This window comes from Melospiza georgiana, chromosome 21, assembly GCF_028018845.1.
Source record: "Melospiza georgiana isolate bMelGeo1 chromosome 21, bMelGeo1.pri, whole genome shotgun sequence".
Lineage (NCBI taxonomy): Eukaryota > Metazoa > Chordata > Aves > Passeriformes > Passerellidae > Melospiza > Melospiza georgiana.
In genome coordinates this window covers 4,864,671-5,008,849 of record NC_080450.1, presented here as the reverse complement: position 1 = coordinate 5,008,849, position 144,179 = coordinate 4,864,671, and the positions used below count along the sequence as shown (strand labels likewise).

At 40.6% G+C, this 144,179-nt stretch overlaps 3 protein-coding genes across 3 annotated transcripts; 2 read left to right on the top strand and 1 right to left on the bottom strand.

The window, feature by feature from the left end:
• The first annotated feature begins 48,847 nt into the window (after positions 1–48,847).
• On the top strand, positions 48,848–72,102 carry TOM1L1 (target of myb1 like 1 membrane trafficking protein). Its single transcript, XM_058038888.1, has 15 exons — positions 48,848–48,920; positions 49,003–49,087; positions 51,193–51,271; positions 57,115–57,264; positions 57,522–57,641; positions 59,168–59,275; positions 59,840–59,956; positions 62,791–62,924; positions 65,900–65,960; positions 67,330–67,444; positions 68,195–68,291; positions 68,751–68,829; positions 69,666–69,753; positions 70,028–70,100; positions 71,023–72,102. The coding sequence occupies exons 1-15, from the start codon at positions 48,863–48,865 to the stop codon at positions 71,081–71,083; spliced, it is 1,425 nt and encodes a 474-aa protein (XP_057894871.1). The 5' UTR covers positions 48,848–48,862; the 3' UTR covers positions 71,084–72,102.
• A 512-nt stretch (positions 72,103–72,614) lies between these two features.
• Positions 72,615–77,041, bottom strand: LOC131092147 (cytochrome c oxidase assembly protein COX11, mitochondrial). Its single transcript, XM_058038692.1, has 4 exons — positions 76,805–77,041; positions 76,583–76,738; positions 75,377–75,502; positions 72,615–74,900 (listed from the first exon to the last, which is right to left on the bottom strand). Exons 1-4 carry the CDS (start codon positions 77,039–77,041, stop codon positions 74,718–74,720), a joined length of 702 nt encoding a protein of 233 aa, XP_057894675.1. The 3' UTR covers positions 72,615–74,717.
• Positions 77,042–78,798: 1,757 nt separating this feature from the next.
• On the top strand, positions 78,799–143,585 carry STXBP4 (syntaxin binding protein 4). Its single transcript, XM_058038787.1, has 22 exons — positions 78,799–78,844; positions 84,859–84,932; positions 85,131–85,226; positions 86,215–86,284; positions 87,091–87,165; positions 89,142–89,227; positions 89,826–89,955; positions 90,507–90,639; positions 92,692–92,798; positions 93,174–93,357; positions 94,338–94,416; positions 96,913–96,995; positions 97,485–97,581; positions 98,882–98,994; positions 99,662–99,748; positions 100,820–100,885; positions 106,574–106,750; positions 108,992–109,108; positions 109,628–109,677; positions 110,809–110,939; positions 127,539–127,596; positions 140,856–143,585. Exons 1-22 carry the CDS (start codon positions 78,807–78,809, stop codon positions 140,956–140,958), a joined length of 2,154 nt encoding a protein of 717 aa, XP_057894770.1. The 5' UTR covers positions 78,799–78,806; the 3' UTR covers positions 140,959–143,585.
• Positions 143,586–144,179: the final 594 nt, after the last annotated feature.

Sequence of the window (144,179 nt, the reverse complement as noted above, 5' to 3'; positions counted from 1 at the left end):
AACTTTTCCTTCTATTTCTTTTAGTATAATGTAATATATATCATAAAATAATAAATCAAGCCTTCTGAACATGAGGTCAGCATTCTCGTCTCTCTCTCACCCTGAAGACCCTTGTGACCACTGTGACAATTGGTGAACCCCGAGAGAATGAGGAGGACAAAACCATCAATAGGTGACCCCTCGTCTGAAGAACTGTGAGGTGGGCGTGCCAAACCCCTGGGATATTTCCCCCTATTTTTCCAAAGATATGATTGTCTTTAATCTCCATGGAAATCAGACCATCCAAACATCTGGCAGTCCGTCACAAAATCTGGAGTACAACCTCTTCTACTCAGAACCCAACCTCCCATTCAGAGCACGGCTGCCCTGACACCTCAAGACAATTCTCACTCATCCAAGTAATCCTTTAGATTAATGTGAAAGCAGCAGCACAGAGCTGACTCTTGGAAGCAGAAGTGGGTTCGTTTGACAGAATTTAAAAAATAGTTTTAATTATTCTCTGTGATCTCTCTGAAGTGCCAAGACAGAGAGGGAGAGAGGGGAAAAATGCAATTACCTTATTTGTGTGTGTTCATACATTATGACTTTTCCTTCTTTCCTGACGTCTGGGAATCTGTAATGCAGCTGACAGTGATTTAGGGTGTTTTAAGTAAGCGTTTGGAACTAATCCCTGCTTTCCTGGGAATTTTCCTGGGAATATGCATTGCCCTTGTGTTCACTGACCTAGCTAGCTAATGATAAAGGGAAAAAAAATGCTATTTGGAGTAATAATGTGCAGCATCTGAATTACTGTTAATTGCTGCAGACAGGCTTAGCTCATGTGATGAATGTAAGCATTGCCTTTGAATATGAACTTGCATTTATCGTGAAGCAGAGAGTAATACAGCCCTGACCTGAAAATAAATATTTTTAGATTAATTAGTGACCTACTTGCAGATACACAAAGCAGTCGGCCAGGTTTTATTTTTCTGTAAGAAATATTTTAAGTGTCTACCAGTTCAGCAGCAGATTCCAGTGCATTCTGCAGGATTGCAGCACCAACTCAGGCTTCAGACAAAACAGGTGGAGGAGATTCCTTCCAGCAATGAGACAGCCCTTGATGTTCATGAAGTAGGCAGAATTATTTTGTGATTTTGCAAGCTGGGGCACATCAAAAACCCCTCTCTGTGCAGTGTGGTTTTAACAAGAGTCCTGTCACCTCTGGCAATAATCATCTCTTGTTAGCTCCTTTTAAATGTGCTGGGGATACATTGAGGGCTTTGCAGCTCAATACTCCAGTTCAAGGAATCATCCTTGTTAAGAAGGGTTCTTGAATGCATGCTAAAGTTTAAATATGTATTTAAATGCTTTTCAGGGTCGTTTATAGTACACAGTAACTGTTTTCCTGCCTCAGGGCTTTAATTAGGAAATGATAGTGAGCATCTGTGCTTGCTGGCTGGTGAAAGGGACTGAAGAGAGAGTAGGAAAGCATCCCACATAACCAGCATCCCACATTTTGGCTCTTGGTTTTCAAGGGTTGGAGAGTTCATCCTCCAAAGAAAAGTGTGTCCCTCTGATGTCTTCTTTCTCTTATTCAGAAAAACACATACTGAAATTCAGTAGGATATAAATGGTCAAAAGTCTTTAAGACTAGTTTAAACCAGTATGTCTAGAAAGGAAAGTGCTGCTAAGGGCCAGTAATTTCAATTATAAGGCATGGCAAGGCCTGATTTGTGGGTCCTTAGATGGTTTAGGTCAAACTACTCAGTTCACACAAGATGGAGACAGGTTCAGACAAGATGGCACATGGGAAAGCAAACCTGTTGTTTCCTAGTTTGTTAGTAAGAAAATCCTTAAATGCTGTATGGACGGGCGAGTTCCAGCTCTGCAGGCTGGGAGTCATACCTGTGCTCAATCTCTGCATCCCCAGCTGGGCTCAGTTTATTCTGTAAATACTCCAGTTCACTGCAGTGTCATGGTGAGGAAGATATTGTGAAGACTGTTGACATTCTAAATATGGGAGAGTGATCAGCACCCCACATGTCTGCCAGAAGCCGCAGAAGATCCCTGGCAAAGGACCCCCTTGTTTCCCCATGAATTATTGCACATGTGTGATGCTATAATTTTGTTCTCACATTTGAACACAGGGAGCAGGGACATCTCCAGCATGTGATTCCCTGTTTCTCTCCTCATCCCTGAGACAGCGCCCATACACCATGAAACGTTTTGTGCATCTCTGCTTGAACGTGTGTGGCATCGTCCTTCATGCTACTGAGAGACCCAGATACTGCTGAGATTGGTTGAACAGCAATGACAAAAAAAAAAAATGGCAGAATTCTAATAGATCTTTACACAGTTCCTAGTCAGTTAACAAGAAAAAGCTCTGCAGGCAGACAGGTGAAAAGAGGGGCAATGAATGCCTGATATCAAAAGGGCTTTATCCTCTCCAGAATTTCAAAAGAAGCCATTTCACTACTTACACTGTGCACAGAGAATTTTATCTCTCCCTAAAAAATAAAAATTGAAGGGAATTTTGAGATCTCTCCAAAATAAATGGTGTAATATTTTCTCGTTGATGAGAAAAGTTAGTTTGGGCCCCCATCCATCAATGCAGTACAATGAGGAGTAATTTTTCTTTCTTCTCTCTAGTTAATAAAGGCGGGAAAAGTTCTCTAACAGCAGGATTATACATGTCAGCAAAGTCCAAATGTTGATTATTTTCTTCCTCGGTGTCAAATTGCTTCTGACACTGCTGAGGACTAAAACAATGTTAATTGTACTCAAGGAGTTCTCACCAGCATCTTCACCATCAACATGTGCAGCTTCAGGAGCAAGGCAGGGAGACAAGGTGGAGCTAATTCCCATCTGCTCATCTGTGAGTGACCGAGACACAGACTCAGACCGGCAGGGAATCCCAATTGTTTATTCAAAGAAACAAGCTGGTTTTATACAATTTTTCCAGGCACAGTATTTCCTTACATGGCAATTCTCACTATGAGACCTATCTCATGTTGCCATGTCAGCAACACGTGTTCTAAATGTCCTTCTGTGGGGTGATCGTGCGCTGTTCACCCGTCTGTCTGCTTTCAGCAGGCTCCTTTCCCATAGGGCTCTGCCCCATGGCACCTCTCCTGCTGGGGTCCAGCAGAGACAAGGCTCTCTGTGCCTCCATGTGCTCCTTTGTGCTGCCATGTGCTCCTTTGTGCTGCCATGTGCCTCTCTGTGCCACCATGTGCTCCTTTGTGCCACCATGTGCTCCTTTGTGCTGCCATGTGCTCCTTTGTGCCACCATGTGCTCCTTTGTGCTGCCATGTGCTCCTTTGTGCCACCATGTGCTTCTTTGTGCTGCCATGTGCCTCTCTGTGCTGCCATGTGCTCCTTTGTGCCACCATGTGCTCCTTTGTGCCTCCATGTGCTCCTTTGTGCTGCCATGTGTTCCTTTGTGCCTCCACGTGTTCCTTTGTGCCTCCATGTGCTCCTTTGTGCCTCCATGTGCTCCTTTGTGCTGCCATGTGCTCCTTTGTGCCACCATGTGCTTCTTTGTGCTGCCATGTGCCTCTCTGTGCTGCCATGTGCTCCTTTGTGCTGCCATGTGCTCCTTTGTGCTGCCATGTGCCTCTCTGTGCCACCATGTGCTCCCTTGTTCTGCCATGTGCCTCTCTGTGCTGCCATGTGCCTCTCTGTGCTGCCATGTGCTCCTTTGTGCTGCTATGTGTTCCTTTGTGCCTCCATGTGCTCCTTTGTGCCTCCACGTGCTCCTTTGTGCCTCCACGTGTTCCTTTGTGCCTCCACGTGCTCCTTTGTGCCTCCACGTGTTCCTTTGTGCCTCCACGTGCTCCTTTGTGCCTCCACGTGTTCCTTTGTGCTCCACACGTGTTCCTTTGTGCTCCACATGTGTTTCTTTGTGCCTCCACGCGTTTCTTTGTGCCTCCATGTGCTCCTTTGTGCTGCCATGTGTTTCTGCAGGTGTGTCGCACAGCCCGCAGCTCATCCCATCTCTTCCCACACTCATCTTTCCCTTTGGTTCTTAAACGTAGATGTGCATTTTTTGGGAGCAAAGTTGAAGACTGTCCAAAACTTTGTGTTCTTCCATTATTAGCATGATTTAATGTGCATAATGTGGTGACACTTACAGAGCACAGCCAGGTTGTCACCCATTGTTTGAGGCATTGAAAGACAACCCAGCTGGCCACAGTGGCCACAGCAGGGATCTGGGGACCACAGCATCCAGGGGAGGCTCACAGAACACAAAGCCTGGAAAATGGATTTCATTAATTGCAGTGCTCATGAAAAAAATTGGTTTTTAAGGGTTTTGGTAGCCACTTTTTAAGATTCTGTTCTCTGGTCTTTCACTTAGGCATCTGCTTACAATTTTCAACTGACCAGATTATATATGGCCTTACAGTTTTATTTCTCCTTCTATCTAATATGAGGCATTTGGCCTTTTGTTCTGGACAATTTCTTGCTCTCATTGCTTTCTTCCATTAATCTATTTCAGTACTGTTTTTCCCTCTCTTAAGTGTAACATTTTCACTTTCTTGAGCAATGGACTGAACTTTTGCTTTTAACAAATTGGATTTTATAACATTGGGAGTTTTTGATAGGTTTTAGGAAACTCTTAGATGAAGAGAATTTGAGGGAGTTTCAGTTATCCTAGATTAAGTGAGGCAAGAGAGGAAGGAAATATTTGAATGAGCTGTTGCAGAAACAACTGCATCCTGATTGTTTGGAGGCAAAAACCCTAAAGGGTTGTTACTGTAATGACTCTGTAGGAAATATAACAGCAGATCTGTGGTTTAATTTTGTTGATTCTCCTGTCTCCTCAAGCAAAACTTCAGCTTCTTTTTCACCTATATTTTTATTACTTATTTGTCTAGCTTCATTAGTACCGATGCCCTTTCCTCTCCTAAAAGCTTTTTTAAGGTTCTTTGGTTTCAGCAGGTTGGTAACAGCTTCCTGATGATAAATTTGAGAAAAGATGTTCATATTTGTGTATTATTGGGTCTGTCCCCATTCCTTCTCTGTGGTAGGAGGGTTTTTCTGAGCACAGCACAGACTGGTTGTGTCCACTGAGAGCAAAGCTTGGGGAGATCAGGTGAACTGCAAATGCCCAAAGCACAGTGCTGCAAAGGAGCTTAAAAGTTCCTCCCCTTTACTTTCCTTATCACTGTCCCCAAGGCAGGAATAGAAGAAATTGGAACCAAGATGAACAAGGGCACACCTAGTGCCCATGCCAGCTAATGGAATGAAATGAAAGTTGCCTTCAAGGTGACCAGCAGAGCAACTGCTCAAGCCTCACTCAGATAATTTAGTTCATAGACCAAGTTATCTACAGGGCAGGTAGGAGGGAGCTGCAGATCCAGGAATTTAAGGCTGGTTTGTTTCATAGGTGTTCCTGCAACAGTTGGATTATTAACCTGAGCTTTCATTCTTGCACTTGTCAGTGTTGGCTGTAGGTTGAATACATATAAGTCTCTTTGTGGTTTTCTTGTGTTTTCATACTTTTGATCTCTCCTGAAGTGCTTGGTGCAACCCAAGTCTGTCAGTGCTGGTTGTAGATCTGCCAGATTTTACTCTCTTTTCTTGAGCAGTTGTTTTATATACTTTCAGCCTGAACCCTTCTTTTGAAATTTGTTGGCCAGGAAAGTTAAGGCTCAGAAAAAGAATAATTTTCACTTTGACATATTTAAAGGCTGGTTTAGAAATGAGGGACGAGGCATTTTCAAATTGACCAGGGTACCACATAGATGCCACCCCAAAAAAGGTTTCAAATAAACAAACATAGGTATGTTCTGTAATTGCAATTCTGTATTCTTTATTTCATAAAGGGGTTGTCTTACACAGAAAAACTACCCTAGCACAGAATAATAGAATTAATAGCAAATAGGTAGTATTTCTTTATTAGTCTTCTTCCTTTCTCCCTAGGATTAGAATTTCTACATTTGAGTCATTCCTTCTTTCATTTCTTCCTCAGGAGCTGCTTGTCTGACAGCAGGGAAAGGTGTATTTTAAATAGTTCAAGCAGTTGTCATTGCATTTATCTGCAGTGCACTAACAAGGAATATCCAGAGCTGTTCTAGGCAGGGTGGGGGGGCTTCCCTGTTCCAGGAGCTCTTCCAGGGCTGGTAACAACAGAGGATAATGAAGGCAGAAATCTGCCACAGCCCAGCCCTGTGTGCCACACACTGCCCTACCTGACAGGTGGAACATTAACAGCTCAAAACTGTATCAGGGGGCAAGAAACGAGACCATCTGGGGGGGGGGGGAAAGAGGTCTGGAAATAAACAGGCAGAGACTTGAGGGTTTAGAAAGCCCTTGAGTAAATGAACTGCCTTTTCTGAAGTGTGATAGTGATCAAAAGACGACAACCCGAGGAGCAAAGCTGTCGTCCCCAACCAAATGGACTGTCACATCATTTATCTGGCTGCTTTCTGGCAGCAGGCACTCTGTCAGAGCCTGCAGCCCAGAGAAACAGGGAAGGGAGAGGAATAGCAGGCATCTGACAACTGAAATGATGCTCGCTGTGTTGCCATTGTCCCTGAATTTTGAAAGGCTAACATCAAAATATTATGACTCCCCAAATGTCATCATTTCAGTATCTCAACTCAATCTTCACTCTGTGCCTCAGAGCTTATGTTTAATCTCTTTAACATTCTATAATTACGTCTTCAGTGTGGATCAATTATCTCAGAATACGGAGACAAATTACCATCATTATCTTCAATTGTTCTTTACATTTTCTTTGTCCTTTTTAGTTTTCTGGCTTTCTTTACCAGTGTCAAAAATGTAGCTCACATTCATGCTCCTTTGTCATGAATATACATTTGGCAGTAAATTATCTGCCAAGCAAGGATTTGTCCTTCCCTTTGCTGTTAGTCCCCAGTTATCCTTGTTGGGCAACTCATTACTTTCTGCATATTCAAATAGGTTTATTGGAGGTGCAGCTCTCTAAGCAAGATCAAGGATTGGTAGCAGACAGACTCTTTTTAGCTTTTCAGGTTCCTTACTAAAATACTTTAAATCAACATAGACTACATCCCCAAGAATAATACTGGTATGTGCAGGAGTGGAGTTTATTGTGACAGTAATTCACGGTCAAAGCTGGCTTCATCTGCACTGAGGTGACAGCTAACAGATCCTATTATACGAGTGATCCCTGAATTATAGAGTGACTTGTAACCATCAATAAATCTAATAAAGTTAGTGTTTTACAAAAAAAAAGGCATCAAGCTACACCTCTGTTTGGGCATTCTTGAATTTCAACAGCACATTGTGATCTGATCATTGGAGAGAAGTTGCCCTAACACCACACCAAGTATGGTGCTGCTTCATTCTGCACTCCAAAAGGGAAAACCAGCTCTTAAAATTCAGTCTTTGTAGCCATTTTGGTCTAAATTATTGTCTCCAGGACAATCTATCTGATAAAAATATGCTATATGTGTATATTTAGAATTTGGTGAGGAAATTGTTTCTTGTGTGACACTGGGCTATTACTGACTTTTTGGGGCTCAGCTGGAATCTGTGAATGCAGCTGAGGTAACTGTGCAGAATTCTAAGTTAGGGCATTTTTTCAAGGTGATGGCTTTGCTATAAGGATCATGTCTTATTTCTTCTGAATTGACCAGGCTTTCTTTCAAAACGCTGCACTGAAAATCAAGTTTCATACAATAGGTATTTCTACCAAGAAAGGCTTACAGTGGTAACTCTCCTGTAAAACAAATCATATCCTCCTGCCCTCCTCTCTCCATTTTATGAGGTACCTTTCCCCCTCTTATTGCTTTTTCTTCCGTTTCTCACTGTCTCTGCTGCACACCAAGGCAATAAACTACTGAGGTGCAAAAAAAAAAGGCAAGTACTTAGTCCAGAATTGTATCCAAACCTGGCTGCTGCTTGAAAATAGTAATTTCTATCAACTGTATTTCAAATTAGAATGCTAAAGTGCTGGAGAAATGGGGTGTGGAAATGCTTAATTTGATAGAAAATTACATTTATGGGTTGAGAAAATTATGTCTTTTAAAAATGGGCTCCAGTGTTCAATGCATACCTGTTTTAATTACCCAGGTGTGGAAAATAAAAAAAATTATGCTTTGTTGGGAACATTTCAAGGACTGCTGATGTCAACAAAAGGCGAGAGGCAGCACAAGCCCAGATGGCTGGCTGTAGGCTTTTCTTAACCATCCAAACAGCTTTACTCAGAACCCCTACAAATCAAGAATGCAGCACAAAGATGAAAGCTCTGTTTTCTTGTGCAGCTCTTTATTAGCTGGTGTTGCAAGGTGTGGCTTTAAAACCAAGGCAAAGCACAAGATTTGGGGAAATTATGAATCGCATTTCTGGTTTTCATGTTTCTCTGCTGGGCTGTGCTCCTGTGGGTGAGAATTTGATACAGGAGATGGCCACTGAAATCAGCCCTGATCACACTGCTGGGCTTGGGCTGGAATGCAGCATCAGAGGCTGTAGTGAGGACTCAGCCCTTGACTTCCCAAAATTGACTTTTTAGCAACACTGGGCTGAGCTGCATCTTCAGAACCTGCAAAGTCACAGTGGAACTAGGGCCACTCCATAGTGGGGCTTACACAGGAGAGAAGTGTGGGGGTTTCTCTTTTGTGAAGCTGATACCTTCTGATCTAGAATGTTCTTTAGTGAATTATTCATTGTGATAGATGCCTGTGATGTTCTGCTGTGCAGTTGCTGTGGCTGTGTCCCAAGGCAGCAGCAGGGATGATGTGAGCCCACTGCACTTGTCTCACACCGGTAATGAGTTGTCTCCTGTGCCAGGGAACACTTTTAATTTCTTGACTACGAAGGAAGCTGGGAAATTCAGTGTTTGGCAGGCTCAGAACTCCGGTGTTTGGCTCCCACCACAGAGGTGATTCTCCAGAATGCTCAGGATCAGCTTCTCCTGGGAGAGCAGGAGGATGGAGCTCACCCTGAACTACCAGACCCTGCACCTGAGACAGGAGAGGGTATCGATGCTGCCTTCCATCGTGTCTCCCCAGGAACTCTTCTCCAAGATTAGGGAGTGCTCTGCTGTGGAGAGCTCTTTGGCCTGTGTTGTCTTTAGTAATGCCATATCTTTATAAATCACCGTCCCTTTGCTGCGGGAGGTTCCTTGAACTTAGACTAATTTTGTGAACACAATCTGTATGACAGCTCGTGGAGAAGAAGTTCTAATGCCTTTCCAGTACTCTGAAGAGTGTTTTCCCCTCAGCCTGCACCTGAACTGACAGACACTTCAGGGTTGTTCTGGGACCAGTAAATGGTATCTGCAGTAGGCCCTGACAGGAACAGCAATGCCAAGGGGACCCCATCAAATCTCCCTGATGTGAAGAACAGAGCACCAACATGAAATTGGATTTTAAGGAACATGAACTGCTTCGTGGCTCCAGAATCAGGGCTGACTGGTGGTATCTTTAAATATCTTTGGCATTTATTACCTTCTGCAATGGAAAGGGTATCAGCATTAAAATGGCTGTCACACATTAGGGTCATGGAGAGCAACCACATTAGAGAAGAGAGAGAGAAGCCAGCACAGCCCAGACTTAATCTGAAAAATCTCTCTGTAACAAGCTCTTGTTACTTCAGGGATGAATGCATGTTAAAGCACTGATGTCAGTGCAAGTTTTCACTAATAAGCAAAATATTATTAATTGTGTGCATTTCTGTACTTGAGCTGCCTTTGTTTTCTAGTGCTCTGTCATATACACTGCCAGGCTTTCCAAGGAGCCTGGGGGTTAAGTGTTTGTCTTGGGGAAGCTTCCTGAGAATGGTTGTCTAATAAACACTCTGAGCTGGAAGGTAAAACAAGTGATATATGTTGCAGTACAGAAGTATAAAGAATTAGTTAAAAGCAAACAACCTCCAAAACAGTAGATTGCCAGGGCAGGCCTGTGTCTGCCAACCAATATTTCTGTGCCAGCTTTCCAAAGGAAACACAGCCAAAAATAGGAGTGCAATAACTCATCATGAAGGAAGAAAGCTATTACAGAGTGGATGGAACAGCAGCAGTCTGTCAGCACTAACCCCAGATTATGAGGCTGACTCTCAGTCCTTTGCCTGGTGCAGTAACACAAACAAGTGCAGACCATGTCACATGCTGAATCAGAGCACTCTCTTGCCTCTGCATCAGTGCAGAGCTGGGACAAGTGGTCAGGAAAGGCCAGGACTGGGTGCTTGTTTGGCTCTCAGGAATGCTGGCAGCTGTAATAGGAATGTCTTCCCTGTGCTTACAGGTTTTGTGGGTGGAACAGCGCCGGCACCATTCAAGTGACAGGGACATCTTTGTAAAGCATTTTACACCACAGGAGATAAAGTTGTCTTAGCCAAAATAGGGCAGGTGTAAAGCCTGACTTGTGCAGTCTGCTTTGCTGCCTGAGCCTGCAAGCCTGGCTGGCTCCAGTGTCAGCAAATTAAGGTGAAACAGGAGAGACACTGGTCAAACATAGCTGATTTTTAGTCACCCTGCCAAAGCCAGATGTCTCCATTCACTTTGTAGTAAAGAAATGCCCTGTCATGCCCAACAACTAAAATAAGATTCATCAGCAAGATGAAATTCAACTTATTACACGCCTGAGTGGCCATTAGAAGAGGAGAAGGTGATGCTTGATTGCTGCTTGCAGCGGGTGCTTAGTGAGGAAGAAATGCTGGTACTTCAAAAGTGGGCAGTAATGACAAACATCTGCCTCATTTGCAGTTTCACAGAGATGCAGGGCATGTCCTCTGACATCCACACTCAGAGCCAGGCCCTTCTCATCAGGCTCCTTTGCACCATCTGGATTAGTTGAGAGAGAATTTTGCAAAGGAAAAAACAGTGGGGATCAGGGAGGATCATTATTCAGTTCTCTCCAGTGGATAATACCCCTCTCTAGGCATGCTGGAAAGGTCACAGAAAGCGAAGTATTAAGGGTCTGCTGTGATGTGAGAGACACAGGCAGGCTTCCAAGTCATCACTTGAAGTTTCACAGTCCTTGCCAGACCTACTGAAATTGAAAACTATTTACAGATGTGTGGGAACAGAGATTGCCTTGGGAATTTTGACTAATAGTATACTGGAGTTAAAATGAACATAGATTGCTTTTCTTTTTCCTTTATTTTTTTTTCTGAGCCTTACACTCTCTCAGTCTGAAGACTACTGTTGTCCATTTCACAGATAACTCCTGCTTCAGGAGTGAACTGAGGCCTCAGCACAGAGAGAGGGTTTCCTTATTTTGGGGAAGCACTTGAAATAATCCCTTGAACATATGTTTCAGGACCACAGAGTGTCAAAATGTCAGATGTTTCCCTAAGTTTAGATTTCTTAAACCAACACTGAACCACACTGAACATTGTGCATTCTGCTTCTTCCATTGCTTTAAGTAGAAGTGGGTTTCAACAGCATAAAGGACTGGCATTTTAATGACCCTGCTTTGAGTAGAGGTCCTCAAAATCCAGTCTTTTCTGCAGAGAGCTCCTGTTCCCCATTATGCAAGTTAAAGGGTATTTTCTATGGGATGCTACAGCAGAACTAAACAGATACCTGGTTCCTCCTTTGCTGTCGCAGACAACAGGTCACAGACAGGGGCTGATCTGAATCAGATGATTCCCTGACTGCACAGGGCTGGGTTCTGTATCTTGACTCACCCCTCACAAGCCATATTGAGTACGAAAAACAAGCTGTTGCCATTGTTTAGGTACATGGCAGGTATTTTTGTCAAGAGGTCGTGACTCTGACCTTCTGCTCCGTAAACGGTGCTTTTAAAGCAAAAAAAAAAAAAAAAAAAGAAGAAAGTCCATTTGCCCTCCAATTTTCACTTCGGTTTGCTTTGTTTTCCTACATTTATTCCTGTCTTCACCATGAGCAAGCCTGAGAGCTGCAAGATGTGAATTTTAATAGAGTCCATGTTTCAATCTGCAGCTATCAAGGCAGGGCACATTTCTCTGTACATCTTTTAGTGCTTCATCTCCACACAGGGGTGGGAGCTGTTGCTGTTCACTGCTCTCCCTGCTCCCGCGGGCTTTAACTCATTGACGGCAGCGTTGCAATTGGAGAAGGCTGAAAATCAGCCCCAAGGCTCCCACCCTGCCAGGAAACATCCAGCTGCTGTGTGCCAAACGCCCACGGGGAGCTGCCCAGGCAAGCCCACAGAAACTGGCACGGCGTTCTGCTGCTTTGGGTGTTTGCTGTGATTCCATGGGAGGGAGAGCAAGGCTGGCAGACTGGAACAAGCTGCCAAATTCTTTCCACACCTCCTAAGGCAAATCTTAGTCTGAGGACTGGCCTGTGTTCCCATCAGGGTGAGAGCATGGAGCAGCGTGGTGCTCTTCTCCACTGCAGGCTGGGGTCTGTGCTGCTCAGAAAGGGCTGTGCCAGCACACCCCAGCCTAGCCCCATGGAAATGTCGTTCCATGTCCGAGAATGATATGGGGAGAGCAGGAGGGATGATCCATACACTGACAGTAAAAGAGTAGAGAAATGTTCATATAAACCATTCACATAATATTGTGGCATTAAACCTCCAGCAGGGAGTGAGCCGAGCATCTAAAGACAGGACTCCATTTTCCATCATCTGCCACTGACTCCTTGCCATTCACACAAAGCTTCTGTGCTGTAGAGATCATCCCCGCCCTGGATAGCAGGTAAAACAGCTATAAACAGTTTTACAGCTGTAAAAGTAAATGCAGCCATTTTGTTGTGATGCTGGTTGTAAAGTCATCCAGGACACTGAAATGTGAAAGGTGCTGTGGCAGCTGTGATGTATTTTTACACATATCTTGCCTTGCAAGCAGTAAGTTAGTCCTAAATGGGAAGAAATGGGAGAAACATGAGCAGAATTAGAAATTATAGAGGTGGCACCAAACTTGGGCAAAAACCATGGGAGGTCTCAAACTAGAACCACCCTGAAGGAGAAGGGATGTGTCGCACCGCCACTAAAGTATACTATTATGTCACTTAAAGACGTGTATGGGATGAACCTAGGGATAACTGCACTCCTGTGCTGGAGAGTTAAATATTTGAAGTGTTTTCTAGCTAAGTACTTCCTTCAGGATTACAGTTAATTGACATGCCTGCCCTTAGATCTATGGCAACATCTTTTACATCTTCTATGACTCCTTTTAAATCCTATGAATCCTTTAATAGAGCCTTTCATGCAAAGAGATCTGGCCAGAATGTGTTTATGCAATATGCTCTGCAATACAGAACAGAGATTTCTATTTTCCTTTTTTCGTTTTGGGTTTTTTTCCTCTATCTGTTTCCCTGCTGTTTAGCAAGAAACGGTAGAGTTGGTCACATAAAATTAAACCTACTTTTACTTACCAGCCACTGAATCACCAGGGAATTCTTAGCTAGGATATTCTTAGCTGTGTTTAGCAATGCTCCTAAGACATTAGGTAAACACTACAAATTGGATGTAAATGGAATCAGAGAAACAGCTGCCACCTCTTTTGCTGGCTGATTAATTTTTTTCTGAGTCGCAACAATTATATTTCGGCATGGCACGCCCATCAGGCTCTGAACGCTGGCTGCAGCGGTTGATGGGCTGGGGGGGCAGCTCCCCACCGGAGAATTTCCATTAATCCCAGCCCGTTTTACGTGCCCTGCCTCAGTTGCCCCCCGTCCCCCCGGGAATCTCTGGCTGGATGTACCTGCTGCACTCGGGAGCGCTGCGAGATGAGACAGGCGTGGGCAGCTATTTACAGACTGAATTTCCTGCAGCAAATCTCTCCAAATCTCCCGTTTAATTCCCAGCACCGGGGATCCTGTCACGTATTTTTGAGCTTCCACTGGCCTCTAGTGGTGCTTTCTTTCCAAACCGAAGATGCTCAGAGGGCTGGAGCACCTGTGGAGGCAGGATGAGCTGGGGATGCTCACCCGGAGAAGAGAAGGCTCCAGGAAAATTTAGAACCCCTTGTAGTGCCTGAAAGTGCTTTAAGAGAGCTGGAAAAGGACTTTGGACAAGAGATGGAGTGACAGGACAGGGGGGAAGGGTTTTAAATTGTCAGAGGGCAGGGTTAAATGGGATGCTGGGTAGAAATTCTTCCCTGTGAGGATGGGGAGGCCCTGGCACAGGGTGCCCAGAAAAGCTGTGGCTGTCCCATCCCTGGAAGTGTCCAAGGCCAGGCTGGAGCCATCTAGGATAGTGGAAGGTGCCCTAGTCCAGCAAATGTAAAGCTTGAAGGAGTGTCCCTGCCTCTTGTCCAAACCTCCTCTCTTGCACGGGTTCCCAGCCATCACTTTGAATATCCATACGTGCACTCCAGAGCAGACCCCAGCACATCCACTCCTCTGCTTTCCCTTCATTTCAGCAGGAGCAGTTATTTGTTTTTTTTTGACGAGGCTTTAAATTTTGAATTAGCCTAGGTGTCAGCAGTAGTATTTAGATGAAATTTAATGGGTTTATTTCTTGCCTCACCAAGGGGATGCCAGTGTGTGGGAGGCAGCTGGGTACTCAGCTGAGAACTTTGCAACTGGGCTGTACAGGAGGAGAGACTGCACTTAAGATGTCATCTGCATGTAGCTTGCAAAATGCCTTAGGGCATTAGTGGGAAAAGATGTTTGCAAATATAAAATATTAACCAGCCTTTGTTTTTAATAACTTGGTTACTCCAAGGGAACAAATAACATTTGTTTTAATGCTTTTCCTATTTCCTGAGTTCATTTTATGAGTACCTGTCTTATCCCTCACCTGTAATAGGAGACCAGCTGGATATTTTATAAAATCAGTATTTCAGTAATATTCATATTATTGTATCAGTATTCCTACAGATTATGCAATATATAACAAAATTAATATCTCTCAGAAAGCTATTTATTCAGGAAATCAAAGCTCAAAGTCCACAGAGACTTGGGTGTACACTTACCCTTTCTTACCCAGGGGAGTACTCCTATTGGATGTCAATATTTGCATGAGTGAATGTTAACAACTTCAAGCCTTTTTTCTTCTCTGATATATATTTACATAATATAACAACCTTGAATTAATTAGATGACTCTTTCTTTGAAAATCGTCTTTATTTCCTCCTTTGAGGTGCCTGTGAGTGGCTGAGCTGTGATTTGGGTTGGTTGGCTGTGATAGCTTAGCTGTGATATCGCTGGCTTGTACTGGGATAAACATACAAACACTTCTATCGAAAATTCCTGCATGAGAGCAGCTTTTTGTATGGTTTTGATTGGCTGGGTTTTGTTGTAAAAGCTGATGTGGAGAGGAAGGTGAGGCAATAATTTGCTTTGTGTTGAACAAAGGATAAGGTGTTTTTCTCCCATCCTTTATCTGGCTTTCCCAGTGCACAGGCTCTGCAGTAGAGACATTCTCTCCTCACCTAGGCTTTGGATCCTACCTTAAGCCTTTGTTATAGAATTTATCCTCTAGCAATAATGAATTTTTGATATTGGCTGTCTTTCTCTGAAATTCCTTTTCTTGAGTGCTGGCGAGGAGGGAGATTCAGCAGAATGACTGGTGGAGACTGGTTTAAGGGCACAAAGTGATCCAAAGTGGTCATGGCAGTAAAAAAAGAAGGAGGATCCAAATGATCAAGGCAGTACAAAAAGAAGGAGGATATTGATGTCATCTGATTTCCAGTACCTAAAGCTGTAGGTTTTTTAATTGCTTTAGGGTGCTCTAAACACAAGCTGCTACTGAGCCATCACCTGCCCTGTACCAGTGATGGCACCAGGCTGCTTGTGTGGGCAGTTCAGTCCAGCCCAGCCAGATGAAAATTAATTAAAAATTAAAAATTAAAAGTAAAATTTAAACCCTCCCCCCCCCCAAAAAAAAAAAAAAAATTTAAGCACTGGTGTTGGCTTGCAATGGGCAAGAAAAACCAACCAATTCAAGTGTCCTAAATCACTTTCTGAAATGGCTTGAAGGTCACAGTCAGTGTAGGACCCAGATCAGAACTTTGCATACTCTGAATTGCATCCAGGTCTGAACTTGGGGAGTGAACTGAGCAAAGTGAAGGCTCTGAGGCCCCTGTTCACTGCACCTGATGTATCTGGGCTCTATTATAGATAATCATCAAGATCCTGCACCTCAGGGCAAGAGCCCGATTTAGCTCCTTAGACTTATCATGGGACGGCCAATCCTTCTTAATTAACTGTGAAGAGAGCCTGGAGAGTTTAACCTTAGCAGGCTGCAGCAGTCCTTGTGAACCCCCGCTGTCTCTGCATTTGCTCAACCGATGATTAGTTGACTTTTTTTGGGGTGTCTTTCTACAGTGCTCTCCATATTTGTAATGGAAGTTATCTCATTGGGAACTGCAACAAGTGGGAACTGCAAACAAGTTCTTGCAAGACTGAATACCAGGGATGTAATGGAGATACCCAGCCACAGCACATCAACAGGAGCGATTTGTTGATTGTACCTGTTTGATTGTACCATGTGTGCTGCTCTGACCACACTGCTTACTCTCCTGCACTGCTGTTTGCATGTGAATATGAGAGATATTTGTTATGCCCTTCAGCAAATATTGTTCTCGTCAATACTGACGGGTATATCAGCTGTGCATTAGCAGCCCTCATCCTCTCTGGAATGGTGTTTTCAGTTCTCACTGGAGAGCCTTCAAAAGGAAGATCTTTCACCTCTGCAAGCAGCTTCTCGAAGAGAAAAAGAGCACATAACTTTCGATTTCAGAAAAATTAATCTTTGGATGTAAATCCATACTTCTGGAAAGGAATCTTGTAGTGGAAGGCCCCAGTTGTTCTGTAGAAACAATGTCTCCTCTATGAAAATATGGATCTTTAAAATGTGCAATGGAATCTGATCCACCTCATGAGATGATGGCCCCCCGGTGGGGCGTCCCCCTGCACCAAGGCTCGGTGTCTGTCTGAAGTGTCCAGCCTCCAAAATTGTGATGAATATGAGAAGAAAAACACCCATGTTTTCAGTTTTCCTTCTGATTTGCACTTTTCATGCTGCATTTCAAGGAGAAATATAAAATATATCTTGTTATTTAGCCAACACTTTAATGTGCCGCACTTAGCAGCAAAATACTGCTGAGTGCCTGCCTGTGTGTGTGAACTTTTGTCCAACCTCTAAAGATCTTGAGGTAGTTTAGGAAGAATAGCAGTAATTTCCCTCACAGTTTCATTCCTGTGGTTTATTTCTCCAGCTTATGCCATAAGCTTCTTCAGGGGAATCTGAAGAGCCAGATTTATAAAGAGAATGGATAATTTCATTGCAAAAAGACAGAACTAGCATTATGCATGTTAAGTTAAGGGTAAACAAATCTCATGCTTCAGGGCACAAAATGATTTCCTATTGGGCTCAGGAAAGATGTTTTTCTTCATGTAAAGCATTGTATGGTTGGCTAGACATATTGCTAAGGGGTTTATTTATTCTGCTGCCCTCTGAAGCATCAGTTTAGGGGACTTTGTTTTAGGTTGTGCTGGAGGCAGAATGCCAGATGTTATAATTTCACTTAGCATGGAGAGCCTGCTCTATAAACTTCCTGCTCCAGCAGACCTGTGATGCCTTGCAGCAGAGTCCCCCATGAGTGGTCCAGGCTCTCCAACCTCCTTCCCCAATATCAGTGGGACCAAATGAGGGCAGAACTGCTACTTCCTTGTAGTCAGGGAAAAAAAAGCAACATAGGATTCATCAAATTTCCATTCTATAATACTTATCTGCTGCTTCCATAGGGCAAGCAGTAACAGTAGAGACATGATTCTCAGAATATGGGGCAGTGGAAATCGGCCACTCTCTGGAATCTGCCTGCCAGGAAAACTGAAATACCCCACAAAAAAATCCCACATCCCCAAGAAGGAGTGAAGCTGTGAGACGATCTTTCAGCTGAGGGCGAGGAGCTGCCTGCCTGCATCCTGCCTGCTCTGTGCAGGGGAAGTGCCTGTGCTTGTGCCTGGGAACGCTTCCACACTGCCCAGATGCAGACTCTGCCCATCCTCCCGTGCCAGCAGTAATTCAGCCTGTGACTTCAGCACAAAGAGCAGCACACATGAAAGCAACTTTGAAAGTCCCCAGAAGAACTGCCTTTGTATTTGATGCCTGGAGTCAGGTTCCCTTAAGGAAATGGAAAGAGAGAGGAATAACTTCTAAGAGCCTTGGTGGATTTTCTTGTAAGTGGGAAGCCTATGTAATTTGGTAGAAACAGAAGGAATTCAAATCTGTTAATCCAGTGAAAGCCACAGGAATTTGGATGTATGCATTTGGGAAATTCACTTTGGGAAAGGGAAGGCTTTCAGTTAAAACTTTCCCATATACCATCTGAACTCAAATTCAGTCCATGTGTTTGTTGTGCTTGTTTTGTAAAGTCACCTCTTATCTCTGTGACTATATTTTGCATCTGTAAAATGAGGGTGACAACCCCACCTTTGCCCAATTTAGGATGCAAGCTGCCATGGCCTGGAGTGGGTGCTTTATACAGTTTAACACAACATTTAATAAAAATAGTCACAGTGCTTTCCAGACACAAATTATTTTATTGTGAATAAGGCTGAAACAATTTTTCTCTTTTGAAATGTCTGGGGTATTGTTGTTGTCTGTCATTTCCTCCTCTCTCTAGCCTGGCTTATGTTTTTGAAAGCTCTGACAGTCCCATGAGTTAATTGCAACCATCGGACTGGGTGCAGCTATTTTATAATGAATTAATCTGCTGGGTGAGGGAAGCTCTGCCTGTAGGTCACTGGCATTTTGTTTGGTGACAGATGATGAGTCTGACAGGTTTGTGTGTCTCAAGGTCTTCTTGGATGATGGAAACCTTACAAATGCTGATCCTCCTGGAGTTGAATGAGATGAGAGATAGAGATGAGATAAGAGGAAATGGGCCACGAGAGAAGTTGAGAAGAATCTTGGTGGGAGAGATGATGGAGTGGCATTTGGCTGGACTTTCCTTGTATAGCCATGGACAGAACCATTTTTCCTGTGACACAGAAACTGCATTTAGGGGGAGGCAATGGCTTGGAGCCAAGGGAGTGCAGTGATGTTATGTGAAGCAGAGGATGGGGTGATGGTGCCCTCCGTCTTCAGGGAAGAAGAAGATCTCTGTCCTCAAGACCTCTCGGCCCCAGGGGGTGAATTTGGGGGGGACTGGTGTCCAGAAAGTGAGAGACTGTGCTCTTTTTGGAACTGGACAAAGCACCCTTGAAAGGAAAACCCCAGAAGCAGCTCAGGTCCATGCACAGTGGTGAGAGCACTGGACATGGAAGGAAGGTGTCACGATGGCAAATGATCTCTGGGCGGTGCCATGTGTGACATGGAAACACAAGAAGTCTCAACCATGTCTGGAATCATAAAAATACTACTTTTTTTTTTTTAAGGTAGAAAGCTATAATTGCCTAAAATTTAAAACTTCCGAAGAGCATCAGATTGCAATTTCAGGGACACCTTGTCTTTAACAAAGACAAATATTGCATCTCCATTGAGAATTGCTCTTCAAATTAGAAATTCAAGCCTTAATCTCTCAATCAAACACCACTAAATAAAAACAGCATTTAACTTTTTCTATCACTGTTCCTTGAAATAGAAGATGAAAAGAAGAAACTGTGTTGTTGTAGCCTACTCCAGAAATTCCACATTACTTTGTCAAAGCCTTTTAATGTTGTAAGAGAAGCTTCTGAATTGCAAATAGCTGGGCTTAGAAGTCATAAAAGAATTCCTATAACACTTCAACTGAGTGCACAAATGTTACTTTTAAACATGCTGCTGAGATAAGGAAGACAAGGTCATCCTTGGAGGAGCTGTATTATCCCTTGAGGCCACAGACCACACCAAAGCTGGGACATCCTCGAGCACAGTGTGATATAATCACAAATGAGAAATAGTTCCTGTCCGGTGTGGACATTGCCATCCTCACTGACAATGGTACATGGGAGAATTCCAGTTGTGAGGTTACAGGTGGTAAAATGAGGCATGTGGCAAACTCCTGACAAGAGTCTGTAGCAAGGGTTGTGCTTTCTTCATGAAATTACCAGCAGATTAATTACAAGATCTGTTTTGTTCCTTCTGCTTGAGGCACAGCTCTTCTATAAAAAAGTGAGTAATACGTAGCCTCCAGAAAATTTGCTTCCAATCTACGGGATTAAAGGTCCATTAGTAGATGTCCCTATGCAACTGAGCTGTCCAGGAAAACCTTCTAATCACTTGTGGAAACCCATAAATTTATCTTATTTTCATCTCGCCTTACTCTTTGCCCCTCAGCTGGACTACGTAGCAAAACCTGCCAGTCAGAATTCCCTCAGCAGCCACTGTGAGCTCGCTGTGGTCAGGTTTTCCGAGCAGGCCCCTCTCATTCCAAGGCCACACACATTCTGCCTTTCCTCGTAGGCCGAGTTCAGCAGTTCCTGCTCAGGAAAACACAGCCGTGTCTGCTCCACAGCGGTAGAATGAGGCCATAACTGCAGCAGATGTGCCCAACAGGAAACAACTGCAATGCATGAAAATATCAGAAATATAGAAGAGTAACAGCAGCCCCGGTTACAGCTCTGCAGCTCCAGCTGCTGCCAGAGCTCCTGCAGCTTTGCCAGAGCAGAGTGAATTAAATCAGTTCTGTCTTGGAGCTTCTTTGTGCCATAAATGAGGGAGGTACTTGGAGAGGTGCAGAGGAAAGGGCTGCTGCAAACCTGTCTGCCTTAAGCACAGCTTGGATGGAGGAGAAAACTGACATTTTCTCCTTTAATATGCAATGCTGTGGTGAATTTTTTTTTGCACAGAATTACTTCAGTATGCAGGAAAAAATCAGCAAATGTCTCCCAGTGTAAGAATTTACCTGAAGGGGGAGGGAAACCATTAGATCAGGAACAAGCCCTGTCTTTTTTTTCTGCCAAGTTTTGATGATAAAGGTTTCTTGCAGGAGATGTCAAACTAATTTGACTTCATTTTGGAAATATACAGAGACTGTTCAGTGTGTGATAGAAGTTGTCTGGAAAATGCTATTCCAGGAGGATTAGAAGGCATCCAACAGCTGTGCCAGGTGGCACATTCAGGGGACATTTGCTGCCTGCTAATGTGGAGGGCTTGAGGAGTCCATCCCAGGCAGGCAGATGCTTGCAGCTCAGCACTGAGCTCTGTGACAGTGTGGAAATCTTGGTTTCTTGTGGGTTTAGGGATTTTTTTTTCCATGTTTCCATTCAGTTATAAAACAATGAACAAGCCAAATGGGTTTGAAATACTTATGATGGGATCGGCGCTGTAAGGCGCAGTAGAGGCAGTTTTAGTAATAAAGGAAAGGCTGTCCCATGAAGAGTGTGACTCATGTCAGGTGAAGATCCACTCTCCAGGATTCCAGCCAGGGACATTGCAAGTTCCCCAAACCCATACATCCAGTCACGATAAGGAATTTTCAAATTTATTTACTTTTTAAAGGTGACTTCATGGGTGAAGTGAAACCTCACTGCATTCCTGAGGTCAGAGTCCTTACCTCGGGTCCATCTTTAAGCTCCCCAGGGCAGGACCGGCCTCAGCAGGACCACAGCTTCAGAATTCCTCCTCCAACAAGTGTATTTATTGATTTCTCCTTTTCCTTAACATAGCCTTAAAAGACCCCTCAGGGAAGAAGCTGTTAAATTCTTCCCACTGAAGGAGCCCTTTCTTCTAGTTTGTAACTACCCACAGTAAGAGCTGTTTCTTGTAAGCACAGAGAGCTTAAATTAGTGTGGAATGGATCCTTCTGGGGCTTGCTCATCATCAAAAGCATTTCTTCTGTGCTCTAATTCTTCCTTTTTTGTCTCAGCAGCCAGAAGAGATGGCATGGCTGCAGGCCATGTGATGGGCTCTGTGGGCAGGCACAGAGCATCCTCTGTTTTGTTACTGGCAAGGAGAACCAAGTTGAGATTTGATTTCCGAAATGGAAAAGGTGATGGCTTGTCTGAAGATTTATGAAACAAAATACTCAAAAGAAAAACTGGATGGCTCCTTTGGTCATTTCTTCCTGAGTGTTCATCCAGTTCCCTCTTGCTGTGGTAATCATGCTTGGAAGTGCTCTGTTATCTTCACACTGTGTTTTCAGAAAGTCCTGGTGCTGCTCACGAGAGCCCTGAGTGTTTTTGAGGAATGGGAGAGTCATTCTTGTTTCCCCTCTGTGCCAGCAGCTGCCAAACAAACTTCCCACAAAGAGCTTTTACAAGATCAGGAGGAATTCTTTGTCAGTGGAAATGAATTGAAGAAAAACAGTCCCAAAAAGAGCCTTTCATCAAAAGTCCCTCTCACTCTGCTGGTTTGGGGCAGAGAAATCAGAGCTTAGATGTTCTGGCTGGAGGCATGGAAATTTATTACATCTGCCATCTACTGTGAGTGCAATTTTCTGGGAGTCTGCTGTGTGCTGCAAACAGCTCCATCTTGGTTTTGCTCCAAATGTATTAAAAGAAACCCACTGTGCTTTGTCATTGTATTTACTCCTGCATCTCACCATCTAAAAATAATTTAAACTGAAAGGATATGAATTTTGTTTGTGCATGGAAAAAAAAACACATAATGGTTTCAACTACTGTGATTTCAAGGAAACAAAGATGACAATAACTTAGAAAGTCAGTGTGTCTGTGTTATCTATGGATTCAAGAAATGTTTAAAGCAGCAAAATTTAGAGCTATTTTTTCCATCACTTACACCTAAGCAAGTGAAGTCAAAAGCAAGTATAAATCAGTGCACAATTGTACCAAAGCAAGCAGCTTGAGAAAACAGAAGAGACTGGCAATTATCTCAAAGAGAAAATGCCTTTAGATTTAAATTCAGTAACAGAAATTGGTGACAGTCATGGTGGAAAGCCTGTAGTTTTGTTTTAAGCCTCTATTCTTTTTCTTCACCACTGTAGCAACTGTTTAGGAAGCAATATACTGTAGATGAAGCTTGCTGAACTGGAGAATGGAGTATTTCCCTGGTGTCTCTGAGAGACTGTGGAACAAATTGGACTGAGTATGACAAGCTGCACAGTGTTATTTTAGTGGCTGCAGATAACTGGATTTCTCCTTCTAGGCATTAGCTGTCACTAGCTCCTGTATTAAGAGTCAGATCCTGCTGCTGGCCACAGAAGTGAAGGATCTCCAGTGGAGCCTCAGCTGTGACTGGGGAAACTTGGAATTTATTGAGCAGGGGCTGCTCCTCAGAGCTCTGGCACCAGCAAAGGTGGCTGTGTGCAGTCAAGTAAAAACTGCGTTTATTAAACAAAATTCTCCATTGTTTAATACAGGTGTAACTTTTTTGTGCAGGTCCATCACGGTGATAGAGGCAAAGGGCCAGATTTTGCCAGATTTTCCATAGTCCTGGACCAGGACAATTTGTTGGTGGAGTGATTTAGTTTTCCCTATGCTGCTTTTTCTCTGGCTGTGTTACAAGCTGGGCAGCTTCTCCAACACTTTATGTGTACTGGGAGAAGAGTGTGGTTGTGCTTGGGAAGGAGAACATCTGGTGACTGGGATGAATTAGAGACAGCTGGGCTCTCTTCATGCTTCTGCCTTTGATTTCTGGTTTGACCTTCAGCAGGGAATTCTGCACATTGTTCTGAGCAAGCCTATGGGGAGGCTGCGAGTCAGCTCCAAAACTGGGGCAAAATAGCTGTGCTAGGGTAAGAACCCTTAATTGCCCCTGTTCTTTGGGCCTGAGCTGTGTTTTGACACAGCACCCCCAGTACTGGGCCAAACTGCTTGTGGCAGCTTATTAGACACACACACACAGATTCCCTAAAACTGGTTTTGCCGTGCTCTACTGCAAAGTGCAGGCATGTCCTTAATTTCTGTGTGGCTCAATCACACGTTTTTCTGATCATCTTCTGGTTAGTAATGAGGGGAAATAAAATGCTGGTTAAGTCTCTCACAAGCAGGGGTGAGGGGGAATTAGCAGAAATACACAGCAACAAAGAGAGCAACTCCCTGCCCCACTACTTAAACTGGACTGTATATAAGTGTCAAGGGACCATATAGGAAAAAAACACAGGACATAATGAGCAATATTTTGAAAATGGATTTAAAAAATCCAAGAAATCTCTATTGACCATATTTATCATCGTGCCATTGGTCTGTTATAGCAGTGACAGTGTTTAAAGGGCTGCACATGTTTACTTGTGCTTAATAGTTGCCTCCAGCAATTTACATCTGCTAATGCAAAAATAGATAAAGTTGTCTCACAAACCCTGGTGGCAAAACCCAGCATCCACTGTTTCTTTAGTACCTAAACACATGCAAGATTTTATGAATCGAGAACAGCGTATGCCATTTCCAAACACAGACTGCACTGAGTGGAGCCAAATTTTTTCTTTATTGCACCTTGAAGTACTATTTCATTAGTGGAGGAGAGAACAAATTTGCTTTTTATCTCTTCCTTTACATTGAATTAAACCAGGTACTTTTAAATTATGGGCCTGGAATTACCAACACTTTGGACCTGTGCAGTTTCCCATTAAATGTGCTAATACTGAATTATGTAACGTGTATTATTTCAGGTGGATTAATACATCAAATCTGTCTGCACCCATTTAGTGTCTCTTAAAAGTGCAAATGTATTTGATTTGGGAGAAGTCTTATGTATTTTATATATAGTGGTGAGATGGCAAAATTTCTCCAATCTTTCACATGCATTTATATCTCTCAGAATGACTAAGGTCAAATAGAAGGTACAGCCCCATCTCTCACCAAATAACAACTGAGTGCAAAATAAAATATTTGCAATCAGAACCTACCAAAAACTTGGCTCTGTGTGTAGTATTCAGACAGAACTTTGCTCTGCTCTTGAATTTGTTTTTAGGGCAGACTGATGTCTGAATTTTTTAGCCATTGGACAGTGAGAATTTCAGTTGATAGTTAACAGTGTTTGTTCTCTAATTAACTATAATCTTTGTGATCATATGCATTAAGGAAAAAAAAAAAAGCTTCTAATTTAAAATTCAGAGGCCTTAATAATATAAAATGCAGTCCTGACTTACTTTCCTCTGTAAATAATACAGACAGCTCATGTGTAAGCAGCAGCTCATCTCCTGGGTGCAACAACCCAGGCACAAGCAGGTGAGCCAGGTCCCTTTTTGGGTGACTGTGGCCACAGCTCTCTTCACAGAGAGCAGCAGGCACAACTCTCCCAAGGATTTCTCCTAGGGAGAGGCAGGGAGAAAGCTGAGAGAAGAAGAGAAAATTCTTATCTCTACTTGCTGCGCCTGTTGTTTGGCACATGCTGAATGTGCTATGGAGATTGTTTACCAAGAGTGATTTGTTAATTGGACACCAGAAATGGTTATTTAAATTGATTAGCCAGTTAGCTCAAAGCTGTGACGTGACTGTTGGAGATAGTCATGAGTTTTTCTGTAGTATACTTATAATATAGTATTAGTGTAGTATAGTATAGCTTAATAAAGCAATTGTTCAGCCTTCTGAAATCACTGGAGTCACTGCATGTTATTCCCTGGATGGGGGTCACTCTTCTGCCACAGATGATCACCTGGTTTTTCAGAACCACCTCCAAATGTGTCTATTTGGTACAAGACCATGAAGGTACCACAGCCCTGGGACCTCTGTGCTGCATCCCATTTGTAAATGCACACCCAGGGAGACAGGGGGGATGTTAATGCCAGCGACCAGGGGAGCGGCAAAACTGGAATGAGTTTTCCAAAAGTTTATACTTTGCTTGTCTTTATTAACTGCGGCTGTTGAAACTTTTAACAGCCACTCTGGAAATTGGATGGACAACAGGGAAAGGCAGCCAGGATCATAATCTTCTGAAGGGTGCCATAAAGATGGAACTGAAACTCCTCCTGAATTACCTTCCTCACACACGCACACATTATAATAGAATTAGTAATTCTCATGATTCACTGAAATGACAGTCCCTTGCCCAGCATGATTTAATGGGGTGGTTGTTCCCTGCCAAGGGCTGCCACCTAAAATACTGGATTTATGAGCTAGCTCAGTAGCTGAAACTCTGTAAGGTCTCATTTTTAAAATCTAGGATGCTTGAATAATCTAGGCTGGCTCTCTCATATTTGGGAGGACTAGTGGAGAAGTAAAATGAGTTGCATAGAGTAGACCTGCAGAAATGTTTCTGACAGGAATATCCTTCCCATAACCAGTAGAGCCATTACTGATATCAAGGTATCAGGAAACTGTATTATTTTTCATTTCTGTTCATAAGAATTTAATCAAAAAGCCACTGGAACTTATTTCTTTCCTCTGAAGGACTTCCACCAGGTGCTGTTATCCCAGCTTTATCTCCTGAAGGTCTGTTACAGTGTTATAAAAAGACTGATGAGAAGAGGGAATTTTCCTACTAAAATGAGAATAAACCATCATTTTTCATTCTGTAAGACCTGCCCATACAAATGGGACACTGCTACCGCACAAAGACAAATTTCTCTGTGTTACTGCTTCAGTCACAGAGTCCAAATTACCTGTGGAAGGGCAGGTCCCATCCTCCAGGTCCTCCTTCAGCCAAGCTCACAAGCTCAGCAAGCCAGATGGAGAAGAGTAATTAGCTTTTTGCTGTGGCAGAACACTAATGGCTGTTAATGGAACGAGCAGCAGGTCTTGTTTCTTGTTCTCCTTGGCGAGAAGGAACAAATCTGAGCAAAAGCAGCCTCCGACCAGTCCCAGGTGATGAGTCTGGGTAAGGGCAGCCTCAGATTAGTCCTGGGTGACACAAAGGCTCCTGGGCTCCTGCTCTCCTTAGAAATGATGAATTCTGGAGAAGCAATGCCTTTGACACAGGAGGGAGTTACAGAGTCACTCACTTTGTAGCCCTGCACACACACTGCCATGTGCACTCCTCTTCCTTCATTATTTTTCCCTGTAACGTCCCCTTCTTCCTCACAATTAGGTGTTGCTGCAAATGGTTATTAATATTTATAAACTGCTTTGTTGTCTTCTGTGGGGGGGGGGGAGGCTGGATTCCTGCTCAGCACTCAGCCACGACTGTCTCCCAGCCGTGCTGTCCTTAATTAGTGCTACCCAGCTATTCCCTGCATCTCCCCATTGCCATGGCAACGTTGTTTAATTGCAGAGTCAGCTGGACCCTCTCACAGAGCACGGCCCGGCTCCTCTGCGTGTTCTGCTGCTCTCGGGGCTGCCAGGGGTAATATCATGTTTTATTCTAAACTGCTAATAATTATAATTTAAAATTATGAAGCGAAAAAGCACTGAGAGAAAGGAAAATAAGAATAATCAGCTCCTTGTCAATGTCAGGGATGAAAAATAGGCTTTCAAATAGTAAATAGCATAAGTGGGTTGTAATACCTGGTGCCTTAAGAGGTGTCACAAGAGGGTAGAATTCTAAAGAAATACAAACAAGAGGATTTGAGACTCCATAAATTTAATTGAAAAGTCCCATTCGTTTCAATGGGAGAAAGAAAATAATTGTGTGTCAGAATATTACTAAACTAAAATTAATTTGTGAAAAAGCATTACCTGTGTCTATTGCTGACTTTGTCTGGGGGGAAGTACTTTTGCATTACCATCAGAAAATTTTTTGAGTAGCATCCACCTTGCACATAGTGAGCTTTCCTCTTCTTCTGGCAGGAAAAATGTCACAAGGATTATTTTAATATCATTTTTCCTTTCAGGGGATATGAAGTTTTTGAAGAAATATTTATAAGTTGTTTTTCTTATTTTGGATCCGAATGAGCCATCCCAGTTAAGCATAAATGCACATGGAGAGCAACACTGCAGGCAGACTCAGACTGGGACAGAGTCAAAGATGGAATTTCAGCTCAAATGGTCTAAATCTGGCAAAGTTAGTAGCAATGGAAAATGGCCTTGTAATGGAAGGAGCCTGACCTGCCTAAGGTGGCTAATTTATGTTAGCAGACAATGTTTTGTGTTTTGTCCAAACCACAAGATAGGCATTGCTGTTATTGCTGTTAAGTGGACGTGTTGTTGCAGACTTGCACTGTGAGTTGACAGAAGGGATTTTTTCCCACTCTGTACCAAATCTTCTGAAATCTCATTGCCTCAGGAAAGGAGAGGAAAAGGAGAAAACTTCCCCAGTATTTGTGGTATATTTAAAGGGTTCTTTTCCTTTGTTTGTGCCTATCTCAGGACTGTCTTTTCTTCAGACAATGCCAGTTCTGCCTCTCCCAATCTGTCCAACTGTTATTTCAGACAGACTGGGAGTTCTCCTAATTAACGTAGCTATTTTATTTTAACTCACATCCAGTTGAATCTCAGACAATTTGGCCAGTGAAATTGGGACTCAGGAAAACACTGAGTTTGTCCCTACTTCTAATTTCTTGTTTTGCCTCCCCTCCTTCAATACTATTTTAATCTGACCCCAGTATGACTCAGTGTAATTCAGCAGGAACAAGTGCAGCACCTTGTTCTGCAGCTCCCCATATGGCAGCGAGGGAAGGGAAGCTGGTGCCAATTGCAGATCCAATTGTAGCCAAAACAAGGTTGCCCCATTACTGCATTTGAGGCCATAATTTCATTTGCTAACCATGAAGAGGTGCCACACCTGCCATTTCTGTGGAACATGGGACATCTGTTTAGTGCTAATGCTGATATGGGATTTGAGAAGAGACATCAAAACTTCCACTCGTTTCTGCTGTTGTATTTCTTCATTTTAAAAAATATTCTAGTTCACATCTCCTTGGTTTCAGTTTGGCATTTCTTGAGGCATTTCTAGTGCAGGCAGCCACTCCACCAGCTGCTGTTTAACCAAATGCCCTGAAATGAGAGTTGCCCCTTGGTATTTCAGCATCCAGGTCCATTATGTGGGAGATGAAGTTCTGTTTTTTGACACTCTGTTCTAACACAATGTAAAACAGATTTAATGCATGTGTCTGTCTTCACATTTTCTTCTTCACATGCCTTCTACTTCCTTTCAGTGGTTCAGAGCTGAGATGACTCACTCTTAAAATGATAACACAATTTGCTAAATGGAATGTCAAAATACACAGGGAGTTGGATGCACTCTCATGGTATAATTTTCCCCCAATGAGTTAATGTTTTTATGAGTTAATGTTCTTATTGGTAATATACAGTGTGGTTATAAAAAGTGAAAATAGAGCAAGTCTGTGTAGGAGGGAGAAAAAAGCATCAAGGTTCAGGTAAAATGCCTCTGGAGATTGAGCTGGAGACAGGATGATGGATTCAGCTGTTCATTCCCAAAGTATATAATGGCTGTAAGAACAGGCATTGAAAATATTAAAAATTAAAACACGGATTCCTTTATTACCTCTAAATGGCACTTGAGAAATTGGTGAGGTTTAAGGTTGCCGAGTGCACATGTTATGGTCTGGCCTGTGTGAACACCATTGGCTGCCATCAAAAGGGAATGTAATTACACTTCTAATCAGAAATTCATGTTTCATAATCACATCACACTTCCAAATGCATTTTTCCTTTTAGAGTTTCAGAGAGAAGAAGAGATACAACCCAAGAGAATGCACGGCAGATATGTTTATAACTATTGCTACACAGGCATTTGATTGGCAGCCTCTGAAGGGGAAAAAAACTGCATCTGGTGGTGTGGAGCATCTGCCTGTAAACCAGGATTTCCTGGTTCTCCTCTCACCTGTCCCTCAATGAATGAGTCCACAGACAAGCCAGGTAACACCTTGGCTCTTTTTACTGGTCAGACAGAAATTCTAATTACTCACCAGAGTCTGAGTAGTTAAATGGTAACAGTCTCTACAATTACAGCAAACGCTTCACAATTCTTTACAGTATTAGAAATACTTAGAGACTGCAGTGAACAAACATGTAGCACATCACAGGTGAATTACTGAGTGCTATTCTGAATGAGGTCTGGGAGGGGTTCATTAAGTTTAGAGTGGGTCTTTTGTCCTGTATCAAGAGGTGGCTTTACCAACACACCTGTATCAGATCATGGTCGTCCAAATCAAATCAAAGTTTTCTCTCTGCTTTGCAAAAAGCTGTGCAAACCTTCAGAGAACTCCAAATAGCTCAAATGAATAATAATTTATTTTGATTACAGTCGCCCTTGCACAGATTTCTCTGAAAGGTGGCTATAGGGTATAATTGTCTTTATATTTACATACCTTCTTCGAAAGAGTCTTTGGAGCTGGGTGCATAATTCAGTATTATTTTTTGGTGAGAGAGTGGATCCAGATGAGTGCTTCCCTTTGCTCATTTCACAAATTCTGTTAGGTTTTTTTTTCACTTGATCAAGAAATAGAAGAACACAGCTCAGGAAAGAGTCTTGTACAAATAGAATTGGCTATGAGTTTTGTACAAGGACATCTTCTGGACCAGAGAAGTGCAGCTGATGCTCTTAGAGCTTAAGAGGGCACTTTCAGGTAAGCAGTGTTTCTCTGCCAGGCCATCTGCTCTTTCTTGAAGGATTCTTGATGTTGAGATGATGCTTAGTTTAAAGTAGTTCAACTCATCCTCATCACCACCATCTCAAAATCAGCCACGTAACAGTTCTGGACTTTTGAGAGGCATGGGTTTTCCTTCATTGGACAGGATAAGGTATCGCTCACGGAGATGTGAAGCAGCATTTTCAGGTTCACAGTGTGTCACACAACAACAGGGTTGTTCTGAGGAGCACAGAGGTCACTGAAGCTTGGATGAGAATGGCTGCAAGGGACTTTCATTTTTTCAGTGACCCTGCAGAGAAGAAAACACATACGGATATTAATGTCTTGCCCATACGTTCAGGGTTTTCTATTAACCAGACGTTTCTGGTTTGAATATTTGATTCTGTGGAACCTCACAAAATCTGTCTCAGTGCTAGGTACATTGTCAGTACTTCTGGGCTGTGTTTTATGACATAGATTTGCAGCATAGATTACCTTTTGAGGCTTTTCTTTACCTCTGGCAGATTTTATTTTATTGTGGGATAGTCAGGGTTTGATAAATCTGGTGCTACGGAGCCGAATGGAGTTAAGCTGCTGAGGATATTCCCAGCTTATGTGTTTGATGCAGTTTCCTGCAGTTCCAGGGAAGTGGCTCAGTGACCTGAAGGATCCTTCCCTGTCAGCAAGACAAATGCTTCTGGATTGAACCTGTAATGTTCTGATTTCATGTAATGAATCACTGCTACCAGCCTGCCATGAAATAATATAAAAAATGCAAGACAATAAAAGTGTTAAATGATATACCAAACAGCAATTTTCATACCCAATTTCTTTTATTTCTGGGACATTTGGGTGTTTTTCTTGTGTTTTTGTTTCAACGTAGATTAATAGGTGTTTAGAAGCTCTGTGATTTGATGAGTTTTTGAAGTAAATAAAGGAGGTTTGAAATTCAAATAGCCAGACACAGCCCAAGCCAGATTCAGTGTGATTCCTGCTAGAGAAGTGGTATTTCAAATAGGATATTTTACCCCTCTGATCATTTGTTTGCAAATATTCATTCCCCTGGTTTCAACAAAGCAAAAGCAGCAAAGGATTATGCACCTTCTTATTTAATTTAGCGTTAAATTTTGAAAAAGTATTTTGGGATAAAGATTCCTCTTGTAATCAGGCTCCAAGCTCACAGTAGCTGTCATTCTGCAGTACTAACCTACAAAATTAATGTAAATCTTGCTTCCCAGAGGAGTTTGGGCAAGTGTACCAGGACAGTGAGTGAGGCTGGGTTTGCCAGGGTCTGATAGGAACAGAGACCCATTGAGCATTGAGGGGATTTGAGTTCCTAAATCACTCTTACATATCTGAAAATCCTGCCCAGACCTCTGTGGGTCTATTCACACAGCACATCTGGCTGTCAGCAAGGGAAGTATAAGTGCTAAAAATTCCATCTTCTAATCTTTTTTTTTTTTCCCCCAAAATACTGGCCTTTGAGCAGATCCAAGTCAGCAGATTAAAAGAGATTGTTCATAACAAGAAATCTGATAGAAGGAACTTCCCTGGAATAAGCTGGTCTGGGAGGAAGCCAAGTTAACAGTTCTTTTTAGCAGTACTGTAGCAAGGCAGCCAGGTTACTGTAATGACCAGTGCTTAATGAGCAACTCCACACTATGTCAGGAAGGAGAACTTGGTCTTGTGGTTATTAAGGATGCAGTTTTTAAGTCATTTTGGGGTTTCAGTGCTTCAGCCTTTCAACAGGACTTGCTTCCCACCAATGCTGCCACAGGAGCACCATCTTCATTAACCCTTGAAGGATCCAAACAAGAGTCAAACTTCAAGGCACACATTCCTAGAAATCAAACTTTCAGCTGCTCACAAAGCTATGGATTTTCCTATCAAAAATAAAAAGTTGCTGAATGGTGGAACAAGAACATGATTTGACCAGCTCTAGAGCTGGGCTAAGGAGGCAGAGACCATTCATGTGTGTCAATGAAAATATCAGCTCTATATGAAGTGGAATTACAGCCAAAATATTTTTAAGTAACCACACACGAGCTGTAAAGAGCAAACACCAGTAATGATTTCCAGAATGCCAAAGACCTTCTTCTTAGAGAGAATGGCTAATTTGCTGATGAGTTTTTACACTGGTTTTTTTGGAGAGCAGTGGCCAGTGTGTTCTTCAGGTGGACAGCCTTCTCTGGCACATCTGTTCTTGCAGGTGAATTTATGGTCACACATCACCCATGGCTTTGTCAGGGTATTTGTTTGTTTTCTCTTAGAAGGCCAATAACAGAAGTACCTGTATTTAATAGGGAAATGAGGAACAGCGAAGCAATTTTTGTGAGCTTACATGTTCTGATCCCTGATAGGTATTGGATAGTACTATTCTTTCTTCTATGAGACTTCATGAAATGGATTATCCAATTTTTTTTTAATTGTCTAGTTGAAAAAAAAGTCCTGAGAGTAAAGAATATTTCATTATACCAAGACAGATAATATTATAACAAAATTGATGTGATGAAGAATAGCAAGAATCAATTTTTATGCCTGCAACTAATTTTCTGAATGGGGAGCTACTGAACATTTCCATAATTAGTAGATTCCTTAGAAACTATTAGCAGATTGTTTTCAGGGCTGAACTTCCCATGGAGTTGCACTTCCACTTTTAAGTGCTCACCATCATCAGCTGCAGCCAGTATTCTGAGGACACAATTGCAATGCTGACACCAAGAAATTGGCCAATACATTTCTAGATCTAAGAATGAGTTCACTGTGTTTATTTTTTTAATTTCAACTGATCCTCACCTCATTAAACAAAAATAAAGTCAATTGTGTGGTATTTTCTGGGCTTACAGGACACTAAACTAAGGCCTAAGGCTACATGCTCAGTCCTGGCTGTTGGAATAGGAAGACAGCAGAGGTTTTCTCACACAGGTTTTCAGTGGGCTTATGAAGTTGGGCACTGATTGCAAATTCTGCCCCCATGCCATCTTTGTCTGCAGGAGAGTTAGCATTCATGGTGTCACTCAAAGTGAACTTTTACTGCCCACAACAACCTATTTCTGTAGCAAAGGTCACATTTGTTATCTATCAGGATGTAGCAGCACAGTGGAATAATGAGTTGCCACAATGAACTGGCCTTTTTACATTCTGAATGGGCTTCTAAATCAAGAAGAGGGAGCATTGACTGAAAATCATTGGGTCTGTCTACTTGAAAGGTCACAGTCTGAAATACTGCAAGATCATTTCACCCTGGTTTATACAGCGGATCAGCTTCTGGTACAGAGCCCACCACCTACACCAATTGTGCAGGTGTCTGGCCTTCTTGGGATTTGAGATGGTAATGGGAAAAAAGAAAGACTGCTTGGATCTGACACAGCTCATAGTCAAGGAAAGATAAAAATCAATAATGGTTTGCTGCGTTTTATATATATATTTTTTTTTCTTTGTGGCAAAATCCACCAGAGCTTGCAGTGGCTTTCCTTGGAGAGAACACACACTTCCTGAAGTCCAAGCAGAGCTGCCTTTCCCAGCCAACAGTGGATCTCACACAGCCACATGTGGGCAGTACATCTTTCCAGGCATTTATGTTATCCTGCTCAGTACCCGATTAATTGCATCCATTTCCTTCCAACCTTGCTTCCCAATTCTAAGGCTCTTCTCTTTTCACTCCTCAGTCAAGACAGGGCATTTCCTAAACACAGGGCTGCCCTTTTCAGTGTAGCTAAAGGAATTCACATGTTCTCATGGCCTGTGACAGCAATTTCTTGTTTGCAGATAGTCTGACATTCATCAGGTTTGTCACATGGAGATGCTACATAAAAGCAATACTCAACATTATACAAGTAAAATATAAACTTCAGTGTCAGGCAAATTAGGCTCTTAATAAATACAACTGCTGTTTGAATTGTTTTGGAAAGGTGTTTGGCCCTTGGCATATGAGTGAGCATCCAATGTTAGGCAAAATCTCTCTTTCCTCATTCCCATTTCTTTTACAGATGAGCCAAAGTTCATTGTCAGAAGCGTTTGAAACAAACAAAATGCTGCTATTTAAGGGAAGAATATTGGTGTAGACAGGGCCCGAATCTCTATCTGAAATTTGCTGTGCGCTGCTGTGTTATTTACCTTTACAATGTCATGTCAATATACTCAGGTTTTCCCAGGAGCCACGAAAATATTTAGTTTTACTGCTGCAAGACATTGCTATGACTTACAAAATATCCTGAGTTTCTGGGCCTGGGAATTTGACCTGGGTGGATTTGTCCTCCTGACACAAATCCCTCTGTGGTGCAAGGCAATGTCCCCTCTTTGGTGCAGGAAGCAGAGCTTTTTTAAGGCTGCTGGTCTGAGGCTGCAAAGCAATGTACTGGGAGTAAACGATTCCACCAGATCTTTCCATCTTCCCTATTGAAACCCACCAAGCATCTCTGAATATCTCTTCCTCGCTGAGTACAGAGCAGTGGATAAAAAAAAAAATCTAGAAGCACATGCACCCCATGAAAATAAAGCAGAGCGTTCCATGTCCCACATGGTGCTCTGCAGAGGCAGGATGAAAGAAAAATGAATAAACCGTGTCTGACAGATGTTAATGAAGCACAGAGACAGATTTTAATGAAGCACTGGAGAGTGGCCAGTCTGTTGTAGCTGGGACATCATGAGCCATACAGGAAAAGGACAGGCCGTGAAGGACATCTTTGCTTTCTCAAAAGTGTCCTTCTTTAAAGATTTTTGGGAGAGTTTTTTGTGGCATGCTGATGGATGCAGCAGGAGAGCCTCCAGCTCCTGAGAGGCAGAAAAGGTCCTGTGCTGACTGGACATTTCTTGGATCTGCCTGTTAAATCCTCCTGCAGCTGCTTGGGGAACGCTTTCAAAAGGTCAGGAAGCACCACAAATTCCAAATGATAGTTCTTGAATTCGGCTCAGAATAACGTGGCTGGACATGTCTCTGTTCTCCTGCTGTAAATCCTGCAGTTTAGAGGGATGCTGCAGAACAGCTCTTCCCAAAAAAACCAAAAAACCCAAAAAACCTCCAGCCTTCCTCAGCAAAGGAATCAGCTGGTGACAGGGCTGCTGCTGCTTGCAGCAATGGGAGACTGTGCCTGGCAGCTCTGGAGCAGACTTTGTGTTGTGTGCAGCTTTTGTTTAATCTGCCAGGGGAGATCGGGATATATAAATGTATTATGTTTGAAACAGGAATAAAATATTAAACTGAATGCAATAATGGGATAAAGAAATGTGCGCAAGGTTAAATGCAAACTTTATATATTAAAAAAAAGTCTAAACAAAATGAGTTCAGGGAACTTGTGGACCAGCAGTCTTAAGATGTATTCCACATTATTAAATTAACTGCAGAATTTAAATTTGGCTTTTGTTCCAAGCAGAATTCTTAAGGAGTTGTGGCTAATTTTCAGCCTATTTAAGAATGTACACTGAGCCCTCCCCAAAGAGTAATTTCATTACTTGCTTGGTACTACTGCTGCTTGGACTTATAATCCTTTTGTTTAAATTACAAAATATTCAAGCCACAACACCTTCCTTACATGCAGCATCACAAAAGATTCCCCTCCATGACTCTGCTGGGGCTGTTGACACAGTGCTCCTCTGCAAATTTCAGAGTATTTCTGGAAAGGGATCTGTTTATAATAATGTTTGTGTGCAAATGATCCCTACAAGTCTTTGCTTTAATCTTGGTTAAATAGTGAAGTAATTAAATACTAATTCCTGGTGCTGGAAAAACATCATCCTCCCATGAGACAAAACAGGAACAGGCAATGTTTATGGCAGTGGCATTTTAAAGCTAATTTCAAGAGGATTTATCGCAATTAGAGAAAGAGTTAATGAGGGATGTATGCCTATTGTCTGGCTAACGGTGATTCACATTCCACCACCATCATCAAGCTGAAGCAGAGGTTGGAAGGGCCAATCTGCCTGCCTGCAAGCATCCACGTGGCTCCAGCAAAGCATCTCCAGCATCACTTCCCAAAGAAGCAGCGTGAGAGCAGCCGTAAGGAGTATTTAATAGCCCAAGACAACTGCAATGCTATTGACAAGAGAAATCCTGTGGCTTAAGGCACTATAATTAACCCTGCCTTCCACTGTGGTTTATCTAGAGAAGAAATGCCTGCGACAAATTTCATCAACTGCGCTGATGATCTGTGGGAAGAAAGGTTTGTAGAAATGTGACTAAGTCTTCTCTCCTGCAACACAAAATACACAGCTTACAGAAAAGGATCTAGTAAAAGAATCTGATGTTCCAAATTGTTTTTGCTTTTGGCGAGTTGTGGTTGAAGGTGACGCCTTGCAGAAGACTCCTGGTCTGGGGAATCCACATGAAATGGGTTTGAGGTCTAATGAAAACATCAAGTAAATTGTCTCAAAAAGATTGGTAACTTTGGTGTCAATGTTAGCATTGGATTTTTTTTCAGTGTTATATTTTAATGTGTTCTTCTCTTGGGACCATGGAGAGGATCATGTTCTAATATGAAAGTAATTCAGCACATCCTGTTTAAAGTGGATAATTTAACACAGCAGTTTTGACTTTTCTAAGACTGAAGGCTGAATTCCATCAAAAATTAGCCTATTTCCAAGTTACAATACCTTAGAAATATTTTTCAACCTATTAACTTTTACCACACAGTACTACTATTACTTCTAACACCAATCACCTATATTTTTTCCCCACGTAGTCTACATCTTTCACAGTTCTAATTCTCTAAAATATCTAATCTTCTTACAAAACCATATTTTAAAAATTATGAAAACTTATTTCTAATTCAATCTCTCTCTCAAAAATGTCATCTCTATTCCATAACCTTCCTAAGTCAGCACACCTTATCTCAGTGTTTACATATAAATATATAAGATCATGTAAACTTTCTATCAAGTTTTAAAAATTCTTTAGAAATCCATTTCTCACATCATGTTTTCTGTATTTAGGAAGCTCCAGTTCAACATTCAAATACAGTATTAAACTTCTGAGGTTAATCTAGTTAGTTCTTTAGCATGCTATAGAAAAAAAAAAGAGAGAGAAATGTGGTTGTCCATGTTTTTATATTTTACAGCACTAATGATCCTTTGTTTTCCCTGTCCTCACCTAAAGTCTGGCCCAGCCTCTCTGGCAGCCCTGGGGCTATACCTGGACAACCACAACTCTTCCAGTTCCACCCAGAGCTGCTTCAAAAGCTGATTATTTTCCTCGGTGGGTGATATCATAGTTATTTGGGTGCTCCAATTTCATGGCCATTGGGAATCCTTATGAATTAAATTTCCTGGCAGTGGCCTGGCCTTGGGAATGCTCCATCCTGGCTCCCTTCCAGCCCCACAGCAGGTGAGGATGGCATGAGTGAAGCTGCTGCTCCCTCCCAGCTGAAGGGTATCAGCTCTGACAGCATTTGCTGATGGCCACTGAACCATGAACTGTATTCTAAAAGTACTTCTGCTCTACTCACTGCCAAGGCAATTCATGAGCAGTTTGTGAGGGGAAAAAAAAAATTGAAAAGGGAGCAGGGCTAAGGAGGACATGCGAAATTTTGGAGGGGGGAAGAAAGTACTAGGCAATGCTAACTCATCAAAATAGGCCTTGAAATGGGTAATAAAGGAGATGAAACAGTAAGAGAGGCATCACAGTGAAAATGACTACAGCACCATCCACGTCTGTCTGGTGCATACTCCTCACTCCCTGATTTGAAAGCAATTTTTGACATTTGGGCTCCATCCGAACACTTCTTGTCAAGAGATCACTGTATAGTTTCACAAGTATTATTGAGGATTCACACAGTGCCTGTGAAGTAGATCAGTGAAGTTATTTCATTTTTTCAGATGAGTAAATTGCATCATAGAAGTGAGGGATTATTTTTTTCTATTTTCCCTGAGACCACAGCAAGCCAGCTTTAAAGGAAGATCCCAAGAGTCCCAGCTCCTGCATCCTGCTTTTATAACCTGCACTGCACTATCTATGACTTAACAGAGTCCTGGTAAGTAATTTTGGGGCATTAAATGCCATTTCGGATTAGAACTGGGATGTGTCTACATATGGAGGTAGGTCCAGTGCATTAAAAGAGGAAGAGGAGGTGCTGCACAACAGGATTGTATTTGCCAGTGTCTTGCCAATCAGCCAAAAATATTCCTCAGCAGTCAGGGGCTGCTGCTCTTACCTTGATGTCAGGAATGTAGAGGGGTATTTGGAAAATCATTGGTAATGCTGAAAGGTTAAAGAGTTTTCCATATTACCAAGATCATGGATATCCCACAATTTCATGTGATGATGCCTCGTCCTGAGGAAAAACTTTGATTCTTGAGGATAGTCCAATGACTCCTCAATCCTCTAAGTGGGAATTTGTGAATATCAGAAGTGTAACTCCTAAGAGGTGGCAGCAGTGCTTCCTCCAGCTACAGAAACGTGTATTGACTAGAAAAAATACATTTTACATTAGATAAAGTACACATTAAGCAAAACATTTTTATTTGGGAATGTAGAGGATATACTGAATGAGAGACTATTTATGGAGGTGTGTTGGATGATGCTCCTGATCAAAATTAAACCCCTAATAAGTTTCTTTTTACAAATGAAAAGGGCTAAGCACTAAGATTTTCTTGTTAAAAATATAAAATCATTCTATGGAGTGTGTATTTACAACCAGTCATTAGAAAGATAGAAAGAACTGAAAAAAAATAACAGGGCAATAAATATTGACTCAACTGATAGCTAAATATTAACCATCTTCATAAGGGGAAGGGAAATTACAAAGGCCTTGGCAAACTGAGTTGTCCAAGCTGACTGACTAAATCAAGAAGTTAAACATCCTTGGGTAAAGCAAACTATGCACCAGCAAAGGTCATTACTGTTTCCTCAAAGGGTTTGTCTCTTTCACTTTGCAATTGAGCTGGGGTTTTAAATACAGTTTTAGTGTGCAGGCATAAAACTCTTGGTCTCTGTTGAACAGAAAGGCTTTGAAAGGAATTTCCTCACACAGGTGTGCAGGTATTGGGGTGTTACTTGCAGCAGATTCACATCGGTGTGTGTGAGGGCTCCACCAGCCATGCAGTGGTTAAAGATCAGAGGTGTAATTAGCTGTGCTCTACTGGGCTTGCCTTTAGGCCTCAGAAATAAAAGGATTAGAAGAAGAGCAGTGGAAAGATTCCTTTCTTTTGGTCTTCCATTTAGCAGTCTCAGCACCACCAGCATGCTGTCTGCTGCATCTGTGCCATGGCACCTCTCACCATTGCACTGCTATTTCAGGTTGTCCCGGTAGAATTAATTTCCTTTATTATGTCTGTATTCCATTGCCACAGGAGCTACTTAAAAAACTAGAACTGATGTAAAACACCAAGAAACCAGCGATCCCCTTGCTGGTGTGCAGGTAAACACATCTATATTCAAAAGTCTGCTGACAATATTGCGCATATTCCGCAACCGATTTGAGCAACGGAAACAATGAGGGTCTGCCTGCGGCTCAAGTTGCCCGTTCACAAGAGGATGGTGCATTGTTAACCCAATCAAAGCTAAGATAAAAGCTTCATACCACTGAAGTGAGTCCAGTTAAAAGCAAGCACCAATTTCCAGGTAGTGACCTTGAGCTGTGGGTGTTGCATTATCAGCTGCAGCTGAAAGGGATTTGGTTCGACCGAGGGATACGCACGGACTCACAGTAAAGAAATTATAAGTAACAAGGCACTGCATGAGATGCTGTCTGCCTTGCTCTCAGTCCCTGCTCTCCACAAAGTCAGAAAATTGATGGTAACTGCACAACATGTTATCGTTCATGGGTGGTTAGAGAATTCCAATTTGAGAGGGCTGAGGTTATTCTTGCCTAGCAGACTAAATACTAACTATATTCCAGTCCATTTGTGTATAGCAATGGAAAACGTGATTTATCTGGGATGTCAGGAATGACATTGCCTTTCATTAGCCATAAATAATGTTATAAGGCTCTGCTCTACTGCTAGGTATGTTCATGTACTATCAATTTCTGTGCATTTATACACATGCAGAATTAGTAAGGTGGAAATTCCTCAAAACCATGCTAGAAGAAACCTGTTAAGAGCTTATAGGAGGTATTTATTTTATGTTTTAAAAATTCAATAGACTCCAGTTAATCTGCCCTCTGGTAATCCACAGAACAGTGATTGAGCCAGACACTTAGCTGGTGTAATGTACTGAAGCTCTTCTGAAAGCAGCAGTCAGGCTGCTCCTCTAAGATATAAGAGGCCTAGGCTCAATTCTCTAATTTACAACAGGTCTCCTGTGTAACTTTGGCCAAATTCCTTCCATCTAGATAAAAATAGGGGTTTACAGGTAGCGAACAAAGTTCAAATCCCAACGATGCTCAGACTTCCTACACAATACTTAAGAGAGAAAGGCTCAATGGATGGAGTGCAGAATTAAAACCACAGTGGCTGCATAAAGAGGCACCCTCAGCACCCTCACGTAATTTCTGTGTGCTTTAGGAAGCCAATTCTATGAAAGAAGGCATAAATCTCCATATTTCCAGCGAGAATCCTCTGTTGCTGTTTGCCATAATAGCAGAGCACCAGTTTCTTACTGCTTCTGAAGGCAAGTGGAAATTAGGGGCCAAGCAATTCAGTTCAGTCACAACAAAAGGCTTTGTGGGCAGACATGGAAGCAAAATTTTCCAGTCTCTGGTCAAGCCACAGCTGCGAGCGCATTTCAAGCATCAGTTCTCTGGAATTAGGCATCAGAAGAAGGATTTTGGAGAAATTAACAACTCCAACATTTAATCTTCCTATTGTTGCTTCAGAACTTCAGTGTGGGATTGAAAGGCAAGTGGATTAAGGAGTGTAAAGCATTCATTATTGTAGCAATGGGGAACATCTAAGCAGCTAGAATTGATAGGTGCTGTCATTTATAATTGCTGAGAGCTTGAGCACCAGAGTGCGTTACAAGTGAGTGCAGTGGGAAGGTTTGAGCTCCTCAGGGTAATGGTCTGATCCCTGATCCGTACAGGTGCAGCTGTCTGGGGGGCAATTGTGTGCAGATATGCCAGCCTGGAAAGGTCTGCCCTGCAGACAGGAATGCAGAGCAAGCACTTCCACAGCAGCGATGCAAAGCCTGGGTGTGAGTGCTCTGTAAGCAACTGGTGAAAAAAGCAGTGGTGTCAGTGCCTTTTGGTGGCTTTGGTGTCTCAGTTCATTACAGAAGAAATCTTTATTGTGGACATAGTTCCAGGAATAAGCGAATGGAAAACGCTTTAGGGGACTATTATGCCAGAAGAAGGGTTGGAGAAGTGGGCCTGGCAAAGATTCTAGAGGCCAAAAGTAACTGAGGAACAAGGCAAGGAAATATTAAATCAAATCAGGAATGTGTGGTGGGCCTTCTGTGAAGTGAGAGAAATGTTTTGGGGCAAATTCTGCAGAATACGAGAGGACAAGTATCTGAGGAAGGTGAGTGTGTGAGCATGCATGCAGTGCATCAGGAAACAAGTTTCATGCTCCTCTCATGCAGCATGCTGCCTTGTCAAATGACATCTCACCATAAGCTAAAAGTTATTTGCTTCCTGCTACACTTGATAGCATTTTCTTCATTCTCATCTTCTCCCCTTCTTCCCATTTGACCCATGACAGGTATTAATACCCACTTTGACTATTCAGGAGCATTTTCTGACACAGAATCTCCATTTGAGAGAAGTGTGGCGATTTATAGTTGAGTTACTTATTGCTGGATCTCAAAAGCTCCTTAAAGCAGTGCTGCCAGAAGACAGTGATTTGTCAAGTGTGTCAGTGGCAGCCCAGGGCTGTCCTTGGTGATGGGAACAGCCTGCATCACACCATGGACAGCTCCTGGCTTTGGGCTTTGCATGGAACCAAGCATGCAGGGAGAGCACCAGCCATCTTTCCTTCTCTACTGGTTGTGTAAATCCCTACCAAAATTCAGCAGTGGTGCTTAAAAGCATTAGTGTAAAGCCAAGGCTTGTGATTCTCTTAGGCTGAGAGGCCAAAAGTACAGTTGAACTGCATTTCTTTTTAAGCAGAGCTTTGTGTACCATTTAGGAGTCTTTCTGCTCTCAAGATCAGAAGTAGGGAATGCGTATTTATGAGTGTCACTGCAAGGAAAAATGAGTGTTCTGAATTAGGCAAAAAGATGGAAGAACTGCCTGTATTCAGTAGTGACCATAGTAGCAAGCAGCAGCAGACTTGGTGTGATGGTCCAGTATGGGAAGACCTCTGACATATTGATCATGGTGGAAAAAGCAAATCATCAAATAATTTTGATTCTCTTCTGTATTAAATATTTCATTAAAAACCCCTCCACTGCTGACAATACTGCATCATTACCCAGAGACAGCTGTGGTGAAAGATGAAGTACAGACAAGCAGAAATTTCCAGTTTGTCTACAGCACTTGTGCTGTCTCTTAGAGTGAGTATGCACAGTGCATCCCAAAGCATCCTCTGCTTTTGGAAATAGCAGTGGGATTCCTGCAGTGCATGAACTGTGCCTTTAGACGTAATGATAAGTGTTTCACACAACATTAAATTACTTGTAGCTGCGTGGTGTTACAAATGCCACAGCTCCAGCTCCCTGGGTAAAACGTAAAATGTTTGCCAAAAACATCAGTGTGGAGGTGCAGCCAAAGCAGGGAGTGCATCCTGAGGTTTACAGCTGTTCTGGGTAGAAATTCAGAGATTTTCACCTTAAGTTTCAGAGCAGCAACTAGCACTAATTCCACCCTGATAGAGAGGATGTACCTTACTGAATCTAATTTCAGCGAGCTCAGGCTCCATGACAGGTCACCATCCAACAGTTTCTGTGAACCTGCAGTGCAGAGGAACCCCCTGAGAAATGTGTGTGCTCCTCTGCTGCACAGGCTGGATGCTCAGGATGGCACAGAGGTGACAGTGCCACAAATCCCCATTTAGGCCACATGTGTTAACCTGTGAGTCCCACACGAACAGCTGGGGCAGTGTAGCACTGACCACACCCAGGTGTGGTGTAAATTAAAGAAATCTGGATCGTTTGTACTCACAAGGTTCAGTCCAACCACAAGCAACCTTTGTTTCTATGTCCAGATTGAGAGCCCGGGTGAACATTTGCCTCCCTTAGAAACAGGGAGAGATGTTCTTCAGCCTCCACTGAGTTACAGCGTTAAAATCTGCATTTATTTCTTTATTCTATTAACTGGCAGATACGTGGCTGATTCTTTCCATTAAACAAGTTGCAAAATTTTCTCTACATCCTGCAGTCCAACAGTAGGAAAATCACTGCCTTTCAAGCGGGGCCTTTTGGCAGGTCCCCATGACTGTCACCACTACTGGAAAGAGTTTTGGGTTGGGTTTTTCACTTCCTAGCTGCGGCGAAATTACTGCGTAATAAAACTTGCAGCTGATGGGAAATTTTTCCAACAAAACACCCCTGATGAGCAAATACTGACTTGTCAAAATCAAAACTGTCCAAAACTCTAGTTCTGAAATTATCAGCATATCTGGTTCTGCATGCTCAAAATGAAACCTAATGATTTTTTGGTCCTTGAATATTTTTTGGATATACTTGGATGAAAAGCATAGTTTAAACTGTTGTTTTGTTAAAGAAAAAAAAAAAACATTAGGGAAATCCCAACATTTTCTCATTTTTACATGGAACTTACACATGGCAAAAACCCCAAATGGATTTCTGAAGAGGATGGAGCCATAGATTGCATATGTATGTTAGTTTAAAAAACAGAACAAAACGAAAAATAAAACACAAAGCATTCAAACCCTGCAACTTTTTATTCTCAAGCAGAAAACCACCCCAGCAGAGTGAACCTGCATCCAAACGACCTCACTGTCTGCTCAAAGCCTCTTTCCTCAGCTCACCTGACACTCTCCATGTCACCTCGATGGATGAGACTCACTGAGACTGTAGATAAAGGCTCCCATGGAATAGAATAATTGATGGAGAGCTCAGAATCATGGCACTGGGTTTTTCTTGTTTTTCTTAAAATCCTGACCTTGGCATCTTTTCAGGCTCTGCCTATGTTTCCTGTAATGCATTTACTTCATTCAAACTTGTTTTGAAACCGCTTTGTCAGGCAATTGAAGTTGTTAGTAAAGTTATGACATTTGTTATCCCTTATAAGAGATGAAAATTAGTGCTTTTCTTTATGAGAGATGCTCAGTGTAACAATAATTGTTGAGCAATCAACTAATTCTATTGATTACCTTGACATCACACAATTTTTTCTTAAATTAGCAACCTAAAAAACCAGTGGGTTTTATTTTCAGAGGAAAGAGGAGCAAAATGGCCCCAGCAAAAGCTAAAAACCAAACTAAGAACACACGTTCATAAGCTTTTTTAAAAACCAGATCCAAACCTGTTGCAATTGTTATTTTTATGCTGGGAAGTCCCCTTGCACTGCAGAAAAGTAACTGGTATTATGAACACTGCTCACTGAACATCAGCTAAATGTCCACCACTCACTTGTTTAATCGTTCCTGAGTTTCTCTACCAAGCACCTGCCCTTTAATTTGCTACAACCCACCTGAAACATCTGTCAATTTTTCTTCCCCCCCCCCCATGAACTAATAATTCTGTAATTAAAATCCAGCAGAGACCTCAGCTGAGATTCCTGGTTAATTAGGATGGGAGGGGGCTGTGTGGGCACTGCATGGCTTGGATTGGAACCAGGGCTCTGTGGGTGACAAGTTTCTGCCAGTCCACGAAGCTTTTGGATGTTTGTTCCAGCAGCCAGCACAATTATTTGATGGCAATCAAGTATTGCTGAAATTATTTAATTTGGCTGCAATGCCAGAAATTATTTTCTGCATGTGTATTTTTGAAGGGTCTGCATTTAGATATTGTTTCTCTCTAAGAACCAAGATGAGAGGCAGCAGTGCTGAACTAAATAAACTCTTCCTGAGAGATGTTCTGCACTTCAGGTGGCAGTGGGAGTGTCACAAAGAGAAAAATGAACTCCTTGGTAAAGGCCATACCTGCTGCTCATGGGCAGAGATTGAGGGTGTGATCTTCTTCCAGGATTGATTTCCACGCTGATAATTGCAACGCTGCCCAACTAATCAGATTGTTCCTGGTGCTGAAAATATCAGCTTGCTTCAGGTTTGATACTTGCTGATTCCTGCTGAGACTCTTGTAGTGTATTATTAAAGGAAAAATAAATTCATTAGAAATTCTCAGTGTTTTAGGAGTGGGAGAAATACAGATTTGTCTAAATTCACCTGAAAGCCCCAGGGCAGTGAGAGGTGCTTAGGGCACGTGGTCCAGGAAATGCAGCAGAGTCACGAGTGAAAATCTGACTCTCATCCACAAAAATGCCACCTCCCTGACCCTCTCCTAGCTTTTGATCACCAATGCATGGCATTTACTGAGGGGTTTTTTTTTAATTTTTTCAAATTGCAGGAGAGCATTGCAATGCTAACCAGCTGAACCTGAAGCTCAGCAAGAAAGAAAAAACCAATATGGCTGAGAGATAGCTGCTGCATGAAAAATGAGGAGATTCCTTGACCAAGCTTGCCCTCTGCAGGCCTCTACCTCTTTCTGGCACTGCTAGATTTGTTCCTTTTTCTAAACAGGCACATTAAACCTGCTGCTGACACAACAGCACTTGGACATTTCTTCTTTTTGGTTTTTTTTTTTTTTAATATAAAATAGTAATTACTTAAATAGATATTTGGGGACAGCTCTGTATTCTTAGTGCAACTGGGTCCCAAATATGAATTTATTTTGCCCAAATAGCTCCTGATTAGGTTAGCTGTGATGTGAAGCAGTGATGCTAATGGAGATGATGCAGAAGGGATTTGATTTAACCCTGGAGCTGTTTGTTCAAGTGAAGCTCCCAGCACAGCCATACCCAGCAATGGTCTAATGAGCCACAGTGAGAATCCCACCGACTGCATCCCTTATACTGGATAACAAGGGAGAGTCACACTGGAACAGGCTTCTGGTGGAGGCAGTGAGAGTAAATGCAGCCCTTGGGAGATGGAGGAGACACTGCTTTGCAGCTCCTCATTTAATGCCTAACAAATAAGGACCTTTTAAGAATCTCTCATTTTTAAACAAAACCAAAAAATCATTGCAACGGCTTTTAATTTTCATATAACAAGCAAAAGCAAGTACAGGTCAATGCCATAAATCAATTTATGAATGACAGCTGTTTAAGTATTTCACTCAATGTCCTCTGTGCATGTATGTGATTCTTTGAAAACAGGACTGAAACCTGAATAAGGTAAAAGTATGGTTTTAAAAATAATTTATGAGATATAACTCTGCAATGTAAAGCCAGCAAAACTAAATTAATAAAAGAATCTCTGTATAGCTATAGCAATTTGGGGTTTTTTTATTTACAATTGACATAACATCATCAAAATCTCTGGTGAAAGTGATATCACATTGACAATTCTGCTTATGTTGGTATAATACATGTTAGCTGAGCTGAGGCAGACAGAAGCTATGCTGCTAAACACTTTTGTTTCAAAACATTTTGCAAAGCAAAGTCATTTAACCTCTTCCTTCTTTCTTCTTATAACACTCTCTATGTGCTTGCAAGAGGCCAAAAATATCCATGAATAGTAATTAAATGTAATAGTATCTCTTCAATATTAGTAAAATTGCAAGAAGTGCAAGGCTCTCCTGGGACTCTTTGACCACCAACTCATGAATTCTGAGGATTCCAGCCCTGAGAAGGCTGAAGAGCCAGAGAGGTTTTGTTTCAAGCAGAACCTGAAGCCCACCAGGTCTATACCAAAAGCTGATTTCAATGCAGTAAATGCCAATGAAAAAATGCTTTACTGGAATTTTTCCCCCGATTAGCTCAATAAAATATGCTCTTTGAAATGAGATCTGACTTGTGTTGCAGGTTTAACAAGGGCTAATTTAAATAGGCCCTCATTACATTTCCAGGGTTAAAGAGCAAATGGGTGAAACACCTAAGTTTAGAGGGTATCTTTCAAAATTCTGTGAACTAAAACAAATAAACTGACTTCTGTTTTGACAGCTGGTCTCTGGCTTTTAGCCAAGTAACAGGATAACAGAAGTGTGGAAAATTGAGATGTGCTCATTAGAACAGTCTCAAATGGAGCCTCATCAGGCTGCATGATGGATTCCACCCATTTACTGCAGACTGAGTAAGAAAAAGACTCCTACATTCACGGTACATTATCAATTTGCCTAAGAGTTCTTTAACTTGTTTTTCATAGGGGTACTTGCAGGTACACCAAAAACGTGGTTTCCTCCTGCATTCACGTTAAAACCATCCAGTAGATGGGGCCACAGAGTTGTAAAAAACACAAAAGAAAGTATGATTAGATCCTCCTAAAAAAAAACCTCTCGTAGCGCAAATAGAGCTTTGTTAATCCATTAAATTCTAATGTCAGGCAAATAATTTATTTGCTTATATCATGTCTTGACTGTATGACTCATTAAGCTCTACTCGGAGGCTATTTAATATGATTCCGTGTGTGTTTGATACTGAAATAATTACAGCTGTCAGCCAACAAAAATTACAGCTGACATCTTAATTTTCATTCATCGTTCATTCCCAGGTATTGTACAGGTGTGAGATAGGCTTGTGATGAAGAGACACAGTGGAAGTCATTGACAGTAATTGTAGTGAGGAAGTCACACATGTAGAAACATGTGTGTGACAGGAGGAACATGTTAGTGGTTCCTGCTGAGCACAAAGAGGATGAATTTATGAATGTAACCTGGATGCGCCATTGGGAATTTTCCCCGTTTATTTGAGATCTTTGCTTGTATTCTTTTTAAATGTGCGGATCAGAAGAGAAGGCGGGGGTTTGGAAGGGAGGGTGCAGGAGCAGGGGCAGCCCGGGGGCCGTGTGCCGGTGGGTGCAGAGGTTACACTGTGTGTGCACACGGGATGCAGCGCGGTACCAGCAGCAGAAGGGCTCTGAAGGTGTTCCTGAGCTTCGCCTCACGGAACGCCAAGTTCCTCGTGGATTCACTCGTGAAATCCCATCTGGGACCCGGCTGAGCCGCCTCTGCCTATGAGCGGGGGGCTCGCAGGTCCCTGGGCAGGACAATGGGCCCGGGGCTGTGCGAGGTCAGGGGGTGCTGTGGGTCCGGGCCGGGGTGAGGGGCGCGGGGGTGGCACCGGCGTCGCCCCAGGGCAGGGCGACATCGAGCAGCCGGTGTAAGGTGCTGATGTGAAGCGACCCGAAAGACGGCTTGGGTTGCCAAGGGAAAGCTTTGCCTGGCGGGAGTCGGGGGGAGCCCTCTGCCAGGGGATGCCCGGGTGGGAGCGCTGTCCCAGGGGAGCCCGGGTGGGAGCGCCGTCCCAGGGGAGCCCGGGTGGGAGCGCCGTCCCAGGGCAGCCCAGGTGTGAGCGCTGTCCCAGGGCAGCCCGGGTGGGAGCGCTGTCCCAGGGGATGCCCGGGTGGGAGCCCTGTCCCAGGGGATGCCCGGGTGGGAGCCCCGTCCCCGGGGATGCCCGGGTGGGATCGCTGTCCCGGTGGAGCCCGGGTGGGAGCCCCGTCCCAGGGCAGCCCGGGTGGGAGCGCTGTCCGAGGGCAGCCCGGGTGGGAGCGCTGTCCGAGGGCAGCCCGGGTGGGAGCGCCGTCCCAGGGGATGCCCGGGCGGGACCCGGCCCCGCGGGGCGGGCGGTGCCGGTGCCGGGATCGGGTCGGAGGGGCCGCGGCTGCACCTGGAGGCGGCCCCGCCCGAGCGCAGGAAGGGAGCGCCCGGCGGGGCGGGAGGGAGCGGCCGGATCCGGCGGCGGGGCCGCGGCTGCCGCCCCGCAGAGCCCGTGGGACGCTGCCGGTAGCGGCCATGGCTTTCGGGAAGGCGCCGAGGGAGCCGTTCGGCACCGCCGTGGGCAGCCTGGTCGGTGAGTAGCGACGAGCGGAGCCCCCGCGCCCTGCCCGCCGTCCCCGCCGGGCGCTGACCCTCGGCTCCCCTTGGCCTTTCAGAGGGGGCCACGCTCGGGTCGCTGCAGACGGAGGAGTGGGGACAGTTCATGCACATCTGCGACGTGATCAACGCCACGGAGGAGGGGTGAGCGAGCGGGCCGGGGGCTGCGGGGGCCGAGGTGGCACCGGCGTCGCTCGAGGGCACGGCGACATCGAGCGGCCGGCGTAGGACGCTGGTGTGAAGTGACCCGAAAGGAAATAGCGCAGGGAGCTCGTAGCTTTGGCTCCCAAGGAAAAGCTCTGCCTGTCGCGGGGCCATCGGGGCTTTTACGGGTTAGGCTCGGAGGTTCTTCCCCATAGACGCACGGTAGAGAAAGGTGGTGACGAAGGTTTCTTACCTGCTCGTCACGCTCTGCAAACCCACCTGGGAAAAGGCTTTGAGCACTCGGGTGCCTACAACAATATTTAAAACTCTTGGCCCTGGAGCTCGCCACCGTGCAGTGTCTCTGGCAGGCTGTGAAGCGCGGGTTGGATCCTGTGCAGGGAGATCCATCCCGTCCAGGTGTGCCCGCAGGACTGAGCTGGTCTCTTGCACCGACAGCCACAGCCAGGTTTGCTCAGCCGCTTGCTGCTCTGAACCTCCTTGCTTCCACCTGTAAAAGGGGAAAAAAGGAAACTTGTTCTCATGTAAGGTCTGCTTCAGCACTGCATCTTGAGAACTCATTCTAGTAGGGGCGTATTTTAACACTAGATAAAGAGTTTTCTCCAGAACAATGAGGTATGGCTTACTTTCTGCACAGGTGTCTTTGTTACTGTATCAGCTTTTCTCTCCTCTCCTTGTTTTGGATTCCGTGCGCTCACCCGTGGTTCTTAGTACTTGGAATGTCTGTAATAATGACTTCCTTCTGGTTATTGCCATAAGCAACAGCACGCTGTGACCCTCAGTGTTAGTTTCTATGTAAAGTTTCCATGCAACAGAGCCTTTTTTTAAATAAACTGTTTCCTTTTGTGCACAGCTTAAGCTTGCAGAGGAGCTCCTTGTAACTTCCTCCTAGGCAGCTACTACTAGTCACAGTCTGTAACAGAATAGTAGGAGCAGCAGAACTGCTGCATCTAATTAGGCAAATTGTTATTTTAATGCAATATCCAGCTCCTGACCAGAGCATTTCCAGATGCTTCAGCGGGGGAAGCAAATGGGAGTGGGATTGTAGAACAGCTCTCTGAAAGGGAAACTTCTCCACTCCTGTGCCATCTGTCACTTGATGCTCTACTGATGTGCCTGGGTATGACATACGATTAAGAAAAATAGAGAAATGTCTCCTATTTTTTTTTTTTTTTGTTTTTTTTCTCATGAAGTATAGCACTTCAAACAAAGAGATGCAGTAATGGTAAACACCCACCTAATTTCATTAGCTTTGAAATGTTTTCAACGAAGATTTCTTTGGGTTTTTTTAAGTGAAACATTGTATTTGGGCCTATTGCTCCACCTTAGATTCTAGAGAGATCCTAAAGAGATGTTAGGACATCTCGTTTATGTTGATCATGAGTGTTGGGCTGGCCCTAATAATTGTACACTATAGGTAGTCCGTATTAATGAGGCAAAACTGCTTCCCACGTGTGATAACCTCGATACCATCTTCCACCCTTTTCCTCCTACACAGATAGTTAAAAGATATGGGGTATATATATAGAAATAAAAATGTCTGGGTTAGAAATGCCCCTGTCTCTTGGCTGGGGTGGGTTGTCCATGCATCCCTGGTAGTTACTCAGATGAGTTAAGTGCATCCTGCAATTATAAGATTGGAAGTTATCCATGACACCCCTACTCCTGACAGCACTCCCAGGAGAATATTTTCTAATTGCGTCATACATGAAAACTGCCAGTCAACCCTTGATATATCTGGCAGTTGATATTTCATTTCATGGCAATAAAAGCTAGATATGTAATTCTATTCTACAACAGTGGAAAAATATCATTTTGGAGCAGACTTTGCAGAGCTTCATCTCTGCATAAGTCTCTGGAGTAATGCACAGTCTGCAGTAACAAACCTGATTCACTGCTTTGTTGTTCTGCTTCAGTGCTGAAGAGATTTTGCTGAAATCAATGGGGCAATTGCTCTGGTTTTATGTGGGTGTAAGCACAGGGGTGGATTTGGTCCTGTGTCTCAGGTTGGTCGTTTTGGTTCTTGGATGAAGTTATGAACTAGAAAACTTCACTGGTAACTTCTCCTCTTTCATTTCTTGTCACAGGCCTAAAGATGCAGTTAAAGCACTGAAGAAGAAGCTTTCAAAAAACTGTAACCACAAGGAGATCAGGCTTACCTTGTCTGTAAGTACAGCTATATTTATGTTAATTAGACACTAAGAAGGCAAACAGTCTAAACGATAAGGTGGCATGCAAATTATCTCTGACACAACTCTCCAGGATGTTTTCAGTCTTTGTTGTTTGCGTGTGCAGCACTGCCACAGTGCAGATCAGATGGTTTGTTGGCATTCCATGGGCTCCTGGGTGATGCAAATTCTGGTGGCGAGGTGGGTAGGGAGCTAACTTGTTCTGTGTAAAAGTAGGATAGTTCTTATTTGCTCCAGTGACTGTCCTGTGAGAGCCCCACCTGTTTGTGAAAGACACAGAGGTTAGGATATTACATAAAAGCTGCATTTGACCATTCCATTACTCACCTTGTGGTGCTGATCTTAGTCAGACTAAGCACAGTGTGCAGCACTGGTGGAATGTGTGATACGTGCTGGGTAAAAGGAAATGTTATCACATATAAATGATAAACTTGAAGGAAAAGGTAACCATGGAGAGTTAAGTAAGGGAGCAAGAGGCAGAGTGAGCTGTGTGAAATTCAGACCTTATGGCTAAAGGTTGGAGTGTCTGGGAATATCCTCACTTGACATGTGGCCTCTTGAATCTGACAGTGTTCCTGAACTGCCCCAGGGTTTCGGGAGCTGTTGTGATTTCAGTCAATTTAAGATTTACTGGAGTATGTTAATGCAGGACATTGTAATACTGTCCTGAGTTTCTAACTTGAATCACTCTTGACTACCAGTAGTGCTACTGTGACAAGAGTCATATCTTTTGTATTTTAGGTTCTTGAGGATTTTAGCTTTTTGTTAATTGGCTAAAAGCATTTTCTTCACCATTTCCTTTTTTGAGGTTTTAGAGGCCTATCTGGATCACTTTGAGTACTATTACTCATAGGTTTGGTATTTGTTGTGCAAAATCATGGTCCATATCAAGATGTGCTGAGAAGTGATTAGAGAAGATGGGTGATGGATAGGGCCAAATTGTAGGTCGCTTAGCAATTGCCCAAGTGTCTCCTGACAAGTTAGAGATGCAGATAATTGTTAAACGTGTCAGTATAGACCTCTAGCTCACTCTGTTTCCGCACTTCTTCCCTGGCTTCCTCCACCACTGTCTCATGAGTCACATTTTTGTGTGTTCTGTGTGTTTGCATAATGGGAGCACTGGCTTTGCACTGCACCTGCCATCCCTGTGTCGGGTCTGTGTCCTGCAGCGTTATGACTATCTGACACAGTCTCTGCTGATAACCCAGACTTTAGGTTTGGGAGCTGTTCTTGAGTATTTACAGTGCAGATATACCCAAGGTGACACCATAGCTTAGCTTTTGAGTATGTAGAAGTGGGAGAAGGATCTTGAGCCAGGTCTATACAAGGAACAACTTTATCACACTGAGCTGGGAGCTCATTGTATTGCAGACAGAGCCGGGGGCAAGTTCAGCTGGGAGTGCAATTCCTGTTCTGTTCCAGCCCCTTTCTCTGTCCTCACCCTCTCCCCATGCACATCTGTAACTTTCCTGCCGGGCAGTCACATTTTCTTGGCCCAGCTGCTGTTTTCTGTTTGCAGAGTTCTTATCCCTGTGTCCTTTAATCTTTTTTCCTTATTTTTTTAAATTTAAATAAGTTCCAGCCTTTCTTCTAACTCTCTCTTTCTAGTTTTAGTTCTTGCATAAGATCTTTTATACTTTCTCTCTCCCTGTGCCTCTGGCTTTTTTCCTTTTTCTTTTTTTTTTTTTACCAGTACTGCCATTTTTTTACCAGTACTGACATAATTTTAGCATGTGTAAAATCTTTTCCTTTGATGACCTCATTGCTAGCCATGTGTGGCTTTTACATTTCCCACATCACTCTTCCTATGTGCTGTATCTTCTGGTTTTATCTTCTTAATTGCCTTAATGGAATTGTTCCTGTTTTCCATTTTGAAATGCTTAGATGACAACAGCAATTAACTGCAAATGGAAAAAAAGAAATAATTTTCAATCACCGAAACATAAGCTGTTCCCTCCCTGTGCAACTCTCATCTCTTAAAAATTGTTTTCCTCAGAGTTTTGCAAAAATAAGGGTTCTTTTTGGATGAACTGTTAGTGCCTGTATTTCTTACAATAATTGTGGTCCTCTAGCTTTTGAGACTCTACATCAGATTGTCTCTCCTACCTACATTAGATAAAACTAAGAAGTATCTACAAATCACATTTCTTAGAAGTGCACTTTGATCCACTGCTAACCATTCAACCCTGGCATCCTTGAATTTAATATTTCTAATGAAGCTGCTTAAGGAGCTCATTCCCAGAGGATGCACACGGAGTGGAGAGTGGAAATCTCCATGGAAGCAGCTCGACTGCGCGTCAGCCCTGATTTTGTTACTGGATGTGTTAAATCTCAGCAGCGTGTTCCTCCTCCTCCTCCTCGCTGTTGGATGATGCTTTATTTACTGGGAGGAAGAGGGCCGAGTGCCAGCTGGATGATGTGCTGGCTGTGGCTTGGCTTCAGGTGCTCTGGGCTGCTGAGGTTCCTGTGCAGTCACGGGGATGGAGGTGTTTGTGTCAGGCCGTGGAGTTGCCTCATGCTCAGGCTCTGATAACACCCAGAGATCAGGGCTGGCACTGGAGGTTGTGCAATCAGAGCGAAGGGGATTAGAACTTTCAGGCAGGAATCCAACAGACTGTGTGCATGTGTGTGTGTGTTACTTGACTTTTTATTGCTGGTAGACTTGAGGTACATAAATTCTATTTATGTAATGAGTACTGAGACAGCTGTTCAGTCACCTGCACAGAGCTCCCTTGGTTTTGTAAAGCGTTTGCTGCAGTGCCCCAATTCTGATCCCTGTAAGGTCTCAGGAGCTGAACAGCACATGGGGAAATTGTTTATTGAACGTGTTCCTCTCACTCCTCCATTCAAAGCAGTGGGCAGAAATTTAAGATTAAATTACTGTTTCATCTTTGTATTATATTGTTGGAAAATATTTTAAAGGGAGTCATTCTTCCACAGAAATTGTGGATGCCCCATCCCTGGAAATGTTCAAGTCCAGGTTGGACTTCACCTGACCATTCACCTGATCTAGTGAATGGCAGGGGAATTGGAACTAGATGACCTTGAAGGTCCCTTCCAACATAAACCATTCTGTAATTACCTAGAATTAAAATTTGACAGGTATTTTTTCCTAAGAATATTTCCACTTAGCCTTTTAATTTTGTGTAATTTTTTTGATGCAGAAAAAAATTAGCATGGCACATGTGGCCTTCAGATTTTAGTTTGTTAAGTTAACATTCCATAAAGCAGAGGATCTAAAAAACAAAAGCATGAGGAAGTCCTCCAGCTCCTCAATTAAAAGAGTACTACTCTATTTTATTATACTTTATGGTATATGCTGACAAAGAAGAAAAGAAGAAGACATCAAGTGGGAGCAAAAGAAAACCAAATCTCAGTGTTTGAAATGTGAAATCTAAAAAATTCAAGACTTCTGAAAATTCAGTGTTTTTGAAATGCTGAACCTTGATCAAGTGTACCCAGCCCCTGCACTGTAATTGGTGAGTGGCAGCTGAAAGAGCTGCTCATACCGGTTTGGTTTAAATGCTGCCCTTGGAAAGAGCACATTGCAGTTCCAAACCTCAGCTGGGCAGGCTTCAGGATGTGTTCAGGATGTGTTCAGTGGAGAGTAATCCTGGAGACGGATTAATGGCTTGTTCCCCTTGAGTCAGAAATGGGAAGAAGCAGGCTGTTCATCTGGGTATTCTTGCAGCCACCTTGGGGCTGAGAAGGGTCCCTCACAAGCTGCACCCCCTGCTCAGCTTATGGACCAAACCTGGCTGCTTTAGATGTGCAGTGAGTCTTGGAATCTGAGCGAGGTCTCTGTTGATAAGGAACGTAGCTGACCTTCTGCCATACTCACCAGCTTCTCCCATTTTTTGTTTCTGCTTCACAGTTTAGCTTCACCTCTTTGTAGATGCCTTTTATCATTTTAGTTTTGTGGTTCAGTCCTGTAAACCAGAAGCCTTGGGTTACACAGTTTGCACCTTCTGCTGAGTGCAGATCTCTGGGATCAGTTATCCTGGACCGCACCAGCTCTGTCGATTCCAGCACTTCTCACATCCTGTTTGCCTTTGACAGGAAGTTTAATGGCTTGATTGAAGTTAATTTGCCAATTTTGTTATTAAAACGTGTTTCTGTTGAGTTTCCATTGAGCTGAGTGGTTGGCTTGGCCCCCTTGGATCTGTTCCTTCCGGTGGAAGTGGTTGGGACTGTGAAATCCTATTTGCACCATAAATACCCATGTTGAAATTCTAATGAAAGGTGTTATTAGCATGAAAGTGGCTTGTTCATGAATAGTCCAGTTAAAAATAATTGAGTCAAATTCTTCTTTTTCTTACACCAGCTTAGTTTTTTTCCCTGAGTGAGTGGGCTGGGCTGGCATAATTGAGTGGAGGATCCAGACCATTAGTTCAGTGCTTTCATTCAGTGGATAAATACTCAGTCCCCTAAGTAGGGAATTAATAATAGGGAGTAATATAACAAGTTTCCCATGCACTGGGTTGAAAATATTTTACACAAAGCATCTTTGAAGTACTGCACAGGCAAATGACTTGGCTTATTAGCATGTGTTTCATGTACTCTCTATGAAAAGTAATGTTTTGAGCCAAGATTTTTTTGTAATTATCTTTAAGTTAGCTTTTTGCACAGCAGTCTGTCAGTGTCTCTTTGTTCTACCCTGTTTTCATTTTGGCAATATATTTTCTTCTGGTCTTCAACCTGTTGTCCTGTAAGTTCCTGATCACAGTGGAAGAAAAATCCCTGAGTCTTGAGGCTAAAGAATGAGTTAATAAAAATGATTTCACTTAGTGAAACGTAGTCTGCTCTCAATAGGAAAGTATAGTTAACCTACTTTTATCAAGATCACCATATCATCCCTTTAAATACATGTATCCTTTTGAGAATACATTCTGTCTTGTGACATGATTCAGGGGAAATTTTGTCTCAACACCCTTGACATTTTGCAGCCTCTTGTTAATGTCAGCCCTTTGCTTTCACCTTTCTATCTCCCCTCTTACGTTGGGAGTGAAAATGAAGCTTCAATTGAAGAGAAAGAAGCACAAGAGTGACAGTCCCTGTGTGGGTCATCATCCGTCTTTAGATTTGGGCCGGGCAAGATGAGTTCTCTTCCTGATTCTGCACCTGATCTGATTGATCCCAGTTTCCTGCCAAGTCCCGGGTGACTGGGATGTAATGGCAGTTTTTGACATCTCTTCTGCAAAATGAGAGTTGTAATCAGCCACCTCCAGATGTACAAGGGAGAAGTGTTATGTCATTACCACATCCTGCTGTGTTTGATAGGGCAGGCACAGTGCTTGCAGGGATCCTGCTCTGAGCATTTGAAGCATGTTTTTGGAAGCAGACTTCCCTCATGGAGATGAATCTGAGAATTGAAACATTTCAGCTCATCTGTTTCAAATTAATGTGACCTTTGAAACACATGGAGAAATTGTGCTCCAAGTTGGTGAATTTGTTCTTTTCTATTTTATCATTAATCTCTCACTTACAGGGCAGATTAGAGGACAGGCATTTAGTAATCTGGTTTTCTTCTCTTGCAGAGCTCTTCAGAATCAGTCAGACCAGGGTACCTATGTGCTAGTGAATTAATTCTATTGCTGAACCTGTGCAAGTGATCTTTAAAGATATTGGCAGATTTCCTGCTGTTAAGGTACCATGTGTTCAGTAAGTGCTGTGACATAGAAACAAGTGCGACCATGCTTCATATCCATTCCTACTCTTCCCTGAAACAAATTAAAAAAACAACAACAAAAAAAAAAGCTGTCAAGTTGTGGGTTTTACCCCCCTATTCTTTGTGTAACCAAAGGGGTTTTGTGTGTGCAGCTGCTTGAGATGTGTGTGGAGAACTGTGGCCCAAGATTCCAGTCTCTAGTTGTGAAGAAGGATTTCTGCAAAGACAAGCTGGTGAAACTGCTGAACCCGAGGTACAACCTGCCCATTGATATGCAGGAGAAAATCCTGACCTTTATCATGGTGAGTCTGGAGTAAACTGTGGGTGTTCACAGAGTCTCTGCCGTGTGGCAAATGTTTAATTGTGTAAATCCTGCGAGCCTCTTTTGAATGCACACTTAACTCTGGAGCTGTTGTGGTTCCTCTTGCACTGAATGGACTTATCCAAAGTGCAAGAAGGGAATGACCTGTCTTTAGGACCATACATTTTAAAAGCATTTTCCTGACCCCCTGACTGGCCATTTCTGTGACTGTTACTGTCCCTGATATTTCAAACCCAGGTTTGGGCACGAGGTTTTCAAGGGATGGTGGATGTGAGCGAAGTAAAAGAAGTTTACCTGGAATTGCTGAAGAAAGGAGTGGAATTTCCATCCTCTGACACTAGCAGTGGTGGATCTAAGGTGAGGATACACAAGGACATTTCAGAAATGAGATGTGTTAATTTTATGGGACACAGAATGCGTGTTTGATCTGGGTTTTTTTATTTAAATGCTTCAGGGCAGAATATGAGCAAATTACTTAAGCACATGTGCAGGAATCAGTTTCAGTTATAACATCTAAGATAACAATGAAGAAACCTGAACTATAGAGTAGTTTATTTCATTTTCAAGTACAGATTCATGGTTTTGTTCTCAGAAATGAAGCATCTCTGTCTTGAGACTTTAAAAGATCTGTGCATGCTGTTTGCTTCAAAATAAATGAGTGCTTAGTGCTCCAAACTTGTCAGCTTCTGAAAGCCTCAACAAAAATGAGTAAGGTTTTCACAAAAACACATACTGTTGAGAATATGAGCATCATCTATCTTTAAGATTAAATGGAGAGATGTAGAAATCTATAAGAAAATATTATTGTCTGTGTATCTCTCCAGCTTTGCACAGTAAGTGTTATTTAAGCCTCTGTCATAGGTAGTATTGTGTGGCATTTAGGACATTAAATATAAGTATGGTTTGAACATTGTGCAGCAGCTGGAAATACAGTACATGGTTTAATGCCATTCTTTCTAGATTTCGGTTTTTTTTTAGAAGAATTTTCACAAGAGCTTTGGGCAGTGTGAAAGCCATCCATCACTGTGTGGAATCTTGCAATTACAGAATTTGATGTCTGTAATCAGTGCAGAGAGGATAATTCTATCCTAAGTTTGATCTTCTGGTTGAATAGTGAAGTACACAAAAGCTTATGTATTTAAAGGTTGTTTGGACAAGCTGTGTGAAGAATGCTCTCAATAGATACTAATTTTTTTCCCTCACCTGGTGCATTAGAGATGACTTTGTCTACCTCATGTGCTTGCCAGTAAAAATCAGTGGCAAACCTTCTGTTTGTCTTAGCAGACCTGAACACAGTTTTCACCTTAGTCTCCAGGAAGTGAAGGGTTTGCAGTGTATAGTGCAGGCTGGAGTTTACATTTGATGTTTTTTATTAGTCAGTTCAGATGCAGTGCTGGTGAAGCTCCCTCAGGCTGTTTCTGCTTTTCAGTCCAGGAGACTTTTGTGTTTTACCTTCTGCAGAGACCCAAACTTGGCCCTCCAGCCTTTCTACTGCTTCCAAGCGTGATCACATTCCAAATTGTCCTTCACTGCAAAATTGCAGTGGCACTCTGGGAAGGACTCTTTGCTCTTAGATGGCTTAATTATTCCTTGCTAGCCTGTTCTTAAGCCATTCCCACTTCATCCTGCGATGGAACTTATTTTGCAAACCCTTTCTAAAAATATTTGATTTCCAAGCCTCGTTTCATTACAAAATATCCATTAGATTTATTTTTTTAAATAAGACTTGCTCAACAAATTCCCTGGGAGCACTGATGATGATGAGGAGCGTATAGTCTGAGATGCGTAGTCTGAGAGAGATGTTCCTCTCTCAGCAGGATGCCTGCTGCAGTTTTGTTCAACCCAAGCTCTGGGTTTTTTTTTTTTTTTGTGTGTTTTCACAGGTTTCCCCCCGGCCTTGTGCAAAGTCGTCCCCATCCTCTGCCATTCCTGCCAAGCGTTCCTTCCTGCCTCTCCCCGCAGGCCCGACGTTGCTGTTGACTCCGGAGCAGGTGCAGCGCTGCAGGTTTAGGGGAGGGTGGGCGCACCTGGGACGTGCTGTCAGAGTGTGCCTTGAGCAGCCTGGGTGCCCCTGCAGGGACCCTCAGTGCTGGCTTTGCGGAGTCACTGCTCGACTGTGTGGATACCTGATTGCATCTTACGGTGCCCTCGTGCAAATTGATAAACGCTGGTTCAGAGATAAGCGAGAAAGCCAAACTTATTTCGCATGAGGCTTGTGTGAAGGGGTTGTTATAAAAAGCAGGAAGGAAAGGACAGTTCTCTTGCATGCCTGCTTGCCCTGTATGGAAGTAAAAGGAGGAACAGGGACATCAATGAGAGGGATTAACTGTAAGAAAAACAAGTAGTGCTGTCAGGCTTGGATCTTAGTTTGAGTGCACATTTAAAAGCTGAACTAATTCTATTCATTTCTATGTCGTGTTACCAGAGTAAAATAATGCTTAATAATAATAATAATGCATATTATACCTAATGGGAAAGAAAGTGTGTATTAGAGGTAAAAATTATTCTGCTTGCTCTGTTCACCTACACAATATTCTCCTGTTGAATTCCAACAGATTGGGAAACTGTACAGTGAACTGGATATGGCAAAAATGAATGTGAGAGTCATGTCATCAATATTGAAAGAAAATGTTCCTGGCTCTGAAAATCCAGATGACATGAATCTTTTACAGGTACATGATAATTCATTGATGGGGCTATTGGTTTGGTTATAGTTGCTTTTTAAATTGTTATATCTTGTCTTTTAACATCTGAATTCAGATTGAGAGATGGAACTCAACAACAGGTTTCTATCTCTCGTTTTGCTCAGCTTTCTTTCATCTCCTTCACCTTCCCTTTGACATCTTGATAGTCAGGAAAGGACAACACAGCTTGCAATGCAAATTTAAGCTCTAGGGAATTCCAGTGGCAAAGGAATTTCATAATGGAGCGTTCTCTGTTGAGCGTGTTCTGTCAAACAGCCCCGAGAACATTCCAGCTGGAGAATAGATGATGACACAGTGTCACTCTCATATCCATCCTGGAGTTTGCAGAGCTCTCTTTATTACCACCACTCCCTTAGGGGCAGACTGAGGGCCGGTGAAGAATATGAAGCATTGGCTTTGTGTGTGTGACCTCAAAGACTGGGAACTTGCTGTGCCACAGAGGAATTCATGTGCTCTGTAAGTGTAGCCTGAAGGAGGTGTATTGCAATAGTCCAGTGATGTGACAGTGAACCTGTTCATGCTCCTCCTGTGATATTATGTGCTTATGCTGTATTTTCCAGTTCAGAAATTAAAAGTACAGTATTACTTTAGCATTGCAATAGTGACCTATGTTAACGGAAGCTTTTCAGTTTCACGTTGTCTCTGAGAACTTAAAAAGCTTTTACTACATCCTTCTGTTTCTAACCTCACCTCCAAACTGCTACAATGAGGAAGCATTTTTGACCGTTTTGCGGCATTAAGTGTTTTGAAGAACTGATCTAATTTTTGCAAGCCTTGTGTGCTTCTCCTCCCCACTGTAGAAATTCTCCTGTGCAATGAACCCTTACTGGGTGCTGTTGAGAATACATTGATGTATTATTCTTGACCACCTCTGTCCAGTCTCTGAAAAGGCTGGGAAACAGAAAAATGTTGTCTTTTATTTCCTGTCTCCTGCCAGGACACTTCATGTGTGGGTGCACAGATTGAGCTGCCCACAGTAAGCCAGCGGATTCTTACTGACACTCCCAGTAATAAAAGTGTTGGCAAAAGGTTGAGGACAGGGTGTGGAGTTTCCATATGTAGGAGAGTGAATGAAAACTCATTCCTTTCACTGTTGTTCTTTCTGTTCTTTTTCCCCTGTGCAAGGAGTGGGGTAAAACATCAGGCACGGCCAGCCTGTTCCTTGAACAATGCTTAATGTTCTCTTTTTGTTTGTGGCACTACCTGTAATGCTTGGATTGGACTTCTGTTGTCAGAGAACAAAATCCTTTATTAAAACAGCTGCTTCTTTAGACTTTGAGTTGGAGACATTGATTTTAGTACTTCAGATTAACTGGAGTCCCTCAATAAAAACTGTAACAAGGTGAACTTGATCAGTGTTTACAGTTCTTTATAGTCATTAGTGGTCAGGCAACTCTCTTTCCCCACCCTCTTTTGGACAAGGCTTAAGATATCATATTTCACTGGAAATAATGTGCTGGCCAATAAATAACTGTAGTTAAAGAATAGTTCGGGATCAGCCAAGAAGAGTAACAAACTTTTGTACTGGATGGTGAATAGACATAATGAACAAATAGTGGATGGATGTGCAGGAATTTGGGTCCAGATCAGCAGCTGGTAAGAATTAGCAAAATGTATTGGAATTACTGGTGACTGTTATTCCAGCTGTTACTCCATCATTGTAAAATCCAGTTTTCAGACAAATCCATGCCTGAAATTAGTATCTCAGTTTCCTTGTCTGCTGAGTATTGATACTTGCCAGTCTGTAATGGAGTCTTTAGAAATGCACATTTTTTTAAACATGAATCACATAGTAAAGTGTGCAGTTGGGGAGATTTTAAATGTAATTACAGACATTAGGGTGAACACAGTTTAGTGTGTTTTATCCTGGGCTGTGAAGCTACAGTACTGAAAAGTAGAGCACTCTGCAATCCTGACACAGATTTAGAAAAGGGGTGCAAATTTCTTTTTAAATAAATAATTGATTTACATGAAGTATTGTATTTTTCTGAGGAAAAATCAGATCACTTGGAATATCAAAGCAATTTCTGAATAGTAGTGTGCAAAGGGAGTCATTTCCCCCCTCGTTTTTATCTTGTTTCTTTAAGCAGAGCCAGCCTGCATTTGCCAATGTTGTATGAAGGAGAAAAAATGTTGGCTGAGTTAAAGTTCCTGTTGCTAAAGAATTTGTTTCTTTGAACATGCAGAGTTTGCAGAGGGAAGTAATATAAACAGACTGTCTTCCACTTCACCAGGCAATAATGCAAAATTCTGCTTAATAAACTCCCATAATTCTCCTATCTGCTGATTCTCTTAAGGTTTGTGTTACTTTCTCAAAAATCTATGGATGAAGTTTATCCAGGCTTCCCACTTAAACGAATAGTTGGAGCTTGAGATTTTCACAGAGCACTTCTGACCTTTAGACTAATATTGTCTTTTCTTCAAGCAGACATTGAACAGGATTATGTCCAAGTATCCTGCTGAGTTTAATCAGCTTCAGCCAGGAGGGGGTCTCTGTTATTTTGCAATTTGTAATTTACTCTTTAGAGACACATCTATCTTTAGAAATGAAGGTGGGTCGAGAGGTAGGGATTGTGTAGGAGTGATGTGGTGCGGGGAGCTGTGACCCTGCATTGCAGAGATCGAGGACTTGGACATTGTTCCATTTGCAGTGGTTGGTACCTGTGTGGTTTGTGTAAATTAAGGAATGTTCCCTGTGATTCTATAGTGCTTGAGTGTCTTATCATTCATCTCCAGACCCGACACACTGAGAGACCACAGTTACAATTTTTAATTTTTTTTCCTTCCCTTGCCTTGGGCAGAAATTGTACAAGACCTGTCGGATGATGCAGGAGAGGATCATGGAATTGTTGGTGACAGTGGAGAATGAAGATGTAATTGTTGAGCTAATACAAGTAAATGAAGATCTGAATAATGTCCTCCTGGGACATGAAAGGTAAGTGCAGGGCCTCTCTCCAGACATTTGGAATCCTGCCTGAATAAATACACTTACTGGAGAGATGCTTCCTATGCCTATTGTTGATCCTCCCCATGGAGACAGATTTTATCCTAAAATTCAGAAAAGAAATAGGATTGCAAAAAGAGAAAATTATGTATTTCCTGCCTCCTAAACACCTCAGAAATGGTTCTGGAAGGTAGTTAGGAAACATTAGAGTGGTGTAAAGCGAGTTAACAGCATAGGCAGGAAATCAGATGGAGGCACACAAAAATAATTTGGAATTTGACATCCCTTTTTGGCACAGTCCAGTGAATTTGTCAACAGCTGCTCCAAATCCTTTGGTGCTGGTGCTTATCTTTGTTAAGTGTCTGTGCTTCCAGAAAAGAACTCTTCTCCTCCTTCCTAAACAATTTTGACAGCTTTACTGCAGGAATTGGCCATAGAGCAGCCTTCTGCCTCATTGCATGCTTAGGAGAGTTGCTTGCTGTTCTTAGCTGGATTGAAACATGGTGTTCTGCTTGTCTTAGAGGAGAAGATGTTTCTCTCTTTCACACATGAAAGCACAGCAGTACTCCTGCTGACATCCTGGGTATTTGTCTGTTATGGCACTGGTAGCATGACTGCATGCCAGCAAAACTGAAATTAGTTTTCAACTTAAAATTCCAGTGTTGCTCCCCAAAATATAATATTAGTATACTTATGGAGAGTGTTCTGATTTAATAGGAGATACCCTTCCATATTAAGAAGCTGATCTCTTCCATGGCTAAAGAGTGTTCTAGGAATCATTATGCATCAAGTGCAATTGTTTTGTATTAAATTTAGCAAATTTGTATAATTTAGTCATCTTTTCTTTTTAATCCTGTTCTGAGTGCTGCACTGAAAATATCAGTAATTCTTCTAATTGTCAGGTATAAACTTGGGGCCTAATCATGACAATGTCTTCATTTTCTCTTTAATCTTGTTTACTGTAGTGTTGGTGGATTTTACAGCAGCTATCTTGTAAGAACTGTGTGATCACTTCCTTTAGAAGGTTTTTCCTTTTAATAAGCAAAAAGAATTTTATTCAGCTTTCATGTAAATCCACTGAAATCAGATGTGGACTTACATTTTTGTTACAAGTGATGAATACTGTTAAGGCCAGGAGCCTCAAACTGTGAATAGGAGTTTACGGATATAATTCAATAGATTCCTCACTAAAGATATGGTGATGGAAAGAATTATTAATTTGGACAGAAAACTACTGTATTCTAGTAATGTAATGCTATGGTTTGTATGGTACAGGTCTTCCTGAGTGCAGATCCATTGCACCTCAGAGTGGATAAGTATAAAAACGTATCTGGTTAATTTTGTGTTGCATAAGATTTGTTCTTTGTATTTCCCTCTGAACAATGAGGTGTGTAAAGTGCCAGCTGATTTTAATGAGCTGCATCTGGTTTCACACTGTGCATGCTGTTGGAGGATGAGTTGTGCTGCATTTTCTGTTTCTGATAATTAATGTAGAATCCAAATTAAATCCAGAGCAATCTCAGCTGTGCAGCCAAGAGCTCATGTGTGTAACAGTGCCTCCCTCTAGTGTCTGCAGCTTCTTGGTTCTTTCTTGATTTCACATAAATGCTTTCTGCTCTGCAGTTGGAAATGTTTTTTTGCTGCTGTTTCTTTATGTATCTATACTCTTTTTCTGGGCCTCCCTAGTACAGCGACCCTGAATAGCAAATGCAGTTGGATAAACTGTCCGTACATCTGTCCAGGCTCCTGGTGCTGAAACACAGTGACCTTCCAGATGTTCAGTGTCACCTGTGTGAGTCTGCTCTGGACCCACAACAGCACTGTTATTGCTCCTAGAAAATACATATTTATGCAGATGGAAATTTTTTTTTTTTCCATTTTTTTAAAAAACTCTTGCAAAGGGCTGTGTGCCACAACAGCTGTGTGGGTTGTCCTGGGAGGGCATGAGGGAATGCCCAGAACTCTGAGGACAGAAGGCTTCCTGGGACTCAGCTGGAAGGGTTCTGGTCAGAGGGAATTGGATTTGGCACAGTGGATGTTCAGTTACCTGCCTAGTGTGAGCAGAGACAAACTGTCAGGACTCAGTGCATCCCTTTGGGAGTCCAGAGTTGCTGGGACCCCTGCCAGGGGGCTCAGAGACCCTGGCACACATCCCACAACACCTGTGGGTTTGGTTATGACCCGTGGAGCAAATTATCATCTTCGTATGAAGACCTGAAAGCCACAGAAGTTTAAGCAGCATAATAATAAAATTATCACTAGGTGAAAAAGTAGATTTTGGGGGTTTTAGAATAGGGGTTTTGGGAACAAGATGGAGATACTTGGCCGTGTCCAGCCTTTCTTCTTCTTCTCCACCTCCATCTTCTGCTGTGATGTTGGCACTTTTGGATTGGTTTAGAGTAGAAGCTCACTGTCTAACACAGGTGATAGGTATTGGAAAGTAATTGTAAACATGTTATACATAGTTTGTAGTATACAGAGATAACACCGCCCTGAGGGCAGTCAGTGTGCCTGGAATTGTCCTGCTGGACAGACCTTGGCAGGGCAGGAGAAAGAATTTTATAGATAAGATACAATAAACAACTCTGAGACCAAGAACCGAAGAACTCCAACTCATTCTTTGAATGTGCGGGCTGAAACAGAGACTTTTCACCTGTTCCCTTCTGAGAACAAACCACTGCCAGAGGAGCCTTGGGTTTGTTTAGGAAGAAGCAGATGGCTGTCTCCAAATGTGGGGCCAGGATAAAACCAGCTGGTGTTGGTTGTAGGAGATAGCAGGACCACAGCCCTGGAATGGGAGTCAGATTGCCCGTAAAGCCAGGTGCCCCAGAGACAGCGCCTGGAGCGCTTGTTTGGTGCCTCTGGAGTCTTTTGAGAATCAAAAGTTGGTTATAACTGGTTTCACATTCTTCTGAAGCACAGCACAGGAATGTAAGAATGAACATTTACCTCTGCGCCTTCCACAGGTTCTCACGGAACAGAGTTCGCTTCCTGGAGAACCAGAGGATACAGCGGGAGCGGGAGGAGGTAACTAAGGATGAACATTCCTTTTGCTCTGCCTTGAGAAAAATACACTTCTGATACATGCAGAATTTTATTCTCTGGTTGAGAGCTACCAGGAGACGGCAGAGTGACGCTACTCTTGCTGATTTTTCTAAAGTCCCAGTTGCAGAATTTCATGCAAATTCATGTAGCTAAAGTAGAAAATAATGCCAAATGCAAGAGGGAAGCTTGGGCATGAAAAATGAGAGAGAGATTTATTCAAATGCTGATTTATTGCCTTTCCAGCTAAGCACAATTATCTGCCATGCAAAAAATGAGAAACCATAGGTTCTTTTCATTTGTTTCCTGTTAATGATCCAGAGTCTGAAATACTGCTGCACTTTGAGAATTCACTTCTTCTATTGATTTTTTTTCCTGAGTCAAAGCTTTTTCTGAATTGTGAATAATGGCTTGTAGCAAATCTTTAATGACTGTCCTTTATTGATTGATAATTATGGTTGTTAATTATATTGCCCAAAGTAGTTTTGCACATGTTTTGCCTTCTTCTAAGCCATAATTGTGCAGTCATCTGGGACTCAACATGAAAATGCGTTGTGAATGCTGAAATACTGTTGACAATTATTAAAAAAAGGTAGAAGATGGTCTTGTTTTCCTTGAAAAGCCACTATTACTACATTCTGATTATGTAGGTGGGTGGTTTTGCTTGATGGATCCACTGTTGGGTCCAAATGGTGCAGTCTGTGCATTTTTATATTATTAAGCAGACTCTGAGTTTAAAATGCATCATCTTTTATTCATTTATTTTTCATCTGGTGTTACCAAACCTGTATGATTCAAGCATGTGGTTTTATTAAACCTTTGGCTGGCTATGTTTTAAATTCCAGCACATTCACAGGAGAAAGGAAAGGAGTTCTTTTCTGTGTCCTAGGAAATATTATTGTGGTTTTGATTTTTTTTCTATCCAAAAAGGGACTGGAAAAAAATCAATCTCCTAAGTACATATCAAATCTCATTAACACAAGTAAGTAGCATGAAAAGAATTGTACAGGATTGATCAGAAAATCAATATCAAACCTGTATCTAAATGTTCAGAATGGCTTTATAGAATTGAATCCTTCCTATTTTCTACTTCAGAACTGGCTTTCTTTACTTTTTGAAATTGACCTTTTCTGAAATGCGTATTTTATTTCATTAGCTAAATTTCACACGCACAGAGTCCTGATCTTCTCTTATACTTAACAATTTTAATATTACGATTTTAAAAGTTAATGTTTTGCGAAAACAGCGATTTGCTTAAAACCATGCAAGTTTAAAAAAACAATGCAAATTCCTTAAAAAAAAAACAAAACAGCAGGAAAAACCCCTTGTAACTTATTCTTTTTCAAATGTTAAGCTGTACAGGAAACAGCCATCTGCTCCCTCAAGTGATCTACTTGGCCTCTCCATAGATTCTCCATCTTCTGGATCTGCAGTGCTGCAAAGGGACCCTGCAGTGTCTCCTTCAGCAAGTAAGTGGTGAAGGAAGTTCCCTTCCACTCTGGTTCCCTAATACCCACAAGAGCTTAGTGGAGGAATCAAGAAGTTCCTTGTAAGAAAGAAAAAAACAATTATACTCCTTAACTTCAAGGATGTTCTTTAAATTTTCTTAAAAGGAGAATTGAAATGTGTCCATAGGAACAAAATTGTAAGATATTGTAAGGTTTCCTGTAATTTTTTTACAGTAATCTTTCTCCCCTTTTACACAGATTTGAGCAGTAGAATATGCTCTGTTTTCTACTGCAGTGAGCCTGTAAAACACTCTGGTAGCTGCTTGTTCTGTAGACTTGGCAGGAAGAAACAGGAGTTTTTTCAGGAGTGTTAGAAGGACTTGGCTTCAAGTACCCTGAATTACTATTTGCAGAAGCCCCTCCTTTACCTGCTTTAGGGAAGTCCATATACTAAAGCCAAAGGTGTGAATGTCCCCCTGGGAATAAATCCCTAAATTTCAATTTTAATCCTTTACAAAATACCAGCAAGAGTTTTAAGTGGTATCTGTCATGTAGAGCTCTGCTGATGCTCTAAATATAGAGATAAATACCTTGGATCTAAGACTTTTCAGAGTCATTAAAACTTTGCCTTTCATGTGGTAAACAGCAATCCATTTCAGAGCTGTGTAGGCCTTCCAAAGAAAAACTTTACTCTTTTAGTGCTCAAAGTACAAGTAGCTACTTTTGCATAATAATGTTTAAATTACCATTAATTATCACTTTGAATTTCAGATGGCCTATCTGCACACCCTGAAGATAAAACCAGGTCTCATCCATCAATTTACCCACAGCTGGATTCAGCAACTCCTACAAAAGCTCATCAGTCCCCGTGAGTAGTCTCTTATCAAGGAATGGGAATGGATTACAGATCCTTAGGGGTATTAGTGCTCTATAATTCATCTAATGAATATAAGAATCTCTGAGGACACAGACTTACTACTTTTACATATTAGTTCAGTAAAACAAGTGAAAATTCCTTCTGTGCTCGACATTGTTTGAGAGGGTTCAAAATACACTTATGCCTGCATCACTGTTTTGTCATAGACAGACATAAATGTAGCTGACTTTTGGCAGGGCAAGGGAGAAACGTGAAACAGGTCAGGAAAAGGGTTCAAGACAGGGGAGGTGTCTTTATAATTCGTGTGCATGGGCCACTGGTCCATCTGCCCATGCTGCTCTCAGTTGTAACACACAGGAAAGACTGACCAGCCAAAAAAAATGTTGGAACAAACAGAATAAACAGTTTTGATAGTTTCTTACTTATATTCAATGTATTGCTCTCTCCTAGATTTGCAGCTGAAGCACAAAACAATAGTTTAAGCAGCCCAGCTGGACACACATACAGCAATGTGAACATCTATAGCAATGTGAGTAATACTTATGTTCGGGATGATCATTCTTGTCTGGCAGCTGTCAAATGAGAACTTCTGGATTTACCCCAACTGCAAAGATGCAAAGATCTCTTTTGTGGCCGTTCTCCATACCTCAGGGAATATTCTACTTGGCAACCAGGTCAACTTTCCTCTTTTGCTGCCACGGATCCTAATGTGGAGGCCTGTTTTCTTGGGTCCAGCACAATCCCAGGGGAATTTGCAGAAAGCTCTTGCTCTATTATTTGATTTGTTGCTATGCAAAGCAAGCTGACCTCTCCTCCTGTTGCCATGATGTTACTGTGGTGTACTTTCTATCACAAATAAGATATTAAAAACAAACATAAAAAAAACCCCAAAACCTGCAAAGCCCCCACAAAAACACAGCCCACGAAAAAGTCACTTAAATCCCAAGTACAGTGCAGGACAAATGTCATGCTGCAGAGAAACACTCATGACAGAAGGAATGGAAAGAGCCTGAAGGGACTTTGAGATAATGTTATGAAGGCAGTATGAAATAGAAAAGATTAGAAGCAGCTCCCAAACAAACATGCATAGTCCTTATTTTAAACTGCAAATAAAAGCAGATGTTTGAATCTGTTTGGTGGAACAAGTCACACAGAAGTAAATTATACACATGTGCTATAGAAGACTAAGTGTTGCTTTGAAGGTTGTGTGGAAAATGAAGATTAATTGGGTTGCTAACTGTTGGCCTTGGAATTTTACCTGCAGTAGTCAGAGAGTTTAAAGATAAGCCAGCAATTATGTAAGTTAGGTCAAACCAGTCCTCATGGAACAATCTGTTTATGCATTGTTTTGCTTGATGTCCTCAGTTGACGACTCTTTTAAGCCCAGTGCCTCTGAACCCAATAAGTCTGCAGGCTGGACAGACTGTGCCATCAAATGGACCATCACCAGCAGGTAATAAATACTGCAAATCACCTCTTTCATGCTTCCTTTTCTTGTTAGAACTTAAAGCCTTTACATGATGGCTGTCAGTGACTAGGAACAGCAACAGGCATTGACAAAGTCATATTGCTCATGGAGTCCATTACACATCTGTCCATTTTAGCATGTAAAGCAGCTGAATCCATAGCAGATAATGTGCTACTTTTGGGAAGACACAAAAAGCATGCAGTAATCCTGCTTTTCATTCTCATTTGAATCTGAGTGTGTGTCTCTCTTTATTCTACAGCTACATCAAAGAACAAGTCACAGTCACCTCATTACTATGAGATAATGGAATTCGATCCCTTGGCTCCCACTGAGTAAGTAACATTTGAAATAGAATTTTACAATTCTGTGTTACCAAAGGCAAAATGACTTTTCTTCTGAGAGGAAAACCAGACCACTCCACTTAGGCTGAGTTGACTGACCAGCTGCATCATTGATGTAAATGGCAGTGGCTGCATCTTGTATGATTTCAAATATTTCTGGCGTAACCAATTAAGGAATAAACTATAGAGTGTTCACTAACTGGCATCTGTAAAAATGGAAGAGTAATGCTCTATCAAAATTACTAAAATCTTATCCAGTGATATAGAAAGGTGAAGGAAATATAGTCAGGGTCCTGCTGGAGGTGGCTGATTGAACTTCAGCACAGGTAGTTCTGGAACAAGGTAACAATATGAATTCCTGTTCATAGCAATTGTTTTTTTTAAAGAGTGTTTTTCTACTGCATATGAAAAAAATCCTTAATTTAAATATAAACTAAAAAAGGGAATGGATGCTGTGTCTCTCCAGAAAACCAAAATAGTGAGACAGCAAACTAATACAAAACCTAACAGATGGCAGAACTCCCCTTTCTAACAGTAAATTGCAAAAAAAAAATAAATTTACCTATCTGTACAAAACTTATTTCTGAGGAGCCACTGTATTTTGAGATAGGGAAATCTCAACAAAACTTCCATTGTATTTTTTTTTTTTTTAATTAGTGCAGTAATTGCACAGTGGTGTCCTTGCCTTTTGTGTTCTGCAGTCCTGTTCCCAAACTTGTTTGAACAAAAGTGACAGTATCCAGAGGTTCCTCATTAAATGTACAATCAGATAATCAGAGCAGGGTTGGCTCTTTGTTTCCATGGAGACCTGGGCATCCTGCAAGGGAAGCTACACCGTAAACTTCGGGCAGGATTTCCCTGGTGCCATTTGTCAAAATGAGATGTAGGAGTCATCCTACTCCTCCTCTTTCAGAGCTATTTATGAAGAAATTGATGTTGTGCTGAAGACAGAAGTTAAAAAGAACACGGACTGAACGTGGAGGTGGAATCCTTTCCTGAACACTCTCTAGTGCTGGTCCTGTGCAGTGCTTCCTGTAACTACAGGTGAATAACAGAAGAGGTTTTGCATTTTGACACAGTAATTAGTGTTGGAGTACTAAGCTGTGTGCATGTTGAAGAGTTACTTGGCTCCACACCTTGACAATTTGTCCTGAATGTTCAGCTGTCTGCTCTTCAAGGTCACTTGCGTGGTTATTTTAAAGTATTTTGGGTGCCTGTAAAATGTGACTTCCAAATTCACCTGTGTATGAAGTAAGACTTGACACCTGGCACGAGTGAAAAAAGACACATTATATTCACAGAAACTGCAGAATCCACTTTCTCTTTTGGCCTCACTGCTACATTCATCTCCCTAGAAATCTATGAGGGTGTTTTGAGATATAAATTTTTTTCCCTAAAATTGGCCTCTTAATAGATGTCTGAAGATGTGCAGTGTTACTTGCCTACATCCTTAATACAGATTTTCCTTTATTTTCTTCCTAAAAACCCACAGTATAGTTGGATTTTTGTCTTAGGAAGAACCTAAGCTGGGACACAAAGTGCTGTGTCATCAATAATTAACAGAACAGGAAAAAAACCTTCTTGTTCCTGTGTTGTTGTTACTTTTCTTTACTCAGTAAATATTGGAGGGGGATCAGTTGTTTCTTTCAATATTCCTGCCCTGCAGAGATTCTTCTGGTGAAGGAAAAATTAATCATCTACAATGCAGATGAGCAATAGTTACCCATTTACTTTAATTAAGTTGTTTAATCCTGTTAATAACTGTTTTATCTTTTAGTAAGTGCCTTATCTATTTTAATGCTGAATGTAAACTGTGCACTTTAACAGGTATAGTTCTCTGAATTTATAGCTGATACAAAATTTGAGAACTTAGTTCATATTCTTACCAGATAAGCTAATTTTTTTTTGTGAAATAACTGCATTTTAAACATTCCTTATGTTAACTTTTAAGGATAAGAAGTTCTCAGCTGCTTTTGCAATTTTTATAGCATAAAATTCCAAATAAAAGCAAATGCTTACTGAGAAGTAAACTCTTATTGCTTCCAAGTTTTTCTCTCTTTGTGTATTCCCTGAAATATAAATGTAGGTAGCATTGAAAGTATTTTAGTGTGAAACTGAACAGTTTGCTGCAGGACCATTAGAACAACATCTTTCTATCCAAAACACAACCTTGAAGGAGTCTGGGAGTTTTTTAAGTTGAGGTGAAAAGGTGAGTTGCTTTACTCTCATTTTTCTTGCTAATTTGTAGTGGTCTGGACAGCAGCCTGAGAAAACAGCTGAAAATAGGATTGGAGGTGGATTGATTTAATTTTTCCCCTATAGCTGGGTTGTATTGGCAGAACCCCCACAGTGAAGGGTAACAAATCAAACTGGGCTGTCGCAGTGTAATCCACAATGGGCGGCTGCTGACGGAACCTCCCCGTGTTTGCAGAAGCACAATGGTTATGGGATTAGCAGGGTGACCCCAACATCTGGGGAGAAGGATGCATCTGACTCCATGATAGCAAAAGGCTAATTAATTACTTTATTATGCTATATTATTCTATACTGCATTACACTACATCTAAACTGAAACTGAACAAGAACTGCACAAAACCTCGTGACTGTCTCCTGACCGAACGTGAGGACACAGCTTGCAGGGATTGGTCAAGAAAACAAAACATACCAGAATCCAATTACCAAATTCCTTCAGGTAAATAATCTTCCAGCACATTCCACATGTTCACAAAACAACAGGAGCAACAAATGAGACAAGAATTGTTTTGACCATTCTCTTCTCTGCTTCTCCCAGAGAATGCGAATCCCACAAATGGTCTCAGAGATGGAAGGGAACTGGCTAATGACCAAGGTTAGAGCTGGTGTTACAGAGGGAATGTGCTCAGTATCTGTGCAAATTTAGACTTTCAAATGCAGGCAGAGAACCCACATTTTTATGGAACTGCCACTTGCCAGGGGCATACTCCTTTTCTTCTAAAGAACGAGGCCAGAATAAAGCAATGGGTGGAGAACTGCCATAATCAGTTCAGCTTTCAGAAGGACAATGGACTAAAGAAAACTGAGGTAAGAAGTTGGGCTTTTTTCCCCCCTAGCCTGGATTCAGAGATTTGTCTTGATGTTACTTTTTTTTTCCCTGAAGCACACTGGATTTATAAAGCTTGCTGCTATCTTCATATACATATATTTCACTTGTGTGGGCTTCATATGTTCTGCTGAATAAAATGCATTAGAGAGATGAAAGAACAAAAAGTTTTCATTAATAAACAGTGAAGCCCTGTATGTCATCCAGAATCTGTCTAACCAACACAAGTAACTGGTACAATAATGGATTTTAAAGATAGCATTTTATTTTTAAAAAAGCAGTCTTTGAGTTACTGTATGCGAATATAATTGAGACTTAAGTAACTGGACATTGCCTTTTCAGAGTCCATGCTAACCAACATCACCCTTACTTTAGTAGATCTTCTCTGCTGGAAGGTGTAGAAAGACAGGCCCAGCAGAAGAGATACTGGCTGATAATAATTTCTGTCTGAAAATGAGCAGGCTACTTGAACTTGCTCCTGGTTTGCAAGGCAGTGATGAAGTGTTATTGCACCTACTGCACAGATAATGCCCGAAAGTGACATAAACACCACTGATGTGTTCTGGTGGTACAAGAGTCCCCCTGGAGAGCTGCTGCACTGCTGGGCAGGCTCAGGCCAACTCAGCCTCTGAATGGGCTGATCTTGGTTTTTGAGGAGACACCTATGGTGTTCATCCAGCTGCAATCCAGAGCAGTTATACCCTGCCCTACCCTCAAAGCATGTCAGACACAAGCCAAGCTTGTCTCTTGTGGAGGTGCCCAGTGTAGAGCCCTCTGCAGAGGCAAAGGGCACTCAACAGCACCACACATACTTCAAATGAGTGGGACACAACACAGAAATTAGATGGTGTTTCCAGATGGAAGCCATCCCAGAGGTCTGATGTGCTTACACTTAAATTACTGTTCTCATGATAACAGCTTTAGAGCAGTCTGCTCTTACCAAGTGAACTACTGATGCAGTAATAACATGAGAGGGTGCATCACCTTCTGAACCATCTTCTCCTCCTGTGCCAGGCAGGCTCACACAGAAATAGCAGTCTAGCTTTGTTTAGTTATGAGATTACCTCAATTTATTATCTGCGTTTACCTTCTTCTAAAGTAACTAAAATAACATGCAAGTTATTTTCCAGAGCCAGCAGTGGAATTTTAGATAGTTACCAACTGATTTTTTCTTCCATGTTTAAAAGAAGATCTTAATTTACACATTGATTTAAGAATTTGCCTTGTGGTATTCAGATAACATCTTACAAAAAGATGGCCTGAGAAAAACCCTCTCTACTTCAGGAACAGTGTGTTCCCTTCCGCTGTCTGATGAAGAAATACTATCCCTAAGTAATAGGGATACATTAAGTTGGTTTCCAAAAAAATATATATATATACATATACTTTCATAACAGCATGTGCCCATGGAGGTTTAATAGTATAATTTCATACTGCACAGTACTCCTGCAGTTTTTTCTTCCAAGGAAAAACAGCATCAAAACTGGCACTCAGATGTAGCAGAAGTCAGATTTTGTAGAGAAGGCCTGCTACTGATAGCCAGGAAGTGGCAACTTCTGTCCTTCCTTTGCTTCAAAGAAGGTGTAAGAGAGAGTGATCAAATCAACTTTAGCCATTTTAGGGTCCTCTGCAAACTCTGGGTCAATGTAGAAAAAGACAGGCATGTCCACTTCCTCCTGAGGATTTAGCCTCTGTTCTTCAAAACAAAAACACTGCAGGTGGGAGGAAAAAAAAAAAACCACAATTAGACAAAAGCGATGATAAATTTTATCTCTGTCAACATGAAAGATATCTTAATGGTTTAAAATAAACTCTCATTCCCTTTACACCCCTAAAATCCTGGGAAGGATCAATAGTAATTTTGTTACTGTGATGATGTAGAAAAAAAAATATATTACCTTTTAATTAAGTGTGTAAAGGCATCAAGGGGCCAGCTGACATCATTCTGCCTGCCCTCAGAGTGGTACTACATAACAGAGATTTTGGAGCCAGTCTGATGGGATGAGCAGCTTGATGTAAGGGCAGTAAAGCTAAGAATGAATTGATGCACTTTACCATTTGAAAAAACAATGTATTTTCTTAAAATGTTGGCATACAAAAAGTGTTGTCCAGGGTTAAAATGCAATTTATGGGTAACTGTTTTCTTTTGTGTAAAGGAAAATGCAATCTTTGCTTTGTTCATACTTACTTGTATTTTATTGAAATACTGTCCTGCTTCAAAGGGGACAACGTTGTAGGTGGAAATTCCAATTATTGGTTTGTCAGTAGGATTTTTTGCTTTATAAAATGCCAGTGCAGTCTCTCCTGGTACCACCTGTGTAACATAATTGTACAGTGATTTTATTTTTTTTTTTTTTAATTCACTGCAGCCCTCCACCCCTCAAACCAAGTTCTTTAGACTTTATCTAGAATTAATTTTCTCTATTGTTGTTTCAAATTGGTTATTTCACAAATAGTTTTGATTACAGGCAATTCACCCATATTTAAAATTAAAAGCTTTACTGTTCTATGTATTTTTAATCTTACCCATTTTGCCTGACACTTCTGTTATCCTCAGCAGTTCAACAGCACACAGAGCATTTTTAATATGCAGATTTAGATATGGTGTGCATTTAATTTCTGAGCTTATTCTTTCAGTACTGGACTCAAACTATTAAGAAGCATAACTCCTTATTTTGAGAACTAATTTGAAACAGAAGAGTCAATTTGTGATTTTTTTAAATATTAAAAAAAAGTACCTATAAGGATAGGGCAATAGGAGAAATGGTACAGATTTAAATACACTGTTATACTGTATATACGGTTATACTGTATATTTTTAAATATATATACACACTTTTATGGTGTATGTACAACGTGCATGTGGTGCATATACCATGAAGTGTATATATAAATATAGCTTCAATAACTTTTGATCGTTTAATGGGGTGGCAGAGGGCCAGCTACACTCAATGTCCTTTAAGAAGGACATTGCCACGCTGGAGCATATCCAGCAAAGGGTAACAAATCTGATGAAAGTTCTAGAGAACATGTCTGGGGTTGTTCGGTCTCAAGAAGAGGAGGCTCAAGTGGAACATCAGTCTCTGCAACTACTGACAGGAGCGTGTAGTGGTGTGGGGATCGGCCCTTCTGCCGTGCCTGCACTGAGAGCACCAGAGGAAACGGCCTTGGCAAGACAGGGAGATTCCCATTAGATATCAGAAACATTTTCCACTGTTGGTGTGGCCAGGCTTTGGGAAGGGCTGCCCAGGGAGGCGGCGGAGTCCTCATGGCGCTGGGCCTGGTGTGGGTGCTGTGGTTTAATGGTTACAGTGCCGCCTGCACGGTCGGACCGAGTGATTGGAAAGGTCGGACCGTGACCGGGGCTCTGCACGGGGGGAAGGCGGTGACTCACGTAGATCTCGCTCTGCTGCGGTTTGAAGTTCCACTGGATGCTGGCGTGCGTGTCGGCGTTGAACGTGACCCTGATGCGCCGGTCCCGCACGGGCTCCATGCGCTCGATCCGCTCCGGGTCGCCCCCCGTGCCCGCCGTCCCGCCGAGCCCCGTGGCCTGTCAGGGAAGGGCAGTGAGGGCCCCGCGCCCGCGGAACCGGCGCCGGCCGCGAGCCCCCCGTACCTGGCAATAGAGGCGGTAGAGCGGCACGGCCGCGTACGACAGCCCCACCATGCCCACGGCCGCCGCCGCGATGTAGCCCACGGTGGCGCGGTTCCGGCGCCGCCACTCCTCCTCCTGCTGCCGGGTGAAGGGGTTGGAGCCCCGCACGCCGCGGGTCCCGCCGAGCCCGGGCCGGGGCAAGGCCCCGAGCCGCAGCCCGCGGGCACAGCGCGCCCAGCCCCGCCCGCACAGCGCCATGGCCGCAGCGCGGGGGCTCTCGGGACGGGCGGCCGGGAACGGGGCGGGGAACGGGACGGGAACGGGGAGGGACAGAGGCGGGAACAGGGCGGGAGGGAAGGAGGGAAAGTAGAGACGGGGGCGGGCCGAGTCGAGTCGAGTCGCCATCGCATCATTACCCTGTGTGCCCACTCCGAGCGCGCTGACCGAGGGGGTCCCGGCGGAGCCGCCCGTGGCTGCCCCCGCCTCGCTCGCCAGCGGGACGGCTCGGGCGCAGGTTGTGTACGAGGTAACTGGAGCAGCCCACAGGCCGGCGGGGTTCCGCGGCTCCGGTTACCCGCGCCGAGTGGGCTGTGCTGGACGGGAGTGGCACCGAAGGGCCGGCCAGGAGCGGGGTCACCGGGAGCGCGGTGGTCCCGCAGGTACACCGCACCGGAGGTACCTGGTACCGGAGGCGTGCCCCGGGTCCCGCAGATTCCCGCTCGTCTCTCAGGTTATTCCGCGCTGGCCGCCCCAGGACGGGCGCTGGGTGCGGAGCTGCTCCGGGTGGTCCGTCCGGGGCCTGCAGTTTCTCCCCTGTTGTAGACGCTTGACACCGGTTGTTTGTTTCTTTCTTTTTCCCCCGGTGCTTTACTTCTCGTTAGTTTCATTTGTTCATTTCATTAACAAACTCAGGCAGAGGCACTGACGCGCTGCAGAGGTAGCGAGCGCTGTAGCGGTAACCTGAGGACGGGCAAAGTCGGCCAAGTTCACAAACAATAGTTTTTCACACGGCTGGTGTCATGCACTGTAATAAAATTTGCTGTAGCAATACTTGAATTTACTGCTCTAGAGCTGTGTGTCTCTTCTGTGGTGGTTCCAGTAAGGTGAATCACACAAGGACTCCTGGAACTTTTTCGTTTTCCACATTGAATAAGTGAATGGTAAAGGCTCGCTGTAGCCATTCTGTGTTATTTACCCTGTCTTTAGATTTTTTTTTGTTTTGGGGTTTTTTTTGGTTCTTTAGTGAGCAAAACCTGAAAGTATTTACTGCAGGAGCATTTGTGGCGTTCCAACGCGGATTTAACATCTTTTTTCACACAATAAGTACAGACACGCAGGAATTGGAGGGGTTTTGTGGAGGCTGACACTGCACCTGGGGATTCTGCTGTATGGCATTGGTGCCAGGAGCACCTGTGCTGCCCTTGCTGTGTGTTGGGAGAGTTCCTTGCCCCACTTGCTTTGGAAATAATTCCTGTTCTGCATTGTGCCATGTGAGGGTTCAGCCGTGCACCTCACAAGGTCAGGAAGATTTCCTGCTGCTGATACAAACAGATATTTTTTGCATTAATGCTTTTTTTAGCATTTTTTGAAATGACTGTAGTTCAGTACATCCATGGTTGTATTTCCTGTCAACCTGTCGTATGTACTAATAAAAACACAATGTCAATTTCTGGAGCTTTTGCTACATTAGTGGTGCGTAAGCCCATTTTGTGTGTTTAAGCCCATTTTGTGTGTTTTGGCCTGTTCTACATACTTCATGTGAGAAGTTCAGAGACACTAAATACCAGAGTGTAAATTAAAAAAACATGAGAAAACAAGACACACAAAACAAGACTCCCTTTCCAAAGTAACTTTACATGGGGAAAAAAAGGGATTGTCTTTGCCTTCAGCAGTTATGTTGTATCATCCTAGAATTGTAATCTGGTTTTTTTTCCTATTTTAGAAGATTTTGATCCTGTAGGAGCCTGTTCATATGTCAGAGCTCTTAATTTTGAACTTTTATTTTAATAGTGCTTCTAAGAAGATGTCCAGTGCAGACCCCCTCACAAATACAGAGAAGGAGTAAGTACTTTTTTTCCCTAGATGTAGAAATACAATTAATGGATTGTAATATTAAAATTTTTGCAATTTCATTGCTAGGATCTTGTCTTGATGAAGACTTAACATAACTTTGATATTGAAGCAGTCTGCAGTAACATCGTAGGAAAGCTGACACCAACACCAGTGAATTTACACTTTAAGGAAGGAATTGTCCCTTAAGCTTTTCATTATTTTAATTGGCACTTGGTTAGGACTTGTTTTGTAGAGATAAAACCCTGCATAGAGATTTCTTAATTTAATGCTTCTGAACTATGAAAGCATACTTGTATACAGTAAGTCACTTCTTTGTACATCTGGGGTACCTGCAGTAGCATAAGACTGGAGGTTTTGTATTACAGTGCATTACTTTTTCAGAATACTCTGTTTCTATACCTTTAATATTTTATATGTAGTACTTAGGAACCATTATATTTTTTACCAATGTCACAGGATATAAAAAAATTATGTTCATTCTATAAAACGTAATCTTATCCACTTAGAAGTTGGATCAGATTTTAAATGTCAAATATGGATTCAGTCATGACTGAAAAGTGTAACTCCAGACCCTTTCCAAACTGCCAAATAACCACACCAATGCTCTCATCAAAACCAGAATTAAAACCAGGCACAGGCAGCTCTCGCTGGACTTACCATGTGTGTTGTACTTGTGCAATAGAATCCAGCAAAGAGTAGTCAGAAGAATAAAAAAAAAAAACTTAACATAGATTTAGAATTATGCCACCTCATAAATAACTTGATTGGTTAGAAAAGAAAGACCACAAAACATTCAAAAAGCTGACCTGCTTTTTACTGGGACCTGAAGAAGCCCAGTTTAATAAAAATAGGTTTAATAATAGGTTTAATAAAAATAACTTTTTGCTTTTTAACAAGGAAATTGGAGAGCCTTGAGCCATGCATTAATTGGGGGATTTTTATGGCAGAAAATGTGATGCTGGTTGATCTGAGTGATGTATTTTGACAAATGCTCCTGATATTGATACCACAAATTGAATTCCACTGGTGTTAAATACAGAGGTCGTTTTGTTGGAGAAAATCTATTGGTACTTTATCTTCTGTAACCTTGCCTGGAGCAAATCTAATTGATATGAGGCTTAAAATATCAATGGCTTTTCTGTAATGCTGATAACAGCAGCAGAGTGAGCTGACTGAGGAAATGCTGCAAAGGGGCAAATTTTCATCTCTGAATGGATGTGGGCACTGTGCCAGAGGGGCTTTTCAGTATTTGGGAACTGGGAAGGCTGCTTTATGTTCCCATTTCCATCTCTGATCTGCTCCTTACTCTGTGGTGGGTCACTCTGCTCCTTCTGTGCGTGCACTGACCACTCTCTGTGAACACTGTTCAGCAAGTTGGCTCTCAGCAAAGGGATCCTTTCCCCAGAAGGATTATCTGCTAATGAAACCACAGTCACTGCAGCTTTAAAAAAAAAAAAAAAAAAAAAAGGTGCCTGAGATAAGCTTTTGCATTCCTGGCATAGCCAGCCCTCCTGCTGCACCTCCAGGCCTGACAGATGCTGTCTGATCACAGGGCTGCTCCTGGCTAGAGAGGATTCACCTTTCTACTTAAAGCCCTGGGTGAGCACAGGGCAGTAGGCTTGCATTTCAAGCTGCAGTCTTGTTAGGGTCTTTTGAGAGAGGGGGAGTAGTAGGGGTACTTCTGTGGTAAGCCTGGAAGGAAACATTCATTAACCAAACTGGTGGCAATGATCAGAATTTCTGAAAATGTGCATTTCTCTGCAAGACCAAGTCTCCTATCACAGGATCTGACCTCGGGGAACAAGGGTGATACGTTTGACTTCTTAAACTACATTATTCACAGTGTAATGACATAAATTTGGCAGTTTTATTTCCTTTCACAGAAAAGTACATGTCAGCTTGTATTTCCAGAGAAAATAAATAACCCAAGTTCTGTGTTGACTTTTGACTGCTGTATCTTGAAAGTCTAAAAATCAAGTTAGATCATGGCACAAGCCAGTACCGTGATTGAGAATGAAAAGTAATAGCATAATGGCATTTGTTTCATTAATACTCCCAGTCTGCTTTGTTGGCTTTCCCTTTTGTGTGGCTGTGCATAATGCAGTCTGCTAGGAAGATCGCTTTAGAAAGGTCATGAGTTACTGCTTTTGACCTTGTTTGCAGGGTGTATGTAAATAAATTTTAGAAGACCAGGAGGAAATAAGTTGCTTTGAATCATCGCGTTTGCCTTTGGCTGCTGGATCTAGGTTGCTTAATCACAGTGTAGTAAATTTTGTCCTTTGCATTTATCAATCTTTAAAGTTGCTCTAAATGGCCGTTTCAGAGGGAGAAAAAGTCAGCATTACCTCTCTAGGTGAATTAGCGCATGTGACGCAGAGGCTTTCAGAGAAGATTAAGTAGGCAGAACGCTCAGCTGGAGCTCTGTGTTTGGGTTTTTTAGTTGTTAGCAGAAATCATCCTGCTCATAACCTTTATCCGGCTGAGCTGGAAACCTCCAGTGCGGTTTGGTTGCGTTGTCCTTGTTTTTCCTGCTGTGCTGAAGGATGTCCCTGCTTTCTCCAGGAGCTGAAGATGAACCAGAGCGTTTTGATGGTCTCTCTCTCTTATACTGGTATGCTGAGCCATTCAGTTCTGAGGGCATTGCTGTAGTCTGTAATTGGGCAAAGTACAGGAAAGATCATTTAAAAGCTGATAATTTTCAGCTTCTTTTCATCAACAGCCCGAGTTTATAATTTAGATTTTTGTGTGTCAAGTGATATGTGTTTTTTGAGTAAAGTGTATTATTCTCCCATTGATAAACATAGGTAAATGTTTTGTTTGTGCACATAAATGGCTAATAATTTCTCAGGAATGGAGATCAGATGAATATCTGGAGCTGTGTGTTCTGTTAAGTACTAAAAGAAATAAAACCCAAAGTTGTTCAACTTCTTTGTGTATGCTGCTAAAAAGTAATAGAAGCAGGTTCATTTTAATTGCCTTTACTGGAGCATCTAGACAAAATGTTGCACACTTAGTCTGTTAGCATTCCAGGACTTCAGCTGGAATGTTGAGTTTAGTATCTTTTAGTGTAAGAAGGTTATAGTGTAAATTTTGGTAAGTTTTACTTGTTTATTTCATCTCTTGCCTCACATCGTCTCGATGCTTCCTTACAGGTGCTTTTGCCTGACCTCAAAAAATGAGTATTGACAATTGATTATTTAATTTGCATATTTTTCTGCAAAAAACATTGAATTATTTGTGGTTACTACTGCCAACTGGTTTAAAAGCATATTTCCTTATTTATACTGTTGAGCATGTTTCTAAAGCTCTGGGAGAAATATGCTAACATTTCACAAATGCTGAAATTGATGACATAAAATAAATGTTGGATGGGTGCTGAATACAAGTAATTTTACAGTGAAATTGTTAAAGCTCTGTTTATTTTATTAGAATTATGACAAGTAGCTTGACTTGAAGATCTGTGTTATATGGGGAAAAAAACCCTAACACTGAAAGCCGACTAGATGTGATATGCTAAACAAATTTGGGGCATGTGAAAATCTTTGGTTTTGCCTTTATGTGATAAAGTAATTTTAAACTGCATGTATTGGAGGGATTGAGTTTTTAGAGCATAAACAGACCTGAGTATCTTGTAAAAGTTGTCTGTCCAACGTGTCAGTTATTTCTCATTGTAGGTGGCAGCATCACAATTCCAGTGTTTCAGAGGTATCTTACTCCTCTCCACTGACTAATAATAACAATTAGTTGTGTGTTCTTTGTGTCTTCTTTGTGAAAATCCGTTTTAGTTCCATTAGGATCTCTCTTTGGAAAATATTGCCAGTTACTTCTGAAAATGTAGATTCTTTCCTATTGATTGTCCTATTCTTAGATTTGATCATATTTCATTATTATTTTATATGGTAGTATATAAAGAGGTTCTACAATTTCTGGCAAACTCTAAACTTCAGACTTAAAGTCTGAGATTTGATCTTTTCAGACTTTGCAAAAGTAAAACCTCTGTGTTGGTTTGTGCGAGGTTGAAGTAACTTCTGGTCTTGCTTTTTAATTTTTACCAAAAAATATTGCTGTATGAAAACTGCTGAGAGGGAATGGCAAAGCAAAACCAGTAGCAGTAGGAGCAAAAGGCAAGAGAGGAAAAAATTGAATAATTGCCTATTTTAAAAATCAGTATACCTTGTTTAAGATTTCAGAGCAGGACAAAGCATGACTGGGATGCTCTCCTTCAGCCTCAAAACCAATTTGTGGAATAATTTCAGTGACAGTCCTGGGTAGTAATGCAAAATACTCTGTTCTTGTTGTGGAGTAGGAGCTTGTCAAAAGAGTATTCTTAAATAAATATTGAGCTTGGGGATTTGTTCTTCCTTTCAGGCTGTGATTAAGTAAAAGCAGTTTGGTTCACTTTTAGCCTTACAGAGGGCACCTTGTGCTCTGACATGTCATGGCATGGTCATGTGCAGTCCTGTCAAACACACACCACATCCACTGGGTTTTGTTATTTCTTCTTAGCCCGTGAAACAAATACTTCAAGAAATACTGCAGTGAAAATGATACAGTGCTTGAAGCATAGGTTTAATTTTTGTTTCTAAAGGTTATTAGAATTATTAGGTATCTTCTTGTGGCCAGCCTTTCTAAAGCAAAGGCTAATTTTGCAAATACTTGGAAATACAAAATTTTGGGAAATTGTTGCTTTTCAGAGCTAGTGCTTATCATTTGATTAAAAAAATCTCATCTCATCCAGTTTTCTTCTCCAAACCCAAAAAAGAGCTGCAGATGTTCTTTAGAAGCTGGATCTCTTGGCTAGTGCTAGAATTTAAGAGCATTTGAACCTTCTAGAATTCTCTCCCTTCTGGCACAGCACCTTTTAATGATGTACTCTGGCTTTTGCAGATGTACCCAGTTTCAGGCACAGAGTTCAGGCTGTGTGCTGGATTAGGTTGTGTGGAAGGATTTGGGTCACTGTGTCCTCCACTTTGATCTTCTTTCCCACCCTGCTAATGAATTCTTGTTTTTACATTTCACTAGGACCTTCTAGAAAATACAGCTCTATCTAATGGAGAACAATATGTAGGTCAAAGCAGAAAAACCTCGGTGGTGCTTCTGCTATTTTCTAGAAGACATCTGCTGAGTCTTCTTCAAAAATATTGCAGTGAAAGGACAGAGGAGATATAATACAACTAAGTTTTTTTTTTTACCCATAATTCATCTAAATGAAAATAAAACCTGGTAAAGGATAATCTGCATTTATTTCCATTCTTAATACTCTGCATTCTCAGAGCAGTGTGCTGGTCATGAGTCTGATGAAATTGTAAATTTAAGTTTCAAAACTCTTAATTTTACTTTGTATTCTTTTTTAAGTCTGTTGCATGATCAACTGCCTTCAAAATATTTCTTTGCCTTTAGATAATTCCAAGTGCCATGGAATTGGTGCTTCCCCTTGGAGTGGGAAGGTACACAGAGGATCAGGCAAAAGAGTTTGGAAAGAAACCTTTTTTACAATAGAGACAGAAATCAATGTTGAGTGAAGAAATTAGTAGATTTGGGAAAACATTATGTCCATAAATATAAAAAAATATATTTTAGATATATCTGGAAATAATTTTATGCATTGGCTTAGCTATGCTTTTGTTCAAATATTCATTACCTAATGAAAACTGATTTTACGGTATGTTTTTCTTGCCTAAATGAAGATGGACCAGCTTGTGGAATTTTGTTTCTATTTAATCACAATGCCTTTATTACACGAAGTGGGATTCACAGTTCAGCCTGAAGTGCTTTGGGGGAAAAGGAAGTAAATTCTGTATATTTATTGTACCTTTTCATCACAACAGAGTGATTTTTGGCTGGGGAGGTGGTGGCTCAGAGATATCAAACAATATGAAGTTGTCAGTGGAGAAAGTTGGTTTGGGTTTGTATTTGAGTTGAAAACACAGTCACTGTAATTTCTTCTCTGTTAACACAGCTCTACCTACGTTTCTGTAATTTGATTTTATTTTGTTCCCTAGGACCATTATGGGCCCTCATGGAATAAATCGAGCTGTTCACCGCATCTCTTTCTCTGATTGCCAGAATGGATTAGGTAACTAAGATTGCACATTCTGTTACTCTGAGTAAATCAGACCTGAAAACACCTTTGTCAGCTCATACCTGGCATCAGGAAAGTTTATTTGCCTTTCATGGATTTGACTGCAAATGCATTTAGCACAATAGAAGAACCAATTCTAACCACAGGTGGAATAACCAATTTTTCACTTTTGTCTTTTTGTTTGTTGTTCAGGAGTTAAAATTATTGGAGGTTATCGGGCACAAACAGCAGAAGATTATGGGATTTTCATAAAGAGAATTCTGCCTGGGGGGGTGGCTGCTACAGATAGTAAGTAATTTTAACTTTTTTGGCTACAAACACACTGTGTATAAAAAGGTATCAAAAGAAGTCTTTGTGGGTAAGGATATTTAAAGTAATACGGTTTGGTCAGGATCTATGAGGTGTTAGCTTACTTTAAGATAGATAAATGAAACTTGGAACCTTTATGGGAAAAGATTTTAATACACTCAGGTCTTGAAAATGTGTTCAAATCTAGATATGGCTGGTGAAGGCCACCAGCAGTCTTTCTGGCAGTTGGCTGCTCTGTTGAGTGAGTGTTGTGATGCTGAATCACTTTTAATGTATAAAGTATAAGAGTGAGGTTTCCTGTATAAACCTAGTATTTTTAATTAGTTCTGATAATTTTTATTACTATTTTTTAATGTTGGTGTGCTGGTAGTTAAGGTCTGTATGGAGAGAAGAAATTACTCTCAGTAGAGTGCAATAATTAAGCTACAGACTTCCATCCTAGGTCTCTGTACGGGTTTTTTTTTGAGATTCCAGCTTGTCTTGTGCAAAATGATCATTTGAAATTATCTACATCCACTTCCTAAACTTGAGATTTTCAGGAGGTTAAAGGTAGAATTGGTTCTAAAAATTCCTTTAGCTGACTTTATTGATGTCTAAAACATTAATATATCTACACATGGTAATTTACAGTAATGTTAAGAGTAAGAGTCAAATAAAATTAGTTCCACAATTGTAAAATATAAATTCTAGTCTCAAAAGTATTTATGCTGTGTGTAAGTAGTACAAATAGCTAAATGACAGTTATTTTTGGTGGCTATTCTGTTGTTAGTAAGATTTTGATTTATAGGTTCTAGTCTTATCTCAGTTATCTGATATCTTATATCAATTATCTTAGGATCAGGTGCCAAGGGTCATAAAGTTGTTTAATGCATTAAGTCACATAAAATTGAAAGGAAAGGCCTGGGTTAATACAAAATGTTCACCATTTTCTTGTTGATTGATCCATCACTGTTGGTTTCATTTAAAGGCCGTTTGCTCACTGGGGACCTCATTCTGGATGTCAATGGAGAAAACCTGGTTGGAGTAACAAATGAAAGGTATCTTCATACTGATTTCTGAATGTTTATTAGAGCTTGGAATGTTACACATGGATTATTTTGGACACTATCAGTGACTGATTGAAAGAGCACAGCTCCCCTGAGATCCTTGGAGTTCCACTCACAAGTAATTTATCCTGTAGATCTAGTGCAGCAAAACTGTTGTAGAAAAGTGAAGGACTTTATGTGCTTCTGTGGCAGCAGAATCATCTGGTTTGTAATGACACAGATGACAGCATGTGTGTGAAAACAGCAGTAGAAGCTGTTAATAAACTACCTGCTGTTCAGTACTGATGCATGTGAATGGTGGCAGCAATCCTGTAACGGCACAATGAAAGGGGAGACAAGGAGCTGTAGGTGGTTTCTGTGGCTGGATCTGCAGAGATCAGTGCAGCTTTCAGTGTTGGAGATTGAAAATGCAAAGGAATTGCATTTTCTTTTGTATTGCTGGGGGATATTCTGAGCCAGGCACACCTGAGCAGTTGCTTTTGTTGGGGTGGGCTGTTAATCCTGAAGGAGGCTCAGGAAGGCAGCAGGATGGCCCAAGGAGGGATGGGGACAGAAGGGAAGGGAAAGAGGGGTCAGTCCCAGCTTATTGCTGTCAGCAGATGCACCACAGCCTGTCTTTTGCTCTGCTCCTTGGTGCTCACTTTAAGTTTTGCTGCTGCCAAGCTCTTTTCTCTGTATCTGACCATGCAAATTATTAACTACCTTAGCAATTTGTCCATTTTCCTGCTCTTCTAGCACTGCTCAGTTCTTGCCAGCACCCTGGTATATTTATTTGGCCTTTTTCTGCCCCCTTCTAGGGCTGTTGACATCTTGAGAACAGCCTCAGCCTCTAATCACATGTCTCTGCTCGTTGCTAGAGATGAAGAAGCAAAGTAAGAGAAAAATTGTTTTAACCTCAAAACTAATAAAAGTCCAGTGCTGTTTCTCAGGGTGGGTGGGTGAGCTTGCATGAATTTTTGTTTCAGATTAGTTTTAATTGCAGAATTCCACCACATGTCACATTTTACTGCATGGTGTTTGATACCAGTTCATTCTGAGATTACTTGCATCAATCACTTCAAGTAGCAAGCTCAGGCCAACTTCAGTTTACAGAGGAGGATTGTAATCCAGCTAATGCCATTAAGAATTGTCTGCTGTGATAGTTTTTAAATACTCCTCACATTTTAAAATAATGAAAAGTGAGGACTCTGTTAGAGCTACCAAAGAACTGTAAGATTTAAATTTGTCTTGCCTTCTGACAAAAGGCAGATTCAGTTGTTTTTTCCCTCAGAAGTTTGCTTTTCAATTTCTAATGAACTTTGAATAGTTTGGGTAAGTAGGTTAAACTATTCACTGCAGCAGGTAGTCTAAAGCACTTTTCATTTTAAGGACATTTTAAGTACATATTCATTTTAAGGACATTTATGTTAAATATTGCTCTAACCTGACTGATGAAAGTTTAGCATATAAACCAGTGTTGGTAGAGAATCATCAGCAATGTGACAAACCAGGTCTGTGTCCCCTTTTGACTTAAATCTAGGGAGAAAACAGCTGTTATGTAATTGTTTTTGATAATCATTGCAAGAGTATCTGCTGTTATTTGCCTTTCCTGGGATGTTCCACTTCCAGAGTAATCTCCCCATAAAGGATTTTTCTCTAAATTCCTTTAGCCTTTTGTCCAAGTTAAGCTTCCTCTTTCTGTTCCTTGAATTCAACATCTAAATCACTCTGTAGCCTCTGATCTCTCCTTTTTTCAGACTGCCTAGATAGATGCGAGGTCCACTCTTAATCTGCTTTGATCTAAAGCATACTGGCCTAGTTCCTGTAAACTCCTGGAATAATTAAAATCCATCAGTCCTTTAACCACTCTGGGGGGGAAGTGCAGTGGCCTGGGCAGAATTTGTCACTCCATGCAGTCCCTCACCAGCCACCTTATGATTTTACATTCTGTGCTTAAAGATTATTTGATTTACATTCAGCTGTGTTTATGTGTGTACCCTGGGGCCAGCATTAGCACAATAAATGTTATTTTTTAAAAAAATAACCCACCCAGCATTTTTGAACAACCTTCAGAAGTCAAACTAGAATTACCTGGGAATTACTCTCCTTGCAATTAGTTAATTTCTTTTCTCTCTGGCTAATTCTGTATATTAATATTATTCTGGCTTACATCACTCTAGATAATTTTTATCTTTTAAATCAGTTAGCACTGAGGTAATCAGAGCTCAGATTAGAAACTTTTTTTCTTAAATTAGGCTGGCTTCAGTATCAGATAAATCAGGTATTTTTGTATTTTCTTCAATGCCTGTCATGCAAGATGTACATCTTTGCCTGTCTGTTACAATGTGAATGGTGTCTGCAAAGAATTTCTGCTTTTAGTAGTTAATAAATATTTCTTCTGTCCTCTTGTTTATAAGGAGCCATATCTTTTTCAGTCTTTTCTGGGTTCTTGTTCAGTGTAATTGAACTAAAAGCATTCTTTAAAAACAAGAGTATGCTATAGGTGTATAATCTGATTCCCTCTAATATAAAGAAATTGTTCTGGAGCTTGGTAGTACCACTGTCTTATTATCTGTAGTTGATTGTATTGCAAGTTTTTAAAGTTTTGTAATTCAGGGTAAAGAGAGGTAAAAATAAAGCTTTTGTACCAATAGTCCATTTTGTCCATAATCTGTTTTATTCCCATCTTTATCATGCATTACATGATTTTTTTTTTTTTTTTTTGCCGTTTCTGGCCATTTGACAGGGCTTTCCTCTTTCAGTGGAGGTTGAGCTTCCTTCTCTGAGGAGGAGCAGCTGTTCAGTACAAGCAGTGCAGGTTTCACAGGATCCTTTCAAACTGACAAAGAAAATCTTTTTCTTGGCGCAGGAAAGAATTTCATGACCTAATGGATAAGTATGGCTCTCACAGTGACACAGCCTCTGCAAGAACTTCTCCAACACATCATTTAGCTGGTGAGAGATCACTTCCCAGCCTGGAACAATCCTGGGGGGCAAAAATCACCCTTGGGTGAAGTAGAAACTTGTACTTAAACTTGCTTATTTTAGTGGAGGTGTACTGGAGGAAGTGGCTGTAAGTCCAACAAAACACCCATGTACCTTGAGGAACTTGTGTGTCAGTTTCCTTAGCTCTTTATTTAAATATACTGGTATCTACTTTCAATTTTAATTAATTATTTATATGAAAAGGGTTTTTTTGTATTTGTAGCTGAAATGTGCCACAAAATGCTAATAGAAATTTGATCCAGAGCACTATAAATTCTAATCTTTCTGGAAGTGCTGCCTAATTGAGATGCCTTTATATAGCATGGGGGATTAGTTTATTTTGTATTTTACACCCAATTTGAAAGAAATAATCACTTGTTATGTTTTAAAAAATTATTCCTGGAACTCTGGGTGGCTCTCAGTTCTTTACTGTGCAGGCATGTTTTTGGTTGTCTTTTTTCTTATATGAAAATGGTCCTACTGAACTTTCTTACATGAGTTGAAATTTTGTGTTTTTTCCCAAATGCAGTTTTTATTCATTTATTTATTTTTATTTCTTTTATTGAAGCAAAATCTAGAGACAGCCTTTCTTCTGGGTCGTCCTCAAGGTCACAGAGTCCTCAGTTGCAGTTGAAGGATAACATCACCAGCAGCAGCAGAAATAATTCTGTCCCACCACCATCTCCAAAGCTTCCAAAGTAATCTCCAAAACTGACTGAAATGCTGAGGAAATGCTGTTATTTGGCTGGTCAGGAAAATTTGGGTTGAGCACTAAGTGTTAAAGTTTGGTTTTATTTTTTAACTTCTAGTCCTGAAGCTCATAATACCATTGACATTGCAGACTAATAAGTTTCTTTTCTATGTATTTATTGTTCATGTGGCAGAAGAAGATTAATCAGGTTAATTTTTTTGTGTCTCCTAATGAATTAATATTCCTGATTTATATGTACCCAGATACTCCCATAAGCCTTGGGATATAGTATATATTTCTACTCTATATAGTAGACAGGAGTTTTTAGCCTTGTAAAATAAAGTATAAATTCTTTTTGTAATTGTCAGAGTAGCCTGAGGTGGCTGATTTTGTTGTAAATAGTGTCATATTTGAACGCTGAGATTAAATGTATAATATTTCTATTTGTTACTGTAATACATATTTGCAAAACCTGTAAGATAAAATAAGCTACTGCTCCAGTCTTTATTATCTAGTTCTCTGAAGTAATTCTGGTTTTCTTTCTCTTTGTGTCTCTAGTGACAGTGCATTTCAGATTATCTCTGTTTGCAAAGGAACAAGCCTAGGTTTGAATATTGTGGGAGGAATTAACAGAAATGAAGGGCCTTTGGTATATATTCAAGAAATTATCCCTGGTGGTGATTGCCATAAGGTAAAGACCTTTTTTCCCTTCCTTCCCCTTCAGACACCTGCATTTTTTTGCCTTCATTGCTTTGGTATGCTACATCTGCAGTTATACTTTAAATACAAAATGTGTTTGTGTTCCTCCTTGCCCTCTCTTTTAACAGAATTATCTCACTGCAGTGTGACAGATTTGCATGGTAATGAAAATTTATTCATAAGTTCATTTGAGGTAAATGAGGATCTTATTCCTCAGTTTATGTATGAGAAGGTACAAAACCAACTTCTATAAGAGATTGCATGATGCAAAGTAATGCAGGAAGGATGGGACAGAGCTACAGATTGCACCTCTTTATTTTCTTGGACACTCAAAAAACCATATTTCCCTGAGACTTAATTTAGATGGATCCTTGCAGTTGGAAATCATTGTGTAGGCAAATTAGAAAAAAATATTCTGAAAGTGCAGACTAATAAAATGTATGAATTGGTGTTGGTTATTGTTTTGATTTGTGACAAATGCAGTATGTAAATCCAGGGGGATTTGTCAGTGTAAAAAGTAAATAAATAATGTAATATCCTGGTTCAGGTACTCAGAACTGTTTATCCAAGTGTCTCCTCTGGCATCCTGAGTAATTATGGTTATTTGGAAGTGTAGATAACCAGCCCTTGCCTCTGGCCCAGCAAGAGAGGATGAGCTCAGTTCATGAGCAGTGGGGTTTGGTTTGTCCCCAAGCAGTTCATAACTATTTGTTACTGAATTTCTGCAGACTGAGTTTAATCCTAAAATGCAAGCTGGAAGATACAAATACAATATTTCTCAAAGACCTCTTTCACTAGGTAAATGGTAATCATTTATCTTTTATTTTCTCCTATTTTGTTGTGTTTTCTAAAACATTTTTCTCACTGTGAACATATAATTTAAAGCCTATCACACATAATAAATAGACTGAGGCTAAGACATCAATTTCCATTAGGCTCTAATATTAGCAATAATAGAGGTAATTTCCCAGTACTGGTTATCCTGTTTGGGAAGGTGAAACAGGAAGCATATTTTAAATGTCTGCCACGTGAGGGCACCGTTGGATATCTTAGAACATGCTAGATGAGAGCAAAATGAAAGATCTACAGCTTTATTCTTTAACCAAAACCAAAATACTAAGTGACAAAAAAAAAGGTAGTAAATTACTGACATAGTTGTGAAACAAAACAGCAAAAATTATGGTATGTGGGTGTTAAGCAGGTAAAATTATACTGGTTTTAAGAAGGTATTTTATTTATTTCCTATGTATCATCTTCTGTACACTTTTTTTTTTTTCACATAGAGTAATTTTGTGTTTGATTTCTTAGAAGCTGAAGAGCAGAGACATGTTCTGTGTTACATGATGTGTATTGCATTAGACAAATGTCAGAACTCTGTAACCATAGGTGAATTACATGAATTTCCAGTTGAATTGTTGAGGGCTCTCTGTAAAAAAAGAGTCTCTGGCTCAGAATTGTGAAATGTTCTTGTGCTGGTAGAGAGTTTGCAATTAATTCAACAGAAGCACAATGCTGACAAAATTATTTCTGTCATGGTTTTGACTGGTGAGAGTACTAATAGATCAGTCTGGTTTTCTCATTAACATGGCTGGTGAGTGTCTGAAGAGTTCCATGTATTGCCATGAACATTTGATTTTGAAATACAAATTAATCCAGCTCAGAGCTGAATTAATTAGTAAAGAAGCTTCCTAAAGTCAGATGGGTCAGTGCTGGAAAAATCTCTTGTTTGTTTCCATGTTTTTTTGTTTTTTGTTTTTTTACAGAAATGTTTAGCTGGGTCCAAAGTTCTTCTTTATACAATTTCTGAGGTCTGTTTTCTCTGATGAGTTTTTATAATGACTGCTTTAATGGTAAGGGATGATTGTTTAATCTGTTTATTACTGGAGGATTGTCAAGCACAGGCAGAATGCAGAGCTGTTCTTGATATTTTTTGTCCTAATAGAACCAGGGGAATTTGTCCAAGTGTTGTGACTATACAGTTCTTTCTGTAGTGTTAGCAATTAATGTCAAGTTTGTGGGTTTGGTTTTATATTTGTTATTTTAGGATGGACGATTGAAACCTGGGGATCAGCTTGTGTCCATCAACAAAGAGTCCATGATTGGCGTCTCCTATGAAGAGGCAAAAAGTATAATCAACAGAACAAAGATGAGGTATCTGTTACTGTCAAACAGCCAACCATCCAAAATGGTTCAATAGATCATATTTATGGGCAGGTTAATGTGAAATGGGGTTTTGTGTGCTTAGAAGAAATGAGGAATACTAATTTTTTAAATACTCAGTTGTAATATTATTTCATAGAAAAGATTCAAGTGCACCTTTTAGACCTGCAAAATTATGATACTTTAATGTTTTTAAAAAAATCACAGTATTTGTCTTTATAATGATGGGTGGCAAAACATCCTTTTAGAAAAATAATTAAATAAACCCACACACAGTGTTTGGAAATGTGTAATTTTTGCAGAAGTATAACTTTATGAATAATATAAGTATACAGTATGTTGAAACTTTTTAAATTTTCATTCTAGGTTTGAAAATTTTTGGGAGATAGCTTTTATTAGGCAGAAAAACATACAGAGTTTTCCACAGAATCTGCAGCATCCTTTCAGCCTCTTAACATCTTCTGCAGCACATGGAGAGCAACAGGCTGCAGCTCTTGGTCCTCTTCCCTCTCCTACTGGGAGGCTGCTTTCACCATTCCCTCCAGATGCTGTGAGTGTGCTTCTTAATCCTCTTACAACAAACTGAGCAAATGCTTGTTTTTCTCCTAATCGTAATTGAGTTTCTATTTTATTAAGAAAATGACTGTCTGTTTTCCTGCTCAATATTGTCTTTGGACTATCAACACTTTTGGAAAAACCATGTTGTATAACAGGAGAGTAAACCACACTGATGAGAGGAATTAGTTGACTTGGGGTAAGAAAACAAATTAAATAAGCATTAATTGTGTTCTTAGATACTAAGTTCTCCTTCACTGTTTCTCTGAGGTTTTGGAATTAGATACAAATAGTTATGTATTTCAGAGACAAAACACTCCCTGCTTACTACAAATGTGTGAGTACAGTACAATTTCACACTTGCTCTGTGACAATGAGATTTTTGCTTTAAAAAAGTCCTAGAAGTATGGGGGTTTCCCCCATTCTTTTGGCTAAGCTGCAATTGTTTTAATTCATACAGCTCACCATTAGTGTGAAGAAGTAATGTTGACCATGAGAACAAAGATTTTAAAACTAACATTTCAATATTTGATAGCAGGTTTTCAGTTTATCATATTTTTAAAGATAAATAAAGTACTGCCTTAGAAGAAGGAAGAATAAAATGTTCTCAAATATGAAATCAAAACAGGTGAATTTCCTATCTTACATTTGTACTTAAAATGCTTGCCCATTTTTCTTTCCTATTAGGGATATAAACTGGGTTGCCTAGAGAGACTGTGCTGTCTTAATCTGTGAAGGTTTTCAAAACCCAGGATTTTGATGAGGCCCCAATCTGATTTTTTCCAATGCTATTCCATACCACCACTACCCTCTCCATGCCTTTCTTTTTCTCCTGGGGTTGTTTTGATCTCCCCAGCCCTTTTTTTCTTCCCCCAGTCTTCCTTCCTGTCCCTTTTTTCATGAACCTGTGTTTCTGCTTTGGCTTATGATCTGCTTTAGAAATGGTATTTCATGACTTTTCGTTTCCTCTCCTAGATGGAAACTGGAGTCAAGATGGGAGAGCAATCTCCAATTACTGCTCTAGACAGCAATCCTGCTGATGTGTCTGCCACGGGTAAGTGCTGATTTCATTCCCTGCCACCCTTTTCCTTGCTCATTCAATAACAGTCAAACAGAACATAGTGCATAGTGAGACTCAGTAGGCTTTAAAAAAAAAAGGGAATATTGCTCTGTTTTTATACTCCTAAATAAAGCACTGATATCAATGGATTTTTAGTAGCTTCTGTCAAATATAACTTACATTGTCTCTAACAAACAGCTGAAACCAAACAAAAATGAGTGATCACAACATTTGCTATACAGCAGTCATGATAATAGACTCAGTAGAAACCTGATAATGAAGACTCACATATAGATCAAGATTAGGTTGCCATAGAAACTGTGCTTTCTTGATTTGATGAAATTCTGGGCATGTATGCTGCTTGCATGGCTTTTTTTGCTTAAATCAGGGCAGCATATTGAAAGGGTAGAATTAACATGCAGCTCTCTTAACAGCTTTTCCATTAGTAGCAAATACAATATATCATGTATATTTGTGTTTTAGAGTCATGACATTGTAACAAGGACAAGAGTTACTTTGATCACATCTTGAAATATTTTGAAAACAACATTTAAAGAAAAACAGGGTTTGTGAAACATGGTCAGAACCAAATCTGAGCTGAACAATTGTAATTCCTGTGGGAAACAAGTATGTTGTGTTTAGAAACAGTGTGACACAATAATGGGAGTCCCCATTGGCACACTGATAGAACTGGCTCTGTTCTGTATTTCTCTGTGCAGACCCAAATATTCTTTTTCTTCAGGCAGTAGCAATTAAGCTTAAGCTGAACTTCTAATCTCATGTCTAACATACTGAGGAGAGGAAGAACAAATGCACAGAATCTGATTCATTCCAGATATCTCTCCACTGACAGTATTTAAATTGTACCTGCATTTATTATACCCCATATTAGATATTCAAATTTAAAATGAAGCAGTTCCCATGTTGCAAATCTGACCAGTTGGTTCCCTGCCATGAAGGGTGAGCTGAGCAAATGTAGGCTGTTGAAACTGGCAAAGTTTTAGTATTGAATGCACCTGGAGATTGATGATCACACAGTTTTTACATATTGGCTATGACAAACACTGAATCAAAGGAACAAGACAAAAGTCTTTTTTTTTAATATATTCAGTATATAAGAGTCTTGGTTAATTTAATTCAGTACACAGGAGCTTATTTTTTTGAAGATACCAGGAGGGGCACAGTCTCTGAACACATCTGAAGAATGTAGGGAGGGAGTAGAGCAGAAAGCACAAATACTTGCAGCTCTAGTCATGTTTCATTTTCTTCTTATCTAACAGCATATCTTTAAAAAAACCTGCCACTTCTTTCATGCTGCCCTTTTTCAAGGATAAACTTTCAAAGATAACCTTGAAAAATTAAAGCATCTCTTAGATGAGATACTCTTGTTTTTAACACTTTATAAAAAAATCAGCATAGTTTTGAGAAGTTTTTGCCCAAACTCACACACGAGGCTTTTTCATTCTGAGCTGAAGGGAAATTGAGCCAATTCCACCAAGGTTCTAGCTCACTGCCTTCAGACTTTTAATATAGGATGTGAGAGGTGTTAATGTCAGAGATTTTCAAGATATTTTGGTTTATGCTTTTGGCATGTAAAGAGAATGTAAATTACTTTGAGCTTGGAAACAGATATGCTGTGAAACTAAAAAAAATTTAAAAAAAAATAATTCTCTGTGATTCCTTCTGTTCCTTTGGAGAGAATCTCAAACTGCAAGATCCTTTTCTTGTCAAACACTGGTCTGATTTCAGTATCTTTTTAATTCACTAATGAAATGATGAATTAAGACCTACATTATATTTATAAACAAGGAATGCAAACAATTATTTTTTTTTTTATTTGCATGCGTCTAAAATCCAAAGTGATAGTCCAAAAAACCCATTTAAACTTGCGTTTCTGACTATAAGGGTAGAAAGGGGCTGATGGGTGATGGCCTGATGGACAGGAGTTCTTAGAAAAGAGTTCCTTCCCAGGAAAAATTACTGAGGGGCCTGTGGAGTTCAGCCTAAGCTCCATGCCAGGTGTGGGAGCAGGTCATTCCCTCTCTTCCCCAGTGTTTTCTAGATCATTCCATGTGCCAGTTGCCAGTCACACTGAGGGTGTGTCTTGGAGGTCTCTCTTGGAATTCACAAGTGTGTTTCCCTTTCTGTTTCCTGAGTATCTGTGTATCTCTGAGAGAAAAATACCGCAAGGAGAAGCCATATGCTTGATGGATCACTGAAAGCTGTTCCTGGTTATTTTCTGTTCATTTCCTACTTGTCACTTTTCTATGCAAAAAAAAAAAATATAGTGGAAGTGATTGATACCCATAGTTTTTGTTGATTACAATTATGTCCTTTAAAAAAAAGAAGCCAGTCTAAGGATTAACATGTATTTTTGGCAGGTGGGTATTTAGCTGGCATCCACTTGATGAGCCGAGTTTCAGAGCAAATTTTTTCAAAGCAATAGTTACCACTGCATTAATATTACTTTATTTTTTTTTAATATCTCAGTTATTACCCCCAGCCAGAATGATGATTATGACCCCCAAGGAAAGAACCTGAGTATTCATCTCAAAACAGAAAAGCTGGAGAGGGTAAATACTTAAAAATCTTGATTTCTCCTTCTTCCCCCTTCATGATGCAGGTAAAACATCTGGACAGTATTTCTAGGCTGACAGACTTTAAAGTATAAATGACACACAGAATTATCTATTCGGTGGATCTTTCATGTTGCAGGCCAATATTTCAGTTTATGTATTGGGCAAATTACTGTTTTTGTTAATCTAATTACTGATTAACTCTTCTGGGAATCAGAACTTCCCTCAGGATTTTTAAAGCAGTTATTAAGGACAAAGGGGTTTGCTTATTACACTCATCTGCATTCAAGGTTAAATAATATCTGAACATCTCTCAATTAGAAGGAAAAGTCACTGAGTGGCTCTGGAATAAATGTGTTGTCAGTGAGAGTGTACCAGGATACAAAGGCTCTTTGAAGTGTAGGTCTTTAATTACTCCCCCATGTCCCTGCAGTCATTATCCTTAGTCCTTTCTTTTTTCACTCCAAAATAAGTTTTTCCTTCCAGGCACTGAATTATCTTGGGATTCAACTCACAGATGAACAGCAGCAAGCCCTAAGGCAGCAACTTCATAAAGATTCTAAAGGAACAGTGTCTTTTGGAGGTATTAATTTGTTAATTACCATAGAAAATAATGAAAAGTAGGAATACAAAAATTATAGATAATAACCATTAATATATTTCTTGTCAGTATTGGGCTGCTGCAAATAAAATAATAATTTGAGGCAAGAACCTTTTTTTGCTGTACGAAAATAAGCTTGAAGTTCTACTTGAAACTAAGTAATGGGAATGCAAATCACAAATTTATTTTGTTAAGAGCAGCCTTGGGAAAGTTTTATTTTGTGCTCAGAAAATCTTGAATTTTTTTTGTTCTGACAATAGGGAGCTGTAATAGTTTCAGAAATTATTTGGGAGAGTTTTGATGGTTAAAGAAGCTTCTTAAGGCAAGTAAACAGATGGATCACTTAATTTCAGTATGTGGGAAGCAAGAATATTTTAACTATTGCATATAGAAACAGGTTTGCAGGGAGACCATCACAATTCTTCCAGCTAAACCTAATTCGGATGAGAATGAGTTGCTTCTTGTGGTTGTAACAATTTTGGTTGATGACACGCACAATTTAAAAATATTTTTCAGAAACTGTGAGACATGATGGTTCTGATGCTAAAACTGATGGAAATTTCCCTAAAGTCTGTGAAAAACACTAGTGTGTGAAAAATAGTATTTTATACTTAAACATCCTAAAAGATCTTCAGCAAGAAAAATACTGGGTGTTCTATCAGATTTTATGTGGTTTAAACTGACCTTTATATTTTCACATTTCTGTCATAGTCTAGCAGAATTTTTAAATCCAAATTATATGGGTAATCCAAGTCATGTTGATTGTGCATTAGAGACTGCTTGTGTTTAAAACTTACAGCTTGGTCAACATCAATTTCACCAAGCCTCTGTCAAGGGTATAAAGGGTCTGAAAAGGAAACCATGAGCTCTGAGCTAGCAGGAAATTTTTCCTTTTTCTTGTCTCCTCTGGTGAAGTCAATGGATTGGAAGGGCAGGTGTGTACACCTGGTGTGCAGACTTATTTCATTTTTCACAGACACCTGCCAAATGCAGAATCTCTCAGGTACCTTGAAGGTGAACTTCACACCCCCTTTGTCTTCTTTTCTCCTTCACAATTTGATTTGAGGATCCTTAATTCCAATGTGTTTGGGCATTTTTATTCTCATCAGCTTTACCAGAACTTTCTCTTTGAAGATAGCTCTCCGATTGTCTTTTTTTCCTTTAGAAAACTGCATTTATCAGAGTGGCTGTTCATGGTGATATTGGCAGTTGCATCAATGATCTGTTACTAAACTGAATTTCCAGGCTACAACAACCAAACCTGAACTGGTTTTTTTCCTAGATTTCATTGAAGTTTCAAGGAATCTGTTGTCTGTGCAATCAGATGAAACTGATGATGGCCACAAATCTGAAACCTTTGGGATGGGTGAAGTTGCCAGCTTACAGGACTCACAGGTAAAATATGTGCCTGGTCAGTGTTTGAACAGTTGGGAGGAGATTATTGGAGAGTTTATTGTATGTAAAATAACTCCAAATCTTGGGCTGATGTTTGGAACAGCTTTGCAGCATGGGGTTCTTTAAGATAACCTAGTTTCTGTGAAGCTTTTTTTAAGCAGCCTAATTTGTAGAAAGCAGTTAATGTAATTAAATAGTGGTTTGTTGTTGTAAGTCTGGACAACATTGATTTACTGAGGTTTCTTAATAGAATTTGGATTGCTACAACCTGTGTGAGTGAGAAACAATTACTGGGCCCAGTGATTTGAACTACTGCTACAGTGAAAATCATTTTATTTTAGAGGTGACTTTAAAAAAGAGCATTTTTAGTATATTAACACTAAAATAGAATGCGTTATTATTTAAAATATGGAAATAGTGACATATTCTTGATACTTTAAAAAACACTTTATTAATCCATTTTAAAAGGAAAAGTAATTGTTCATTTGGAAGATAAGTTGTTTAAAATTTTATTAAACATTTTTAGCATTTTCAGATCTATAAATCATCCTAAAATTAATATTTTCTTCTCGTTTTATTAACAAGAACTTTTAATATAAGATGTTAAAGATTGTAGAAGACATAGTTAGCAATCCATTCCAAACCTTATATGTTTGTGTACACACAGTTTGTAACCTATGATTCCTTGGAGGATGATGTGGAAAAACTTAAGAAAGAAAGAAATGAAGCTTTAAAAGAAATTAGCAAATTAAAGGTAACACTTATTTTTTTATTTGCTTTAAATTATTCAAGAGACTAGGGGTCTTTTTTGAGTGTGTGTAGAAATTTATTGGTTATTTGAATTTCATGTGCAGTTTTTCATAGATAAATAAAATGGCAGTGCAAACAGTCCTAGTCACGTTTGAAGATTGCTTACAATGTATTTGTGGAGACAGTGTATTTTAGCCAGTTTACTGAATGCTAACACATTTTTTAGTCTGATCTATAGAGAAATGAGACTAAGCAGACATGTCACAGAAGTGAATGTATAGAAATTATTGATTTGCATGGCCATTTTTAAAAAAAATGATTCTAGTAACTGCAGAGTCTGAGTGTGTGCTGATACTTCTGAAAGGAATCAGAACTGGAGGATAAATTAATCTGTGTGCAAAATTAATACATATTTTCCCAGACATTACAAAATTCCCATGTCCTAAAGCAGTAAATATGATTTCTTAATACCCCAGGTTGCTACCACATTCCCATGGTCCTGAATTTCTTTTTTAACAAACCATAAGATAGGAAGTTCTGTGCTCAGCTTACATAACCCTGCTTCTTCAACAGGAGTACTGAGCTTGGGACAAAGACAATTTTAAAAATTGCCCATTGGTCCAAAAAATTTCTTGCTGTAAATTACAGAAACATTGGGTTGAGATGGCCAGAGGTCAGTTCTCTGTTTTATGCACAATGATTCTTCTTCTGAGAGCTTTGTACTGAAATGTAAGAACCCCATTTACATTGAACACAGGGAATTCTGACCAGCTGTCCCTAAATTGCTGATGTGGAAAACTGACAATCATCAATCTATAATAAATCGCCTTATTTCTTACACTCTTTTGCACCCATCCCAGAAATGTTCAGTAAATAATTCTAAAATACTCAAGAAACCTAAGCAGCCTCAATGAACTCACAGAAAAGTTACGTTTTAGAGATGCTTTTATCACTGGTTTATAAAAGTTGTTGATAGAAGTTAAGTATTGTTATCTGTAGTTTTGAAAGAGGTAATTGCTTTAGGATCAAAACTCCTTCTCTTTCAAACTTATTTATCATTCTTTTTTTTTAATAGGAAGAACTGTCTGAATCTGTGAACTTACAGAAGCAGTTAGCAGAGCAGCTTCAAGTAGTCAAGCAAGTATGTTGAAATCTCTAAAAATTATAATCATGTAAGAGTTTTTAAATTTTTTTGTGGAAGGGAGATAGGAGCACTTCTTTTTCTCTTAGTGCTCATATAGGGTATAATTTCACACTGATTTCAACACAAAGATGGTTCTTGTGCTACTAAAGAGCTTTTGATTAAAAGTGGAGAATTGATTCTTCACCTTTTAGAGCAGTAATTGATTTCTCTGCTATTGAATTGAGATAGGAATCCTGAGACCAGCTGGATCAATGAAGTGGGACAATTATGTAGTAGAACCTTTCTAGTCTTAAGTGTTCTTAAAGAGATTTTGCTGCTCTTAGGCAACAGTTGGCTAATTTACAGTCCTAACATTAACTACTTTATATGTCAACCAGTCTTAAGTGTGAAAAAATTACCAGGAAAAAAGTTGTAGTCAGGGTTTTCTGAGGAAAGTCTTTTTTCTGCTTCCAAATTTATCTATAATTATGAGCCAATAAATCAGAGTGTTTGGCTTCCTTGTGTCTCTTAAAGGAAATTCCCAATTAAATGTAAGTCCCATGTCATTTATAGCCTGGATTCAAACCCAGTGAAATTTCCTGTTCCCTCTTCCTCCTGAACACCCTGTCAGCTTTTCCTTCTAATGAGCTGGCTGCTTTCCTTCCCTCCTGCACTGCTACACCTGTTCTTTGTGGGTTTCTCATGTCACATGTCATGTAAAAATGCAATATAAAGTTTTGAAAATCCCCTCTATTAAGATTAGTTTTATATCTTGCTCCTAAGATTCGTTGAACACCTTCATTATTACCTTTATTCTTTGAATATACAAGAGCTTGCTTGGAAGCTTTTTCCATTAGTATTGTGTTGTTTCCTTCTGTACACTGTGGGAAATAAATTGGGTTATCTCCTGGATATAATTTACTTGGAAGTTTGTTCCAAGTAATGCACTTGAATTCCCACCTCTAATGGGCTGACTGTGTTGTTCTAGACCAGAACACTTGTTCAGTGTTATTAGTCCAGGCTAAAGCTGGTGCAGAGTACAGTCCCCAGTACAAACCTGCTTTTCCTGGGAAGGCAGCCTTGGACAGGGCTGCTTGAAGATGTTTTAATTTCAGCAGTGCCCATTTGCCACCACTCGAGGTCCTCCCGCTTTTATTTTTCTCAGGTACTGTCGTGGTGTGGTGAGATTCAATTTTGCCCTGCAGACCTCCCAGGGATAAATACTGATTTTGTTGTAGGCATTGAAAGGGTTCCATGTAGTGAAGTGAAGAGAAATACTAAATTATATATAATTATAGCATTGTATGATCTATTTTAAGAGATAAAAGTGGGCTTTAAATGGATCTTTTCTCCTGTTTATATTTGGTGCATGTTCAAGTGCATTATATTTATTATTATATATATTCCTGTTGTTTAAAAACAATATTGGCACTGAGATTCATAGGGATAAGTTTTTTAAAAATAGGCTACTTATAGTACAAGTTGCCATTTAACTTATGATGTGCATTCCTGCTTGAGCTGGTTAGTGAAAGGAGTTAATGAGTACATTATTGAACCCTAATGGCCTGATTAAAAGTAACAAACAACCAAAATAAACAAAAAACCCAATTTAAGGCTGTGCTTAAGGTCTTCTGACTTTAGCATAATTTAAACATTTTTTTAAATGACTGCTTTCCTGAAAAAACAACGTTTTAAATGAGGATTTAAGTTACCAATCATATATTGAGGTATATTTTGTGGTATTTCTCTTTTCTACTAATTGTTAATTGCAGAGATTACAGATTAATTAAGACAGGGGTACAAATATTCTGGTTAATGAACATGCTTTGTTAGTACCAATTCATTAAACAGTGCTTGACTCAGTAATGAACAGCATGAATAAACTCTTAAAATTAGAAACGCTGCTAAACTTGCAGTGAGGTAGTAATTATTTTCTAATATTGGTGTGAGACAATTAAAATCCATTAATTGATCTGTTTTGGCTTTGAAGTTGTGATGTAGCACTATATCTTTGGGGCTTCCTTGAAATCATATGTAAGCTGGGATTGGCACAAAACACAGAAAGGCATTTCTGAGTACCTGAAGTCTTGCCAAGAGCACGAATGTGAAATCTGTAATGGTGTCTTCTGTCCTCCTGGAGGAGCTGGGCTGGATCCTGTGCTGCCTGAGAGTCCTGGGGTATTTCAGCCTGAATGATCCCTTCTGTAGCACAGCTTTTTCTGGGCACTTTCTGTCAGCTGGAGCACTCAGCTGAACATAGGAAATGGGAGAGGTGGTGAAGATAAGACACTGTTTGTGGTATCCCAAACTCCTGGTCTTGGTTCATGGTGCTGAGATTTGCTATCTGTGGTTGTTTTCTCTGAGGGGAAAAATAAGGGCTTTGAATGACTGCTATTTTGGAAGCAGTATCTAATCTATTTCACCCTGCCTGAAAGAAGTGTTTGGTTTATTTCATTAGGTTTTTTATTTTAATACCTAGTAAAGATATTCAAACTTCTTGTAAAGGATGATGTCAATATAAAATTTTTGTAGAATTAATCAACAAGCATGATTGGTTTGTAATTACAATTTTCACATAATTTAAAAGAATATCTTAGTTTAGGTGTTTGTGGTGGCTGGAATAAAACTTGGATAAAACCTTCTTACACTTGAATCTATCCAAGGAAGAAATAGAACCTGGCTTAGGAAGAAACCTGTACCATGAAACTGCTTTTTTAAGGATTCAGCTTCTCTCCTCCAGCTGTTAGTTCCTTATTGGCTGTAGTGGCTTCATACCAGATCAGGACAATGGGTCCCATGAGGTGTTTATATAAATGAAATATTAGCAGCTGCAGATCCCTATCTGTTGTGCCTTAGAATCCTGGATTGGTTTGGGTTGGAAAGGACCTTAAATCTCATCTCGTTCCACCCCCTGCCATGGAGAGGAACACCCTCCACTATCCCAGCTTGCTCCAAGCCCTGCCAGCCTGGCCTTGGACACTTTATCATACATTTGAATGGGACAAGAGCTCATGTTGCTGAAGTGGGTATTACCCATCAGTTCTTCTTCTGGTGGGGCCCCCTTTCCTGCCAGGTGAGAGAGCCCACTGTGTGCCCACAGTGCCAATTCCAGTGACTGGAGAATGGAAAAACCCAATGCAATAATTTCCCTTTGTGCCCCTCTGCTCCAGCAAACAGCTCTGGTGTGTCAGACAATTTTACTAATTCAGTTGTAGTGTGTGTAATTGTTTCATTGTAATGTAAGAAGCCATTGTTCCTTAATTATTCCTTTAGGTCTTTCACTGTTGAAATCTGGTCATACTTAGTCTGCTATTACATAGAAATTAATATTCAACAACTGGGGTTCCAAAAAAACAATGGAGGAGTAAAGGCAATTCTGGATTATAAGAGATTAAACCTTTATCTCAAGGATGTCTTCTTTCAAAATGAAGACCTCCCTTTTCACAATAGCAATTTTCTCTTCACTTTTCTCATGTCAGTTTATTTAAATAATTCCTGAGTGTGGGTTTTTAAGATGCCACCCTTTCTCAAGGACTCTGTGTTCATTTATATTAGTCAAACTTAACGTCAGAGCATCTTTTCACTTTTGTCTCCAAGAATCTTTTTCCCACCTCCAGCCTGTTTCCCAAGGATGCCTCTGCTGCTGAAGGCTCCCAACTCATCCTCTGTAGCAGCAGGGCCCAGCTCTTCTTGCTTTTGATTCATTTTTTTTTTCTTACATTGGCAAGAAAGTGCCCTCCCCAAAGGCAGTAATTTGATTTCCACTTCTGTAGGTTGGTAACTTCTTAGAAGTCCCCGTGTTCCCTGAATTGTTTCTAGGAAAAAGGAGTGCCAGGAGCGGCTTGCAGGAGGCGTGGGGTGATTGCTGTGCTTTCAGGGAGTGTGAGCAGTAATGACCCTCACTCACACTGCTCTCAGTGCTGTAAACACACAACTTTGAGGAAAAACACACACATCTCAGCTTGGGATGAGTCTGTGCTTCCAGGTGCAGCTGGTCCTTGTGTAGTTCACCCAAATGCTTCCAAAGGAAAAAAGAAAATCATTCTACTTGCTGTCAAATTAAAGGTCACTTAAATGGATCTCTTAGTGCTTGTGCCCTGTAACAGAAACCTCTAAATTATGCAACACCAATGTCACCTGTGTGCACTAATGGTGTTGCTGTTCTACATGTGTGGTTACTTCCACTGCTCTATTTTCTGAGAGTCCAGGATGTCCCTGGCCATTGTCCAAATTGGTATTATATTATATTGCAAAGATGAGGAAGATGATGTACTGGTTTTATGTCACTGAGATTAACTGATTTGTGGCCCAGAATATATTGTCTATTAAGAATAACAGTGTAGAGGTTAAAAGTCATACGAAGCTGAGATTGGTAGAGCATTTTACAGAAAGAACATTATCACAAAATATAGGAAAACCTAACTTGAAGGATATTGATTGTACAGGACAAATGCTTCTATGTTAGGAAAGAATTAAATCTGTATTTTTAAGTTTAACTGACCTCTCTAGATGTTTCTGTTACAACACCTTTTATATGCAATTGCTTCCACAAAACAGGAAGATCTGGTCATCTAGGTTTTTTAGAAACAGCAGTTTCAAACCTAGTTTCTGGAAGGTTATTTCCTCCCCATGGTAAAGAGTCAGAGTGTGTTTCCCTTCTATGGGAGGAGAAACACCCCCCTGTTTTCCCTCTAGTTCCATTCCCAACCAGGATATAATTATAATTATAAAATGTAATAGGTAGACCAGGAATAGAATATTCACCTAAGTATCATTAACTGAGTAACAAAAAAATTTCTAGCTCTGTGAATTTGTGTATTCAAATCTGATAACTCTAATTATTCAGAAAATTGATATAAAGTGACTTTTCCTACAGATTAATTAATAGCTGATGGAAAAGATGGTTCAGTGATTTTGGTGCCAGTGAGCCTGTACATTTTGGTGAGCAGTTTGTTTGTTTTATTCCTAGATGAGTGTAAACAAACTCCATTGTACAGACCTTTAGTTTGGCTTTCTAATTTACTAATCAGTTAATTTCAATTAATATTCAGTCCTAAAATGAACTGAGCAATATCTTTCTTGAAAGGAGATTTTGCAACATTTAGGGATTGCGTTAGCTGAATTAAACGCTAACAGTTTCTGATTTTCTGTACATTATTTATATGTAAGTTTTATCAATCACTCTTCTGTGATAATCCAGGATATTAGGAACATAATAGGACCAGGAAAGAGGTAGAAAAATAGATTTTGAAAAAAAGCACTGATTCTGAAAAGAGTGTGGACTGAATTACTTGCATTAAAAGTCCATCCACATGATGTGTGTGCTGTGACTAGAGTGTGAATTCAAGCAATAAAAATAAAGTGAAGTAACATCTCATTAAGGTAATTTTTGGTGTGAAAGCAATGGGGCAGATCAACAGCATCTGGTGCATTTCAAGAAAACTTTTCATTCCAGTAGATTATCAGTAGTTATAGAACTTGTAATTTAATTTATTAGGAAAATTATGTCTCTGTACATACCTGCTTTTCATTCGCACATCACAATGTTAAAAATTAGCCATTGAACCCTCTAACCACGACCACTAACAGGCAGCCCTGATGCCAGCTGCAGTTGTTGTGAGCTAAATCTGCTCTTTTTTTTTTTTTTTTTTTTTTTTTTTTGGTAGCTGGAGTTGTAACTTCTGCTCTGAATTATATAATCTGCAGGAAGCCAAGGCAGCTGTGGAGGAGACGCGAGCGCTGCGCAGCAGAATTCACCTTGCAGAGGCTGCTCAGAGGCAGGCCCGGGGCATGGAGCTGGACTACGAGGAGGTGATTCGCCTCTTGGAGGCTGAAATTGGAGAGCTGAAGGCTCAGCTCGCTGAGCATTCTGGCCAAAATAAAGTAAGCAAAGCCTGTCAGAGTTACCATGGTTTCCTTGCTGTTGTCATGTATCTGGTTTTCATTTTCTTTTCATCTGCTTTTCTAAAGTAGGTCACTGTTTGTCTTGTATTATTCAATAACTGGGATGATGTGGATTGAAGAGGGTAATGTGAAGTGTACAAGGCTTCCTTTATCCAGACATCTTTGGGCTGGAAAAACGGGAGCTCCTGGTATATGTGGGTTATAGGTCAGAATGGCACATCTCAAGCATTAAGCATGGAATAGTTTCTGGGCTGCAGATGTATTGTCTTTAAAGAGTACACCTTGCATATATTTTTATGCTTTTGTACTCATGTGAAAATGGCCTTCAGGTTTATGTTTCTGTTAGGCAAATAACAACCATGTAAAGTCCAGTCCTGTTCCAAAGTAAATTTAGATGTAATCAAGGTAATCATTTGAATGCTACTAATCCTGCAAAAAAAAAATTATTTGAACCTCATATTTTAAGTCTACTTCACTACTTCATCTCCAGCGAGGCATTTCAGAATAGGCTAAGAAATAAAATACTTGATGCACTTCAAAAATTTTTTTCATAACTCCTGACCTGTGTTTTTGACACAGTTTTAACAAGTGCAAGCAGGTTGGCATTTGTGAGGTTACCTTGCTTTTCTCATGAAAAATGAATGTGCATATGACCTGGTGAAGAAAACCTACTGAAATGTTGTCTTGTTTCATCCTGAGAATTAATTTAATATTTCAAGACATTAGAAGGTAAAGTCAAGCTCTGGGGTAAACAAGCTTGCAGAGAACAGCTTAGGAAATCCCTGTGGCTCCCAGGAGGAATTCCAATTATCTGAGTGTGAGTGATGAGGTAAATCACACCCTGGATGTTTTTTCTGAACATCTGGGTGAGATGCTCCATCTTTTATGTCAGGTGTTCTTGGATCTAGACTCTAGAAAACTGTTTGTTTTCTAGGACTTCTATAAATTGCCAAATTTTAAGAAATTCATACAGTGTGGGTTGCTTTCCTGGAGGTTTGTTCCAGAGATTCTAGCTTGAGTTCCTGAAATTCTGACTGAGTACTACAATATCTGTGTGGAGATTTCAATCACTGCATTTCTTATCCAAAAGAAGCAGTATCAAGTAGGTCCCAACTCCATTTTATAGCCTTTTGTCCCCACCCTGCTGTAAAAGGGGAGTCAGTTACAGGAGCCAAGTTTTAGGCAGGGTCACACCTGCTTTTTTTTCTTTAATGCATGAGTAAATCTCCCCCCTAAAACACATCCACTAAATGGAATATAACATATGTTGAGGCATAAATAAAAATCAGATTGGTCCCTCTCACTTTTTTAGTGGGAAAGAGCGAGTTCTTTCACCAGCTTCTTCTCCAGAGTTTACAGTGAAATTATCAAAAAAAGGTGTTTGAATCAATAAATTCTTTGACATTCAGGGGATATGATGATTCTGCAGCTTTGTACAAATTATTTGCTTCCAGTGAAGTTAGTAAGTGGGGTTTGGTGATTATTTTGTAGGGGTTTTAGAGTAGGTTGTGGGCTTTCAGAATGATCACCTGCAGTGTGATGAAAAAGTTTATTTTTAACTACAGTGCATTTTCTGTATTTTGGAGAGATCTTTGTAGATCTTGTGTCCAGCAGACAGCTGTGCTGAGCAGAACATGCCCAGGTCCACGTGAGGACTTTACTCATGGTCCTGTCACAGGAGCAGTGCCAGGAACTCTAATGAAACCCAGAGCCTCCAGAGCTGGACCTAACAGGGCTCACATCTTCTGCACTGAGGGAGGGAGGGATGCATAACACTGATCAATAGGTTATACAAGTGCATGCAGAGACATCCTAGGGGGTAATTTCCTGCAGGATGTGCCATAATTACTGTGTTGGCCGATGGATGTGTGGATGCAAGCTAGGGGACTGGGTTTGTTCTGGCTGTTTATGCACCCTCCCGAGCGACTGTCACCATTAGGTTGGTATTTTTGATCCATTTATCAGTCAGTCCAAACTCTCTTAATTTTCAGCCCTATTCCTGTTGTTATCTTCGAATTTTAATTTACCTTTCTATCATTTGCCAAAATCTGTTGCAGTTTGGAGCCGATTCGCCAGCTGCTCAGACATTCCAGTTTTATGTTTTACAGAAATGTAGAAAACAGCGTGTTAAACATTCCAAACACTCTGTTCACGCTATGTCTCTGTGGGAACCATGGGAGGAAAATTATTAGAATAAAAGCCCTAAAATACTTTTCCCAGGAGAGCATTCACGACTTGAGAAAGAGGGTTACAGTGCTCGACTGCCAGCTGCGGAAATCCGAGTCGGCCAGGAAGACCTTTGAGGTGGCCACTGAAAAATTGCTACAATTTGTAGAGGTAACTCTGCCTTTCATTTTTAACAATATCTTATTTGGAAAAGGGTTTTGTTGGTGTTTGTGAAGAATGAGTGTAGTAAAATAGCTATAAACCAGTTTGCAGAGATCCTTTCATTTCTACAAATATAGATGATGTGTAAGTGTGCACATCCATCTGGTAGTTTACATAATCTTTGGGTTTTGCTGTACTGGACAAATGAAATTGATCAGATAATTTTCTCCACCTAAACTCTCTCAATTTCTATGAAACTCCTCAGAAGAAAAAGGCAGAAAAGCTAATAGTTGATAATTCTTTAGCATGTAATGAAACAACAACAAAAAAAGGGATATGGTTTTATTTACTTCATTTAAAGGGGTTATAATATTTTGGTTTTTACTTTTGTGCTTCTAGCTGGGAGAAACTAGACTATTTAATTGCAAATCAAGTCCCCCACCCCCAAATAGAAGATCAAACTATAAGGTATTAACTTTTTGACTGTGTTGATTTATAAACTGTTAACTTCTTGACTGTGACCAACAGGTTGTGCATGAAATACTTTCAGATAACTCTACTTCCTCAACAATTTTAAGGTAATGAAATGGCAATATTAATAGTGAAAAACTCCACTATTGTTTCCAAGTCTCAAAGAAATGCCTTGTAGCTAGTTTTTTCTATACTTTTGCTGTATAGTTCTGAGTGTCATTTTATTGAAGGAGAGGAAATGGTGTGAATTATAAATTAGGCTTTCAGGATACAGCTTCATTAAAAACCTCTGAATTAAATTAAAACAGTTAGTAATTACATAGCTATGATTGTCTGGATGTTTCCATGAAGTAATTATAATGTACTAATGATTAGTTAAAATGCAAGGAACCTTAACAGTGGGTTACAATTTTTTAATTTTTTTTTTTAGATTTTCCTAGGGGATTTTGCATCACAATGAATGCAGTAGCATATAAATAAATTGATAAAATGTATATCCATTTACATTTTGTTACTTTTCTTGTTTAAAAAGCTGCTGGGAATATTCAAGAAGATTTAAGCAGCCTTTGGTCCTTCAGAAAATTGGCATGATTGTGGCTATATATTGCAGATAGCATTTCATTAATATTTATGTAACAGTAAAATTGTTCCCTCTCTTTCCTGCAGTTTTTTTTCCATACAGCTCTCAAGAAAATTAAATGTATTTAAGTGAAGTGAACTGGAACTATATTTCAAAATACCTAGGTAGGCTCAGACCCACTAGGATATTGTAGATAATGGGTGAGATGCAGTTCCCATTGGCACTGCACACAACAACGATGTTGTCTCTTTTATAAAGTTCACAGAATTTATTTTAATGAATGGATTAATTATCAAATACTAAGCCAAGGTGACAAACTGACTCACTAACAGCAGAGAAGATAAGAGTTAGGTCCCATGAAGCAGTGTCCCTTCTTAAATGCTGGTATGAAAATTCCATTCAAGTTCCTTTCCTGACACCCTCTGAGTCCTTGATACTGCATTTTGAGTTCTCAATGTTATTTGAATTGAACTTTCCAAAAACCTTCATTGTTCAGCCAGGACTGCTGCTGGGGCTGACCCGCTGATTTGGGAGCGTGAATCTTTTTTGTTCATACAGTGAGAGCAAAAGCACTTCAGAAAAACAAGTTTACCTTGTTAAAAGGAGCCGTTTCCTCTGTCATATTACAAATAAACACTTATTTTTTTTATTATCTTAGTGACAGGAGGACGTTGTCCACTAAAGCACTTCTGGCTCGGCTGGGAAGGGTCGGACCCACTGTCACAGCAGCTCTTGCAGCAGAAGCCAGGGACCTTGCCAAGTCTGTCCGTGCCATTCTGGAAGTGGATTGTGAGTGAGTGTGTCCATCTCTGTGTGCTTTGAAATCTGCTATCAGTTCATCAGCCAAGAAGATGAGTAATTTCATTTAAAAGTGGACGTGAACTGGCTGAATAAATCATTCCTAGCATGGAAGGACAGAGCAGGTTCAGTGTCAGCTCAGGCAGCATCTTCATCAAACTATAATTAGAATATAAAGTTATTCCAGAGTACATTTCTTCACAGGAAAACTTACAGCACAAAATTAATGCCAAAGTGAGGAATGTGAAGATTACCAGAATCATGTAAAACTAGCAGAATTTCATTACTTTAATGCTCTGTTTTTCATACTGGAATATTTACAAAATGTTATTCTGCTGGATTTGCATGAACATGTATCAAAGTGTTTTAATGAAGATGCTGTTGCTGTAGGGAGGGAATGTAGGCAACAGTTCCATTTGGAGATATCCATGTATGTCCTCAGGTCATGAACAGAAAGCTGTTCCCATTGGTGAAAATGATGGGAATTCATGAGAGTGACTGGAATAAACTGCATCAGTTGAAAGTCTAAGAAACAGGTTTGAATTATCATATAATTCCTGGTTCAGATCATTGAAATGATCGTGTATTTTGATGATATTTGCCTATAGTTGAGCAGGCATGTCAGTTCTAATCCAATTTTGATTTACAAAAATGGAACAGAAATGGTACGTCACAGGAGGTTTTGGAAAGGTGGTTAATTATGGTTGTCCATAATTCTTGTATCAAAGGACTGTTCAGGAATTAATTTAGAAAGAGACCGAAAAAATGGTTGTTGAGAAAATAAGATATGAAAAATAGTTTTTTGATGTTATTTACGAAGCATTAATTTATTACTCATTCCGTGGCAAAGAAAGCAAAATAAGAAGATAAAATTTGTTCAAAAGTGTCCGGAATATTAGAGTTAGAATTACTGGTGGAATGAAAAGAATAACAGTGACCAGGAGAGGAGATAATTGGTTTTCCACCAATGATAATCATAGTTCTGTCACATTGAATTGCTCTTATTACCCTACACAGAAAATTGTGCAAAGAAAACTTTTGGTTTTAAATGCAGCTGAATTCTACCATGTGGTTATGTCCAAACATAATGGGTAGAATACATGCTAGAAAGCTCTGGAGCCACAGCAGGGATCCATTTTATGAACCTGAGAATTAAAAATAGATCTGCAGAGAAGGATTTAAAGATTGAACGTCATCTTTCTGAGTTCATTCTGATTTGGAGAGCATTACAGATAGATTTGGGCTCTGACAGGCTTGGGTATGAGATTAAAGCTTTAAACCTCACTGGCTTTTCTCTCCCTCTCCCTCCAAAAAAAAGTAGTTAAGGCAAAGGAACTGTGTAATAGCATTCTGTCTGCAGTGTTCTCTGCCAGCTTCTCACTAAATGTTTTCCATGTGATCTGAAGTTTTCTTGCAGATGAACTGTCATAGAAAGTGGGTTCTTGTGTATGTGGTATTTCATAAATATCATCCATCAAAGAGAAAAGTGTAATAGAGACTACAGTGCAGACTGAAGGGTTTCCTTCTCCCAGGGAGGTGGCCACCCAGCATAATAATTGGTTATTGAATTGTTAGAGAGAGAACTGGAGTTAATATTTTTCAGGTTGCTCAGTGGATCAGAATGTCTGGCTGGGAAACCTCTGTGATACATTTTACCTTCTAAATAGAACTTCTCTTTCATTATTTGCTTCATTCTTGCAAATACGAACTAAAGGAGCCCCAGCCAAAATTCCTCTTTGATTCATTTACAATACATGTGAAACAAAGTCTGGGTGCCAAGAAAATGTTGCAGAGTGTTTTTCCAACAGAAAACTGCTTCCTTTGTAAAAAAATCTTCCTTGACAACCAGGTCAAAATGACATATTTATAAGTTATCTGCACAAACTATCCCCTTCCTCTGTAATAGCTGACATTTTGCCTGAGGGAAGAGGCTTGAAGAATTTCAGTGTATTCCCGAAAATCTTCAAGAACGCGTTGCCTTGTGATAGTGCTGCAGATCAGCTCTCAGCTCTGCGGGCTGAGTGACAGCTCTGTGAAGGCACTTGGGCGATTCTTCAGGCGAAGACTCTGGAAAAAGAACAACAGCTCCTTTTCCAGGGCTTACTGCTTCAGGATCCTCCAGAGCCCAAATGCAAATAATGAAGTAATAAACAGAATAATCAGGCTCATCCCTTGAAAGAGCCATTCTTCATCTTCTTTAAGGACTGTAAGCTCTTTTTAGAAACCAAGCCTTGAGAGGCTGCTCTGCTTTACAGAATGTGAGCATCTCCTGAACACTTGAAATGACTTCCATCATGCAGAGGATAATAATGCCTCAGTGAAGAACTGCAGCATTTAAAAGTAGTTGCTGCCTGCACTTAGTAGACCATATGGTGCAAATCATGCTACAAAGAATAGTGATAGCATTTTCTTCTTTTCTATTACAAATTTAGAAAAGGAATACACTGGGTACTGGTAATGACCAAAATCTGATTAACCCTGGAACATACTTATCTCCTCATCAAAGAGCAGGCAATCAGCATTTTGAAATGGGCACTCGTATAACACAGCTTTCAAGTATTTTGGCTGCTGATTTCCTCCCTCTGCCTCTGACACTTCTGTCCAAAAATACAGTCTTGCTGTAATTGACACAAAATTCCAACCATCCACATCCAGGAAGTGCTCTGAAGCCAGGGTCTCCACTCAGTGGGAACTCAAGCACTGAATTTTGAGCTTTTTTATCCCATCACGTTCCCGTAATTTGCTCTCAGCCTGGGATTTGACATGAGGCAATCATGCTGAAGTTCACTCAAATAATATCCAAATTAATACAGATTCCAAAACTCCTACTTAATTTACTCATATTGATCTTGCCAGTCACTATGCATTTGATTTTGAAGATCCTACAGGCAGAAGTTTAGTTCCCTGGATCTTATATTCATTTCCCTGAATGCTGACTAGATAAAAGAATAGAAACTGCTGCTGCTCAGCATCCATTAGTGCCTGTTCTCTTGATGGTTAAAATTGCTTTTGATTTTTGGGCAATGCCTTAGATCTTTGGCATTAAAAGCTGAAATATTGGATCTATCCATTTCTTCAGTTTAGGGATTTTTCAGCTATAATGTGTTTAAATGCCAAAACCATTCCATAGTCAGGAAAGTGTCAGTTCTCCCTTCCTGTTCTTTTGACAGTGTGGGTGGAACTAAGCTACAGAGTAACAAGGCTTCACAAATAACTAAGCTGGAGCAAGGCTTCACAAATAACAATTTTGCTATTTTGAAAAGGGCCAGTATTATTAAGTATTCATATGCACACAGGCCTGGTGTGTTTGTCTATCACAACATAATAAATGCTGTTTATTTATACATTTATTATACATTATTTATTCATACATTTTTGCTATTCTGTTCTTGAATCTTGTATTTTATGAACACAGCAGTGCTGTAACTTTGTGCAGGTAATTGGCTGTAGTTGATCAGCCAGAACATCAGCTGCTCCCCCTCCCCTTTTTACCTTTTGCCTGTACATCAAAATCCAGCTGTTACTGTGGCATGTCCTGTTAACTTCTGTTAGTTTGGCTCCTGATATTAAAGATGCTGTATCTTCTTGTATTTTTAGTATTAGGCAAAATTATTTCCTAATTGCAAGGTCCAGCTTGAGGGAGGAGTGTGCATTGAGGGAATTCCTCTGACATTCTTTCTGCTGATGAACTACAACTGTACCTGTCCTTCCCCACTGGCAGCAGCATAATGACAACTAAAGAGATAACTCCGTGTGTTCATTGTTCTGGCAAGGCCATAAATATTTCAGTGAATTACTGAAATCAGAAATAGAAGAGCCCTGATAAATTATACAGAGTATATCCTGAACGCAGCTGTACAGCTCCCTTTTTAATAGTTTTTGCTAGCAAAAAAATTAATATCACTGCTGTGTGCTTTAAAGGTAAAAAGCTTATATTTGTCAGCTAAACATTAGCTGAGACAGTACTTCCACTAGAAAATATTGATTTGGTGACATTAATATGTATTATTTCTTTGAAACTTTTAACAACAACAGAAGAAATGAGTTTTCCCAAAAGGAAATTTATCAACTGTTTTATTCAAAGGAAAATTTCTTGGTTTTTCTAGTTCCTGAAGGTTGATTTTTTTTTTTCCTCCTAACAAAAATACTTGATGGTAAGATAGTTTCATTTTTTTCAAAAGTAATATGATTAGGTTATTCAATGAACTTTTTGCTGTTGAATCTTATTTGAGTTGACATTAAAAAGAAAATATAGAAATCTCAGCATTACATTATTTTAATTTTTACAATAAACATCAGTTATATCCAAGCTGAGAAGTAGATCTGTTTCACATTATATTTCAGACCTTGTTAAATTTTTGCTTTCCTTTGAAAATCAGAATGTTTCATTAAAAATTTGATACCTTTTTTGCAACTCTGTAGATTCATTGCAAATCAGATCACAGGAAGAAACCCAAAGGTTTCTTTAATTTTTATGCAAGTACAACTTATGTACTTGCATAAAAATTAAAATTCAAAGTTGCATAACAAGGAAAATGGCTTCTGTAATCTTCAGGAAAAAAATCCAATCATATTTAATATCATTTTACAAGGATGCAGTCAAGAATGCAAAAGCTTTTTTTTATATAACTATTTACTTGCAGCAAGACTTTTAATTTTCTGGAAATCATTTAAATGTCCAATTTTGCCTGCTTGGTAAAAAAAAAAAAAAAAAAGAAGAGTTGTAATTCTGACAGTGTTCATAGAATTGTAATTTCAAAAAGAAAATCTGTCCAAGAATTTGAATATGTTTCATTGCAACAGAAAATAAATGTTGCAACTAAGAAATGTAATACTGAACAGTATTGAAAATAAATGAAATTGCGTGTGTATAAAAATTAGTTTGAAATGGGAGCACTAAACCTCTGAGACAAGTCCATTCTCTCTCCAGTCAGTAAATCTGATACAAACTGCTTTACTGATGTCATTCCTACACTTTGATTAAAATTATTGCCCCAATTTTAAAAAGGAATTTGAGTCATGAAGCAGCTGAGTTGTTCGTTCATAGGTAAAAACAACAAAAACTCAAGGATTTAACAAAAGTCTTCTGAATTTAATACTTACATTTTTTTCTGATTAAGTGTCTTATTGATAGGAAATCCTGAAAGGAGCTTTTTTTTTTTTTTTCTTCCTTCCTGGACAGTATCCTACAATTACTAGAATTTAGTGTTACACTAGAGATGGTGTTCTCCAGCAGCCTTTGGTAACTGTCAGGTTTATCAGTGACTTGTAAAAATTCTTTGCTTCTGGTTTATCATTACTGCGTGTGATGTTTATGCAGTGACTTTTCATTGAACAGAAATGCCTGGGCTGTGAAACATTGTCAGGGAGCACCTTTGCACTGTCTGCCCTGGAAATCTTCATCAGGGAAGGAATGACTGATGAGGAAGCACAGACAGCCACGGGCTCCCTTTCAGGTTTCTGACAACATGAGTTGGGTTTCTTGCCTTCTTTATCATAATTGCTGCAGCTCAGTACAGTAGGTCTGATGCAAAGTTTCAGTGCTGTGTGCTGGATCCACATTAATTTTGTAATGCATGGTTATCCACATATTTTTTAGGTGTTTTAGACTTAGAGCTGTGGTTTTCAGGCTGTACTGGATCATCAACCACTGAGCTGCAAAAGTCTCATGACTGATTTACAGCTTGTCTGCAGAACCTGGACTCTTTTACATTCTTTTCAATTGCAAGATTTGTTATGATAATCTGGGATAAGTTTTGATGTTGGGTGGTGATCTCTGACTCAAAAAAAAAAAAAAAAAAAAAAAAAAAAAAAAAAAGAGGCTTCCAAGCTGTAAGCGTCATCATTGATGAAATACTAATATTTAAGTGCTTCTCTGTACTTAGAAGCAGTGCCTATAATGTTATGGAAATAAGTTATGCCAGTGCAGCCAAATCAAGGCTAATAAAAATAGAACAGAAAAAAAAATCAGAATAACCAAAAAAAAAGAAAAAAGAAAACAAGACCAAAAAACCCCCTTTTGCTGTTTTACCTTTCACTGTGGTTTTGTTGTTTTGTTTGGTTTTAGTGTTAATTTTGGGGTGTGAATACAAGTGCTGTCTGATGAGCCTTGAAAACATTCTCTAAACCGTGTTTCTCTGGCCAGGATTGCCTTGGGTTTACAAGAAATACTTTAAAGGAGACAAGAGAGGAGTTTTTTGGTGCATAATATAATTAAAATGTATCACCTCCATGAACACAAGACATAAAAACGCCTTGCAAATGGAAAGCAGAACAAATGTCTGCATATAATGTAAATTACACAAAAGTGTAGAAAAGTAGCACTCAGTAGTTTGCCAACAAGGCATCAGAAAAGATTTAGCTGGGAAGGACCTGCAGCAATCAGACCGTGCATCCGTGTGCCTCCAGCAACACAAATTATTATTAGCTCAGACAAACAGGTATTTGTCTAACACATCCCACTGCTTCTGTGGGCCAGCTATTGCTATCCTTAATTATCTTTGCCACCAGATACCTTTTCCTTTGGCTTAAATCCTCCTCACTGTGGTTAAAGCCTGTTACTGCTTGTCTTGACCCCACTATTTCCTCTTAGTGGGAGCATTTAAAATATTTGAAGGTCATGTAGCATCTCCACCCTGTTTGCTGTTCCCCCAAATGAGTGACACCAGTTTGGTGAATTTTTCTCTACACCACATCTCTCCTGGCCACTTCCTTACCTTTGCACTTCTCTGACTTCTCTCCAATTCATCAAAGTTATATTGAGTTCTGTACTTGAGAGCTTCCTGCAGGAGACAAAAATGGAATAACCTTGTTTGCCTTAACACGAACTCACACCATGTCCCAAATGGGGCTTCCTTTCCCCTGTAGCTCCACGTTTCTGGCTCCTGTGAAGTTTGGACTTTCTTCTGCTCCCAGAACCAAAGGTATTTGGGTGTGCCCACTTCCCTCTGGGCAGCTGATTATCCACATCTTGAATACAACACTTTGTTGTTGTCTTTATCCAGCTGCACCCTCTTTACTTCAGACATTTGATCCAGTTAGTCAAGCCCTTACAAAATTCTAATCTTGTTTTTCAATGGCATTTCAAAGAAAGGTCCTTTTACCAATGGGTTTTAAATCCTGAATTATCCCCCAAACTCCCCTTCCTTGGGCTAAACCCACGTTTTGTTGAGTGTGAGTGAGGAATGACATTCTTTTCACCTAACTGGCCTTACTTGGGGGTGTTGTTACAGGGCCCAGGAACTAGACCCTGCTTATTCAATTTGGTGTCCAAGTATCAGAACATTACAGTGATTATGGACAAGCAGAGAAGCCAGATAAAAGCTGACACTAATAAGGACAGGATAATTTTAGACTCTGATCAAATCAGAAAATACATTTAAATATCAGTTGTGAACAAGTTACATGCTGATTTATTGGTGATTGAATATGCATGTTAATCCCCATGTTTCACAGCAAGGAAAAACAGAATTTAGTGTCTAAAGCTTGTATTTCAAGACAGTTCTTTAATGTGACCTAGATTTCAGAACTCTGTTGTTGCTGCTAGAAAAGCAAATTATTCTCTCTCCATTCACTTACCTTTAATGAGAAAAGATGAGTCAGCTTTTGAATAGGCACTGCCTGTCCTGACTTTCAAATCAAAACATTTTAATAATGAAAAACAAGTGATATAATAATATCTTAAAATACAGATGACCTAACAAGATTAGTGCGGTCTCATTAGGATAATTTCCAGCATTTTTAATCTCTGGAAAAAAAAAAACTTCATTAAAAATCTACAGACTTGTTTCATTCAGACTGTGACCCCTCTATGAAAAAATTAGTTGACTTTGTGCCTCTTCCCATACAAGTTGTATTTGCTTTTGGTAACTATGGAGACTGAAGTCAAAACTCTCCAGATTCAGCAATTTTACTGGATGGTAAATACTTCCTAAACTGTCTCTCTATTAATTTCTGTTGACATAATGCTTAGAATTTTGATATATTAATCCTTCATTATAGCATGGTGTTTTGACATAAGGGAGGAAACAAACTCTGAAATTCTGTTGGCACGGAAATGCAAATTGTTCCCAAGTTGGAGAAAACACCCAGGGGAGGCAGGAGTTGGTCTCTGCCCCAGATCAGTGTCTGCAAGCCAGAGAATACCGTGGTGAGACAGGAGTTTATCCTTGAGGGGTCAGTCCCAGATCCAAGTCTGGCATCCCCCGTTTGCAGTGGCAGGGAGAGCTCAGACTGAGCTGGCTGTGGGCAGGGTGGGTACCCCAGTGTCCCCCTGTGGGTCTGGGTGTCACTGAGCACCTGTGCCACCATTTGAGGTGACCAGAACCAAAGTGACCATGGCAGCGGAGCTGACCCAAAGCACTGTGTGTGCTTTTGGCAGGCAGTGCTGAGTTCATTTTCTTTGAGCATCCTGAGAGATCTGGATTCATGCTGACAAGGGGAAGGGGGATGAGCAGCATTCCCTTTGTTGGGAATCAGTGTGTGCTGGAGCTGTCAGGGCTCATCTTGTCTCAGAGGGCTCGTAGGCTTTGCTGTCAGCTCCTGCAGTTGTCACATTTTTTCACTTCTCCTCAGTAGGTAGGAGTGAGAAGCTGAGGGCCAGCAGAGTTCCTCAGACATACACGGCACAAAAGTGTGTTCGTTTAAATGGAAAGAAGTACAAGGAAAGCTGATTGCCAAGAATGAGAGAGGAAGCTTTTTTAAAAGTGTGTTTTAAGGAGAATTTGCTAGAGGAAAACATAATTACTTGGTGCTTGTAAAGGAGACCTAAAAGAGGTACAAAATGCACGTATGGCTCACACTAGATGTGTTACCTCGTGGCATGAGGCATATGGATCATTAACTGGGAGTTAAGGAGGGAGATTTTTGCCTTGCATTAGTGATTGCTGTGGGTATTGTGTTTGGTAACAGAAATTTTCTTTTCACTGTAAATTTTACCTTTACACTTCAGGTAAAGTTCAGTATGCTAAATGGAGGCACTTTGTGTTTTTTTTTCCCCCCCTCGGATTTATAAGAAGAAAGGAGATCCATCTTAGATTTTAAGAACTTTTAACATTATTTCTAAATTGTTTAAAATTATTTCTAAAAACCCTTCTCTTACCCATGTGTAGCTAAAGGCTTTTTTATATCAGGCTAAAAGGATGTCTTGCGTTGATGTATTCTTACAATTCTTGCTTCAAAAGGAAAAAATATTACTGTGGTCAGTCCTTGCTGTGAGATGAGCTGAGCAGAGAGTGGTTCTGTCTCTCTATTGTAGGTGGTTTATGCCAACCCCTTCTGCAGTTTAATTTCATCATCAGTGCAAAAAAAGTGAGATATTACTTAGCAAGAAAGGCATATCATGTAATACTATTGCTTTTTAAATCTCAGACAATTTCTGCTCCATTCCAATTTTAGGCAGTCATTTTAATTTGTTACCAATGAATGCCTTCTAATTAAACTTGCATTTAACGATCACATGCGTCAGTGAGCAGTGGCAGCTGACAGTGATGGAAGGGGGTGGAAAGCACAATGGATGCTGACAAGAGAACTTGATCCAGTGAGGGAAGGAGATGGGTGAATTCCAGAACAGAGGAATCAAGGGAGCACGAAAAGAAGGAAACTGGGGAAAAGAAATGATTTCTTGGGACATACAGTGAAGGATTCCAGGCTATTCCTAATTACCTGGTTCCGGTGGTGAATGCCCTGTGTGCAGAGCCTTAAATTCCTGCAATAAGAATGGGTTATTCCAGGTTCTTTTTAATAATCTGAAAGTGGCTTGTACCAATTCAGAACAAGAATGTTCCCCAGAGAGTAATGCCATGAATTTAACTTCTTTTAGCCTATATGGCATTGGTGTGAAATTCCCCAGTGCAGGACTGTTTCCCTAATTTAAGAATTAATTATGTGTTCCCTGTGTTCTCTTCAGCAGTTCAAGATTCATAGGTATAAACAAAATTAATTTCAATTTAATTTTTGCAGATATTCCTCAGAAATTACTTTATAACTTGCAGTGTGCTCAGTCAGAATGGAAGCAATAATGCATTCTTGACTCATCCCAAGTGGACAGCATCATGTTAACAGTCAATAGTGGGAAACTGCAAAGAAAAGCTTGCAATTAATTCATAGAAAGGAATATTAAAAAAAAAAAAAAACTGGAAGGGGCTGAGAAAAATGTAATGAGGAACATGTGTTTACCATTTTTCAACCTTAGCAGGGAGCAGTTCCAGCCCTGTGATCCTCGGGTACTGCATTTCTCTCACTGTGTCACTAATTGAGACTTGGCTGTAGAAGCCTTTAACACTAAAATAAAACAAAACATCTTTAACTTGGCAAACAAAACAGATGGGAGCCACTGGAGGATATGGAACAGATTTCTTTTTCTTTGCAGCCTTTTCTGTGAAATAGGTGGATTTCTGCATTCTTCAGTTTTCTGATTATTCTGTATGGTCTCCACCTTATCAACAGATTCTTGACCACAGTAAGCCACATAATTTGGAGTGGTTGATCACTGCATCCTTTTGTATTTTCACTGGATAGTCAGTAGCATTTTAGAAAGAAGCAGTGTAGGTGAAAATTACGAAAATCAGCATCAAGTAATCAGTATGTTAAATGCATTTTTAAAAGCAAATACTAAGAGCCAGCGGTTTATACAAAATCCAGTGTTTGTTTGGTCAGAAGAAGCTGGTCTGAAATCCCTCCCAGATTCCACTATCCCTCACTTTTGAAGGTTTATGCTCTCCTGAGCGAATGCATTAACAAATGTATTGCACCCATAACTGAAATGTTACAATACTGAGGGACAAGCAGCTTCATGGTATCTTGGCCTCCTCAAAATCCTTTTTTGAACATCTGACCATCAAATGTGTGATGTGGAAAGACTTTGGAAGCCAGTTGATTAGAAGCATATTGAAATAAGCTTGGTTTTTTTGATCCAAGTTGCTAAAGAATTACTTTTTTTCCAAGAGGTAATTATTTTGTATCATTTTGACTACTACTAACCTCCTTCACAGATTAAAATGAGCATCGCTTCCTCTGTTTGCTTCTTATCTTGTTAAGCATCTAAGAGTTTTGTAAAATTTTGAAAGTAGATAATTAGTTTCTCTGAAAAATATGTACTTTGGGGTTTTTTTTTTCTGTTGTATTTCCAACATTCAGCTTCTGAAAAGGTACAATTTTAAAGGTAATTCTTTATCCTTCTTAAAGACACAGCACGAACCTCATTGCTCAGGTGACTGTAGCGCTCACTCATTTCTGCAGAACTTCAAATTGTGCAGAGTTTGTTGTGACTTTGGATTTCCTTGTTAGGTAGGAGAGGAAAATGTCTGTAGTAATGTCTGACCACATGTGCTGTTTGAGGTCATTCTTATTTCCCTAAATTTTAGTCGGTTGACTGGTCATTGTTCGTAAATTGCAATTGCTCTTGTGTTCAAACTGTTTCTAATTAACTGTACCAAGCTTTTCACAGACAAGTATTAGAATAGAAGAAAGACATTTATAACAGTTTGTCATTTCAGAATTACCAAAAAGATCTAAAAGTTGTTCATATAATCCTTCAGCATGAAACACAAGCTATTTAATAACCCCTCCTAAATTTTAAGTTGTAATTGTTTTAATCCAAGATTAATGAGTTTGCCAACATAGATGGGTCAATATGTTATGATTAATAAGTAGTGGAAAAACACAAGCTCATCTTTCACCGTGCCCTGAATGTCCAAAGTAAGACAAAAACTGTTCCTGAAGCCTGGTTTCTAGGAACAGACTGAGGGGACACAAGCCAGTCTGCCAACCATAGTCCAAATCAGCAGAAGTTTCAGTTGCTACTATTTCCCAGATGTCTCTACTAGAAGACTACTGAGTCATCTTTGTTTCATTAAGTGACCAAAAACAAAAGAAAAAACCAATTTTTTTTTTTAAATGGAATTTGATATGTGAAAAAAAGGAATGGAATGTCCCCTCAGCAGAGTATTATTTATGAAAGGAAACATATTTGGTTTTGGGAAGAGCACTTGAAAGATCTAAAGTGACAAGCAAATGCCAGGAAGTGCATATTCACTGCTGAAAGCTGTTTTCCTGAACCTGACTGTTCATTATTTAATTCACAAAAAAGCAGGAATATTACCGATTAAAAACAGCTTATATTAATGATAGCCTCAAAAAATACAAGTCCATTTTGTGCCTGCACCCTTCTGAACACTCTGGATGAACAAGGGTGGATATTTCTCTGCTGATTTTTGCTTTAGATGTGTCAAATTCCATAAGTCACAGAGAGGAGTTCCTCTGCTGGTCTCACACCATGATACCTCTCTGGGATATTCCCATATTCCAGTAGCACTCAGCCGACTCAAACCAGGAAAGTTAGAGCCAGCAAATCAGACCTTCAGCTTTCCATCCTCTTTGCATTGCTTAAATAGCTCAGAAGAGAAGAGCCAAAGGCACTGGGGATCTTAATTAACACCTTTTCCTTTATTATTGAACCCACTGGAGGAAGGTTTAAATGTTGATAAGAGCTGAAATTGATGGCTATTGAAAAGAGATCAGAATTCGGAACCACATTTATCAAGTGACAGAGAAAACTGGTTTTAATGTCCTTTAGCAAATCTTCTGTATCAGAAACTCTTTTAGCAGGTAATTCCTGTTTCTTAAAAAAACCCATCATTTTTGAGACTTGATACTAAATACAAATAAATTATCAGGAGATAAATAAAGGCTATGAGCTGGCCCATAATCTAGTATGTAAAAAAGACATGTACAACTGAAAAAGTCATAAAAGGATATGTAACAAAGACATCCTTGTTTCTGTTCTTTATCAAAGAATGGTTCATTGTGATACAGAATATGTGTACAATGTGGCTTTAGCATTGCAGGTAGGTACTACATCCCTTAAACTTTAATATTAAACTTAATATTCCAGATGCTGACTGTTTACCCATAATAGGAAGGGAACCACAGCCAGAGACCCTTTTAACGGTGGATAGCAGAGGTGTGAACAGTGCTGGAAATCAGTTTGTGTCTCACAGTAAGAGCACTTAGGGTGAGATTGGCACCCCTGGGAGGCAGCTGTCCCTGAGCACTCCTTCCAGCTCCATCAGTGCTCTTTGGTGTCTGCTGTGATGGGAGGAGGGTTTGAAACTCTGGCCCCAAGGTCAGAAGAAAGCACTTAAAGACATGCTTATCTAGAAGCATCTAAATAGGGCAAATCTAGATAGAATCCTAGCGCACAGTGCATTCATTTTAGAGATTCTTACTATAGGCTCTAAATATCTAATTTCCTTTGAGTAATTTTGTCAAAAATTAAGCAAAATAGAGCATTTATGGACTGCAGAATTTTGATGTCAGGATTGCAGTGGTTGAGTCAACTGAATGTTCTGCTGTTGTATCTGCTTTAGTACTTTTATCTGCTGATCTCCACATATCTTTTGCTTTAATAATTTTTAACTAGATTATTTGATGGTGGGGGGGAAAAATCACCCAACCACATTATTGCAGTTTCTAGGTTTGATAACTTCCCAGGAAAATGAGGCTTTTCCCCCAATACCTGTATTTCCCCCTTTTTCCTTTAGAGACATGAGGGGTCATGCCATGTGTGGTGTTATTGAGGGAGAGCACACACATTCTCTCTTGGGAGCTGCAGGCAAAGTCTTCCATGTCTGTCACTTCCTACAGGTTTATAACTGGGGCTGATGCTCATCTCTGTTTTTTCTGGGCCCCACAGTGTCAGTGCTGGTGCAGGTTTTGTCCTGTTAGGCCAAGGAGGTGATGAAGAGGGATGAGCTCCACGCTTGTCAGGGATCAGGAAGGTTCTGTTTGCCCGAGGGCTTCATTTCCCCTCAGCTTTATCCAGCTGCAGGGCAGTGGTTATCCACTCTGTGGTCATCCCAGCTGGCAGCTCAGGGAAGGAGGAGCAGTCCCCAGGGACCCTGGGGTCTGTGCTGGGGACTGCTGGGGCACAAACAGCAGCAGCTGGTTCTTTGGTTGTGTTTGTCACAGAGAATTACAGACATTTCTTTGGCATTAACCCGAATTAAATGCACATAACTCAGAACAAAGTGCTGGTAGGTTATTGTGTGTTTTGGCTAAAGCGCTCTCTCTCAGGAGACTGCTCTTCCTTCTGCATGCACAATTGCTTTTGCAGTTTTACCTTTTCTTTACCTTGCAGAAGGTAAATAGTCACAAGTATTTGAATAGCAAGAAGCCCTCTGTTTTCTGCTGAAATGAACTAGTTTTTAAATACTGTAAATCTGCGATTTCTTAAGATGATCTATGCAGACAACTGAAGCCAAATATATTATTTATGAAGATTCATCAAGGAGACTGTAGCAGTTCACACTAGAGATTATAAATATGCGGGAAATCTGAGATTGCTGGAGTTTATGTAGGCTAAATCCTGTATATTTCAGACTGTTTTTCTGACTTTTTCTGCTCCTTTACCTCCCATTTACTCCAGGTGAGAGCTTAGCAGCCTTTCAAAGCAAGTCCTGGGACAAACAACAAATTTGACCCTGGAGGGTGTGAAAAAATAAAGCAGGAGGAAGTAGAACAACTTATGAATGATTCATGGAGACAGTGAGCTTGGAGGAAGTGGAGATGATGTCTGGGGAAATTCGATGCAAAACATGAGAGCTTCCTAGCTACCAGGGGAAATACAAGAAGTAGAAGTACAAATCTGAAAGGGAAGGAAAGTAATAAAGAGATCAGCACTAAAAACCTAGTGGAGAGCAAGTAAAAAATTCGGAAAATAAAAGCATTAAAAAACCTATAGATGTAGGTGGAGTGTGGAAGCATACAAAGAATGGATAGGATACACAATCTAATGCATACAAAGTCAAAAAGGCAAATAAAGCATTGGAGATATTTCCAGAGTTCCATTTCTAGGTGACAAATGTATTCAGTGAATTTGAAAAGCAAAGTGTTCAGTGTGTAAGGGAAGAGTACAGAACATTTATTGCTACCTATGTACAGTTCTTCAGTTAGAAGAGGAAAAAAGGCCATAATTTTAATCAAATCACCAGTGGAAAAAGGTGCAATTATCACTGATAAATGAAACAGGTGATGTAGGGGATCTGTGTGAGCACAGAGCAGATCCTGGGCTTTCACTCATAATTGAGCAAATCTCTTGTCATTTATTTGGACATGCATGCTTCATGCAGGAAAAAGGAAAGGCCAGGGCAGATGGAAGCAATTGAGGGATGAATCCCATAGCCATTTAAATAATCAGAAAATACTCATGCTGGATAAAGATCCCATCTTTCATGGGAGAGGAAGGAAGAACCAGTGAGCATGTCTGGCATATTTATAGTTTAAAATCCTTTTCTTCCTCCCTTCATAATGGAGTCAGAGCCCGAGAGCTGCTACACAGCAGCTGCTTTGTGTTTAAAGGGAAGTGGCTGTGGATTGTTCTCTGTGAAAGGCAGTGGGTAGTGTGTTCTGAGGAACAGATTGTATAGATCTGCTCTCAACTGAAAATGGGAAAAAGCTTGATATAAGTGACTAATGGGGGTAAAACTGATAGAAAAAAAAAAAAATTAATCCAATGGGTTTTTTTCTTTTCCAAGCTGTACTGGCTGATCACAGTGCTGTTCTAGTTCCCAGTTGTCAAGTTCCCTTCCCGAGTTCTGGAGTTCTGGTTCCTTGTTGCTCCTCACTGGGTGCCTACAGGTGTAATTCCTTCCCAGGAGGTTTGCAGCAGCCCCAGTGTGCCCAATCCTCATTCTGTGGCTGTAATGAGCTCTGTTCATACTGGAGAACTCAAGTTAGCCCTCTCCAGACTTGTAAGAAGAACCACACTAGGGAGAAAGGTGTGACAACAGAAGAAAGTCAGCCTTTTAAAAAAGAAATTTAAAAAAATAAACATGTGCACTTAGGGCAGTCCTTGGGAGGAGGCAGCATTCAAAGCTCAGATGGTGCGTGCAGTCCAGCACATTTTCCAAATAAAAGTTTTAAACCAAAAGCAGGCTCACAGATGGTTCTAATGAGCTGGTCTTTGAGATACACTGGGACTTGAACAAAAATAGTTTAACTCCTAAAACACTAACATTTCGAGATGAGTTTCAGGCAAAACAATTCAACAACAATTTATCTTGCACATTTAAATTTTATGTATATTTCTAGTCTCAAAAAACCCAGTTTTTCAGGACCTTGCACTTGCCATTATGTACTTTACACTACAGTATCACAAAAGCAGGAGCATTTTGACACAGGGACTGATGTGTCTTCCTCCAGCACTTTTCAGACCTTACAAAGAGTTAGTTCTGAACAAATAGTTATTAAAAACATAAAGATTTGCTAGGACAATTTAATTTTTAAAGGAATATAGAATAGTACCCTACTAGAAGTATTACTCATCATTCTAGTAATAGAAGTATCATCAAATGACACTTATCAAAAATATCATCTGTTAATAAATCATCAAATCATCAAAGCTAGTAGCTTTGTGGCACAGCAAGTATTTGTTAAACGGTATTGTTTATATTATTATCTGTTACAAAAATAGGAATTTATTTATAAACTTTTTATATTTAAAATGACAAATATAACTTACAGTATCTCAAAACTATGTTCTCTGTTTCACTTGAGTTTTGAGAGACTTCTTATTTCTTTATCTCCTCTTAGGTCTGCCTTATGGATGGGAAGAAGCTTATACAGCTGATGGAATCAAATATTTTATCAAGTGAGTAGTTCTGGGGAAAACGGGTCAGAGTTGAAATAGAAGCACATCAAACTAAACATATTTTCAGTCCTGGAATTAATGGAAACATTTATTGCACTGTATGCTGTTTTTTCTAGAATATAGTGAAGATTAATTTATATGACAGGGTTTTTTTAATAATTATTCCTCTTAAAGACTGAAGGAAATGGTGAAAAATATAATTCACCTCCATTCCATATATATAATGATCTAGGAAATAATAAGTTATTCTAGCTGCTGAAATTTCCTCGGTATTTAATTCTTATAGGTGCCAGAAACACAGTTTTGCAGGTGGAAAGACAGTTCTGCAGTCTCCTAAGAGAGAGGAAGGGCAGCAAATAAATTATTTTATCCCAAACTCTTTCAAAATTCACGTAAATAACACTGAACTTGATGCATTAACTGGCAAAGAAAAGCAGGGTTTTTTCCCTTTTATTTCAAGCACAGTGCTCAGTTGTCCTTGCCTCACCCCGTGCTGCCTCGAGCGAGATGTATTAAAGCAGACATGTTTTTTTCTGCAGAGGTTTCCAAACACACTGTATATGATCCTGCATTCCAGCTCTAATCAAAGGCTGCCTTTTATTTTCAGACAGATGTAGGTTACTACATGAGATTTATACAAAAAATAAAAAACCCAAAAAGTAGAAAAATAGCTTAGGAAATGAAAGTGAATTAAAAGCCAATTTCATAGCAATGGAAATAAATGCAGGAGCAACTATTAAAATAGAGCACTGTTCCCTTGGGCTCTCTGTTCATGCAGAGAGCCATGAGAGGACAGCTGGGAAGTTGAGGTGGATGCTGGACTCTTTTCTGGGTAATGCTATGGGTTTGTGTCTGTGTGACTGGAAACTGAGCTTGAAGATGGTATTATCAATAAAAGCAGATAAAATTTAGAATCAGAACAGAAGAAATGACACATTCTTGAAGCATTCCCCCTGGGATTTTTTGTTTGTTTGTTTGTTTTTTCCTGTGTTTGTCATGGTTATGTATCTCAGTGGCCCAGCAGAAAGCTGGATTTGCTGGATATGTGCAGACAGGTCTTTCTGAGCTCACTTGGATGCTGAACCATTACAGATGTGACAAGCAGATGCTTATTAGCAACAGCAGAATCTCAGCTACTCTAGGTGGTGCAGGCCTAATTTGCAGAAAGCATCAGATGTTTGCATCTTATTTTATCCTTGCTGCAGCTACAGATTGGAAGTTGGGAGTTCACATGAAAAAGCTTTTTCAGGAATTTTTGTAGATCTCACTGTTAGTGACTCTCTTCATTTGCTTCTGGTGACAGTGCCCAGGTTTTCCATTGCCGTTACCTTCTGTAATCTGTCCTAAAAGATTCTGCCTGTCAGTCTCTGTGAGGAAGAAAGGCAAGGAAAATTTATCCATTTAATGGCAGAGAAGGGTGTGAAATCACCCTTCATGACCACTGGCTAAAAACTTCTCCTGAGTGGAGTCACCACTGAAGTAGTGTTAGAGTTCTCAAAGCAGCTCATTAGAATGGAATTGACTGAGCATTTCAATAACACATCATGGTAATTAATATTATTTTTAACTGTTTCCTTGTTTTGCTTTCATCACTGTTTCCAAATGCCTTTGCAGAGTGTAAGCCAGGCTGTTTGCATGCCTGGCAATCCATACCTCTTACTACACTGTGTAATGTATATGAAATCAGCTGTCAACTGTTTGGAGCAAGGAGCACGGCTTGCACAGTCCCTTGTTTCTAACACCAAATGGTGGAGGTTTCAGGGTGAAAACCAACACTGAAAAGATCCTTTTTCTAGAAGGAACTTAGCTTGAGGGGACATTTTATCAGCTGATCCTTTCCAGTAGGATTTAATCTTAATTGTTTAAATGGGGATTATCAGAATAGTTGATACTTCACAGCCCTGGTACTAATGCTGTAACCTTCTTGTTCTCTTTGGCTGTGAATGTCAATCCTTTTATTCTACTTTAGAATCCTTTCATTCATTTTTAGCCCAGTCAAGGCTATGAGGGGCTTAAGAGTATTTCAACACTAGCCCACTTCCTGTATACAAATATACAATCAAATATTATTTTAATTAGCAGTTGCCTTCAGTTCCAACATGCTTTATTGGGCCATCAAGTAGCTGAGTCCATAAATCTATACATTATAAATCTAATGCAGTAAACACCCCAGAAAGGAATCTTAATAGCACATAAGCTTGAGACAGCTTGCTGTAAAATTTCCATAAATATCTCTGAAGGGGTGTAGCAATATGAGGTGCATGAGAAATCAGAGTTTAAAAGAAGCAAACCAGCTGGCTTGTGTTACACACTAAAGTGAAACCCACTTATGTGAATAATTGACATGAATAAAACATTTACATCGGGCTGAGCAGCTCCCTGTACCTACCAGGGAAAGCTGAATCTTGTCCATGAGTCCTGACTTCAGGAAAACTTTTGAAATCACCACTTTTATCCAGCAAATCATTTCAGCTTCAGTAAATTATTTTCAATCAGCAGATTGTCAGGACTAGGCAGTGCTGCAAGTGTGAGAAACCACCCTTTAAACTTCTAAAACTGACCTGAGCCTGGGCTGGGCATTAAGCTCATTTTTACAGCTTTACCATGGAATAGCAAACTGGAATTGAAGCCTCTCTGAGTTAAAGCTCAGTGTGCACTAGGAAAAAATGCTAGTTCAAGTGTCTTACTAAAATGAAATAAATTAACAGTTACCAAAGGACAAAAATTCCAACAGTAGATAGGGATCAGCTTCACTGCAAATGTAACTTCCCTCCTTCCAGGCAGTAAAGGTGGAATTTGGGCCCAGATATGTTTTAAGACAACTTGTTTTACTTTAAAGTAACAGAGAGGAGAAGCACTGTTGTGTTTTTAAGTAGCAATACCACCAGTCATTCACACATGGCACCAGATTCGTGCCCCATCAAGAGAAACAAGGCACTGGCGCCTGTTTCCTCACCAATTTACACTTGGAATCTCAATCCTTTTTATACTGGCTGGGTATCCCTTTCCAATGTTTAGTTGTCCTCACAGTGAAGAATATTTTGTTAACCTGGACAAAATTTCCCTTGAAGCAACTTGTGCTCCTTGCTTCTTGTCTGTGCCCAACATCCTTGTGAGAAGAGTGGGCTGAACACACCCAGTTCCTTCAGCATTTCTTCATGTGCCAAGTTCTCTGACCCTCTCATTGCCTTGGTCACTCTCCTCTGGATCCTCCCCCATTTTTCCATTCTCTGTTGAACTTGGAGGATCAGTGCATTGAAAAGACCCCACAAAATAAGGTTAAAAGGTTCATTAATTAATTTTACTATGAGGTGATTGATGAAGGCATTTTTTAAGTTACTGATTTTCCAATAGACATTTCTGTCCCAAACAGACATTTCATCTGTAAGTCCCAGAAACACAAAGGGGCCAATGAGCCCTCATAAAGTATCACCTACACCCAGATGAGTGTGAGAGCACTTAGAGTCAGCTGGGAGGCGTTAGGATGGGAAAAGTTTTGTAAAGAGGGGAAACACCATCTTATTCACTTTTGAAGTTTTCGTGTGGCTGGTTTTGCCCAGACTTAGTTCAGGTGCTAAATGAGTTTACAAAGTGTTGTAACAAAATCTCACTTTTGCTGTATGCTCCAGCACTAAAATCCTGCGGTGCAAACAGTGTCTATTCATTCCGCCGCTGAACTGATTTTGTGAATTAGGAATTTCTGGGTTTGATTTTCAAGCAGGAGAAGGAGTCTGTGCAAAACTGCCCTCCCAGGGAGGCACCATAATGCTAATTAATGGTTTCATCCTGATAGTCTAAAATCACACAAGAACAGCATAAAACCCCATAGCTGGGACACACTCATTTTTCCCCAGAAAACCCATTCTAGTTAATCTCTTCCATCCTCCCACTGTGTTCACCTTTAACATATGGCAGCTCTGTATCATAAGGCTGGCACCTAAAATTAGGCAGGCCCTTGCTATGCTCCCTCCTACTCCCACCCACTCCTTGCATATGTATGTGGTTTGTAAGGACCAGCTGTGAATTTTGCCCCTGTAAACACTGTTTCTCTAGCATTTTAATAGGACTAGATTTCAGATATTCTACATTAGCAGCTATTTTCCTCAAGAATGCTCATCTTAAATTTTCACAAAAGACAAGTAGAAGTTCAAGTATTTTAAAACTTTTAGGATCTTTCCCCTTAGATGTATTAGGGCCTGTGATGTTTTCTGTCTTACAACAAAGGGGAAACAGTAATGCTTTGTTTAGGGTTATCCTTCAGCAATTTATCTAAAAATCAGAAGTTTCCCATGGAGGCATTGTGTACTTCAGGTGCTCCACTGGAAGGTGGAGAATTTGCTCCAGGTTAAGTAGAAGCCTAAAGTCAATAGTTAGAAAATACAGATTAAGAAAAAACACACATTATGTGTTCAGTGGATTTTAAAATCATGCCTAACAAATCAGGTTTCTACTTGGAAAGCAGGCACATTGTATTTAGATACTATAAAATTTTATTTTGTTTGGTCTTGCTTGGGAAAGAGACACCATTCACTTTACTGAAAACTGGGCATTCATAGAAACTGTTTATCATTTTAGCTGAGCTAAGAATAGCAGAGCATGTGTGATAGATGAAGAACTTCTGTAGTATAAACATTGATGGTTTGCAGCATTAAAGGTGTCATCATAAAAGGAAATAAATCACAATTGATTTTACTTATTGCATGGTAACTTGAAAATATAAATTTGTTCTTTTTCTAAATGATCTCTGCACATTTCTACTGTTTTATAAATGAAGGATGCAAATCCCAACACACTGAGGTGTGTTCATTTCTGAATTCATTCCTGAATACTCTGGTGTATTACAATATCCTGGTTATCTGCAGGTTATCTCTAGCAAGGGTTGTGGCTCTTGCTAGAAGAAATCATTCAAGTTCAAATCATAGCAGACCTTATGTAGAAGTAAATTTCTCTGTGTTCCACTTAGTTTTCAGTCAGTTCAGAGTAGCAAACTAAGAAAACTCATGATCTGCCATACTGATTTCAGCATGGAATTGAAATTCCCCTGGACCGAATCCAGTGCCAGCTCTGTTCCCAGCTCCTTGTAAAGCAGTAGGCAAGTTACTTGCACCAAAATTAGCAGTTATCAAGTCATCATTGTAGGTGTCCCCATCTTAACTCTGCTGTTTTGTGGGTAGGGATGGGTGATTTGAGGCATGCAGTGCTGGTTCCACCAAGTTCAAAGAAAGCTGCAGGTACTTTGCATCTCTTAAAATTTGGACTTTCCCAATTTTACATTTCATTAAAAAAGAGGTTGTTTTTGAAAACAATTCCTTTTACCTGTCATCCTCAAATTCTCCTGAATGAAAATAAAGAATAGTTATATAGTCACAAGAAGTGGCAAATATTTAAATAGAACCCAGAGCTGTGTCCATCCATCAGCTCAGCATCGGCTCACACTCCTTCTGCAGAAGCTGTGTGAATCTGGCTAGTCCTGACATGTTTCTCTTAGATTTTTGGAATTCAGTTTCTCTGATTCTCACTGAAATCATTTTGCATGACTGTAAGTAAAATAATCTCAGATGTAGAACTAGGAAACTTGGCATTGGATTTTATGATAACATGAGCTTGTAATACAAGAATGTTAAGACCTTAAGCTGCTTTTGGTTGGGCAATCTTTTTTTTTCCTGGGAGGTTGTTTGTTTTTTAATATCAAGAACCAAAATGGAGAAACATTCTTTCAGCTTCTGGCCTGTCACAGAAGGCATCTGTTAAAATTTCTTTTGTGAGAAAACACAAGAAAGTGAAATTCTTTTGCTCCCTGGGTTTTGGGAGGGCCGTCAGAAGCAGATCAAAGCACGCAGCAAGGTTTTTTAGGATGTGCTTGATCTGGAGCAAAGTCACTGCTCCAGGTCCATGTCAGTTTAGTGCACAGGAGTTTAAACAAAAGCCTTGAACGTGCCCTGATGCATTTGCAAATACACAGCCCTGGGATTCTAGTGCAGCTCCCTTAGAGACAGGACTGTGAGTAACTGCACACATTGAGCCAGCACTGCCAGAGGAGCAGCAGTGGCTGAGGGGAGAGATTCAGGTAGATTCAGGTAGATTCAGGTAGATTCAGAGATTCAGGGAGATTCAGGGAGATTCAGAGATTCAGGTAGATGCAGGTAGATTCAGGTAGATTTAGAGATTCAGGTGGATTCAGGTAGATTCAGAGATTCAGGGAGATTCAGAGATTCAGGGAGATTCAGGGAGATTCAGAGATTCAGGTAGATTCAGAGATTCAGAGATTCAGGTAGATTCAGGTAGATTCAGAGATTCAGGTAGATTCAGGTAGATTTAGAGATTCAGGTAGATTCAGGGAGATTTAGAGATTCAGAGATTCAGGTAGATTCAGGGAGATTCAGAGATTCAGGTGGATTCAGGTAGATTCAGGTAGATTCAGAGATTCAGGTGGATTCAGGTAGATTCAGGTAGATTTAGGTTAGATTCAGAGATTCAGGTGGATTCAGGTAGATTCAGAGATTCAGGTAGATTCAGAGATTCAGGTGGATTCAGGTAGATTCGTAGATTCAGGTAGATTCAGAGATTCAGGTAGATTCAGGTAGATTCAGGGAGATTCAGAGATTCACGGAGATTCAGAGATTCAGGGAGATTCAGGGAGATTCAGAGAGATTCTCTGGGGGAGACAGATTTCAGGTGGTACTTTCAAGCTCAGAAGTGCCTGGGATGTCTCTCAAACCTTAGTTCTGATTCAGCCTTGGCTCAGATCCTGCTGTTGTTAGTGATTTTATTTTAGTTCAGGCAATTTGTTTATGGTTGACAGTTTTTAATGATGCAGCACACACTGTTTGGCTGGATAAATCTTCTTCCTAGTGATTACTGCCCTCTGAAATGGCTCATAGATTTTTCTGAGTAGACAAGGGTTTAATTGGTTTAATCAAGGAATAAATAGCAAGACTGTCTTCTGGGGTTTCACTTTATATCCCTCAATCTTTAATTAATACTCAAGCAAAATCTGCAGTCTCGGAGGGAAACACAAGAAACATTTATGTTGCCTCAGGACGCAGCTCCATGAGGTGACAAGTGCTCTTGATCTTATTACACCAGTAAAATTAAGGTCACTGACATTTTCCAGGACCTGCCCAGCATCTCCTGGGGTACTATTAGAGGTTGCATGTTCCTTTTGTAAGAGGGTACAGGCTTAAATGAATTTTAACAAAAAAAGGAAAAAGAAAAAAATGAATGTTTCCATTCAAATAATCCTATCTTGATAAATGCAATGCAAAAACCCTTCTCAAGCTGCCTTTAGGATTCATGTCTGGTATCTGTCATCCTTAGATGCTCTCAGGATTGATTGATTGATTGATTGATTGATTGATAGATAATACTTGCATCAATGTCACTCAGTTGTTTTATTTTGCTCTAATTGCTTACCTGCTAAATTAAAATGCTTTACTTACAGCTCAGAATAAGTTATTCCTGGCAGATCCTCCCAGCATTTGCTCTTCAAAATAGCAAGAGTTTTCCAGTGCTTGACAGCATTTAGTGTCTGCTTTCCAGCCCCTGGCCTTTCCAAAGGGGATTCCAGCCATGACAGACACCTTGGCTGGTGTGTGCTGCCTCCAAGAGCTGCAGAAACAAAATATGAATATGCCAAGTTTAAATTCATAAGGGACAACAGCAAAGTGTTAAAAGCGCTGGCTCTGGAAAGCCGAGAAATAGTTTAAGTGCATTCCTAAAATGAGGTGCAGCACCAGCAGCTCCATATGATATTTAATAGAGTAATGGAGTGATTTAGAAGCAGGTAGAGATTTGAGGGCAACAGAATTGACCCACTTGCAGCATTTTGGCCATCCCGTCTAGCAAATATTGCTGTATTCATCTGAACTCCACAGCCATGTGAGGGAGCCAGCTATTGCCTTGACCCCATGGACTGCCTTCAGGAGCAGCAACTCCTGGAACTCTGCTGCACTGTGACCTGCTCTGATGGGGAAGGGTGATTCTCCTTCCCTGCCAGGATGTGAAGGTCCTTAAGATGCTGCTGCAAGCTGAGACAGCTCCACTATAGTGCAGGATCTGTGTTTGATTATGTATTTTCTAATTATACAACATTTCCAAATGTGCCCAAGGAATTCTGATCATGGCTTAAGAGAGTTGCTTTAGAGAAGCATGTGAATAAGAGCTGAGAGCCCTCTCTGAGGTGTGAAATTTGGGGCAGTGGGTTTGAAAGGGATAAAGGATCCTTGCAAAGGGCTGTCCCAAGCACAGGGGAGCAGGATCAGAAGGGCCTGAAAACAGAAGCCAAAGGCAGTAATTCCAGCAAATCTTGTGTGGAGTCCAGCACAGAGTGACACAGAGGCTGTGCTGGAGCAGGCAGGGAGGAGGGAAGAGCCTCTGCAGGGAGGGTTAAGTTTCAGGACCTTCATTCAGAGGCACTGTTCTTTATTTTCCTGCAGTTCTGGCCCTCATTGGCCTCCAAGCCAGCAGTGCCCAGGCCTGCATGCCCGTGGGTAAAGGGAGTGAGGGGTTGGTGTTCCTGCCCTCTGGCAGATGGCACACCCTCCTTCCACAGCAACTGCAGCCCTTCCCACGGGGAGATGTGTTCAAGTGTGGAAACTGCCAAAGCACCTCGTGGAACAGATTCCTGCTAGTGCAGAGCACATCCCCTTCAAACCCACTGCATCTGCACCTCACAGTGCTGTTTGCTGCAGTCTTTAATGAACATTGCAGTAGCAGTGAAGCACCAAAGGGTGAAGCTCCCAGGGTGTGCAGTGTCCCTGGCTCAGCAGCACTGGGGCCACCAGGCTTTGCAGAGATCAGGAGCAGCTTCATCAAGCATCAGTATTCCTCAGCTGAGCACTCTGGTGTGTTAAAGGGCTAGTGAAGATCGGGAAATCAAAAAGCAAAGGCAGATTAAAAGTTTAGTGAAATTACTGCTATGGATTGCATGGATTTAGTTTATGGGGTATGCTCATTAAGGAGGAAAACGTGGGGTTTGTGTTGTTTTACATGAGCAGAGTTTCGCTTTCATCTTCCATAGTGCTCAGTTTGGTAGAGAAGAACAGGGCTCATCTGAGGCCAGAATTTGGCATTTTAAGTTCAGATACAGCTAAATCCTTTTTGGTCCCTAATGATTAATGGTCCCTATTCATTAGGAGAGTTTGACTAATTGCTTAAGGTGGCATCTCCTCTCCTGAACTGATCCCAGACAAATGGTTCTTGCACAAGGTGGCTCCTTTTAAATCTCAGGAACCCTGGTGCAGTTGAAACATTGAGCCAGGTGTTGTGAATGTCATCTCATATCAAAATGGGGGAAAAACAACTTCCAATAATGCATGTTAGGTTTGTAGGGCAACATCCTGCACTGAGACCCACAGCACTGGTGCTGTCTGCAGGACTTCACAGTTCCCTGTTAGGCTCCAGATTTTGGCCCTGGCTGGAGAGCACAATTTAAGGTGAAAAAGATGTCTTGATAATGCTTAAAATCTTTTTTAAAATCTGCAGATATTTTTTCCAATAGCTTTTCTCTGAATTTTCGAGTTATTCTTTTCTTAAAAGATTGTCTGAGGTAGTAGTTTTAAAAGAAATAATTTTCCATGTGAAGGAGGAAGAGCCATAAGGAGAGTAATTATAATGGCATTTGAAATAATCCGCTACTATTTCTTTGCCAAAACATCCCTCTGTGCTCATGTTTTGTTTTCCCAAGCTCTGAAATTTGTCCTGCAGTTTGCTAATGTTAAAAAGACAGCCTAATCTACTGACATATTTCCAGATCAAATGTTTCTGTTTTCTAGCAATAAATTTGGCTGCCCTCCGATAGCAGTGATTTGTTTGAAAACCTAAAAATCTTTAAATGTTGCTAATTGCTCGGAAAATGTTAAATTAGACTTTTGAACAGGAACATGTGCAAATGGAAAATGTTGTACATTTAAACTTTGTAATGCTGGCTTTCCAAATACTCCTTTAATATTCAAATCAGTTGCATCAGTTAAACAAAACCTAGAGGTAGACTGGGACTCCCTCTCACTTTTTATTGCTGGCCCTAACACACAAATCAGAGAGGATGTATTTCTAATACAAGAATGTTCTCCAAACCAGTAAATCTGGGATTATCTCTTGGGACTGATTATGTCAAAGCTCTTTAGTCACAGCACTTTTGGAGAGCTAAAAATAAACAGCAGCAGGGTTTATACATTTATTCTCTACCTAAATAATCTGCACGTATTGTGTGTGTCTGTCTACAATGTGAGACATGGTATCTGGACTTAATGTTTATTTATAAGGGCTCTTTTCCTAGGAAGGATTTTGGCAAAGGGTTTAAACCAAACTGTCTTAAGAGAATTGCCTGTGGGATAAAGTCTAGAGCAAGTTGAAAGGGGCTGGGTTCAAACCAGCAGCAGCTTGACAACAGAGCAAAACTTGGGCCCTGTGCCTTGAAAATGAATGAAAACTGCTTCTTTTCTTTCTTACCAGTGATGAAACAATCTTCTGCCATCAAACACAGAGAAAGGTAACCCAGATTTCAGTGCCACAGTTCTGCGCTGTTAAAGATCTGGAGAATTTTGTGCATTTAATTTGTGTGAGAGCAAACTGAAGTTCTCAAAGCAGCAGCAGGAAGTTGGGCATGCTGTCCTTTGCCTCCTGGCCCTGGAGAGTGTAGGAGAAAAATCTTCTGAAGAAGAAACACTTGACAAGGAATTTTTAGTTGGATATGTCAAGAGATCTGTGGCTGCTTTTCCATGTAACTCTTGACTCCTGTGCAGTCCCTCCCATTTCACAGGGTTGATGCTGCATGCTCAGGAGAAAATGGAGCCAGGGCTTCAGGTGCACAGCAGGTCAGGGCATGCTACACGAGGAAGTAAAATGGGAAAAAGAAAAATATTCTAAAATCATTTTGTTCTTATTTAAATTCAGCAATGGATTGCTCAGAAATGGTTTGATAAAAGCAGGCAATATAAACACTTAAAATAGTGCTGGAGGCAATAAGTCTTGCATTGGCAGAGGTGGAATGGATGGAATCCAGTTCATTCAGCACCTGTAATTCTGCAGTATTGGAAGAAGTTCTGTGTGTTATACCAGTAAATCACATCCTGGGACTTCAATTTGGAGCACATCTCCAATACTGAGCCTTATTGACTGAATATTTTAATTGGGAAACAAGGCATTTCCTGACATTATAGAAAACATTGCAGAAATATGCAGCAAAGATATTTTTCTGAGTATATTTACAAATGTAAATATATTCATAATATAAATATGAATGCATACATTTCCCTGTGTTGTGGAATAATGGGAACAGTGTTCTTGGTTGCACAGACTTTATTACCAAGTCTCTCATAAAACATTGTAAAACAATTCTTTTCATGTTCATGTTGGCTGTCACCTGACTTTCTAAAGGTAAACATTGGAAATGTTTGGCAAGTTGCTCTTATTCCTAGTAAAAAAAGTACATTTGCTTTCTTAGAATGAAAGAACTACTGTCCTTAAGAGTGATCATTGTCTGCTGCAGTGTATTTTCTGTAGGAACATGTTTTTAATTTTTCCTTTTGTTTTAATGCCTGTGAAACTGATCCTACAGCCCCAGTAATGCATATTTTTGTAACAAAAGAAGGAATGGAGTCCATCCAGTCCTGCTCCCACCAAAAGAGCACTTCTGAAGTGGTTTTACACGTAACTTGAGCTTTGGGGTTTGATTTTTGGGTTTTTTTTTTTCCTTAATGTATGAGAATAGAGGGTATGGCCTTTGTATTCCACTTTGTCTTCCTTGTGTGGTCCTTGCTCAGGCATTGCCTCAGTTGAGGTAGTGCCTGAATTCACACATCACCTGTTCAGAGCAGGGATTTACATGAGGATTATATTTACCTTTTGGTGAACACTGTCATCCTCGTCACACCCAGCTGATTCCAAGCTCAGTGCACTCAGCTGAAAGGTGTGAACAGTCTGATCATGGTGATGGGAACAGTGACCTCAAACCCATCACCCAGTGTAGTGGAACACTGACTCCAATTCCTGCTTCACTATCCCTGTTCCTGTACTCAGTTATTCATGGCAGTGTTCTCACAGAGAGAAAGACAAAACCTGTTCTCACTTGAAAAGGTAAATCCAGAGCAGTTCTTCAAATTTGATTAAACCAATGCACCTGGAAAGTGAGTGCAGACCTGGGGTTTAGGGACACTGTTAGGACATGTGAGAAGAGCCATTTGTCCTTCGTGGCATTTATTATACCTACAATATTTTTCAGCTTGTTCTTGTAGTGAACTTATATTACAAAATTAATCTTTGCGCTGACTTTACTATAAAAGCTGTGAATTTATTAGCAAGATTTTTTTTTTCCAAGTGAAAAGAAGCTATTTCCTTTCCCAAGAACACATTATTCCAGAAGGGAGAAGAGGCAGTGTGTTGCCCACACACAGTATGGCTCACATGCACACACCACTCACAAGGTGTGCAGTGTTCTCACCACAGACTCCAAACCTGTCCATGTGTCTGTCTGTCCTCACTGAGCCCTGCTTGGGCTCTTTCCATTCACACAGAACCTTTCCAGAGACTATAAAGCAGCTTAGCCTGCATGTCAAGGGTAGGGTTTAAACCTTAAAAATCAGCACTGATGCCCTTTTATTGTGTGTGTAAAGGCTGTGGGAGCACGTCCAGAATTTGGGCTAGAGGACATGTAAAAAACGTAATTTTTTTTTTTTTAGTTTTTACTCTTTCTGCAAGGGGAATTAGTTAAGGATGCTAGAATAGTAATCATGGAGTTGTTTGAGTAGAAATGATCTTAAATACCCCCTCATTCCAACCCCCTGCCATGGGCAGGGCCACCTTCCACTATCCCAGACTGCTCCCAGCCCCATCCAGCCTGGCCCTGGACTCTTCCAGGGTTCCTGTTTAAAGAGCTGAGTGTGTTTCTACAACGGGATTCCACATTTGCTCAGCTTCCCCTTGACCACCCTGCCTCCCTCAGGCTGTAACCAGTGAGATGGCCTTGGTAATATCCCGCTGTGTTAATTGTCTGCAGCGGCAATAATTAACAAGAAATGTCACCAGTCTGTGTCAGGAGTCTCATACAAAAGCATTCTCTTTATTGCAGTGGGAATTGGAACCTCCACTCCAGGTTCTGGCTCTCTGCACACTCCGCGTTTTGTTTTTAGCCAGAAAAAGACAATTCTGTGTTTGAAGGTGTCTTGATGATTGTTACAACTCCAGACTCCAGCTGGAATTCCTTGTTTTGGGGTGGGGAAGCCTCTTTGGGGCTGCTGATAGCATTTCTGGTTGTTTTTTAGCCACGTGACACAGACCACGTCCTGGATCCACCCCGTGACGAGCGCCCTGAGCTTGCTGTGCTCCGAGGAGGAGGAGGATGGCATCAGAGACCCCAAGAGCTGAGGACAGCTGTGCACACACAGGAGTTGGTCTGGTTTCAGTCCCTTAGTGAGCAGATGCACGGGTTTTAATCTACCTGCTTTCTAGTGTGATGTAGTGGTAGCTGGTGACATTTCTCCTCATCACGCTGGAGGAAGTTCTGCTGGTTTTGAGGTGGGTTTGTTGGTGTGTGCTACAAAGGATGCTGGTGCCACAGGATCAGTCTCACCTTAGGGCACAGTCCCATCTTTTCATGATTTCCCCACTGACCCATCATTTCCCTGACCTGGAGCAGAATTTTCCAGGTCAGCTGAAATTTTCTCAGCTCTGAGCAACTTGTGATTTAAGGTGGTGGTACCACTGGTGGTAGATTCCAGATTCCATTCCACTGATGGTTGACTGAGAGATGCAAAGTGAGGTGGGGTTTTGAACCAAAGTTAGTGAGAATAATGGGGATAATTTAACTGCAAACTCATATTTCTATGGGAAAAATCTTCAAATAAGTTTTGCTACTAGAAATTTAGTGATTTATTATGAATATTGGCGCCCTGATGACTTTTTAAACAAATACTTACTAAGATTGGTTGTTGAGATTTAGCAAATGTGACTTTGATAAGTTGTCAAGTAAAAAGAAAGTTTTCATAGAGGACATCATACTCTGACAACAATATGAGGCAATATGAAAATTATTCTACTTTTGTGCTCTGCTAAACCGATACAGACACACATCAAATACTTCAGTGGAAGCTGTGAAGTTTCAAGTACAATGAAACCTGTGAAACCACCTCCAGGATCAGCAGAAATCAGTCACCTCCTCAGAACTGGTCTTTTAAGTAGAACAAAATCATTTTGTACACATCAGTGATGTTTTAAAGAGGATAAAGAAAATGATGGGGGGTGCAAGTTAATGAACAGGTTTCTGTGTACCTCAATAGCACAGGATATTTTAAATCTCATTATTCACAGCACAATGTCTGATGTCAGCTTTGTCAAACGTATGATTCTGTGCTGCATTTTTCTATGTGTGTTGTGTATATAATGGTGGGTGTTTCTAATGAATGAGACAGACCTGAACCTGCAGGAGCACCGATGGATATGCCAAAGGAAATCTCCATCTCTGCTTCAGTCCAGGAGGGAGAAGGGGATTGTCGCAGTGTGAGGAGGGCACAGGCTGCAGTCGCATTTTGTCAGGTCTGTCTTCAGCAGGTGTGGCATTGGAGTCAAGAATCCTTGTCCTCTGAGGAATGAATATGAAAACCAGACTCTCTCTCAGTTCTGGTGCCTTGACCATGCTCTCTGTCCTCAGCAGTGCGGAGCTGTGCCAGGTCAGGCTCCCTGGAACAGTTGATCCTTTTGAACCAAAATAATTCACCTTTTTTTGAAATCCAAGTCAGGCCTCTGAATAGCAGCCCAGTAATCTCCTGCACTTGGCCAGAGAGCTGGAGAGCACATCACCAAATGTTCTTCCTGAAGCTCACAAAAGAGGCCTTTACAGGCTTTGCAGGAAGTAGATGTCAGGGTATATTGAATAAGCAAATAGGAAAAATTTGTTTTGTACTTTCAACTGGGTCAGACCCAAAGTATCTGTGAATCTACACAGGTGGTGTGGATTAGGGAAAAAAAGCTTGCTCAGCAGACCTACAGTAACTTACATTTCTAAGAAAACTTCTCCTAGCAATAACACATGAATGGTTTAGCCATATTTGCTCCAGTGGCTCCTGCATGCTCCACAGCCTCCTTTGTGCTCCCAGAGAGCTCAGGCCAAAGGGACAGAGCATGTGCTTCAGTCTCAGGCTTGGACAATCCAGAAGCATTTTTATTTAAACCCCTTTTCTCAGAATGGCACAGACTCATGACCTACAGAAGATATGTCACCTGAATTCCTTGTGGTGTTTGCTGTAGTAGTCGTTTGGATGCTTTATGGCAGCACTTTCTGTTCCTCCTTGAGTGATGCCCAGCCTGCACAGAGCTTGCACTCCCCAGTGCTGCCCAGGAGAGGTTTGAGCCACCAGTGCCTCTTGCATCCTCAGGGCTGGGCAGGGTGGCTCAGGGGCTCTGCAGGGCAGGGAGAGCAGCTCAGAGCTGTCCTGTGCATCAGCCGCAGGGCACGGCTCTGCACGTGCTGCCCTGCTGGGCACGGGCACAATCTGCCTGCTCCTCTCGCTGCCGCCTCCCACACACCCAGCGTGGCACAAACCTGCAGCCTCGTCCTCTCTCTCTCTCTCTCTTATAAACTTGCCTAGAAATTAAAGATGTTAGAAATAGATCTCTGCATCTCTTCAGCTGCTCCAGTGAGCGTTTCCCTCCTCAGATAATCCACCAGTTCACATTCTCCGGGGTTGAGAATACATTTTCTTACCTACCATCTCCAAATGTTCCAATCTATTTTTGTACTCTGGTATACTTGTTTCCTAGGTTATTTCTCTTGATCTCCCCTTATCTCTTCCTTTATGTGAAATAGTTTTGTGAAAATTATTTTGCTTAAGCTGAACTGTGTATATTGAGAAAACGATTCTAGCATAACTTGGAACAGAATTTGTAAAGAGCAGTTGTCAACATATGCAGCACTGTAAACGGCAAATTTTAATTTTTATTCCTCAATTTAAAAACTTAAGTGGAAAAGATACTAAAGTGCATGTGATAGCCTTTAAATTAATAAAACTACACCTTTAAATTAATAAAACTACACCATTATATTGTAATGAATCTGTCCCACATTCTCCATCTGTTGAAAAGCCTCTTGTAACAGACTGCTTTAGGAATGGTTTGGTTAATTCCTGACACTCAGGAGGTGCCTGGTGCCACTGGGGTAAGGAAAGGAAAATCCTTTAAGAAAAATATTTGTGGTTGTGGAACAGGCTGGGCTGTGCAGGGCTGACTGTGGGCAAGACTCTCCAGGAGCTCAGGAAATGCTGCTCTGGCTTGGCTTGTGAAATGTTTCATTTTCTGGGAACTGATGGGATTCTGAACCCTCAGCTCAAGACACACAGGACTCCAAACCCAACTCCAGAATTCAGTGGCCTTTTTGCAAGTGCTGCTCTGAGTGAATTTGGTGTGGCTCTATTTTCAGCCAGCCCAGGAGCCTTTGTTGAGTTGTGTCCTCCTGGTCCTTGTGTGTTCCCAACACTCCCCACTCCAAAGGAGTCTCACCAGTGACACCAGTTCAGACTGGCACCTGTCAGGCCAGGCACTGGGGCCAGCTTTGCAGAGATGTTTAGCAGCTTAAACATGTTCGTGGAGTTAAT

Coding starts and splice junctions, on each gene's coding strand:
- STXBP4 (XM_058038787.1), top strand. CDS start 78,807: ATGTCCAGTGCAGACCCCCTCACAAATACAGAGAAGGA. Junction 109,678..110,808: donor ACTTCCTCAACAATTTTAAG/GTAATGAAATGG, acceptor TTATTATCTTAG/TGACAGGAGGACGTTGTCCA. Junction 110,940..127,538: donor TGCCATTCTGGAAGTGGATT/GTGAGTGAGTGT, acceptor ATCTCCTCTTAG/GTCTGCCTTATGGATGGGAA.
- LOC131092147 (XM_058038692.1), bottom strand. CDS start 77,041: ATGGCGCTGTGCGGGCGGGGCTGGGCGCGCTGTGCCCGCGGGCTGCGG. Junction 75,503..76,582: donor CGCAGCAGAGCGAGATCTAC/GTGAGTCACCGC, acceptor TATGTTACACAG/GTGGTACCAGGAGAGACTGC. Junction 74,901..75,376: donor AGTATTTCAATAAAATACAA/GTAAGTATGAAC, acceptor TCCCACCTGCAG/TGTTTTTGTTTTGAAGAACA.
- TOM1L1 (XM_058038888.1), top strand. CDS start 48,863: ATGGCTTTCGGGAAGGCGCCGAGGGAGCCGTTCGGCACCGCCGTGGGC. Junction 48,921..49,002: donor CGCCGTGGGCAGCCTGGTCG/GTGAGTAGCGAC, acceptor TTGGCCTTTCAG/AGGGGGCCACGCTCGGGTCG. Junction 62,925..65,899: donor GTCCTCCTGGGACATGAAAG/GTAAGTGCAGGG, acceptor CGCCTTCCACAG/GTTCTCACGGAACAGAGTTC.